Source organism: Bubalus bubalis, chromosome 1 (genome assembly GCF_019923935.1).
Source record: "Bubalus bubalis isolate 160015118507 breed Murrah chromosome 1, NDDB_SH_1, whole genome shotgun sequence".
Lineage (NCBI taxonomy): Eukaryota > Metazoa > Chordata > Mammalia > Artiodactyla > Bovidae > Bubalus > Bubalus bubalis.
Genome location: NC_059157.1, coordinates 187,130,485 through 187,274,663, shown reverse-complemented (window position 1 = coordinate 187,274,663; position 144,179 = coordinate 187,130,485). Strand labels below are relative to the sequence as shown.

The window sequence follows — 144,179 nt, the reverse complement described above, 5'->3', positions numbered from 1 at the left end:
GAGCTTAAAATGTAAAACCACTGACCTAATGCTTTTGTCAAAGTATAAAAGAAGACCTGAAGCTTGAAATAAACATGTAGTCCCCTACCTTGAGTCAGAGGCTACATCATTCTTCGCTGACACCACTCATCCCTTCAGGCTGATTCCCTGGCTGCTAGAGCTGAACTCCGGCAAGTGGTACCCAAACAGGGACATCTGAAGGGTAAGTAACTTTGTGACTGCAACGCAGAGTGGTTAGGATTGTACCTGTGGGTGGCCGGCACCCCTCTGCAGTTTAGGCAGGGTGAGGAGGGTACAGAAGGAATAAGAATATTCTCTAGGAAAATGGGTCTCTCTGCATCCAAGAATAGACAAATGTTTATTGAAATATTACTTCACATGTTAGCCCATAGAGGCGTTAAGGTAAGCAAAGGAAGACTGTCTAAATTTCTAATTTTTGTCCAAGAGCAATGCCCATGGTTTCCTGAGGAGGGCACCGTAAATCTAGAAACCTGGACTAAGGTTGGAAATCAGTTACATTTGTTTTATACTTTACATGGGCCAGAAAATGTTCTGGAAGATGCTTTTGCTCTGCGGAATATGATTAGGGACGTCCTGGACCCTCGGCATGAGGCTGTTAGACAGCCTATGGGAGAGGCTGCAGCAGTGGATGGTGGGCCTCCACCTTCTGCACAGATCATATTTTCTGCCATTGACGGAAAAAAGGAGGGAGACTGTGCTCAACCTCCTGAGGAAGGAGAGGACTTGCAGAACGCTGCAGCCAGGCACCCTAGTGACGCCCCTCCTCCTCTACGCAAACCTTTAAAAATTTATCCATCACTTTCTGATTTAAGGCGATTGCCGCTGCCTCCGTTTTCGCCTCCCAGGGCCCAGGAGTTCCCCACTTTGCCCCCAAAGCATCCCAGAACATTGCCTGAGGCTGAGGAAGATAAAGAGTTTTCTGAAACAAAGGAGCTCTTGAAACAGACAGCCTGAGGCTGAGGAAGATAAAGAGTTTTCTGAAACAAAGGAGCTCTTGAAACAGACGCATGCACAATATACGGAGCCTGCTCCTTGGAGAAAGCCCCCTCAGGGGGGCCTCACTCAGACTAGAAGAGAAGCGGAACAGGGGGACTTGGAATTCTCTATGGCCTTTCCAGTAGTTTTTACCAAAACAGAAAGGAAACGCGGAAAAGAGGGAAAATAGGAACCGGTTCCATATAAGCTACTAAAAGAGCTTAAACAAGCTTGTCATGATTATGGGTCCCCCTTCCCCAGTAGCTGTGCCCTTTCAATATAATATGATAATTATAGATCTACAGGATTGGTTCTTTACCATCCCCCTGGCTGTTCAGGATTGTAAGCGGTTTGCTTTCAGTCTCCCTTCAGCTAATTTTACACAGCCCTATAAAAGGTTTCATTGGACGGTTTTGCCTCAGGGAATGAAAAATAGCCCCACCTTGTGTCAGAAATTTGTGGATCAAGCTGTGCAGAATGTTAGAAAAAAGTATAAAGATGTATATTTGATACATTATATAGATGATATTTTGGCTACGCATAAAGATAGAGCCTTGTTACAACAAATCTTATCTAAATTGATTCAGGCCTTATAAAACTGGGGTTTGAAAATAGCTCCAGATAAGATACAAGTAAATCCTCCTTTTTCTTATTTAGGGAGGGTGTTAAATACCCATACTGTGAGTCATGCCCCTTTGCAGCTGCAGAGAGATGTTTACTAACTTTAAATGATTTCCAAAAATTATTAGGGGATATTAATTGGATATGCCCACATTTAAGACTGACTACTACAGATTTAAAGCCTCTGTTTGATTGCTTAAAGGGTGATCCTGATCCCAGTTCTAAGAGAAAATTGACTAGTGAGGCAGAGTCGGCTCTTGTTAAAGTGGATGAGGCTTTAAATGATCAGTTAATTAGGATTAATATTACCACAAGATGGGATTTAATTATTCTCACCACAGAACATACACCTACAGGATGCTTGTGGCAAGAAGGCCCATTGGAATGGCTCCATCTACCAGTGACTCCCCCCAAAAATAGTTTTGTCTTATCCCAGCTTGCTGACACAATTAATTATAAAAGATAGAAAAAGAAGTGTGGAACTTTTTGGAAAGGAAATAACAAACATAGTGATTCCATTTAATAATGATCAACTGCAATTTCTTTTACAAAATAGTGATGATTGGCAAGTTGCCCTGATAGACTTCAGGGGTCAAATTTTGTTTCATTTGCCCTCAAGCTCCTTTTTGCATTTTTTGAAAACACATTCTGTGATTTTTCTGAGGAAATTTTATATTCAGCCTTTAGAAGGGGCAATTTTAGTTTTCACAGATGGTTCCTCTAATGGTAAAGCAGTCACAATTATTAATAGAAAATCCCATGTTCAGGTAACTGAAGAGAAATCTGCCCATAAAGCTGAATTAAGAGCAGTTATTTGGGCTTTTCAACATTTGAGAGACAATACCTTCAATCTTCGGAGAGGGCAATGGCACCTCACTCCAGTACTCTTACCTGGAAACTCCCATGGACAGAGGAACCTGGTAGGCTACAGTCAATGGGGTCGCGAAGAGTCGGACATGACTGAGTGACTTCACTTTCACTTTTCACTTTGATGCATTGGAGAAGGAAATGGCAACCCACTCCAGTGTTCTTGCCTGGAGAATCCCAGGGACGGGGGAGCCTGGTAGGCTACCGTCTATGGGGTCACACAGAGTCTGACACGACTGAAGTGACTTAGCTTAGCGTACCTTCAATCTTTGACTGAATCCCGATATATTGTAGGGTTGTTTCCTCATATTGAGACTGCTAATATTCCGGAAAATAAGACTACCATCTTCTCCTCGTTATTTGATTTACAGAAGGAGATTAAACATAGAGATAAAAAATATTTTGTGGGACATATTAGAGCCCATTCTGGCTTGCCCAGTCCTTTACATAAAAGAAATGCTTTGGCAGATACATTAACTAAAGTAATTGCTTTCAGTTCAGTTCAGTCGCTCAGTTGTGTCTGACTCTTTGCGACCCCATGAATCACAGCACGCCAGGCCTCCCTGTCCACAACAACTCCCGGAGTTTATTCAGACTCACGTCCATCAAGTCAGTGATGCTATCCAGCCATCTCTCCTCTGTCGTCCCCTTCTCCTCCTGCCCCCAATCCCTCCCAGCATCAGAGTCTTTTCCAATGAGTCAACTCTTCGCATGAGGTGGCCAAAGTACTGGAGTTTCAACTTTAGCATCATTCCTTCCAAAGAAATCCCAGGGTGGATCTCCTTCAGAATGGACTGGTTGGATCTCCTTGCAGTCCAAGGGACCCTCAAGAGTCTTCTCCAACACCACAGTTCAAAAGCATCAATTCTTAAGTGTTCAGCTTTCTTCACAGTCCAACTCTCACATCCATACATGACCACTGGAAAAACCATAGCCTTGACTAGATAGACCTTTGTTGGCAAAGTAATGTCTCTGCTTTTCAATATTCTATCTAGGTTGGTCATAACTTTTCTTCCAAGGAGCCAGTCAGTCAGTTCAGTCACTCAGTCGTGTCCGACTCTTTGCAACCCCATGAATCGCAGCACGCCAGGCCTCCCTGTCCATCACCAACTCCCGGAGTTCACTCAGACTCACGTCCATCGAGTCAGTGATGCCATCCAGCCATCTCATCCTTTGTCGTCCCCTTCTCCTCCTGCCCCCAATCCCTCCCAGCATCAGAGTCTTTTCCAATGAGTCAACCCTTCGCATGAGGTGGCCAAAGTACTAGAGTTTCAGCTTTAGCACCATTCCTTCCAAAGAAATCCCAGGGCGGATCTCCTTCAGAATGGACTGGTTGGATCTCCTTGCAGTCCAAGGGACTCTCAAGAGTCTTCTCCAACACCACAGTTCAAAAGCATCAATTCTTCGGTGCTCAGCTTTCTTCACAGTCCAACTTTCACATCCATACATGACCACTGGAAAAACCATAGCCTTGACTAGACAGACCTTTGTTGGCAAAGTAATGTCTCTGCTTTTGAATATGCTATCTAGGTTGGTCATAACTTTTCTTCCAAGGAGGAAGCGTCTTTTAATTTCATGGCTGCGGTCACCATCTGCAGTGCTTTTGGAGCCCCCCAAAATAAAGTCTGACACTGTTTCCACTGTTTCCCCATCTATTTCCCATGAAGTGTTGGAACCAGATGTTATGATCTTTGTTTTCTGAATGTTGAGCTTTAAGCCAATTTTTTCACTCTGCACTTTCACTTTCATCAAGAGGCTTTTTAGTTCCTCTTCACTTTCTGCCATAAGGTGGTGTCATCTGCATATCTGAGGTTATTGATATTTCTCCCAGCAATCTTGATTCCAGCTTATGCTTCTTCTAGCCCAGCATTTCTCATGATGTACTCTGCATATAAGTTAAATAAGCAGGGTGACAATATACAGCCTTGACGAACTCCTTTTCCTATTTGGAACCAGTCTGTTGTTCCATGTCCAGTTCTAACTGTTGCTTCCTGACCTGCATACAAATTTCTCAAGAGGCAGGTCAGGTGGTCCCAATAGAATGGGAAAGACTAGAGATCTCTTCAAGAAAATTAGAGATACCAAGGGAGCATTTCATGCAAAGATGGGCTCAATAAAGGACAGAAATGGTATGGACCTAACAGAAGCAGAAGATATTAAGAAGAGGTGGCAAGAATACACAGAAGAACTGTACAAAAAAGATCTTCACAACCAAGATAATAATGATGGTGTGATCACTCACCTAGAGCCAGACATCCTGGAATGTGAAGTCAAGTGGGCCTTAGAAAGCATCACTACAAACAAAGCTAGTGGAGGTGATGGAATTCCAGTTGAGCTATTTCAAATCCTGAAAGACGATGCTGTGAAAGGGGTGCACTCAATATGCCAGCAGATTTGGAAAACTCAGCAGTGGCCACAGCACTGGAAAAGTCAGTTTTCATTCCAATCCCAAAGAAAGGCAATGCCAAAGAATGCTCAAACTACCGCACAATTGTACTCATCTCACATGCTAGTAAAGTAATGCTCAAAATTCTCCAAGCCAGGCTTCAGCAATACATGAACCGTGAACTTCCAGATGTTCAAGTTGGTTTTATAAAAGGTAGAGGAACTAGAGATCAAATTGCCAACATCCATTGGATCATGGAAAAAGCAAGAGAGTTCCAGAAAAACATCTATTTCTGCTTTATTGACTATGCCAAAGCCTTTGACTGCGTGGATCACAATAAACTGTGGAAAATTCACCCCTTATCCTTTAACAATTACTAGGTGACATGTTAATAGATGGGTTCCTCCTTCAGTGAGTTTCGATGGAACAGGTCCCGTACAACCTGAATTATGGAGAGCACTGGCTGCTATGACACTGGTGATTTTACGTAGACCTTTAAATGAACAAAGATATATTGTACAGGCCTGCGTACATTCTTCCTATGCCTTTTTGTTGGCCAAAAATCAGAATAAGTTGAGAGTTTTTGAAAGAAAAACTGTTTATAATGTTGAATGTGTAAATTGTTTTATATCAAATTGTGTTGATGAGAATGATTATAGTAATTATAAGGCTGTGATGATTGTAAAACAACCACCATATTTGATGGTTCCTGTAAAATTAGAGGGGCAATGGTTTGATAATTATGCATTGAAAGTTTTGTATAAACTTAATGGCTTATTTTCTCGACCTAAGAGATTCATTGCAGCTCTGATTGTGGGAATAACTGCCTTGATTGCGGGAATAACTGCCTTGATTGCCATAATTGCTTCACTTATGGTTTCTGCTGTTGCCCTGTCAAAAGGAGTGCATACTGCCTCATTTGTCTATCAACTGTCCAAAAATGTCTCCATAGCTTTTACTACACAGGAAATTATAAATAGGAAAATAGAATATAAGGTCAATGCTTTAGAAGAAGCAGTCCTGCTTATAAGACAAAAAATCACAAATTAAAAAATTAAGTTGTCTTTAAAGTGCATGCTGAATTTAAATGGATGTGCATTACCCCTCTACAAGTGAATGGTTCTGTACATTCTTGGAATCACATTAAAAATCATATTTTAGGTGTTTGGAATCATTCAGATTTTAGTATTGATATTTCTAAGTTACATCAGGATATTCAAAATATGAAGCAGGTGGAGTGTGACTTTTCCTCTCAATGGCTTTCTAATTCCCTTTTTAAAAATCTGGAGGGATATCTTTCCCATGAATCCTTTTTTACAATAATGATTAATGCAGCCATGTGCTTATGCCTGTTGGTTCTGATTTGTGTAATAGCCCCATGACTTTTCAAAATACTCAACCAAAGTTTTTCTGCTTTATCTACTGAGTTTCATACTTATGCTCTGAAAAATAAGAAAAGGGGAGATGTTGGGAGCCGTGTTAGGCATTATTGACAAAATGGAGGCACGGCCCCAACCCCCTCTCCTCATCCCGCAGGCACGGTCCCGAGATGAAGGAGTTAAGTTTTGTAATTCTGACTTGTTCTTTCCTTTCTTCGGTTGAGTTGGCTGGAAAGAATGTTAAGGTGCTTATTGTTCTTGAGAGAAACATGAGAAAGCACAAATCCTTCTGCAGTTGTGCCCAGAAAATAACTATAAAGTAACCACTGACATTTGTTCAAGGATTTTTACAAAGAATGTTCCAGGATGAGCACATAGGCCGCAGCTTGAGGCCATGGGAAAGATTGTTACCTGAGACCTATTTGTGAGGGGAATGTTTATGGCAAAGGAAGTTTGCTGAGCTTAGGGTTTGCTGCTGCTAAGTCACTTCAGTTATGTCCAACTGTGTGTGACCCCATAGATGGCAGCCCATGAGGCTCCCCCATCCCTGGGATTCTCCAGGCAAGAACACTGGAGTGGGGTGCCATTTCCTTCTCCAAAGAGCTTAGGGTTTAGAAATAATTAAAAATAGCTAAAAGCCTTTTTAGGAGATAGTGAGCTTAAGATACTAGGGGCAAACAGGATTTAAAAAGATAAAAAATAAACTGAAAAATGTGGTATGCAGCCCAGACATAAGCATGTTACAATGTAATCATAAGTAAACAAGATTCTGAGAGAATCACTAAAGCAAAAACTCTGTTTGAAGGGCAACAAGGAGACAATAAATTTGGATGCTGCTGCTGCTAAGACACTTCAGTCGTGTCCAACTCTGTGCAACCCCATAGACAGCAGCCCACCAGGCTCCCCCGTCCCTGGGATTCTCCAGGCAAGAACACTGGCGTGGGTTGCCATAAGCTAAAAATGTAAAAGTGCTGACCTAATGCTTTTGTCAAAGTAGAAAAGAAGACCTGATGCTTGAAATAAACATGTAGTCCCGTACCTTGTGTCAGAAGCTACACCATTCTTCACCGACACCACTCATCCCTTCAGGCTGATTCTCTGGCTGCTGGAGCTGGACTCCGGCACTAACTAGAGTGGAAAGGATCAGAACTGGGTTGCCTTAGTGTTGGGAGAAGCCTGGGAAAGACCTTGAGGGAATGTTAATTTTTTTTTTAGATGTAAGGATTTTTAAAAGTTGTATTTTATTAAAATATAGTTAATTTACAATGTTGTATTAATTTCTACTGTATAGCAAAGTGATTCAGTTATATATAAATATATGTACATTTCACATATTCTTTTCCATATGGTTTATCACAGGATATTGAATATAGTTCCCTGTGCTCTACACTAGGACCTTGTTGTTGAGCCATTCTAAATAGTCTACATCTGCTAATCCCAAACTCCCAGTCTATCCCTTCCTCACCACTTTCTCCTTTGGCAACCACGGGTCTGGAATTTTGTCTATTTTGATAGAAGTTTGGGTTAGGCTTAAATTTGATATATTTTGCTGCTTAGAAATTTTATAAAAAAAAACCAAAAAAAAACCCCATAAACTAATACAGTAAGTCCCATACCCATGAACCTATCTTTAAAAACTTTCAAAGATGTGAACGTGCTTTCCCATCAAAGTCTGTCATGAGTGACATTGTAGCTTGCCCTTCATCTCCTATCTCCAATGATCCTTCAGTTCTACCATCTCCAATCTCCTCTCCCTCCTCTAGTCAGTAACTCTGCTTGTCTGTTCACTCAGTACCAGCCCCTGTATGTCAGCTGTTGTACTGGACTACTGTACTTTTCAAGGTGCTATCAGTTCAGTTCAGTCACTCAGTCATGTTCAACTCTTTGCGACCTCATGAACTGCAGCACACCAGGCTTCCCTGTACTTCACCATCTCCCAGAGCTTGCTCAAACTCATGTCCATCAGGTCGGTGATGCCACCCAACCATCTCATCCTCTGTCATCCCCTTTTCCACCTGCCTTCAATCTTCTTCAGTGTCTTTTCCAATGAGTCAGTTCTTTGCATCAGGTGGCTAAAGGATTGGAGCTTCAACTTCAGCATCAGTCCTTCCAATGAATATCCAGGACTGATTTCCTTTAGGATTGACTGGTTGGATCTCCTTGCAGTCCAAGGGACTCTCAAGAGTCTTCTCCAACACCACAGTTCAAAAGCATCAATTCTTCAGTGCTCAGCTTTCTTTATAGTCCAACTCTCAAAACCATACATGACCACTGGGAAAACCATAGTTTTGACTAGATGGACCTAATGCACTATACTCAGAGGTTAAAACTGTTTTCTTTATTTTTTGTGTGTTTTTTATAATTATCTGTGTGAAAAGTATTATAAATCTACTATGGTACAGTACTGTAGTGCTTCCCAGGTGGCACTGGTGGTAAAGAACCACCTGCCAATGCAGGAGACATAAGAGACATGGGTTTGATCTCTAAGTTGGGAAGTTCCCCTGGAGGAGGGCATGGCAACCCACTCCAGTATTATTGCCTGGAGAATGTTACCATGGAAAGGAAAAAATAGGAATGAGTTTTTCTCTGTTCCTTTCCTGAGAACAAAGAAGATAAATAGAACAATGAGCGGGCCTGAACATTCCTATTTTATTTTATTTTTTTTTTTACTTTAACTGCTCTTAACTCTGCATGTCTGTAACTAAGTTTGTTTTTCTGCCCCCAACTCTGCAGGAGCTACACTTCACATTTTTTTCCTTTGATTCTAAGCTAAATACATTCCCTATCTGGTGTTTATCCTTACAACACCCTTCCCCTTGTAGTTACGTATCAGAAAGAAGGAAAGAAGGCTGCAGAGCGACCAAACTGTCAGACTCAGTCTCTGGGTTACTGATGCCAGTTTATGACTGTCTTTGAAGCAATGCAAGAGGAAGAAATCAAGTTCCTACCATCTTTGTTTTTCATCACTGACCCCTGGCTGCAAGTCCTTGCCTTATATACAGCCCTAGACTCCTCATGGAATGGGGGCACAGTTCTTGAAGCATGAGCCTACTGTGTTTCAATCTCTGTTGGCTATCAAAGCCACCTTTTTATTTCCTCCAAACTCTGTCTCTGTATGTTTTTTTGTTTTGTTTTTGTATTCAGCTTTGGTGGGCAGAGAAGGCCAAGAGTTTGGCCAGTAGAAAAAATCCCATGGACAGAAGAGCCTGATCGCAAAGAGTCAGACATAACTGAAGCGACTTAGCACAGGCACAGTTCTATCTTGTTGCTGTGTTAGTTGGGTAGCTAGGCTAACGTTGTTGGACTTACAAATTGGACTTATGAAGATGCTCTCAGACCGGAACTTGTTCATATGTTGGGGACTTACTGTCAGATCAGATCAGATCAGATCAGTCCCTCAGTCATGTCCGACTCTTTGTGACCGCATGAAGGACCCCACGCCAGGCCTCCCTGTCCATCACCAACTCCCGGGCTCCAAAATCACTACAGATGGTGACTGCAGCCATGAAATTAAAAGACGCTTACTCCTTGGAAGGAAAGTTATGACCAACCTAGATAGCATATTCAAAAGCAGAGACATTACTTTGCCAACAAAGGTCCGTCTAGTCAAAGCTATGGTTTTTCCTGTGGTCATGTATGGATGTGAGAGTTGGACTGTGAAGAAGGCTGAGCGCCGAAGAATTGATGCTTTTGAACTGTGGTGTTGGAGAAGACTCTTGAGAGTCCCTTGGACTGCAAGGAGATCCAACCAGTCCATTCTGAAGGAGATCCACCCTGGGATTTCTTTGGAAGAAATGATGCTAAAGCTGAAACTCCAGTACTTTGGCCACCTCATGCGAAGAGTTGACTCATTGGAAAAGACTCTGATGCTGGGAGGGATTGGGGGCAGGAGGAGAAGGGGATGACAGAGAATGAGATGGCTGGATGGCATCACTGACTCAATGGACTTGAGTCTCAGTGAACTCCGGGACTTACTGTAATGAACTCTAATTAATGATATGCATACTGAATCATTTAAACAGTGAAATATATTGCTATCTAAAATTTTAAGGTGATTCCAAAACAGTCTGGATTAATGGATGAAGGGATAGACAGATGTGTGATAAAGCCATTATAGGAAAATATTAACTTTAGAATATACGGCAGGGGTGGATAAACTTTTTCTGTAAAGGATCAAATAGTAAATGCTTTAGATTTTAAATACTATCTGATCCATCCATTCAGCTCATTCATTGGTGCAAGAGATCCACCATAGACTATATGTAAATGCCTGAGCTTGTGTTTCCATACAGCTTTACTTAGGGATGCTGAAATTTCAATTTCATGTGATTTTCGTGTGTCACAAGATATTTTTCTTCTTTTGATTGCCTTACCATTTAAGAATATAAAGACAGCAACAAAAAAAATTGTAAAGCAATTATCCTCCAATTAAAATAGATAAATTAATTTTTAAAAAAGGAACATAAAGACAGGTGTTCTTAGCTCACAGGTCCTACAAAAACAGGCAGTGGTGAGGTTGGGCCCACAGACCACAGGTGGCTGACCCCGATCTAAGGGATGGATATATGAGTGTTCAATGTATAATTCTTTCAATTTTTCTGTGTGTTTGGAACTTTTTCATAGTAAAATATTGGGCAAAATACCAAAAAAGGGTAAAAAATCAACCACAGCATGTATTTTCTTAAGTCGGCTATTAGCACATTGATCCTATGCGTATGTCACTATATCTCCTGTAATTCTAACTCTGTACATGTTGAAACCTGTCCTGTGTGTTCATGCCTGGGGCTTGTTTGTGAACAATTTGGCTGTGAATTGCATTCTTGATTCATCAAAAGAGCCCTTCTTGGTCTTGCTCAATGCTTTTCTACTTAAACCCAGCCTGGCCTGACATAACCTACCTGTCTTCACACCTATCTTCTGGGTTAGAAGTGCCCCCTGGATAAGGCACAGAATTGGGTTTTTAATTGTTGAGCTTATTCCACTTCTAGAAGACCTACAAGACCTTTTAGAACTAACACCCAAAAAAGATGTCCTTTTCGTTATAGGGGATTGGAATGCAAAAGTAGGAAGTCAAGAAACACCTGGAGTAACAGGCAAATTTGGCCTTGGAGTACAGAATGAGGCAGGGCAAAGACTAATAGAGTTTTGCCAAGAGAATGCACTGGTCATAGCAGACACCCTCTTCCAACAACACAAGAGAAGACTCTACACATGGACATCACCAGATGGTCAACACCAAAATCAGATTGATTATATTCTTTGCAGCCAAAGATGGAGAAGCTCTATATAGTCAGCAAAAACAAGACCAGGAGCTGACTGTGGCTCATATCATGAACTCTTTATTGCCAAATTTAGACTGAAATTGAAGAAAGTAGGGAAAACCACTAGATCATTCAGGTATGACCTAAATCAAATCCCTTATGAGATTATAAAGTGGAAGTAAGAAATAGATTTAGAGGACTAGATCTGATAGAGTGCCTGATGAACTATGGACAGAGGTTTGTGACATTGTACAGGAGACAGGGATCAAGACCATCCCCATGGAAAAGAAATGCAAAAAAGCAAAATGGCTGTCTGAGGAGGCCTTACAAATAGCTGTGAAAAGAAGAGAAGCAAAAAGCAAAGGAGAAAAGGAAAGATATATCCATTTGAATTCAGAGTTCCAAAGAATAGCAAGGAGAGAAAAGAAAGCCTTCCTCAGTGATCAGTACAAAGAAATAGAGGAAAACAATAGAATGGAAAAGACTAGAGATCTCTTCAAGAAAATTAGAGATACCAAAGGAACATTTCATGCAAAGATGGGCTCAATAAAGGACAGAAATGGTATGGACCTAACAGAAGCAGAAGATATTAAGAAGAGATGGCAAGAATACACAGAAGAACTGTACAAAAGGGATCTTCATGACCCAGATAATCATGATGGTGTGATCACTCACCTAGAGCCAGACATCCTGGAATGTGAAGTCAAGTGGGCCTTAGGAAGCATCACTATGAACAAAGCTAGTGGAGGTGATGGAATTCCAGTTGAGCTATTTCAAATCCTGAAAGATGATGCTGTGAAAGTGCTGCACTCACTATGCCAGCAAATTTGGAAAACTCAGCAGTGGCCACAGCACTGGAAAAGGTCCGTTTTCATTCCAATCCCTAAGAAAAGCAATGCCAAAGAATGCTCAGACTACCGCACAATTGTACTCATCACGCACTCTAGTAAAGTAATGCTCAATATTCTCCAAGCCAGGCTTCAACAATGTGAGAACCGTGAACTCCCAGATGTTCAAGCTGGTTTTAGAAAAGGCAGAGGAACCAGAGATCAAATTGCCAACATCTGCTGGATCATCGAAAAAGCAAGAGAGTTCCAGAAAAACATCTATTTCTGCTTTATTGACTATGCCAATGCCTTTGACTGTGTGAATCACAATAAACTGTGGAAAATTCTGAAAGAGATGGGAATACCAGACCACCTGACCTGCCTCTTGAGAAATCTGTATGCAGGTCAGGAAGCAACAGTTAGAACTGGACATGGAACCACGGTTCCAAATAGAAAAAGGAGTACATCAAGGCTGTATATTGTCACCCTGCTTATCTAATTTATATGCAGAGTACATCATGAGAAATGCTGGGCTGGAGGAAGCACAAGCTGGAATCAAGATTGCCAGGAGAAATATCAATAACTTCAGATATGCAGATGACACTACCCTTATGGCAGAAAGTGAAGAAGAACTAAAGAGCCTCTTGATGAAAATGAAATAGGAGAGTGAAAAAGTTGGCTTAAAGCTCAACATTCATAAAACTAAGATCATGGCATCTGGTCCCATCATTTCATGGGAAATAGATGGGGAGACAGTGGAAATAGTGGCAGACTTTATTTTGGGGGGCTCCAAAATCACTGCAGATGGTGATTGTAGCCATGAAATTAAAAGACGCTTACTCCTTGGAAGGAAAGTTATGACTAGCCTAGATAGCATATTAAAAAGCAGACATTACTTTGCCAACAAAGGTCTGTCTAGTCAAGGCTATGGTTTTTCCAGTAGTCATGTATGGATGTGAGAGTTGGACTATAAAGAAAGCTGAGCACCAAAGAATTGATGCTTTTGAACTGTGGTGTTGGCGAAGACTCTTGAGAGTCCTTTGGACTGCAAAGAGATCCAACCAGTCCATCCTAAAGGAGATCAGTCCTGGGTGTACATTGGAAGGACTGATGTTGAAGGTGAAACTCCAATACTTTGACCCCCTGATGTGAAGAACTGACTCATTGGAAAAGACCCTGATGCTGGGAGGGATTGGGGGCAGGAGGAGAAGGGGACGACAGAAGATGAGATGGCTGGATGGCATTACCGACTCAATGGACATGAGTTTGAGTAAACTCCAGGAGTGGTGATGAACAGGGAGGCCTGACGTGCTGCAATCCATGGGGTCGCAGAGAGTAGGACACGATTGAACAACTGAACTGAACTGATTCCACTTGTATTTAATGACCCAAGGTGTGTGTGACCCTTCTTCTATTGTATCTGTGTAGGGTATGCTTCCTGTTTATATAATAAGAAGACAGGACACCCACACACAGACTCCTCGTAGTGTGAACTGCTAGGCAGTTCCTCACTCACTCAGCCCCACATGCTCAGCTTCTCAGAACCAAAGCAGGTTTGAGGACGGACCCCCCCATCAGCCCCTCCATCTAACCCAGCCTCCTGAACCCACCCACCTCAGCTCAAGGCCACTTGCAGGGTGCCACCTGCGGGCAGCTCCCCCTCCTCGCTACCCCTCCCCTTTTGCCCCCCTTCCTTTCCCCCTCCCATCCCTTCCTCCCCCTCTTCTCTGTGCCCACCCTGCCCCTCCCCACATCTCTTCTTCCTACCCTGTCCCATTCTCACAGGGGTCTCCTGAGTCTTTATTTTTTCATCTGAAAATCAAATGAGAATAATAGAAACTTCCTCCTGAGACCTTGGCGTGAGGAGATTAGGACCACAAGTATTTTGAAAATTCAAAGGGCTATGTTTGGTAGTGTTTATGCAAATAGAAGCAGCCTTGGGAGCAGGGTAGCAGGTAAACTGATGTGTCCTGGCCACTGGGGGTGGCCACAAGTGTGCACCTCTGTGTGTGTGTGTGTGTGTGTGTGTGTACGTAACCTGCTGAATAAGCAAACAAGTCAGTTAACCTTTGCCTGTGAGCTGCTGCTACCTCAAGCCCATCACATCTCTTATTGGAAGTGATTCTAACTATGTTTGCAGTCATGGTCAAACCTGGCACTGTTCCCAGTCAGAGCTGCTCGGAACATCCTTCTTGCCACTGCTTATCATCCTGAGTTTAGCTTCTTCGCACCGTAAGAGAATGTATCTGTATCTCTTGTGGCCACAGGCACTCGGCCATACCCTGAGACGTATGAGGGCATCTCAGGGAATCCTGCAGCCAACAGCGCTGGAGCCATCCCCCTGGAGGCCTGTCCTTCTGCCATCTCCCTGTCTGTATGTCTCCCATCTCTCCTTCCTATATACCCCAAGTCAGCAGGCCTTCCTGGAGGAACACTGCTTTTCCACCACTTCCCAAGTCCAGAAAGAGGCCACATGTCCTGCTCTTCATTGGTTCCCTAACTCACCACCTGCCTCGATGCCCGCTGGCATTTTACAGCTGTGTCCTGACAGGACAGACAGACAGCATGAAGGCCCACAGCTGGGAGGGGCCTCAGGGACCCAGGGGTCCTGCCCTCCCACCCCGCATTCCCAGGTGGGTGTGTCCCCCTGGGGATCAGGTGGGGACAGTAGAAGAGCCCCCCAGTTAGTGAAGAGCACAGAGGATGTTGCAGGCTCACAGTTCAAGCCAGGCCAGGAGCTTGCAAATGGCACCCCGTGTTTGACTATCATGGTCAGAGAGCATTCTGTAGTATTTTGTCCCAGCCTGTGTCTGGGAGGCCATCGTGGTGCTGACATTCATCAGGGACAAACATTCAGTATTCCATCTGCAAAATGAGTGGTCCTGAGAGTCGTCCACATGGACCTGCACATAAAGAAGGCCCCAGCACAGCCAAGGCACCCCGCCTGACTCGGCATCTCTCCTGGGATTCCATGTGGTCTCTCCTCCACCTCCACCCATCACCCTGCCCACCAGTAACTACACAAACACGTGAGGCAGGTGAGGCCCGCAGCCTTCATCAGCGCCTCCACCATGTGCCTGGTGGGGCTGGGCAAGTGGGGAGGTGGGGCAGTGGGGAGGGCCACCCACCCAGACAGTCTTCCTGCCTCCTGTCTCACCAGGGGCTCTGGGAGCTGTCTCCTCATTAACCACCTCACTTTTGCTCCTGCTGATCCTCTGACCATACCTGACCCAGGATCTCAGCTCCCAGGATCCCGCAGGAGGCCACTAATCTGGTCTAGACCCCCAACGGATCCCTAGATCCCCAACCCCTGTGGGTTTGCATCCAGAAGCCCTTTGTTGGGGATGTTAGATGTGGAGGCAGAAGGGGAGGGGCTCCCTCCAGACTCAAGGAGATGGGGTAGGGGGCCGTTCTCTCACCCCCTTGACATGCCCTGGAGAGCCTTATAAGCTAGGAACTGGCTCCCTCCACACTGTCAATAGCAGGGCTTCCTCCGGGATCCTGGGAAAGACTCGAAGGCCTTACCCATTGAAAACAGTCCCAGCTCCTTCCAGGGATATTTGTCGAGCACCTGTTCTGTTGGGGTGGTTTTGGGCTCTGCACAGCCAGGGCCAGTGGCAGAGAGAGAGAGAAGTGGCTGGTTTCCGAGTCAGGGGTAGGGGGTGGGGGGCACTGTGAGCTGAGATGGGAGAGGCCAGGGGTGGGGGGCAGTGAGCACCCAGGACGGGCACTCCACCCCACCCAGGGCCAGGAAGGCTCCCAGGAAGGTGACTCCGGCATGGTACCTGCAGGGCCAGCTGGACAACGGGACAGACAGAGTGGGAAGGGGTCATGCCACACTGTGCAAACAGCGTGTGTAGAGCAGGGAGGATTCTGGAAAATGTAAGAGGTTCAGAGGACAAAGGCACGAAGCAGAGGGACTGGCAGGAGAGTCTGCAGGGGGGAGGAGTAGGTGGGGATGTGCTGGTAAGTGATTAATAACCAGCTGTCTGCAAAGAGAAGCATGGGCAAGCATACAGATGTCAGTTTAGTCTCCATTTTCCTGAGATTAAGAAAGTATAGTATGCCGTTTACACATGATAACAAAGGAGAAAGTACTTTTTGTTATGAAGTCCCTGTGGCCATGATTCACTCAGAATGCTTTGGTTGATTTTTGCCTTTTTTTTTTTTTTTCCTGATAACTTTATTCTGACCACAGGGCATTTAGAACTTTCCCGATCAGGGATCAAATCCCTGCCCCCTGAATTGGAGGCATGGTGTCCTAACCAGTGGACCACCAGGGGAGTCCTCATTTCTTGCCAAGCTCTTGCATCTGTAGCCAATCTGGAGTTGCAGTTCAGCTCTGATGGGACAATTTTCTATGCTCTTCACAATGTAATAGTTACAAACACAATACACCTTTAGGTCAATCTGCATTACTAATCTTTTCTCCGCCACTTTCTAAGGACTAAACCATCAACCCAAAATATAGCAAGCCCTGATCTGTAGCCTCTGCTGAATTCTGGGATGTAAACGCTCCCCCCGTGGCCAATTTCAAGCTGCTGCCACGATGTCACTGAAGACAGAGTCAAAAGACTTGTGCAGGGAGGGGGCTGTGGGGAACGGGCATTAGCTAGGACTTCTGCCCCTCAGATGCAATAGAGGCAAATAACCAGAAAGGCAGAGGTGATAGTAACCTGCAGTAAGAGGATTAGGAAGTGATGAGTCTTTTGCCTTTAAACTTTTTATTTTATGTTGGGGTATAGCCAATTACCAATGCTGTGATAGTTTCAGGTGGACAGCAAAGGGACTCTGCCACACAAACACATGTACCCACTCTCTCCCAAACTCCCTCCCATCCAGGCTGCCCCAATTCATTGAGCAGAGTTCCCTGTGCTATACAGTAGGTCCTTGTTGGTTATCCATTTTAAATATAGCAGTGTGCACACGTCCATCCCAAATTCCCTAACTATCCCTTCCCTGCCCCCCACCCCCACCCCAGACAGCCATAAATTCATTCTCTAAGTCTGTGGGTTTCTTTCTGTTCATTTGTATCGTTTCTTTTTAGAGTCCACATATAGGGGATGTCATACGATGTTTATCCTCTGTCTGACTTAAGGAAGTGGTGAGTTTTGAGCATTTGTTAACTCTGTTTTTTAATATATTTCATTGCACATTTATATCCACTTTTAATAACAACTGTTTCATAACACTCAGCTCTCAAAAGCTAATCTGCAGGTAGAGACTGGACCTTGGAGGGGCGGCCAGTCCAAGAGACAGAGGGGAAGGTAGCTGTGGAGACACAGATCCCGCCATACCTCTCCAGGTCCCCATCCTGGAATTCACGAATGTATTATTTTACACGCATGAAAGATTAAGGGGAGCAGATGGAATTGAAGTTGGTAATCAGCTGGCCTTAAAATAGGGAGCTTATTCTGGATTATCAGGGTGGGCCCAGAATAATCAACCAGATCCGCAAACCTGGCAGAGGGAGGCGGCAGAGAGGCTCAGAGCGATGAGACATGAGGAGGCCATGACCTGCCGTCCTGCCCTTGCAGATGGAGGAAGGGCCACAAGCCAAGAACTGAGGCACCCCTTGAGTTGCAAAGATGAATCTTCCCCTGGAGTGTCCAGGAGGGGCCAGCCTGCCTACACCCTGATTTGAGCCCAGTGAGACTCACGTCAAGAGGTTTAACCCCTGACATGTACGATGATCGATTTGTGTAGTTTTAAACCACCAACTTTGTGCTGGTGTGTTTCAGCCACAGGAGAGGAGCATACCACCTTCCATATTTCTAGCTCCTGTTCTCTGACTCCTGTGAGCAGCCCAGCGGGGGAGCAGCTGGGGGTCTCTGCTGACCTACCGGGGCCTTGGGTGGGACTTAGCTCCTGAAAGAGGACCCGGAAGAGGCCTTGACCTTGGTGGGTTGTTATGAGGGTTAAAGAAGATCACAAGTGCAGAGGTTTTAGTGCCTGGTGAAGCTCCGAGTGCCCGTGGGCCATGATTATCTTCGCAGCTGCAGAAACTGGAGGCGGGAAGGGGCCAGTCCTTATGAAGCCAGTTTTTCTGGGAGGTTGGGTCCAGAGTCAGCCGCAGATGGAAGCCAGACCTCCAGCTGGCATTGTTCCCCACAGCTGTGGCTGCAGCAGCTCCCCAATCCTGACCGCAGCGTGGCCCCTGGCCAGCGAGGCCACTGATGTGTTTGCCTGCCTTTGTCCTTTAATGTCTTGGGCAAAAGCCATCTCTGGGCAACACGTCCTTCAAACGGATCAACAAAGCAGAAAATACCCCTTTTCTCTGCCACAGCTGGACGGGTGGGGGGGTGGGGTGGGGGAGTGTCAGCCCCTCCCCTCAGCCTCCAGCACCCACATCTCAGGTGCCCGGGGCTCACATGGAGGTGCCCAACTCCAGTCCTGTGTGTGGTCTCACCTGAGAGCAGGTGTTGGAGGCAGAGCAGGTATAAGCGCTGGCAGAGGCTAGTACGTGGACTGGCAGACCACACTATCACAGAAGCACCTGCTGAGAGAATGAGGGATAAAGACCGGAAACCAAGACAACCGTCTCCTGTTTCCAACATTCCTCCCACCTGCCACAGCAGACCGTCTAGTCCTGGCCGAGTCAGAGTTCCTCTGGATTCAAAGATACAGGCCAAGGGGGACGCGGACAGGAAGGGACAGACTGAGAGTTTGAGGCTGGGAGGTGCAAACTATTCCATATGTGATGGATGAGCAGCAAGGTCCTTCTGAAATGCACATGGAATGAGTGCTCAGTCGTGTCTGACTCTTGGCCACCCCACATGGACTGCAGCCCACCAGGCTCCTCTGTCCCTGGGATTTCCCAGGCAAGAATACTGGAACGGGTTGCCATTTCCTCCTCCAGGGGATCTTCCCGACCCAGGGATCAAAGCTACGTCTCTTGCACTGGCAGGGAGTTCTTTACCGCTGTGTCAGTTGGGAAGCCTGTAACGCAAAAGGAACTATATCCAATTTCCCGGGATAAACCATAATGGAAGAGAATATTTAAAAAAGAATGTCTATATGTAAAACTGAGTCACTTTGCTATGCAGCAGAGATTGGCACAACACTGTAAATCAACTATACTTCAGTTTTAAAAAATACAGGCTTCAGAGCCTAGAAAAATCCACAGAATTGAGCACACTGAGAGCAAAGTGGGGAGCTGGGGATGAGCTGCGGGACGCCAGGCTCCCCTTCTGCCTGTCCTCCCAGCCCCCTCCTCCCACCCTGCTCCGGGTCTCCCTGTGCTGCTGGACTCTTCCCCAAGGAGCCCCGCACAGGTGCCACCAGCGTGCCACACCCCCCCAGACCCACTCTCAGGAAAAGCTTCCTGCCACGTGCCTGCTGGCCCACCTCCAGCACAGCCAGGCTTCCTGCCATGCGCTCTGGTTCAAGTTCACACTCCCCCTGGTGCCTGTACGGGGGCTTCACACTGGGAGGGGCTGCCAGTGCCCCACTGGCCCCAAGGGCCACCAAGGGTCACTGATGGCGAGCACCCGGCAGGCTGGCCCTCCCTCAGCTTAGCCACTGTGGCCACAGCACATTTGAGGTCATAGAACTTTCTGGACTGCACTGGAAGGGGAGGGCGAGGCCACAGGAAGGAGATGTGGGGTCCTGTCTGCATTTTCCAAATAGTCTGAGATCGTTTTCACAAAACATTTCTTCTAAGGCTGCCAACCCCAGCTTAGCTCATGCCAAGAATGCACGCATGCCCAGACCTGAACACTCAGACCAGATGCTGACCGTGCCCAGGCCCCTCTCTCCTCCCAGTATCACAGTCCTTGCTTCCTGGGGGGTGTGCTCCCTGCTGGCCCTCTGTCATGTTCCCCGTCCCCTGCCTTCTCTGCCCCATGGTGCCTCCGTCTCCTGTTACAGGGTGGAGAGACCTCCACATCACACCTTAGCATAGACGTGGTGCCCAAACTCAGAGTCACCCTGCAGGGCTCTCCTCTCACCTTACCTGGCGTGGATGTGATGAGCTAGTTGTAACTTGTACCAGATAAAAGGCTCCATAATTTGTGGGGAAGTTGTCGATGATTTGGGGGTAATTTTCCACTGAAAATTCTGCGTGCTAATTATATATTTTTTTTCTCTCTGTCTTAGTCCCTTGGGGTTTTATTGTTGTTTTTCATTCTCTCTCTCTTTTTTCTTTAATCACAAAATCCACAGAGAGAAGGCTGGAGTTAGCTGGTCAACTTTGCAATACTTGGGCTTCCTGGCAACAACTTTGTGAAAAAGAACCAACAGCACTGGGCCACCGGGAAGGAAGCCTGGCTGTGCCGTGCGCGGGACTCGCCCCAGGTGGACAGAACTTGTGCCTGGGGAACTCCTGCCTGTGGCCTCGGGGGACCGGCCTGGGGCTTCAAAGGTTGTGAAACTGGACAGACACTGCAGGAGGATGAAAAACACTGTGAAGATCTTCAATCTGATTGATTCCACCTGGAATCAAACCCCAGGATAACCATTAAACCTTGAGTCCGCCTGCTGTGGTTTCTGCCCTGGACTGAAACACCCAAGTCCCCATGATTACCAGCATGTTTATTTCACTGAGATGATGGTAAATTCAGCAACATTCTAAAACATATTTATAAACACTTGGAGAGATGTGTAAAATCCAGTGCTGCCCAAAATGATGGAGGGAATGTCTTCCCCTGCGTACTCTTATCACCCCATCCCCCCAGTGCTGGCTGTTATACATGGCCAGGTCTGGGGCTTTGAGCTGAGGCCGCCCCCACCCCCTTAGCCCAGCTCTGCCTGGGTCATGGGGTGACTTCTCTGCTCTGTAAGGAAATCAGAGCTGGGGCAGAGAAGGCCCAGTCTCCTGGCAGCCTGAGCATCTCTTTAGCCAGATTCGGCTCTCAGAGGGGCCCTCGATGACTTCAGATGCCCGGCCCCTTTTGCACCACCCCCACCCGCCCCTGTGCAGGAGAGGCTCAGTGGGGCTAGGGTGTTGAACTGCGCACTTTTCAGTTCCAGCTGGGTCCTAGGAATGTCCACAGTCAAAGCTATGGTTTTCCCAGAAGTTAAGTATGGATTTGAGAGTTGGACCACAAAGAAAGCCGAGTGCCAAAGAATTGATGCTTTTGAACTGTGGTGTTGGAGAAGACTCTTGAGAGTCCCTTGGACTGCAAGGAGATCCAACCAGTCAATCCTAAAGGAAATCAACCCTGAATATTCATTGGAAGGGACCGATGCTGACGCTGAAGCTCCAATACTTCGGCCACCTGATGTGAACTGACTCCTTGGAAAAGACCCTGATGATGGGAAAGTCTGAAGGCAGAAGGAGAAGGGGATGACAGAGGATGAGATGGTTGGATGGCATCATCAACTCGATGGACATGAGTTTGAGCAAGCTCAGGGAGTTGGTGTTGGACAGGGAAGCCGGGCATGCTGCAGTCCATGGGGCTGCAAAGAGTTGGACTTGACTGAGCGACGGAATTGAACTAAACTGAGGAATGTCCACCTGATGAGGCTGTGTGTGCACCCAGGGACCCGGGCCCTGCTTGGTATTCCTGCTAATGCTGTGAGTGATGAAGGAGCTGTGGGCTGAGCACCTCAGTCTGGCCTGGCGGGGGAAGGGGCTGGGGTCTGAGTAGTTCACAACACCAGTGTCGGTGCTTCATGCCTACACAACTAACCAGTAAAGCTCTGGACACAGAGGCCTGTGAGCTGCCCTGGTTGGCAGTGACCCCCATGGGTCATCACATGCCATTGTCAGAGCTTAGCATCATCCACAAGACAGGAGCCAGGCCAGCTGCAGTCCATGGGGTGATAAACTGTAACGTCTGTGCCTGAGTCTTTCTAGAGGGTCATCAAACCGAAAGGTGGTCTTGGGAAACCCCGCACACCCTTCTCCACAACAATGTCTCTGACTGGTTGTGCTGTGCTTAGTCACTCAGTTGTGTCCAACTCTTTGCGACCCTATGGGCTGTAAACTGCCAGGCTCCTCTGTCCATGGGATTGTCCAGGCAAGAATACTGGAGCTGGTTTCCATGCCCTCCTCCAGGGAATCTTCCCAACCCAGGGATCGAACCCAGGTCTCCTGCATTGCAGACAGATTTCTTTACTGTAGACTGAGCCACCAGGGAAGTCCAAGAATACTAGAGTGGGTAGCCTATCCTTTCTCCAGGAGATCTTCCCAACCCAGGAATCAAACTGGGGTCTCCTGCATTGCAGGTGGATTCTTTACCAGCTGAGCTACCAGGAAAGCCCATCCCTGACTGGAGCCTCCATCAAAACAAGATCAAGATGATTCCTGCCCTTTATGGGGCCTTCTCACATTCTCATGACAGGAGGAAGGGTGGGCAGTTATGAAAGGGAGGAAAATGACATCACCTCCTTCGGTGCTTCTAAGACTTGAGATCCAGCTGACGCGGCCCAGCCCTCGTCTGCAGCATGAAGCCCGGGAGAAGGCACTGGGCCTCTCTTCACGGGTTCTAAGACAGTCAGAACAGCGCGGTGCCCATCCTGATTACAACCGGGGTCTTGCTCCCAAGCTGGGGCTCCTACACTGAAGCCATGCATGGTGGTCGGCCACTCGAAAGCCTGGCCCCGCCACCACCCTGGGCCTCAGGCAAGTTCCTTCCTCCCTCTGGGCTCAGTTTCCCCACCTGAAGAATGTGGAGCTGGGTTCCTGCCTCAAAGTGTGGATGAAACCGTAAGATCTATGTGAAACCTGAGGTTCTGTCAGTGTGAGCCCTGGAAAGAGTGCCCATGCTCAAGTCAGAGGCAGAGTCCAGCCCTGAACTCTGATCAGCAGTCCTGGCAGCGGTCACCTCCCTGCCAGGTTACTCAGCCACAGAGAGTTGAATCTGGTCACTGATGGAACCACTGGGAGATGACTGAAGACTAGTCAGAGGGGCGGATGGGAAATGATCTGGGGGAACCCATGGGCTTAGCCTGGGAGACAGACACCTGGGAGACACTTCAGTAGGCTTCAGGGTGACAACTTTCAGCAGAGGTCTCATCAGTGGCCTGATAGAAACATCTGGAATGTCACAGTCCCTGGTCTCAAGTCCAGACCCAACCCTCTCCCACTGTGACAGGATAACTTGCTTAGAGTGGTGAGATCGTTTCTGAAGTGGAGAAGCCTCTTTTAACTCTAGGGATGTTTAGAACAACAGGCAGATGATAAAATAAATCAAACCCATTGTGTTAATTCTTTCCTGTTACGTTCAGGAAGAGTCTGTGTATTTGCTTTAAAATCTGCAGTATTTAAGAGAATGAGGCATATTAGAGGCTCCCACAGCATAGATTTTTTTTCTAGTTTATCCCATAGAACAGCTAAAAACTGGCTTAAAGGTCAATGTTCAAAAAACTAAGATCATGGCATCCAGTCCCATCACTTCATGGCAAATAGGTGGGGAAGAAATGGAAACAGTGAGAGACTTTATTTCCTTGGGCTCCAAAATCACTACGGACAGTGACTGCAGCCATGAAATTAAAAGACGCTTGCTCCTTGAAAGAAAAGCTATGACAAACCTAGACAGTGTATTAAAAAGCAGAGAGATCATTTTGCCAACAAAGATCTGTAGAGTCAAAGCTATGGTTTTTCCAGTAGTCATGTATGGAGAGTTGGACCATAAGAAAGGCTGAGCGTCAAAGAATTGATGCTTTTGGACTGTGGTGTTGGAGAAGACTCTTGAGAGTCCCTTGGACTGCAAGGAGATCCAACCAGTCAAACCTAAAGGAAATCAACCCTGAACATTCATTGGAAGGACTGATGCTGAAGCTTCAATACTCTGGCCACCTGATGTGAAGAGCCAGCTAATTAGGAAAAAACTTGATGCTGGGAAAGATTGAGGGCAAGTAATGGGGATGACAGAGGATGAGATGGTTGGATGGCATCACCAACTCAATGGACATGAGTTTGAGCAAACTCCCAGAGATGATGAAGGATAGGGAAGCCTGGTGTGCTGCAGTCCATGGGCTTGCAGAGTCGGTCACAACTGAGCATCTGAACAACAATGAATAGAATAGCTGATTCTAGTTTAAAATGCCCTGCTCCTTGTAGGCTTGTACATTCAAGTTGAAAGGCATGAGAGAAATGGATTAGATATGTAAAGAGAATCCATATGTGCCTCAGACCCTGAGACCAAGCTTCTAGGCTTGGTCTGTTCTCAGCAGCCTCACTGGAGATTTTTAAAGCACATGGGTCATACAGTTGAAGCTCCTTAGAAGGAAAATCAAAGAAATAAAACTTGTAAATACAGTTTTAAATGCCCAATTTAATTAACAGGATTGGTCATGACAGTTTCTATCACTTTTCACCAAACTCCAAGGTCCCCTTCAAAGTGATTGGTAGAAGTCCCCAGATGCATGCAAAATAAATTTAAAAGATTCACAAGTTGAATTTAATTAAGGAAAATGAATTGTCTTTTAAAAATCAACCTCATAAATGACATTTTAAATTTTCAGTCCCCATGAAGGTGTTTTCTGCACCTAGCAGCCTCCTGGGGCATCAGAGCCCCAGACCTTGGTCAGCACCTGGCAGGAGTGGCACCAGACGGTCCGAGGACTGGAGGCTGGAAGCCCCGGGGTGATGAACAAGCCAGGGCAGCAACCTGGATCCTGTGCTGCGTCCCATCCCTCCCCACCCACAGGGGTGGGCCTGGCTGCAGGCCCGCAGGTAAGGGAGGGGCCCTGTGGAGGCAACCCAGCAGGCATGGGGGCAGTTGCCCACCCAGCACCTGCCCCCTTCTGGGCATGGGGTGGGAAGCAGGTGACAGATCTTCGCTGACCTGAAAAGCAGGTCACCCGGACACTGGGCTGCCCACGTGGAGTCCCCATCTGCTGCTCCAGGCAGAGCTCCAGGATCAGCTTAGTGGTAGCACTTCTGTCCATGACCGAGGTGTCCAGGGGCTACTGGGGCATGCGGGGTACGGTCTGTTCACCCTTAAGGCAGCACGTGGCCAGACCTGGTGAAACTCAAGAGTTACAGGAGGTTTGCTGGGAAAGAGACGGAACGTCTGGTGAGCCGGACCTCTGTCATGGGGACCAGGCCTCTGGAGAGGGCAGCTGAGGTTAGAAACTAGATTGGAGTGCCGTGTGGGCTGCTGGGGTGGGGACAGCAGCAAACGATGGCTGTTCCATCTCGGCAAAAGGGGGAGCTAAACCTGAGAGAGGCCAGTCCTCGGGACAGAAGTCGACCAGCTCCCAGGAAGGCCCACGCGCTCCTGAGGCTGGGCCAGCCCGCCCCCTCTCCGAGGGAGCGCGAAGCCTGGTCCAGGGGTGGAAGTGTCTCCGGAGCACAGGGCCACAGCGGGAGCCGGAGGCCTCGCCGGGCTCCACCATGATGCAACCTCCTGGACGATGCGAGCACTGAGGTGCCCCGTTCATGTTCAGCCCGGGCTCCACAGCCATTCCCTCCCTGAGCTGCTCTCCTCATCCACCAGGGCTCTCCGTGGTGACCGGGCTACCGGGGACCCTGGACACAGACGGGACCCCTCAGCTGCTTGAGCGGGTGGTGGACTGCGTCTCCATCCCAGGCCTGGCCATGTTGCCACCTTGACCTCATTCTGTGTCCCTGGAAAGAGACGTGTCCAAGACTCAGGACAACCGCACAGAGTATTCAAGATGTGCCCCAGGGGCCTGCGCCCACATGAGGCTGGTGAAGCTTAGCCCACGCCTGCCTGGTTCTAGGACTCGTCTCCCCATGCCACCTGGAACTCCTGCTGCCGGCAGTCCCACTGTGGCCCCAACACCCCAGTGTTGGTCCAGGGAAGTTTACCCTGGGTTTTACCGCACAGAGACACCGTTTCCTGCCGTGGCTGCCCTTTTCCTCCCAGAAACAAAGAGGGGTGAGAAGGAAGGCGCCCCTCCCTTGGGAAGTCCAGGCAGGAAGGAAGAATCCACGCAGAGCCCACGCAGAGCCAGCCCCACAGCCGCCCAGGCCGGCGCCTCTAAGTCCCCTGCTATGAAGGCACTGGGTCTGCCCACCCTGAAAGACCAGGGATGAAGTAAAAACTCACATCTTAAGGTAAAACAAGGGAACTGAATATAAGCCTTTTTCTCTGCTGTTGGGCCCGCTTTCTTCCCCCTCCCCTTCCTCCAGTGTACATTGTGTTTTAACCAGACCTCCCCAGAGCAGAAATTCCTGCTCAACCCTAAACATCAATTTTTCTTCTCCTGACACCAAACCCATAACTCCTTAGAAGACAGCTTCCCTTTCTCAGTCCTGTAAGGGGTCACAATGACCCTCCACTCACCATGTACATGCAGACGTCTTCAGTGAACTTGATGTAAAATGCCAATATATCATTTCCCTTAAAGGTAGCCATTGGAACAGACTGCTCAGATGACCTGCTGAGTACTGGGCTGCATTTCACTGAAGTTCTTAGCTGCAATACTTACTTTGTGAGTGTATGTGCTCAGTCATGTCCAATTATTCACAACCTCATGGACTGTAGCCCACAGGCTCCTCTGTCCATGGGATTTCCCAGGCAAGAATACTGGAGTGGGTTGCCATCTCCTCCTCCAGGGGATCTTCCCAGCCCAGGGATGGAACCCACATCTGCTGCATCTCTTGCATTGCACGTGGATTCTTTACCACTGAGCCATCAGGGAAGTCCCAGTAGCAACTAGGTGACCTGAAATGATTGACCAAATATGTAGTCCCATAAGAAAAATTATTGTAATCATGTAATTAGTTGCAGAAAGAAGCAACAGGAGGGACCCATTTCCTGGGCTAGAACAGACCAGTAGGACAGGCGGGCCAGAAGCTTTGGGCCCCTGTCATCAGGGCCTTGTCCAAGAACAAGTGCATGGAGCAGCCTGTCAAGTCTGCACCTGACCCAGGAAAGAGCACTCTCAGGGCCTTGGAACAAACTGGTCATGAAATGCCTGCAAACGTTGGTTGAAATTAAGATCAAAGGGGAAGGGACTGTAAAATAGGAACGTTGCCCTCCCTCCAGTTCCACGAGAATCAAGTCAGCAAGCTATGCCATCGCTGACCGACAAGGTGAAGATCAGGATGAGGCCCTCTGTGCTTGGGGAAGACCGGCCCTCAGATAGAGATTTTCAGGAGAAATTTTGTATGATCCTGGATTCTTGCATCTTTCCATTCTCAGGAAAGCACCCAACCCGTTAACCGAGATGCTGTTCCCCGTGACAGCAGCAGCCTTCCACTAAGGTGTATGCTTGACTGCACCCCCCTCCCCCAAACCACACGTATACTACCTACCCCCCTCCCCCTACCTCTTTGGAACATTCCCGGGAGCTACTGCAAGACATCTCCTGGTGATAATCCTCAGGTTGGCTAGAATAAAAATTTTCATTTCATTCTTAGATTGACTATTGATTAATTTTTTCCTCACCATCAGCGCGGTTGTCTGAGTCCCACCCCAGCAGACACGTGCCCCTGAGACCCCGAAGCTCTGTGGAATGATTTCAGATTTCCTTCCTTCGCAGCCGAGAAGCTCACAACAGGGCGAAAGCGTTCAAACCAGAGAAGCAGGGCAGTGGTGGCTGCAGGAAAAACGGGTCTCCCTTCCTGGTCTGCGCCGCCATCTCGTGGTGGTTTAGGGGTGGCGCAGCTTGGGCCGGAGGGTACCAGGCGGATGCGGTGAGTCTCCGCCTCCATCAGATCCCTGGTTTTCATCAGACGCCCCCTAGCAGAGAGGATCACAGGACTTGACAAGCAGGCAGGCCTGGTTTCAGTTCCAGTGTCTCCACTTACTAGCTGTTTGGGAAAGTTGCATAAAGACTCCATTTCCCCTACTTTCTCCATTTTAAAGTGAGAAGGTGTATAATTAATATCTACAAGGTGTGTGCACAGGCTTCTCTTGTGGCTCAGCTGGTAAAGAATCTGCCTGCAATGCAGGAGACCTGGGTTCGATCCCTGGGTTGGGAAGATCCCCTGGAGAAGGGAAAGGCTACCCACTCCAGTATTCTGGCCTGGAGAATTGCATGGACTGTATAGCCTATGGGGTCGAAAGAGTTGGACACAACTGAGCAACTTTCACTTTCACAGGTGTGTGCACCACACTCATGCAATCCCCACCCTGGATAGGCAGGACAGCCCACTCTGTCCCGGGAGGGGTCTTCTGGAGGGTCTCCGAGGTTCCCAAGTCTGGCCTCACAGAGTGTGCCTTGCACAACTCTGGGGGTGACCTCTGCATTGAAAAGCAGTGAACAATCTCTACAGACGTCCAGGGCCACCCTGGATCCTGCCCTTCCTCCTTCTGTTTCACAATGCTTTGAATTCACTTCCTGAGCCATGCCAGCAGAGTCTTCGATCAGAGGGATTAAATGACAAGCAACATACAGCCTGAGCCTAACTTTACCCAGCAGCACCCAAGACTCTCTTGGAGAGTAATGTGAGCACACGGGCACACACATGCATAATTCTGGCTCCCTCCCTCTCTCCTTGGCTTCCCTGACTTTACTGCACATAAGATTCATAGGGGCTTTTCTTTAGCTGGATGTTGAGTTTCTGGGGACATGGACTCTACTTCACTCTGTCTTCCGAATGTCAGTATACGGCTTCCCAGTAGCGCTAGTGGTAAACGTAGGAGGCATAAGAGACACAGTTTCGATATCTGGGTCAGGAAGGTCCCCTGGAGGAGGGCATGGCAACCCACTCCAGTATTCTTGCTGGAGAATACCACGGATGGAGGAGTTTGGCGGGTTACTGTCCATGGGGTCGCAGAGTCAGACACGACTAAAGCGACTTAGCGTGCACGCACACAATGTCAGCATAAGAACGGGAACTCAGCAATCTTTGCTGGTTGGATGGATGGATGAATGGGAGGAAGGAAGGTTGGAGGGAGGGGGTGAGGGATGGATGAAGAGTGGTTGGGTGGATGGGCAGAGAGGAGAACGGTGGACGGGTGGGTGAGTGGATGGGTGGACCAGGTCAGGGGCACCTCACGACACACACGTTCTTGCCCCTCTCAGTACTTGTCATGACCCCCATCATCAGTTGATTTGAGTGTCTCTCCCCCGCAAGACCATGTGCCCCTTGAGGGCAGAACCAAGCTGCCTCTCATGATCTCCTGCTCTGAGCTCAAGCCCTGGTGCATAGTATACGCTCAGGAAATACTTGTCAAAGAGGGGACTAGGGCAGTGGAAGGAAAAAGAGGGGGTGACCAAAGTTTCATTATTACAGAAAACACTAGTGACTGGACACAGTGGTGACTGAGATCACATGAACCCTGTGGGTGAAGTTTTAAAGATGGGGTTCTAAAGTCCACATCCACCACTTTACTAAGATCCAAACAGCCACGCAGTCACAGGTCTCAAGCCTGAGCACTGACTGTCTCTTCCTCAAGAAAGGTCAGTGAGAAGTCCTGAGCTGATGTCAGAACAAGTGGACACAGCTCAGGAAGAGCCAAGACGGGCTCCTGGTGTCCTTGAAACACAGCACGTGCAGATGCTGAGTGAGCTTGTGAGGTGGATGGAACCAGACAGAGCCGTCAGCACGGGCCTCTTTCAGTGCCGTAGCAATTTATTCCAATCGCTCAGAATCGTTATCCGTGGTACTGCATATTGTAATTCTATCGTGACTCTGGGATTTTCAATAAATCAAAATACATTTCCCTAATGTCCCGTGTTAATTACACTCAATAAAATTAATCCTATGAATTAAAAACATTCAATAAAATTAAATCTATGAATTAAAAACTAAGACCATGTTCTAACTCTAAGTTCATCAAGGAAAAACACTATACTCTTAGGTGTTAGGTATCAAATACAATTCCATGTACTTCAAGTAAAGTAAGAAGCATTATCTCTTAGCATGGTGCAATGAAGAAAACTCTAAACTAAAACGTAGTTTCTAGACCTATTTCCTCATGAGCTCATTTTGTAAACTTATGTAAATAACTCACCCATTCATTTTATGGTTACCCATTATGCAATGGGTAAATAATGCCTCACCCCCAGGTAACTTATTTATTTTAGTAGCTGTGAAAATGCTTGGAAAAATATAAAATAGGGATATATATATATATATAAAATATTTTCCTACTTGCTATAAATATTTTCATATTAATAGAGTGTTTTTTGAGTCACTGCTGTGTACATAGAAGCAATATCTTGGTAATAATGCAGGACTAAAGTCAAAGGGTATACGTGTCTACTAAAAATCACATTAGCAGTATTTTTTTATGACTGACCTATTTTTAAAAATAGGATTTCAAGTGTGATGTCAAATATCTTTGAGAAAGTGAAATCTTGTGTATTTAACAGAGGGGCACAAGGATGGGTGGGTGGGTGGTAGGTGATAGATGTCGATAGTGAGCAAAGCCAACACAGGGGCTTGGACCACTTGCGGTGGTAACAGGGCTGGGAGCTCTGGGTGGTGGCGGTGATTGGGTGATGGCAGAGCTGTATTGGAGCTTGGTTTGAAAATCCCTGTGTCTGGGGCTCCCGGCGTCCAGGCTCCTGCATGCTTCTCCACCAGCTCCTCTCGCCCTCCTGCTGCTGCTGCTTGTCTGGGACCCACATGGAGGACGGGCCTCCTGGGGGTAGGCATAGTCTGTGTATTCTCCATCTCTGGGGCTCATCGAAGCTTGGATGTGGACAAAACAGGCTCCCATCAAGGCTTGAGTGATGACTGGAACTTGATCACAGCTACCTGTGTAGGGAAGATCATCTGGGTCAGTCTGTGCCAGGAAAGGTAAGGTTTATGCTGGAAACCCGGGGAGGGTGAGGAGTAGAGAGTTACTGCCAGTCCTGAGGACACGACATCTGTGCTTGCTGAATGGGGCCAGGCTGGGCCCAATAAAAGGGCAGAGACTCCAGGAGGTATGGGAACCTGGGCTCCGCTGAGGCCACGCCCTCTGGTAAGCAAGCAGCTGTGACGGTGCACACACTTGAGCCAGACGGCCACACCCTGGGGACTCTGTGCCTTTGCACTATTTGTGGACCACCCACCCGGACACAGGGCTCATCGCCCCGTGGGGCTGTGCCAAGTGTCAACCTCGGGGATGTTTGTTTGATGTTTTCCAAAGAGCAGATTTTTGCAAGAACTTGAGAACTAGTCATAGGTTTCTTCCTTATATACTTTGGAAGACAGAAGTCCCAGGAGCTTAAGAAAAGACCAGGGGCCAATTTTCCCTCCATGTTTTAATTTTGAGGAGGGGCCAGCCTCCCTGGTCAACTCACCAGATTTCTTTGGAAATTCCCCAGGACAAGTATTGGCCTCCTTGTTGTCATTCTTATTTTATATCTGAAGTAAGGAACTGAAATTTCCTTGTGATTCTATGTGGGTTGGTGATGGGCCCGGGCCCAGTCCTTCCCATGGGGATGTTAGGGCTCCAGGGCCTGGAGTCACAAGGGCTCTCAGGTTGGTGGGGGCTGAGACCAGGTGAGATCAGATGAGGACATCACGTTCCCAGTGTCTCCAGGACCAGATCCTGGAGCAGGGGATAATTTCTCTGTTCACAACGAAGTCAATCAGAAAGAGACGCTACCTCATGGAGAAGTAACCCAGGCTCTGCTGTGTGACCGACCTGGGTGATTGAGCTCTCTGAGCCCACTGTCTTCATTTAAAGAATGAATCCCAGGTCTACCACACTGTAAAACTGAATTGTGCTGAAGGTCTGTTACCTCGAGAGAATGACAGGCTAAATGTGGGGATGGAAGAAGGGGACGTGGGCTAGCCACTCCAGAGCGTGTCCACGTGACAGTACCCCCAACGAGGACAGTATGGAGCAGGGTCAGTAAATGTAAGGGTCTTCATGACCATGCCTCGAGTGTTCCAAATCAGACGAGAAGGTACCTGGCCAAGGCAGCTGTTGTCTTTAGTGTTAGAGGAAAGTTGAGCTGAAGTTGGGCTTCCCAGGTGGCACTAGTGGTAAAGAACCTGCTTGCCAACGCAGAAGACATAAGAGATGTGGGTTTGATCCCTGGGTCAGGAAGATCCCCTGGGGGAGGGCATGGCAACCCACTCCAGTATTCTTGCCTGGAGAATCCCATGGACAGAGGAGCCTGGGGGCTACAGTCCATGGGGTCACAAAAGAGTCAGACATGACAGCGACTGAGCACACACACGTGTACCGGGAACAGTGGATAAAGACCAAATACATATTTCTTATTAAAAATCACACAGTGTTGCAGGCATGAGACAGCAACACCCACAAATCTACCTGTAGCCAAAACCCCCGGATACGCTGTGTGGTCGCCATCAGTGGTGAAGGCGGGACTCGCACGTCAGAGGGTCTCACTTGGCACCTACCTGTGGGGCAGCCGGGCTCCTTACTCATGGAACGCCTGGTAGCTGAAGTTGTCGGTCTGGGCTTTGAGGTCGTATTGTCCAGTCATTCTCCGGTAGTGCCGGACAAGGAGGGCAATGGCTCCAGCCACCAAGGCGCAGGCGGCCCCCACGATGAGGACCAGGTAGCCGGCTCCCAGGCCCGGCCCTGCCGCCAGAGGTGACCCTGCGTTGCACAGAAGAAGCCAGTTCTGACTCCATGTTGGAACTGTTTCTTTAACTTGCTTTTCATTGCTTTTGACTATTATTGCAATCATACACAATGGTCAGCCTCAGAGGACTCTGTCCCTCTGCATGTCTGAGAGTGCCTTTGCTCAGGTTACAGATAATCGGACCCTACCCACATGCAGAGTATATCATGCGAAATGCCAGGCTGGATGAAGCACAAGATGGAGTCAAGATTGCCAGGAGAAATATCAATAACCTCAGATATGCAGATGACACCACCCTTATGGCAGAAAGTGAAGAAGAACAAAGAGCCTCTTGATAAAAGTGAAAGAGGGGAGTGAAAAAGCTGGCTTAAAACTCAACATTCAGAAAATGAAGATCATGGCATCTGGTCCCATCACGTCATAACAAACAGATGGGGAATCAATGGAAACAGTGAGAGACTTTATTTTTGGGGGGGCTCCAAAGTCACAGGAGTTGGTGACTGCAGCCATGCAATTAAAAGACACTTGCTTCTTGGAAGAAAACCTATGACAAACCTAGACAGCATATTAGAAAGCAGAGGCGTTGCTTTGCCCACAAAGGTCTGTCTAGTCAAGGCTATGGTTTTTCTGGTAGTCATGTATGGATGTGAGAGTTGGACTATAAAGAAACCTGAGTGCCGAAGAATTGATGCTTTTGAACTGTGGTGTTGGAGAAGACTCTTGAGAATCCCTTGGACTGCAAGGAGATCAAACCAGTCAATCCTAAAGGAAATCAACCCGAATATTCATTGGAAGGACTGATGTTGAAACTGAAGCTCCAATGCTTTAGCCACCTGATCTGAAGAACTGACCCATTGGAAAAGACCCTGATGCTGGGAAAGATTGAAGGCAGATGGAGAAGGGGATGACAGAGGATGAGATGGTTGGAATGCATCACTGACTCTATGGACATGAGTTTGAGCAAGCTCCAGGAGTTGGTAATGGACAGGGAAGCCTGGCATGCTGCAGTCCATGGGGTAACAAAGAGTAGGGCACGACTGAGCAACTGAACTGACCCACCTGTGAATAGAAGTGATTAGCACACCCCTTCCAAAGGCTGGCCACTCCCGTGGAGATGTTCTGCAAGACTGCAGACCCTTTCGCTTTACTTCCCCACTGCCCCTCCCTCTCTGTTCTGCCTTTTGACTTTAGTTCCTCTTTGCTTCTTTCTCTCTGACTCTGTAAAGGAACCTGGCACCCAGACCCCTCTGACAAGATGGTTATTTTGAGGCACAAGCCTACCATCTTCTTGGTCAGTGGGCTGCCTGAATAAAGTCGCTTATCTTAACCCTTTGTCTCTCAGATGTATTGGCCTATCATGCAGCAAACGGAGCGAGCTTGGACTGGGTAACACCTACAGGGGTGAGACGGTGCGGGTGGGAGGTCCACCCACAGCAGCGGGGCCGGGTCCCGGCTGAGCCCCAGCATCGCCCCTAGATGGAGGATTCAGGTTGGAGCCCATGATGGAGCAGGCTCTCCCGTGGCAGCTGCTCAGTGTGCCAGTGAACCCGCGGGCTCCCAGAGGTGCCAGAGCAGGTGCCTCAAGCCCAGGAGAGCACAGCAGAGGGGACAGCTCCTCCTGCTCATCCTCTGGATAGTCACTGGCCAAGAAGAGGAGGCCACGTGGTAGCCACAGGCAGTGCGGGTGGGGGCAGAGAGCTCAGTGGACTTGTTGCCGGTACCCACATGCAACAAAGCACCGGGAGCCAGCCTTTCCCAGACTCGGGGGCAAGAAAGCACACGGGAGTCTGGACCCAAAACTGCTGAAAACAGGGATGCAAATAAATACTCATATATGCAGGTTCACAGCAGCAGAAAGGGGAAACAGACCCGAATCCATCAAAGGCTGAATGAACAAACAAACGTGATCCATCACCCAGAGGAATGGCATTCAGCCATAAAAGGGAGGAGGTTCTGCCACACGTTATGTGGGACACAGATGAGCCTTGAAAACATCCACTGCGCTGAGTGACAGGCATGATTGCCGAGGACCACAAGTAGTCATGTGATCCTGTTTTTAGGGAAACTGGAGTCAGAGAACCGACCTCATGGTTTCAGCGGTGGGGGTGGGGCTGGGGTTCACTCTCTGTGGGCTTGGAACTGCTTTGGGGGATGAATATGTTTTGGAACTAGAGAAAGGTAATGGTCGTACCACACTGTGAGTGTGCTAAATTGTACCCAATAGTTTATTTTAAAAGTTAACTTTATATTAGGTAAATTTTATGTCAATCTTACCACAGGAGCTTATCAGAAAGGTCTGGGTATGAAAGCCTTCCTGGGCAACAAGGGACACTTGAGACCCCGTTTTCCATTTCTGGGGTTATGGCCTGAAGTGCCTGCTGCTCTGGGCCCCCCAGTCACAGCTCAGGCATGCGCAACAAAGTGGTCAATGATGGCTTAGAAGAGGCTCCCTTCAGAGAGCCTGTATGATGGGTCAGCTGGAAACCAGGCAACCCCGTCCTCCAAAGGGAGGGCCACACTGGGATGAGGATACTGGGAATGATTGCTGGAGCACCTGCAACCTTCTAAGGAACCTGAGGCCCCAAGACTCTGGGTCACCAGCTTCCTAACAACTCATTTATAGCTGGCCCTTAAATCCAGCCTCCAGTGGATGGTACCATGGAGATTCCACCCTCCTTCTGTATCTCATGTCAGGGGCCAGCTTGTGACCATAAAGGGGGGACTGTCTCCCTTGAGGATGCTGCAGCAGAAAGCAGAAGAGCCCCCACATGGTTGGCCCCATGGAGTCTAGCCACAGCCCCAGACTGCCAGCTCCAGAGACAAGGGAACCTGTTTGGTTGCTGCCTCTCCAGCTGGGTTTCTGTTCCCTACAGTCAAGTGGTCTTAACCAGCTACTGACTCAGAGCTGCTCTGAATGGAGTCCACAGGCCAGTACTATCCACTGGTTATCAGGGTCCAGGAATGGTTACTGTTTCAGGAGAGATGCTTACAAATAGAGAGCAAGCCTGTGTTGCAACGTGACCTGCACCATCAGTGGGAATGTCTCCTTAAACATAACATCCACGTGTCAGCCCTGATGGATGAGACATTTAAAAGACATGGGTCCTCCCCCAGAAGCATGAGCACCCACGCACGGGGCGGTGGTGACATCATGGTGTGACGTACATGACCACTCCTTCTGCAAAGACTGTCACTGCCCCTGTGACGGGGACACATCTCAGTGAGGGGCAGTGATGGAGGTGTGTAAAGACCCAGGAGCTGGGAACCTAGAACCCAGGCCTTCCAGAGGCTGAGCTCAGCCACCATCCGGGGACCCCCAGGCTTCTCACTTCTGAGCCTCCTCCACAATTGCTCCAGACCCTTCCCACTGGTTCATTTCAGAAGCCTATAGGACATTAACCTCAAACTTTCTCAACTTCTTACACACACACACACACACACACAAAACTGTAGTGTCTGAGAAATTATGTTCTCTGCAAAAGTAAATGGCCATGGATGATTTCCAAAAATTAAGTGCAAAAAAGTATGATGCTGATAGATGATCTGTTGGCAGCACAGATTCAGGGATTGCCTGGGTGGATTCTTCCTTTAAAAGGCCAGCAAACAGTGTTATATGTTGAAGCACAATCCTCCAAAAATTATGTGTTGGGTCTGAACCTCCAGTGCCTCAGAATGCGACCTTATTCGGAAATATGGTCCTTGCGGATGTCATTAGTTAAGAAGTTATACTGAAGTGGGAGAGGCCCCTAATTCAATGACCAGTGTCCCCATAAGAAGACAGAGGTGCTCAGGAGAAGCCACGAGATGACAGAGGCAGAGGCTGGAGGGAGGCGGCCACAGCCAGGTCACCCAGTAGGACCGGCAGAGGCTGGGAGCCAGGCCTGGAACGGAGGCCCTTGGAGACTTTGGAAGGAGCCAGCCCCACCCATTATGTGATCTTGGATATGTGTCTCCAGATTTCAAGAGTATTTTCTGTTATTTTAACCACTCAGTTTATGGTTCTTAGTGAATGTAATTCACATATATGTTCTCTTTCATATTAGAGCCCCAGATCAACCAGCTCTTGGCAATTTAAGACAATGAAGAGGGCAGGAAAAGCACTGTCACAGGACCCGGGCCAGTGATCGCCCAAGGACCAGTGCAAACGCCAGGGCCTGGAGTCCTGCTTGGGAGACCCTGAGTGGACAGGCCTGGGCCTGGCTGGGAACCTGTGATCTTTTAAATTTCTGAAATGTTCTGGATGAGAACCAGCAGCTGAATATCATTGGCTGAAAGCCTTCCTTCCTAAGCTCTGGTCAGGACTCCTGTCTTGGTTTACACCCTGCCTCCAGAACCCAGAGATTCTTGAACAAGAAAATAGAGAGACAAAGAAGGCCGTCCAGATTAGGAAGAAACAGAATAAAAAGGGAAAATCAACTAGGATTAGGTTTAGCTGCAAGAAAGAGAAAACCCCAAAATAGCAGTACAAAGAAAATGGCAGTTTCTTTCTTTCTGGCATAAAAATGGGAGGTCAGAGCTCAAGCCTGGCCCCGCAGCTTTGCTCCAGGGTGTCCTGGGGCACCAGTTCCTTCCAGCTCCTGTCTGGATGGTCCTCATGGCCCCAGGTGGTAGCTGGCTGCAGCCACCTCCCCTGCGTGTCAGGCAGCTGGGTGCATGCCATGTATTTATAAGGAGGGCATTTGACACTCCCGTTTGCATCTTATTGGGGCTTCCCTGGTAGCTCAGATGGTAAAGCATCTGCCTGCAATGCAGGAGACCTGGGTTCAATCCCTGGGTCGGGAAGATCCCCTGGAGAAGAAAATGGTAACCCACTCCAGTATTCTTGCCTGGAGAATTCCATGGACAGAGGAGCCTGGTAGGCTACAGTCCATGGGATCGCAAAGAGTCGGACACGACTGAGTGACTTCACTTCACTTCACTTCACTTCACTTTGCAACTTATTAACCAGAGTTCACTCATGCAGCCACTCTTGCTGCGAGGTTGGCTGGGAACTATAGTTTTTCCTGGCAGCCACCTGTCCCCTAAAAACTGAGGGTGCTATTATCGTTGAAGGAGGGAAGAACAGATATTTGGGGACAGCTAGAAGTTTCTGAATCAATGCCCAGGTTTAGTTGTCTAACCCGAGTCACCTGCTCACCTTCAGACCGAATCAGGGGTCCCCAGGACATCTGGTGCATCACGGATGGCTCGCTGCTTCTCAGTGACCGAAAGTCATCACAGTTCTGTTGTTTTCATAGGAAAAAAGTGTTCACATTAGTTGAACAATGGTTATAAGAAAGGTACCCACTCTCAGGGATGGTACACTGATTTGCACACGCTCTTTCCTGCTAGAAACATCAAGTCACAATGGATGTGTTCAATCAGTGGGGAAGGATGTTGGGGAGCCCAGATCACCTGGACCAAAGGACTGTACCAGGCTGGATGCCCAGCTAGATGAGGGGAGGACTAGGCAGCAAGCGGGTCTGAGGAAGCAAGATGTAGCCTCCTGAGCTGTCTCCAGTTACTAGCTCTGGCCTCATCTCAGAGTCACCTTTGTGTTCTTCACAGCCTGCTGCAGACACTTGCTCCTTTTAATGCCTTTGCCTTACAAAAAGTTTCAGTGACATAGAATCTACTTGCTATATACCTGTGACGGAGTGCACTGTGCCCCGCCCCCAAAGATGTTACAGTCCTAACCCCAGTACCTGTGGATGTGACGCTAGGTGGAAACAAAGTCTTTGCAGAGGATCCAGGTAAGAGGAGGCCGTTAGGGTGGACCCTAACCCAGTGTGATTGTGTCCTTGGAAACAGGGGCATTTGCACACAGACACAGGCATGCACAGAGGGAAGATGTGTGAAGACATAGGGAGAAGGTGGCACCGACCAGGCAGAGAGCCAGACCTCAACAGATTCTCCCCACAGCCTCAGGAGGAATAACCTAGCCGACACCTCCATCTTGGACTTCCAGCTTCCAGAGCTGTGTGAGAAGAGATTTCTGCTATTTAAGCCTATGGTACTTTGTTACAGCAGGGCTTCCCAGGTGGTGTTAATGGTAAAGAACCCTCCTGCCAATGCAACAGATGCAAAAGATGGGGATTGGATCCCTGGATTGGGAGGATCCCCTGGAGGAGGGTATGGCAACCCACTCCAATATTCTTGCCTGGGAAATCCCATGGACAGAGGAGCCTAGCAGGCTAGAGTCCATAGAGTCACAAAGAGTTGGACACAACTGAAGCAACTTCGCACGCACGTATGCATGCACACACTTTGTTACAGCAGCCCTGGGAAGACAATACAACACCTATCCCAAAGGAAGTTGGAAAGAAGTATGTGCAGCCCCTATTAGAGAGAATTTGAGAACTGGCAGCTCCTTACCGAGGCTGTCATGGCCATTAACATCCTTAGTGCTGGAACCTCCCTGGTGGTCCAGTGACTAAGACCATTCCATGCTCCCAGTGCAGGTGCCCAGGTTTGATCCCTGGTCAGGAAACTAGATCCCACATGCCCCAACTAAGAGTTCACATGCCACAGCTAAAGATCCCGTGTGCCACAACTAAGACCCAGCACAGCCAAATAAATAAATAATAAAACACCCTTAGTGTTTCTAAGGGGCCGATGCAGGTCAGGGTCCCTCCACAGGCAAGCACTGGGAGTCTGTGCTCCCTTCCTCTTGTTGTTCCAGAAGATCTTCTGTTTGAGAAAAAGTAACAACAAAACCAAGAGTCGCTGGGCTTCTTCTCCTGTGCATTCAGACAATGCCCTGCCGCTGATCACCCTGGAAAACCACCCAACTTCAGTGAGGAGCACAGGAACAAGCGTGTCCCCCAAAGGAAAGAGAAACAGGCAGTGGCTGGCCCAAAGACCAGCAAAGCCCTCCACGCCATCCTCCGTCCGCCACAGGCGACACGTGACAGTCACTGCACCTACTTGTCTGTAGACAAAGAATAATTCTGCAACCCAGGAACGCAAAGCACATCTCAGTTTCAAAGGTCTGAGGAAATGAGAATGTAAAGTCATTCATAATCCCAGCATAAATGCTGAACGGGAAAGAATAAAAAAGATTAAACAGCGTAATGGCTAGGATTCAGTAGCGTTCCGTCAACTTGCTAAAAAGAATTCCAAATTAAAACATTTTTACACCTAAATACGTGTTTGATCACGTATTTAGGTGTAAAAATTGAAGAGAGGCACTACAGCACTATGAGAAGGAAGGTCTGATGTGACAGCCAGTGGAAGGGTATGGCCCCAGGAAGGGCTCCAGTGAACCACCCAGCGACATCGGTCTTCCACCCAAGGCTGTCCACCACCAAGACCTCATTGCACGCCTTTTAAAAGCCAATTCTGTGGGGCCCAGAACCTCCTCCATGAAGTCGGGTCCCAGAGCTGCCCAAACCCCGGGCTTCTGATCGTGGAGCCTCCCTCCTCATAGCATAGAGCGTGAGTCCAGAGGTTTAGAATAGCGTTACACCTACTATTTTGCATGTGGCTCCGGGGGATTCCATGCAGATGCGGAGTTTGCAGTGCAAATAGACTATGGAGTTGTTGATGAAGGAAAAGATTTTCAGCTTAAACCGGGCCTTGTTGGAATTGCCGTTCTCGATCACGTTCGTGTGGGTATTGGGGATGGGGCAGCTGGGAAGAGAGAAGGTGACTCATTAGTTCTAAGCTGGCCCTCCCGCCCTTGTTGCCAGATGAGTTTCCTTACATTGCACCTGAGTGCAGCTGGAGCGTGCCCACAAGTCTCCAAGTAGGCAAGGATGGCTAGGTCTCCACTTCCCAACAGGAAGGTATCCTGAGGGCACTGCCTGAACCCAGGTCTGCATCCACGTGTATCTGGGAATTCTCTTGGGAGTCCTTTTGACTGCAAGGAGATCAAACCAGTCAACCCTAAAGGAAATCAACCCTGAATATTCATTGGAAGGACTGATGCTAAAGCTGAAGTTGCAATACTTTGGCCACCTGATGTGAAGAGTGGACTCACTGGAAAAGACTTTGATGCTAGGGAAGATTGAGGGCAGGAAGAGAAGGGGATGACAGAGGATGAGATGGTTGGATGGCATCACTGACTCAATAGACATGAGTTTGAGCAAATTCCGGAAGACAGTGAAGGACAGAGGAGCCTGGTGTGCTGCAGTTCATGGGGTTGCAGAGAGTCAGACATGGCTGAGCAACAACAGCAAAATCAGACTGCACAGCAGGGGGCAGGTGCCCAGTGGCCCCCGAGCCCTCACCTGTTGTTAATAAAACCAAACATGACCGGGTCCCTGGCGTCGCTGGACGGCGTGGCCCAGCACTCGGTCAGGACCACCTTCAGGTTGCTTTTCTGCTTATAGAGCCCTACTTCGATCTTTACATCATCGCTGGCAGACACACTGTAATTCTGAGGAATCGGAGAGTCTCCAATAAATAACTGCATTTCAGTGATGAAACTTCCAGCGCCGTGGAGGTCCTCGATGATAGTGTAAACCCTGCAAGACAGAGTGTTTGCAGGGGCTGCTTCTTTGACTCACTTGTTCCCATTTCTCCCCAAAATGCAACTCCAAAGAAGGGTGGAAATAAAAAACCATCCAGTGAGAACAAGCAGAGGAAGGCTATTTTTTCCCCTAAGCTGGCTAGAGCTGGGGCCAGCCCCGGTCACTAGAGCTTGGTGGAGACCTGAAGGCAGGCAGAGGAGGGGTGAGTTTCACAGGGGAAAGGGGAGCTCAGGTGTGCCCAATGGCATCCTATGTGGCGGGCTGGGGGAGCAGACCTGACTATCTCTGGTTGGTTCAAACTGGAAAAGGGAACAAATCTAGGGAAACTGGCAGTTAGTTAAGTCCTGGCCAGTATCCGTGTGTACATTCAGTCTCTCAGAAGGGTCTTCAAGTGACTGATGCCCTAAAGAAACCCCCAGGTGAAGGTGCTGGGAGGAGTATGAGCCCCTTTGAGTAGGGGAGAGACCTCTGCGCTCACCCCCACTCGGGCGTGTAGCCGGATGAGGTCAGGAGGTCATTCTGGAAGGCGCAGAGGATGGGGCTCTCAATCTTCATGTGGTGGATGATGCCCTCTGGGGACACGTCGTTCCTCAGCATGGTCCTCACCACCGTAGTGGTCATGTTCTGAGAACAAACGGGAAGTGAGTGAGCTCCCGGGCCCCAGTCAGCCACCAACATGGCTGCCGATCACGGCTCTGGGTGCAGGGGCTGTTTAAAGTTTATCCCCTCCAAGTGTGAAAACGCTGACAACTTTTCCCCCAGTATAAATTGCAAAAGAGAACTTAACACTGGGACACCTGATTTAGCCTATTTCCTGTGCTCCTTTTCTGCATTAAGAGAGAGCCAGAGAGAAACAAGATCAGATACCCCAAACAACAGATCAGGCTGCTGCCCAAATAATCCTCAAGGACATTTCTGAAAATGAGAGTACAGAGCCCTCACCGAAGAAATTGAGTTAAAATAAATCGGTTAAAGTCCGTGACTCAGAAAACTGCATTGTAATTTTGCAGAGAATAACACAGAACCAAAGATCCAGAGGGCAACCTAAAGAAAATGAATGTGATCTGGAAGAGGACTGGGGGATGTGAGGTGATAATGCAGTTCACGCCTGAGGACACGAGTCCCCAGGGAACATTGTGATGCCTGTTAGTATTAACGAGGTTAAGCCCATAAACAGAAGTGCAGAGCAAATCGGTTTCATGCTAGAGAAATGACCCCAAGGTCAGCTGGTATAAAGGACTGGCTGCTCAGAATGTGAATGTTTAGCAGAAAAAAAAAAGAGATTTTCAGACAGTTGTGTACCAACCAGTACAAGGAGATGGGCTTGCCAATATCAAAGAGAGTTCTGAAATTTTTCCAGAGTCAAAAGCAGAGATGAAAACCCTGAGATGGGCAGTTTCATCATTTGATTCAGTGGAGAGCACTGTTGGAGGAGATAAGAATTCCTGTGAAATTCCAAAGTCTTTTGTTTGACAAAATGCCTGAAGTTGTAATTATCTGTTGAGTTGCTTTACTTGCCAGTGGCTTGGAGGTTGACGGTCATGGTAGTGGCCTCCCCAAGATCAATACCCCTTATTGACACCTTCACAAGTATCACTAGAAGCTCAGAGCCCAGGACCAACCGAGAACAGCCTGGGTGACCTGTGGTTGTAACGCTTCCTGTGCACCATGGCCAGCAGTGGGCCTTGTTCTGCTTCTGTTAAAGTCACCAACCTTAACAGTTTAGAACTAGACAAGAGAAATTTTGTGTGAAGAGGAAACAAGAGGCATGGCTGAAAATTATGCCTATGAAGAAATTGGAATTAGAGTTGGTGGAAATACACAGCCAAGTAAAGTAAATGTTATTGGACTGCCTGAAGGACGATAGAGCAAAGCAGAGTATGAGCCATATGACAAATGGCCTAATCCTGATAAGGTTGCCCGTAGAGCATTTGCTGAAAATAGAGATTCTGAGATTACCAATACTAATGTGACCTGTGCCTCTAACTGACAAGAAACCCAATGGACAACTAAGCCTTGACTTGAGTGGATCTGAAAACAAAACTTCATCTGCAGGACAAAGCTTAGAGGAGTAGGAAGGGAATTGTCTGCTCTCTGATGATCAGAAAGTTCCTGAACAGAAGGACATTTTGAATTATCTTTCCTTCTACAGCTACTACATCTACTCCTTATTTGCTGTTTTATAATAAATTATAGAATGAGTATGTTTTACTTGTGTGCATATTAAACAGACCGGACAAACTGGTAAAGTTGGTTACATCAAAGAATCTTCAGCTCTTTAACATCACACTCAAAGCTGAAAGCATTTCCTCTAAGATCAGGAGCAAAACAAGAATGCTCACTGTCACCACTTTTATTCAACATAGTATTGAAGTCCTAGTCACAGCAATTAGACAAGGAAGAAATAGAAGGAATCCAAATTAGAAAGAAAGAAGTAAAACTGTCACTCTTTGCAGATGACATGATGCTATACATAGAAAATCCTAAAGTGAAAGTCACTCATGCCTGACTCTTTGTGACCCCATGGACTATGTGGTCCATGGAATTACCCAGGCCAGAATACTGGAATGGGTAGCCTTTCCCTTCTCCAGGGGATCTTCCCAATCCAGGGATCAAACCCAGGTCTCCCACATTGTGGGCAGATTCTTTACCAGCTGAGCCACAAAGGAAGTTCAAGAATACTGGAGTGGGTAGAATAGCACTTCTCCTGGAGATCTTCCCAACCCAGGAATTGAACCAGGGTTGCCTGCATTGCAGGCGGATTCTTTACCAACTGAGCTATCAGGGAAGCCCCAAAATCCTAAAGACATCACCAAAAAAAAAAAAAAAAAAACCTCATCAATGAAATCAGTAAAGTTGCAGAAACATAATTAATATATAGAAATCTGCTGCATTTCTGTACACTAACAGGAGCTATTAAACTAATAAGCTACCAGAAAGAGAAAACAATCTCATTTACAATTACATCAGGAAATAAAAGTAAAAACCTAGGAATAAATTTAAATAGGGAGGTAAAATACTTGTACTCAGAAAACTGTAAGACACTGATAAAAGCAACTGGAGCCAACACAAACAGATGGACAGATATACTGTGTGCATGGATCAGAAGAATTAATATTGTTAAAATGACCATTCTACCAGGGCAATCTACAGATTCAAGGCAATCCTTATCCAAATAACCAAGGGCCTTTTTCACAGAACTAGAACAAAAAATTCTAAAATTTGTATGGAAACATAAAGACCCCAAGCAACCAAAACAATCTTTAGAGAGAAGAACAAAACTGGAAGTATCATACTTCCTGACTTTAGACTATACTACAAAGCTACAGTAATTAAAACAGCATGGTAGTGGCACCTAAACCGACACAGATCTATGGAACAGAGTGGAGAGCCCAGGAGTTGACCCACACTTACTTGGGAAATTAATCTATGAGAATATACAATGAGGATAAGCCAACTTTTCAAAAAAATGGTTTTGGGAAAACTAGACATGCCAAAGAATCAAACTGGTTTACTCTCATGCCATGCAAAAAATAATAATAATAATAATAATAATAAGTTCAAAATGGATACAGACTTAAATGTTAAACCTGAAACCATAAAACTTGTGGAAGAAAACATAGGCAGTATGCTCTGTGAAATCAGTCTTATTAGTATTTTTTGATATGTCTTCTCAGGAAATGGAAACAAAAGCAACAGTAAACAAATGGGACTACATAAACTAAAAACTTACATAATGAATGACATTATCAACAAAACAAGGCAACCTACTGAATGGGAGAAGATATTTGCAAACGTTATATGGTGGCTCAGTTGGCAAAGAATCCACCCGCAATGCAGGAGACTCAGGTTCAATTCCTGTGTCAGGAAGATCCCCTGGAGAAGGAAATGGCAACCCATTCCAGTATTCTTGCCTGGAAAATCCCATGGACAGAGGAATCTGGTGGCCTGCAGTCCATGGGATTGCAAGAATCAGACACAACTTAGCAACTAACCCACCACATATCTGATAGGGTTAATATCTAAGACATACAAAGAACTCATACAACTCAACATCAAGAAAAACAAACCCAATTTAAAAATGGACACAGGATCTGAAAAACCCTAAAAGATGATGCTATCAAAATGTTACACTCAATATGTCAGCAAATCTGGAAGACCCAGTAGTGGCCAGAGGACTGGACAATGTCAGTCCTCATCCCAATTCCCAAGAAGGGTAGTACTAAAGAATGCGCTGAGCATTAGACAATTGCATTCATCTCCCATGCTAGTAAAGTCATGCCTAAGAACTTGCATGCTAATCTTTAGCATTATGTGAATCAAGTACTTTGAGTGAGTGAGTGAAGTCGCTCAGTCGTGTCCGACTCTTTGCAAACCCATGGACTGTAGCCTACCAGGCTCCTCGGTCCATGGAATTCTCCAGGCAAGAATACTGAAGTGGGTTGCCATTTCCTTCTCCAGGGGATCTTCCCAACTCAGGGATCGAACCCAAGTCTCCTGCATTGTAGGCAGACACTTTACCATCTGAGCTACCAGGGAAGTACTTTAAGATGTACAAAATGAGTTTTTTAAAAGGCAGAGGAACAAGAGATTGAATAGCCAACTTTCGCTGGATCATAGAGAAAGCAAGGGAATCCCAGAAAAACATCTACCTCTGTTTCATCAACTACACTAAAGCCTTCGACTTTGTGGATCATAACAAACTGTGGGAAGCTCTTAAAGAGATGGATATACCATACCTAATCTTAGCTGTCTCCTGAGAAACCTGTATATGGGTCAAAAAACAACAGTTAGAGCCCTGTATGGAACAACTGACTGGTTCAGGATTGAGAAAGGAGTACCACAGGGCTGTCTGTTGTCACCCTGTTTATTTAATCTATATGCTGAGCACATCATGAGAAATGCTGGGCTGGACGAGTTATAAGCTGGAATCAAGATAGATGGGAGAAACATCAACAACCTCAGATATGCAGATGATACCACTTAAATGGCAGAAAGCAAAGAGGAACTAAAGAACCTCTTGATGAAGGTGAAGGAGGAGAGTGAAAAAGCTGGCCTAAAACTAAATATTAAAAAAACTAAGATCATGGCATCCAGCCCATCACTTCATGGCAAATAGAAGGGGAAAAGGTGGAAGCAGTGACAGATTTCCTCTTCTTGGGCTCTAAAATGACTGCACATGGTGACTGCAGCCATGAAATCAGATGACTGCTTCCTAGCAGGAAAGCTATGACAAGCCTAGACAGTGTGTTGAAAAGCAGAGACATTACTCTGCCGACAAAGGTCCATGTGGTCAAGGCTATGGTCTCCCCAGTAGTCACGTACAGTTGTGAGAGCTAGACTGTAAAGAAGGCAGCGTGCCAATAAATTGATGCCTTCAAACTGTGGGGCTGGAAAATACTCCTATGAGTCCCTTGGACAGCAAGGAGATCCAACCAGTCAACCTTAAAGGAAATCAATCCTGCATACTCATTAGAAAGACTGATGCTGAAGCTGAAGCTCCAGTATTTTGATCACCTGATTCGAACAGCCAACTAGTTAGAAAAGTCCCTGATGCTGGGGAAGATTGAGGGCAAGAGGAGAAGAGGGCATCAGAGGATGAGATGGCTGGATGGCATCACTGAGGCAATGGGCATGAACTTGGGCAAACTCTGGGAGATGGTGAGGGACAGGGAGGCAGAGGGACAGGGATAGCAGAGAGTCAGTCATGACAGGACAACTGAACAACAATATACATAATGGAATACTACTGAGCCATAAAAACAGAATGGAATTTCGCCATTTGCAACAACATGGATGGACCTAGAGGGTGTCATGCTAAAGGAAATAAGTCAGAAAAAGGCAAATACTATATGTTATCCCTTGTGTGTGGAATCTAAAATACAAAACAAATGAACAAACATAACAAAATAGAAATAGTTATAGATACAGAGAACAAAGAGTGGTTGCCAGGAGGAAGGGAGGAGAAATAGGTGAAGGAGAGTAAGAGATTCAAACTTCCAGCTATAAAATGAATGGTCCATGGTATGAAATGTACAGTGTGGGGAATACAGTCAATAGCTAGTTAATATCTTTGTATGGTGACATAGCAGAACTAGACTTACATGGTGGTCATTTTGAAATGCATAGAAATATTGAATTACTATGTTGCAACAGATACTAACAGTGTTATAGATCAATTATACTTCAAAAAGAAACAAACATAGAAAAAGAGATTAGATGTGTGGTTACCAGAGGCAGGAGTGAGAGCAAGGGAATTGGATGAGGGTGATCGAAAGGCACACACTTGCAGTTATAAGATGAATAAGTACTAGAGAGGTAAGATGTATCATACCTCATAGGTATCACAACATAATACATATAATTAGCCCTGCTTCACTTTATACATGGAAGTTGTTAGAGAGTAAATCCTCAGAGCTCTTATCCCAAGGAAAAATAACTTTTTCTATTTTTTAAGTTTTGTATCTATATGAGATGATGGATGTTCACTACACTTATTGTGATACGTATTTCATGATGAATGTAGGCCTGTGTGTGTGTGTGTGTGTGTGTGTGTGTGTGCTCAGTCCTATCTGACTCTTTGAGACCCCATGGACTGTAGCCCATCTGGCTCCTCTGTCCATGGGATTTCCCAGGCAATAATACTGGAGTGGGTTCCCATTTCCTCCTCCGGGGGATCTTCCTGACCCAGGGATTAAACCTGGGTCTCCCGTGTTGCAGGTGGATTCCTTACCTTCTAAGCCACCAGGGTAGTCCCTAATCATTTTGGTATGTATATACCTTAAACGTCTACAGTGCTGTATGTCCGTTATCTCTCAATAAAATTGGAAGAAAACATTTTTTAAAGCATCTTTAGCTCTTGGATAGTATTGGTCTCTCTAGCTTATTATACAAACACTGAAATTAGAGTGAAAGTCATCATAATTTTTAGAGTTCATTTTCCTTGGTAGAGACTCCAGATGCATTAGCATCTAGGAAGAAAGTCACATGGGTTCTTAAGTGAACGATTCAAAATGAAAACATTTAAACATCTTTGAATTTACACCTATCTCCTATGATTGCTTTTTAAAATAAAGTGCTTGTGTTCATATCTCCAGGCTTCCCAAGCGGAGCTGTGGTAAAGAATCCTCCTGCCAATGCAGGAGACACAGGAGATGTGGGTTCAATCCCTGGGTCAGGAAGATCCCCTGGAAAAGGAAATGGCAACCCACTCCAGTATTCTAGCCTGGCCAGTTCCATGGACAGAGGAGACTGGTGGGCTACAGCCCATTGGGTCACAAAGAGTCAGACACAACTGATCTATGAAGCATGTTCATCTTTCCACGTTTTTGAATGATCTGCATGATGTTTATAAGTTCCGTGTTTTTTCAGTTCATTAACAGAATCTCATTGAGCACATTTGGTTTTACAAAGCCATGAAGTCACATCTTGGATGAGCTTTATTAAAGACAACGAATCTAGAATACGTGCCCTCACAGCAGTGGACGTCATGTGCCTTGACTCACTTTGAAAACTGCCTCAGAAAACCTGGGCAGTCTCCTTCCATCATCGTACGAATATTACACAAATTATGAAGATGATTCTATACTCCAGGAAATCTTTGGGGCATGGGCTCATTTCTATCTCTTCCAGTGCTGTGCTGTGCTCTGCTCGGTCACTTAGTCATGTCCGACTCTTTGAGACGCCATGGATTGTAGCCTGCCAGTCTCCTCTGTCCAGGGGATTTTCCAGACAAGAACACTGGAATGGGTTGCCATTTCCTCCTCCAGAGGATCTTCCCGACCCAGGGATCAAATCCATGTGTTTCGTCTCCTGCATTGGCAAGCGGCTTCTTTACCACTGAGACACCAGGGAAGCCCTATCTCTTCCTAGCCAGATCTAAATCATCTGTATAGAGTGAATAAACTCAGAAGTGAGACCCTGAATTTCACTTTTATTAAAAACTGGGAAGTCAATAAAATTTAACCAAAAATAAAAGGAGGCAGAACCCACTAACAGCATATACTCTGTTGTATTTGTATAAGGAAGCCTTCGGGAGAATCTTAGTTTTTGACAAATTTCAAAACACATAAGAGTTCCTGTGGCTTCCAGGGCTTGGATATGACTCATGAGACATGAATTTCCTTTTGCTCTGAATGGGCTCCGAGTCTTACTGAATTTAATTGCTCAACCAGGTGTTTGTCCAGCTCAGAAAGACAAGCAAGCAGGACAGCTGACATCTACAGCCTTCTCCTTGTCTCTGGGCCCCTGTCTGCCCTCCAGTCCTGTGGACGGCGACGACTCCCCCACGGGGCAGCCCAGGGCTCCTCCCGCCTGAGCACCACAGGCAGGAGTGTCTTATTGCTCCTATCTTTCCCTGGTTCTACAAGACCCGCACCAAAGTGGCCCCAAGAACCACGGCAGCAGCTTCGCCTCCCCTCTCTGTGCACCCACCTGCATTTGAGAGTCTTAGGGATCTTTAAGAAAGAGAACCATAACCCTGGTTGTTTCCGGTTGTACTGGTTAGAGGGTCGGAGCAGGGCTGAGGAAGGCTGTGCTCACCAGAAGCATCCTAACTGGTCCTTTAACCCAAGGGCCCTGTCTGTGGGTCTGAGGACCCCCCCAAGGGGCAGCCAGGCCCACAGGTCCCCACTGACCTCCAGCTGCCTGGCCTGCCCTTGGCCCAGGATCTGGCATTGAGGTGGGCTGGCACTCTGAGCTGTGTTTGCACCACGTCTCCAACCTGCCCTCCCCCAGCCCATCCTACTCAGGCCCTGGGTCATGTCCGGGCCTCCTGCTTAGCACAACACTGATTCTGACCCTTTCAGCCTGAGATGTCACCTCCCTGTGCCCTAGACTTGGGGTCATCAGCAAGCTCAGGCCAGCCTGTGCCCAGGCTCCCCCGCCCCACAAGGGAGCTCACCCAGGGCTCCAGCCAGAGCCTCTGAGGGTCCCACCCTGTGCCACTGAGACCCTTGGAGCAGCAGAGTCACAGAGGCTACAGGGTTCTCGGAGGCCAGGCAACCTTGACATTGACCTACCCCTTAGACCTTGGTGAGCTTCCAGGTCCTATTGATTAAACATGGATAATAATACCCAGGGGCTTCCCTGGTAGCTCAGAGGGTAAAGCGTCTGCCTGCAATGCAGGAGACCTGGGTTTGATCCCTGGGTCAGAAAGATCCCCTGGAGAAGGAAATGGCAATGCACTCCAGTACTCTTGCCTGGAAAATTACATGGACAGAGGAGACTGGTGGGCTACAGTCCATGGGATCACAAAGAGTTGGACATGACTGAACAACTTCACTTTCTTTCTTTCTAATAATACCCAGCCTGGCGCTGATGAGGGAGCTAAATACCCAGCCAGCAGGTCCCAGTACCCTCCCCACCCCTGTTCTAGGAAATGAAGCCAAAGACCCTCAGGGCCCTCCCCACCCAGCAGTGCAGTTAACCCAGCAGTTTCCCTGATAAGGACTATCCTCCCCCAGGGCCATGGCCTACCCCCTGGGAGACCCTCCCTAGCCTACCTCCAAAAGGGAACCCTTCCCCTTGGTGCGGCCCTCCCACCCAGAGCCCAGCCTGTCCCACTGGCCAGAGCCACTTAGATACCCTCTATCATGTAAACTCCTGGCCTCCCTCATCGGCCACCACCACTTGTCCCCGGCCACAGGCATGGTCCCTTCCAGATGTCCCTTGGGACCATTTCAGCCTCCTTTCACAGGCTCCCTGCAGAGGCCTCTCCCCACCCCAGGGCACGAGCCGGGTGCTGGGCTGAGTGCTGGCCTGGCCCCACCTGGCTTTACTGGGTGATGGCCCCCACTCCATGCCTGGACCAAACGTTTCTCCAAGGACAACCTGCTTGGGGCTGCTTCTTCTCCCCGAGTCCTGGCGCTGGCTGAACCCACAGAATGTGTTGCCACTGCCTGGTGTGGCCCTTAAAGCAGAGCCCTCGTGCTCAGGGGCCAAATGTGGGGAGGAGAGGGAGGGGAGATGGGGGGAAACAGGGGTGTAACCGTGGACTAGAGACAGCCTTCAGAGACTCAGGACCTGGAGCCATCAGCCCGCCCTATGGGGATGCTGCAAACCAGAGATGTGGAGTGGGGCCCGGGAGCCTGGCTCAGAGTTACCCCAGCAGTCGGTGGCGGGAGGAGGCCAAGAGCCCCTCTCTGCATGTGAGATGTGAATGCCTTCTGGCCAGGACAAGCCCACTCCCCACATTGCACCGCAGAGGAAAGACCCTCAAATAAAATTTTGGTTGGCCCTCCATCCAGGTAACCCCCACCAATGTACACACACACACACACACACAATTATTCATACATTCTTTACAAACATCCCCCTCAACACACACGAACACTGACACATTGTCATACACAAACACACATGCACACACAGGCTCCCAGCTTTCCTGCCACTTCATACACAACCGCTGACACATATGCACACGGACACATTCTCATACACAAACACACGTGCACACAGACACCTCCTCATACACATGCACGTGTAAACATACATGTACACGCAGGCTCCCGGCTTTCCTGCCCCTTCTTCTCCTTCACTACCTCTCCTTCTGGCCTGTGCATCCAAATCACTGGGAGGATTTTATAAATGCTGACTTTGCACCTGTTCCCCCATGAGAACTCCACCCTGTTCTAACCCCGGCTCAGTTCTGCACTCAGAGTCAGAGACCCCGGAGTGCAGTGTCTTCCCAGTCCCCCAGGCCAGATGCTGACCCTTCCCACCCAGAGATCAGATGCCCGGAGCCTTCTCCCCAGCCTCACGCTCTGCAGGGTGGTCCCGCACTCGCTCCACGCGGCTGCCAGGGTCACGTGTGTGCTGTTTCGGTCGCTGATGTTGCAAGACGGCTGCCCCAGATACAGCGAGGACTCAGGGATGCCCTTCTGCTGCAGGAAGTGCCTCTGGATGACAATAGCCACCTTCTCTATCTCGCAGAGCACCCTGACCGCCCCAGTCAGGTTTAGCCGTGGGGAGAGGCCCTGGGCGGCAGGGCGGGTATCTTGCCCAGAGGCAGCTCCAGCTCCCGTTGGGGTCGGGGGCTGTTCTAGGCCAGGGGCCTGAGTTGTGTTGCCAGGAGAGTCACCTGCAAGACAGGAGACAGAAGCATAGAGTGGGTTTGTGTTTAGGGCCCACCACGTGAGCCTGGCCAGCAGGGTGGCACAGGGTGGCAGGGTGTGTGCAGAAGGTAGACAGCAGATGGGAAGCACTCGCAGCCTGAAGCCACGCATGATGAGTTTACATATGCCAGCACAGCTGCACACACATGTGTGTTGTATGTTCCTGCTAGCCCAAGCAGCTGGGCATGCCCTGGCTTACTTTTGCCACCATGGCCAGGGAACTGTGGGGCCCTCTGTCCCCCCAGGCTGACATTGGGCATGTGATGAGTTCATGGACTTGGGACCAGCCATCACACCTGGGGGCCCCTGAGTCTTCTCTGTAAAATGGGTTATGAAAGACTTCTATGGTGGTCCAGTGGTTAAGAATCTGTCTGCCAATGCAGGGGACACGGGTTTGATCCCTGGTCCAGGGAAGATCCCACATGGCACAGAGCAACTAAGACCTTGTACCTCAACTAGAGAGTTGCCCCTGCTTGCTGTAACTATGGAAACCCACACGCAGCACCAAAGGCCCAGTGCAGCCAAGAATAAAGTAAATAAGTAAGTAAAATGGGTTAATGAAGTTTTCTCTGGATCCTCAGATTCCTCACTCCTGCCCAGCTTCCCGCTTCCCTAAAGCATGCTCACTTTCAACCTCTGGGAGAGCACGAGGCTCTGTAAGACCATCCCCCATCCTCTGAGGGCAGACCCAGGACACGCTTGGCCCTCCCGGGGCCTCTGCTACAGCCCAGCTCCACCACCTGCCCCCCTGACCCCTGCCATCCCATCTCGAGGTGCTCACCAGCTGCCCGGCCCCAGGTGGCAGCCCAAATCCCTGTTCCCAGTGCTCACAGCCTTCTCAGCTGGCTTCATCTGGCCTCGCTGAGTAGCCTGCTCCGGCTCTCCCGCACACCTCCTGCAGGCGCTAGCTGCAGCCAGCCCAGGTTGTGTGCCTGGACCCTGCCCACCCTCAACAGCTCTGTTCTCACTGCTGCACCCACCACCACACCCCATCCCGCAGCAGCCCCTCTGCCAGATGACGAATGAGCCATCCTTTAGGACTGGCGCTAAGACACCTCTTTCCTGACCACACCCTGACCATCACCCATAGGACTGAAGCAACTTAGTGTCCTCTGGACCTCCTGCTTCTACCTCAAGTAGCCCACATCTTGCATCCCCTGAGGCATCGTGTTCACTCCTATAAACGTCTGTCTCCTCCAATTGACCACAGATCCCTAGAGGGCAGGGGTCATCTCAGGGTAAACAGTGAATCCACAAGGTCCCATTTAGTGGAAGAAGTGCTGCATGGACAGTGCGGCTGAGTAGAAAGATTTCCATATGTCGTTTGTCACACAGACTTGGGTTTTGAAAGATCATCTTTTAGCATCTGAGAGGACACACCTGAGTGCTTGTGTGTGTTTTCTCATCACGGACATCAGAAGCACTTAGGAGATGAGGTACCTCCAGAAGGCTGGCGGTGTGTGGAAGGATGGGGAGGTACCAGAATATATACACATGCACACACATGAACACATATGCACAAGTACACACATAGGAATCTACACATGCACACATAAACTCCAGAAACTTGCCCAGGACTTAAAAATATGTTGACCTCATTTAGAAAAGACGCACTTTGGGGATGAGTGTCCTTAAAAGAACAGACTATCTGATGGTATTCCAGACAAAGGATCCTGATAATATTACCTTCGCAGGGTCTTCCAGAAAATTCCACCAGGAGGTCAGGGGCGCCTCCCTCGCAGCTGCAGGTGAAGGAGCCCAGTGTGTTGCGGCAGGCAGAGCCCGGGGCACAGTCATCCTCCTGGCTTGCACACTCATCATAATCTGCAGCATTCAGAAAGCAAGACGAGAAACCCTCATGGGGACCTGAGCATTGCGGCCGTGCCGTGGTTCACAGCAGCTTGATGGGGGAGGTGCAGCTTGATGGGGGAGGTGCATCTTGGGGAGTAAAGTTAAAATATCAAGTGACAGCAAAGATGGCCAGTTCTGGAGGGCTCAAGAGCAGGGTAGCACCTTGAATTTCTACAGGGGATGGGGTGGGAGCAGGTGACAGAAAGTCTGCTAAGATTGTTCTGGAAGAAGGATTCCTGGACCCGGGGATGCTGGGGTGGGGGAGGGGCACAGCAACATCCCCTCAGCTCCCTGGAGACCGGGAGACAAGGAGGACCCCACCCTGACCCTGGTCTCAGGCAGAGGGACCCCGCCACCCACCTGCTCTCATCTCTACACTCAGTTACTCATCTTATTAGCAATAATGCAGCTTTACTAAAGAAAATGGATAAAAACTAAAAGGGCTTGGCAAAGCCTTCCATCTTTGTGTTTCATCTTTCACATACCGTCTATTTGGGTCTTTTGTACCTGTGTCTATTACTTTCTTAGTATTTTATTACCAATGCAAGTGATCACTCTATATTTGGGATATAATTCTTCACCAGATTGTTGAAACTATTTTTTGGTCTGTTGCTTGCTTTACAATGGTGACTATTTTGTTTGAATGAGAGCTTGAATTTTTTATAGAGGTAGCTATTCCAGTCTTTTTCTCTGTAGGCTTAACCCTTCTCATTCCAAAATTCAGAAAAATATTCATCTATATTGTTTTTTATTTTACCCATACATATAACTCTAAGCCTTTTATCGTGTATTCTTGGGCCTGGTGCGTGCTAAGGACGGAACTGTGTGCCCTCAAAATCTGTATGTTGAAGCCTTGACACCCAGTAGGACTGTAATTCGAGATGGGCCCTTCAGAAGATAATTAAGGTTAGCTGAGATCGTAAGAGAGGGGTGCTGATCTGATCAGGACTGATGGCCTTATATAAGAGACACCAGAGCCCTCTGTCTGCACACAGAGAGGAAAGGCCACTCAAGGACACAGCTGCAGGGTGGCCCCTACACATCAGGAGAGGGCCCTCACCAAAATCAGCTGGCACCCAGTGTCTAGAATTGTGAGACAATAAATGTCTGTAAACAAAGTCACTCCATCCGTGGTTTTTGTTTTGTTTTTTTTTTAACGACAGCTTGGGCTGACCAATACAATATGAGAAGAGACTCTGAATGGCTTCTACTCCCTGCTTTTCTTTTCAATTATTCTTCCTAAGATCTCCTTGGCAACTGTGCTGGGGAGGAAGTCTGGCTGCAGAGAGGGGCCTGTCTGCCCTCTGCCCATCCTATTGAAGAGCAGCAGAGGAGGAAGGAGCAGGACGCAGAAGGGAGACAGTGTCCCTGGGCATCCTGGCAGGTTCATCAGAAGATGTTTTCAACCCTTACACCTTTTCAAAAAAACCATAGTAGCAATAAGAGAGACAAGGGTCCTATAGGTTTCCATTTTCATCCCACGCTGGGAGGCCCTTACGAGGAGGCACATCTTTCAGAAACGAAGCCAGTGGGGGGATTTCACTGCCTCCTTTGGGGAGTGAGTCTCCATGGGGGCCTGGCCTCCACCTACCCCCTATGAAGGTGTCATCTCTGACCACCTCCAGCAGAGAGGTGTTCCGAAAGGCAGCCAGGAATGCAGCAGACACTTCCCAGACATCCATGTCTGTGATAACCAGCAAGGTGAACTCTACCACGACGCTGCCGTTGGAGATGCGGGTCACTTCTATGCGCACCTCACCTGTGTCCAGGTGCTGAAGCATGAAGGCTGGCAAGGAATTCCGCACCTTCAGAGAAACAGGGCTGGTGAGAAGAGCTGCCCACTGAGAGAGGAGACAGGGTCCTCATTCTAAAGTGGTTCCTCTGGGGACTGTGGCCAGCAGCAGGGCTGGCCTTGGGAAAGGTGTCAAAGCCACGGGTCAGCTCTGGCCTGATCCCTGTCTGCCAAGTCCCCAGGCCCAGCACAAATACCAGTGGAGTCTGAGACAATGAGTCCTGTCCTCCCCACCGACCAGCCGGTCAGGGGCTGAGTGCCAAAGCCCTACCCTATGGGGCTCATAACCTGGTAGGGGGCTCACGAGGGCAGTTAGGATCTGCTGATCACTCTTGGCTCAGAGCTGTGGGGGTGGGGGATGGCTGAACGAGTGGTCAAAGGGAGCGACCCCACCTCCCCAACTTGGTTTGTTCCAGAACAGTCCTTGTGATTCTCATGCTGCAGGACATTTGCCTTTCTTTCTCGCCGCTTGCCTTCCCGAAGACCGCTTCCCTTGAGCATCCTAGCTGTTGTTGCTGTTCAGTTGCTCAGTCGTGTCTGACTGTTCACGACCTCATGGACTGCAGCACACCAGGCTTCCCTGTCCTTCACTATCTCCCCGAGCCTGCTCAAAGTCCTGTCCATTGAATCAGTGATGCCACCCAACCATCTTATCCTCTGTCGTCCCCTTCTCCTCCTGTTTTCAATCTTTCCCAGCATCAGGTTCTTTTCCAGTGAGTCAGCTCTTAGCATCAGGTGACCAAAGTATTAGAGCTTCATCATCAGTCCTTCCAATGAAGATTCAGGACTGATTTCCTATAGGATTGACTAGTTGGTTCTCCTTGCTGTCTAAGTGACTCTCAAGAGTCCTGCCCTTATAAGCCTTGCTTATTATTCTATCAGTTTGGACAGAATCCTGTATGTAATAATAATCATATTATTCCATTCTAACCTATCATGGCCTAAATGCCTAGAAAACTACCCCCATCATATGATGAGCTTTGAGTGGTCCATATAGCGCAAATCTGCCATGGAAAAGCCCACCTCCATGGTTTGCCCTCATAAGAATAACTCATCTGCATCTAAACTGCATGAGGTTCAGGCACAGGCTTGTGGATCCCCAGCCTTGGGACAGCCAATGTGAGCATATCACCCACGAGAGACTGTGGACGCTCTGGAGACCCCAAAGCCGCCTGCAGTCACGTGGCTGCCACCATTGTCGTTGGAAGAGCTGGTCTTCTCTGTCTCTGTCTCTCTTTCTTTCTCTCTGGGATTTCCAGAGATGGCTCTGTCAGAGCCTTGGGTTAAAGTCACTCTTGTCTGCATTACAAGCCAGACTCAAAGCAAAGCTCCAAGCCCCTTGCTAGGAAGTGACAAAGAAAAAAGCGACACATTATCCCACAACATCCCAAAATGTGTCTTAATGTCCTATGTAGGTATTAAGTTGCACAATTATTTGCTATGCAGAAATTCCAGATAGCAAACTGTCCCCTCAAATAGGCAAAAATATGAAATGTTTTTAAAAAGAAAGGTTAATCAGGGAACTTGAGTGGAAAAGACTCTGATGCTGGGAAGGATTGGGGGCAGGAGGAGAAGGGGACGGACAGAGGATGAGATGGCTGGATGGCATCACTGACTCGATGGACGTGAGTCTGAGTGAACTCTGGGAGTTGGTGATGGACAGGGAGGCCTGGCGTGCTGAGATTCATGGGGTCGCAAAGAGTCGGACATGACTGAGCGACTGAACTGAACTGAACTGAGTGGTAATGAAGCTGTCTCGTGAGGCCACTAGAGCTGTGAGATATGATCTCAGTGATTGTTGCTTAATGTGATACGTGTTGTTGTTAGGGGCCTCCCAGGTGGCTCAGTGGTAAAGAATCCGCCTGCCAATGCAGGAGACACAGGCTCAATTGCTGGTTCAACAAGACCCCCTGCAGGAGGGCATGCCAACCCACGCCAGTATGCTTGCCTGGAGAATCCCATGGGCAGAGGAGCCTGGTGGCCAGGCTACAGTCTGTTTTCAGTCACTAAGTTCTCTCTGACTCTTTGCAACCCCATGGACTAGAGCACACCAGGCTCCCCCGTCCTTCACTATCTCCTGGAGTTTGTTCAAATTCATGTCTGTAGAGTCAGTGATGCTATCTCAACATCCTCTGCCGTCCTCTTCTCCTTTTGCCTTCAGTCTTTTCCAGCATCAGGATCTTTTCCAATGAGTTGACTGTTTGCATCAGGTGGCTAAAGTAGTGGAGCTTCAACTTCAGCATCAGTCCTCCAATGAATATTCAGGGTTGATATCCTTTAAGATTGACTGGTTTGATCTTGCAGTCCAAGGGACTCTCAGGAGTCTTCTCCAGCACCACAATTTGAATGAATCAATTCTTTGGCACTCAGCCTGCGATATGATCCAACTTGTGATGTGCAACTATCGTTTAACCCAAGGAGGCTGGTGATACACACGTGAGTCAGACCATCAACAGCTCTGGAATCTATCCACACACTGGGCCAGGAGCTGGGGACCTCAGGATAAATAAAGCAGGATTCCAGACCCCAAACATCACCAATGGGACGGTTCCTGGAGGCAGTGTGCCTATTTTATCAGTAACGGCTGATGGGCTTGAAAAGCAGCACCAGACATCGCAGCCTCCAGCATTGCTGAGGCTTCGTCCTGTTACGACTCCACCAATAGGTGGCGCTGCCAAGCTCTCTCAGGTCCGCATCTTAAACTGCCAGAGTAAGGAAATGCTAAAATATCTCAGATGTCCTCTATGCCAGCGGTCCCCAACCTTTTTGGCACCAGGGACTGGTTTTGTGGGAGATAAATGTTCCACAGACCCAGGGGAGATGGTTTGGGATGATTCAAGCACATTTATTGTGCCCTCTATCTCTATTGTTATTACGCCAGCTCCATCTCAGCTCTCCAGGCATTCGATCCTGGAGGCTGGGGACTCTTGCTCTATGCAAACAAGATCTCAACTAGTGCATTCTCTATTCATCAAAAGGTAACCTAACCATCAGCAAAAATAACATATTGCTACTATAAATAAATTGTAACAATGTACATTCTTTGGGATGCCAAAAAAATGCCAAAGGGGTTACAGAGTGCACTGCAACAAAGAGAAGGAAAAAGAAAACAACCAGAAGCAGAGGAAAAGGTGTGTCCCTCGCCTGCTGGTGTGTCTATTTAATGACAGATCAGAACACACAGGCCCCTCAGCAGAGCTGGATGCCCCAGCTTCCTCCAGAAATGAGGAATCCGTGGCCTTCCTCAGTCAAGTCTGAACCCCCATTGGCTGTTCAGGATGCTACCACCTCCCTCCTTCACATCCCAGGAGAAAATAAGGACCGATTCCACCAACTTACCGTCCTCAAGAAGAGCTCTAGGAAGGCCTGGGACTGCTCGCTGCTGGTGTTGCTGAAGGATTCTAAATACCTGACGTTCACTATTCTGACTTTCCCACTGAGCTTCTGAGCCGCTGCAGGATGGAGAATAAACATGTTTGCCATGGTAAGTGTCAAGTAACAGGTTATCATCTCTGTCTTAATAGTAGTATTTTCACATCAGTCAGGAAGAATGTCAAAGGGAGGCTGGTTTGCACTCTGTAAAGAAGGAACAGCACCCGGTGTGTATAGACACGGCCCCTCAGGTCCAGAGGACAGCGGGACGAAGCCTGGAAACAGACAGAGACCTTTCTGGAGCCACAGAACCAGATCAGCCCTTGCAACTTGGACTCATCCAGCCAGCAGTGATCTCCCCTCCTTCAGCTCACCATGAACTTGCACTTAGCACCCTCACCCACCGTCTCCTTTCTAAATCCCAGTCCACAGTGAAGTTAAAGCATATAAACAAAAGTTCTAGACATTTCTGACTACACCCTAATGGGACATCTTAGGTATCACCCGAGGGGTGCACACCCCACCTTGGAGATGACTGTTACCAATTCTTGGATGGATGCCCAAGATTTGATAACTAATCTGCAACACCAGGCCTGCCCTTGGCTGCTCAGGCAAGTTAGATATTCAAGAAAATATGTGGATGACAAATGCTAATAAGGAGAAAAGAGAAATATTACCTGAATATATACCTATCGACAAGAATCACCTTCACCTTGGGACTGCCCTGGTGGTCCAGTGGTTAAGAATCCGCCTTCTTACACAGGGAACTAACACAGGTTTGTGTTAGTGGTTAAGAATCCTCCTTCTAACACAGGGGACTCAGGTTTGATCCCTGGTCGGGGAACTAAGATCTCACATGCCTTGGGGCAACTAACCTGTGCACTATACCTACTGAGCCCACACTCTGCAACTTGAGACGCCCTCACGAGCCACAGGCTCTCACAAGCTTGTATAGAACACAAGCACCACAAAGGAAACCCAGCCCCTCAACGCAAAAAAAAAAAAATCAGGTCCACCTTATCAGAGTTTATTAATACATTTGACTTGCTTAATTCTACTCCCCTCTCTCTTACTCTGCAGCCCTAGGCTCAGGGTGGGGCTCACTCACAGATCTATCCATCATCATCTTTCTTGAAGACCATGTCCACTAGGAGTGAGAGAGGTCAGAGAAATTGCATAGACCAGCACTGCACAAGCGCCTCAGTAGCTCTAATGGTACTGTCTACTGATGCAGGAAATGAAAGAGACCCTAGGTCAGGAAGATCCCCTGGAGAAGGGCATGACTACCCACTCCAGTGTTCTCGCCTGGAAAATCCCATAGACAGACAAGCCTGGTGGGCTACAGTCCACAGAGTTGCAAAGGTCGGACACAACTGAGCACACGGCACAGCATTGTGACCATTTCCCTGCCGTGTAGCCATGAGGACACAGGTGATCAAGGGTCTGCAGCCTCTGCAGAGTCTGGACACTGTGCAAAGCAGCCTCTTTGCCCACCAACTGTCCCTGAAATGGGGCTTCCTTGGTGGCTCAGATGGTAAAGAGTCTGCCTGCAGTGCATGAAACCTCGGTTTGATTCCTGGATCAGGAAGATCCCCTGGAGAAGGAAATGGCAACCCACTCCAGTATCCTTGCCAGGAAAATTCTATGGACAGAGGAGTCCATGGGGTTGCAAAGAGTCAGACACGACTGAGCGACTTCACTCATTCATTCATTTGTCCCTGAAATAAGCCCCCTCCCATATGGCCTTTGAACCCCAGCTGAGGAAGAAGCAAGCCAGGTATTCCTACACTGAGAAGAACAGAAAGCCAGCATCCACACATAAATGCAGCTGTTTTAAACCTTCACCCATTGAAAAGCTCTTTCCTACTTTTTCTCCTCCCTTTAAGAACTCATGGTGACATTGTTTCTAGAGCCTGTTACCTGTCCTCACTTTCAGCTGGGCTTTGGCACTTTCTTGCCCACATGCTCTGGCCACGATCTCCACCAGGTACAGGACGCCGGGCTCCAGGCCTGACACCATCAGGCTTGCTTTATGTGTCTGCAGGTGCACGGTGGGGCTCCGAGCAGAAACCAGGCTGAGCTGGAAAGTGGGGCGCAGGGTGGGATCCGCCACCCAGGCCACATGAAAGCCCGTGCTGGTCACATTGGAGACAGTGACCCTTCCGATGGGGATGGGAGCTGAGAAATGGAATATAAATGCCCCTGATTAAAATCAATCCAAGGTTCCCAGTAAGAGGAAGGATAAACTTTCACCCCACCATGTGGGGACACGAGCATCCTCAGGGGACGTCAAGTCCACTTGCCACCAGCTACATGCTTGGGTGCAGGGTCCCTCGATTGCCCCCTGAGCCCTGGGCTCCTGGGCATGGCTTCCCTGCCCTCAGGTTGACTCTGTGTCCACCCTGAGGTCCCAGGACCTCCAGAAACAAAGTTTTCTTGAGGAGGTTCTGGGTGGCTCCTCCAGGGGTCCCCCTCCTCAGCCCCCAGGCACACTTCCCAAGGAATTAGCCAGGTGGCCATTGCTGATCACAGACCATTCCTGCAGGTGACTTGGGGCTGTTTACGCAGGCTTAAGAGTTTAGTCTGGAATCCAGCCTTGTGCAGCAGAGGACACGCATCAATGGAGCCACAGTTGACAGTGGGTTCCATGTGGATGCAATCCCGGGTCAGACTGGCTTGGGGAACTCACACAAGGGTGCCAGGGCTATCGCCTTCCATGGGAGCTGCATTGCCAGGCTGTTTCCTTCTCAGAGTGGCCACCTGGCTCCTGGGGTATCACCCTGGACTATTGACAATGGCCAAACCTCTGCAGGTAATGGGTGATGTGGAGCGGCTGGGGGCAGTGTGGCTGCGGGTGGCGGGAGGAATACAGAACTGCTGGGGGCTGCAGTGGGCTTGAGGGTGCAGCCCTGCTGGGGTCTGTACCTGGGTGAAGGGTGCAGCACTGTTGGAGAGGTGCAGAACAGTTGGGGCCCAACACTACTGGGGAGAAGTGCCCCCGTGCTCAGGGCCCTTAATGTGACACCTGCTCGATTTCCTGCTCCTGCTGTTGGCCAAAGGGGAAGCAGGAAGGGGGAGCTCAGGGCTGGAGAGAAAGAGGGGACGCCAAGTTCTCACCCTAACTAGACTGGGAGCTGGCCTCTCGGGGACTGGGTGTGCTGCAGTGGGTCTACACAGCATACAATGAGGGCCCGCCCAGTGCTGCTGATGGCCCTGGACTGTGTGAGCCTTTGCTTATGGGAGCTCACACACCACGTGGCTCCACACAGCCCGTGGACACACTCTCCTTGCCACTCACCGCAGGCTGGGGTCCTCAGAGATGCAGGCGTGGGGGCCAAGGGCTGGTCTGGGGAGCTAAAGGGCCCAGGGTCCAAGTTGTGTGCCCACGTGGGATCCAGAGGTGCTGGGGGTGTGTCCCTCAGGGGGAGGCTGGAGTGCCACTCGATGTGGCCCATGGGATCCAGGGCAGGAGTGGGCCAGAACGGCAGCTCCACAGTAGAGTTAGGGGGTGACTGTCCAGGGGTGTCTGGCAGGCTGTCCGTGGCCCCAAGAGAGGAGCTGTGGGTTGGCCCAGGATCCCTGGGGGAGAAGGCCATCCTGCTGGCCGTCCACTGGCCAGTCCCCAGGCCTGGGGCCACACTGGCCTTCTCCATGTCATGCCCGGTGCTGTTACCACTGTGGCTGCCCAAGCCGCTGACTCCTCTCCTGGGTGGGAGCCCTAAGGTCCAGGCCTGGCCTGCTGCAGGGGTCCTCCATAGGTGTTCAGGGCCGGGGGACAAGGCAGGGGTCTCCAGACTGAAGGATGTTGTTTCTGTGTTGGAAACTGAGGCTGTGACCTCTGACATTGGAGACGGCACATCCGTGGGACTCTCCATGTCACCTGCCAAAACACAGCCAGGCTCAGATGGGGTGTCTGGTCTACCCCGACCAAGCACAGCCACCCACCAGGGGAATTTAAGGGGGACACAGGCTGTCCCAGTGGGTGATTCAGAGTATTCAACAGGACCCATGTATTTGGTTTCCCAAGAACTCTCTTTAAAGGCCAGGAGGCTTCTTCATTTGACCAGTGAGGATGCCCCTACCGTCAGTAGGGGGTCCACCCAGTGGCTGCAGAACCAGAACATAAATGCAGGGCTTGGTTCCTGCAGGCCTCAGATGGGTGCATCTGGCCCTTAAGAGACTAGGACAGTTTCCCCCAAATGTGTGCCCAGTGTGGGGGTTGGTGCTGGTCACTCTTACCAGCCTGCTGGGCATTACACGTGTAAGAAAGAGGATGGGAGGGGAGTGACTGTGTGGTTCTCAAGAAGCAGGACAGTATACACAGTAGGTAAGGACTAGAGGCTTGCTCCCTAGGGAAAATTCTCTGCTGCTGCTTCCAGCCAGAAGGCTTTAGCAGGGATGGCAGAGCAGACAGGTGGCTGAGCATCTCCACTGCCCACCTGCCCCCAAAGCAGACATTGCTAGTCAATCACAGCACTGCGAATCTGTACATGACTTCCTCCTACTCCTTGGCTCAGCACTCCAGGTATCCCCAACCAGCTGATTAGAACCGCATCCTATCTCCAGAATCTTGGAGCCGAGATGTGCCTAGAATGGGGCTCAAAGGCCTCACCTCGAGGCCTTCTCCATGCTTATCTGGGCTCCTATCCCTCTCAGGATCTGGGCCACCCAGGAAGGGGCCACCTGCTCCCTCCAGGGGTTTCATCAGGACTTTCTCAGGCCTTTTCATTCAAAACAATAATTTAAAGTCATACTTTAAAACTGTATTGGTACAGGGACTTCCCTGGTGGCTCAGTGGAAAAGAATCTGCCTGCCAAAGCAGGAGATACAAGTTCGATCCCCGATCCGGGAAGTTCCCACATGCCACAGAGCAACTGTGCCCGTGCAGCAAAACTACTGAGCCGGTGCTCTAGAGCCACAGGGCTGCAACTACTGAGGCCTGAGTGCCCTAGGGTCCGTGCTCGGAAACAAGAGAAGCCACCGCAATGAGAAGCTTGTGCACGGCAATTAGTGTACATGGCAGCAGAGACCCAGCACAGCCAAAAATAAATTTTCTGAAAACTGCTTTGGTATAAAGACTAGGTTCATAATTGACAGTTACTATTACTATATTAATTTTTTCTTTTGGTTTTAAAAGGGATTAGGCCATGCTCATAGGTCCCGAACGGTATGGTGGGCCCCAGGCACTGTTCCCACCCTGCTGGATGGAGCTCGGCCCTGCTCCAGCCCAGGCCCTTGGGGAGGGGGCTCCGCCCAGAGCTGGGGGTGGGGAAGGAGCGCACCGTGGCAGACCCGGCCGGGTCTGGAGGGGTTGGCGTCCCTGGCTGTCCAGCACCGGCAGGTGTAGGAGCCCTCGAGGTTGATGCACTGGGCTGCCGGTGAGCAGTCGTGCTCCAGGCTGTCTGCACACTCGTCCCAGTCTGCAGGCGGGAGGGAGCGAGGACGTGAGTGAACACGGCCACACGGTGAGAACACCGCAGAGGCTGCTCAGAGAACAGGGTGGTCGTGGCATCGAGCTCTCCGTGACCGTCTTTTCAGCAAACGCACAGAGGGCTGGGGCAGGGCATCAGTGAGGCCCTGGCATCCAGCACCTGGTGTGGGGGTGGAGGGCCCTGCACAGAGCCCTCCCAGAAGCTTCCATCTGAACCAAGGACCACCTGAACAGAGTGTCTGCCTGCCTCCATCGCTGTCTGATCTGGAGGCAGAAACTAGCCGACGTCGGTTCCTTTCAGGGTACTAACACCCACAGGCTTCCCTCATAGCTCAGTCGGTAAAGAATCTGCCTGCAATGCAGGAGACCCGGGTTCGTTTCCTGAGTTGGGAAGATCCCCTGGAGAAGGAAAGGGCAATCCACTTCAGTATTCTTGCCTGGAACATCCCATGGACAGAGGAACCTGGCGGGCTACAGTCCATGGGGTCACAAGAGTCAGACAGGATTTGGCGACTAAACCACCAAACCACCGCCACCGGTGCCCACAGGTGTGAATATAGTCTCGTCTTGTGTATTCTTTGCTCCCAAGGGGCTGTCTCTTCTCTCTGATGTGCCAGCATCCCTTAATATTTAGTGTCTCAAGAAAGAAACAGGAAAATAACTGAGCCAGGTGGTGTCCAGTCTCTACAACATGAACCTTCTGAGACCCAGGACGGCCCTTGCACACCTCCTCTCCGGGTCTGGGAAATGACCAAGAGAGACTCAGAGGCCTCGAGCCACCAGAAGCCCTGAACCTTCTGATCTGGGCAAAGTAGGCTGTTAAGTGTGCCCTGTAAATACCCACTGCCCCCAGCCCTGTAAATCCCCCCAAATCCTCCTGTCCTTTCTCAGCCAGGGCCAGCTTTAGGGAAAACTCATTAGGAGAATCCCCCCTCCTCCTTCTCCCGCCGCCCCCTCCCCTCCCCTCTTCTGGGCCCCCTGGTTACCCCTAGCCCCACGTGCAGCCCTGCTGGAGAAAAGAATCCCATAGCTTTGGACATGTTGGCGCATGACTGATCAATAAGGTGCTACAGGAGAGTAAGCAGAATAAAATCTTAAGGAAGAAAGACAAACATATATCACTTATATGGGAAATCTGGAAAAAAAGGGTACAAATGCACTTATTTACAAAACAGAGAGAGAGTCGCAGATGTAGAAAACCACCTTATGGTTACAAGGGGAAAGGGGGAAGGTATAGGCTGGGATTAACATGCACAGTACACACCCTACTGTGTAATAAAATAGATAACTAATAAGGACCTACTGCATTGCACAGAGAACTCTGTGTAATCTATGTATATGTATTTCCAGCAGTTTTTCCAATACTCAGGTACGGAGATAATAGTTGGACCATAAAGAAGGCTGAGCCATGAAGACTTGATCCTTCTGAACTATAGTGCTGGAGAAGACTCTTGAGAGTCCCTTGGACAGTAAGATCAAACCAGTCAGTCCTAAAGGACTCTGAATCTCATTAGAAGGACTGATGCTGAAGCTGAAGCTCTAATACTTTGGTCACCTGATGCGAAGAGCTGATAAATTAGAAAAGACCCTGATGCTGGGAAAGATTGAGGGCAGGAGGAGAAGAGGATGACAGAGGATGAGATGGTTGGATGGCATCACCAACTCAATGGACATGGGTTTGAGCAAACTCTGGGAGACAGTAAAGATAGGGAAGCCTGGCCAAGAGCGGTTGCAAAAGTTGGACATGACTTAGCTGCTGAAGAACAACAAATGTATATGTAAAACTAATTCACTTTGCTGTACACCTAAAACTCACACAACATTGTAAATCAACTACACTCCAATCTAAAAGTAAACAAAAATAAAATACTCAAGCTATATCTCCTGGGAGGAGCCAGGTGAGGGAACAGTCTTCCCCCAGCCCTGGCAAACCATCCTTCAGGTCTGGCTTTGTGGGTCACTGCCTGTCCCACTCCCACTCCAAGAAGAACAGGTGGCTCTGAGCAGAGTCACCCTCTGCCATCAGGGGAAGCTGGGTACCTTGAGGTGGCTGACAGTCCCCATGAGGGGTGGTCACCAGCCCTCTGCACAGGTTTCCCAAGAGCTCCAGGGCAGGTTCCCTGGCCAGGCTCAGGGTGCCCGAGGAGCCTGGACTTGGCTGGGCTTTGAGTGAAGATAAGGCAGAAAAGGTTCAGTTTTGTGCAGAGAAAGCTCTGCAGCCGGGTGCTCAGAGGCCTGTTTTGTGGTTTTCAGTTTTGCTTCATGTGATCTTCACAGAAGACCAGCAGGCTCATCAGCTGATGCAACAGTTACACCCTGACCCTGGGCTCCCCGCTGGCCCAGATCCCCTGGAGTGCTGCCCAACCTCCAGCCTGCAGTGGCTCAAAGGTGCTGATGGTTAAGGCCAGGGCCGGAGCCAGGCCAGCCGGGGCAGACGACCACGAGGAGAGTGGAGGCCCCGCTGAGACCTGAGTTCAATCTGCAGAGCTTTGGAGGTTATCTAGGGGAGGTGATTCCCTGCTCACTCAGCCAGCACAGGGCTCAGGAGCAAGCCGAAACAACTCTGGTCTTGTACCAAAGCCTGGGGCCATGCAGGTCTTGGCTTCAGGCCTGTGAGCCGTGGGAGCTGCCGCGCAGCCTTCATGCCTCCCAGACCACCAGACAAGGATGCAGACAGGATCCCCTATGGGGCCTGCACTCTGCTCCTACAGGCAGGAAGCTGGGATGAGGGTGTGGCCCCCTGACCAGAGGAGGGGGAGGCCATGGGAGAGTTGCAACTCCCCATACAAGTAACCCTCAGGAATGAGGCAGGGAGGCCCAAGGACCAGCCACTCCATCCCTGTAAAGGCAGGCTCCTCGGGAGGCTCCAAGCTGTCTTGGAGGCCCAGGTGGCCTTTGGGGGTGAAGCCTGCCTGGCCAGAGCCCTCAGCCTTTCCTGGGGGCCGGTGCCAGAGTCTCACTCAAGGAGGCAGGTGGGCACAGAGATCTGGGTTCTAACGGCAGCTGGCACCAAAGGCAGCAGCACTGATGGTGGTGAAAGAGCCCCATCAGCAGGCCAGGGGGTGGTGACAGTCCCGGGGCCAGGCTCCCCTGCCCACGCCTTCTCCCACTGCCCACAGAGGCCACCGGAAGGGCCCCTGCATCTGCGAGGCCGTCAGGGGCCCATGGCCGATGGGAAGTTTTGGGGAGCGTGGCTGGGCCTGTCCTGAGGTCACAGGAGGAGGCGTTGCTGCCCGGGTACTGCTGGACCCAGGGGATCCCTCACACTGAACGATGCCACCGTCAGGGCCTTGTTGGGCCAAGGTCTGCACACGGCATGCAGGCCACGTGGACACAGGTGGAGGCCCAGTGGGTCGTCGGCACTTGGAGCAGGTGAGCAGCACAGCCCTTTCTGAGCACAGTTTTAGGAAGGGGTGGGGGGCGAAGGCTGGAGAGACAAGGGGAACAAGGGGAAGGAGGATGGGGGAGGTCCAGTGGGGGACTGTCCAGGCCCGAGAACTCTTCCAAAGTACGGAAGTAAGTCCTAGAGCAGCATTACCCCGACGTGTTGGGCGGTGCTGTCAGATGTGCGCCGGGCACCTGCTAACTGCCCCCCCATCCCCCTCAGCACTCCCTCATTTATCCACGAGGTGGGATGTGTCCTCCCCTTCCCATCTCCCAGATGAGTACACTGAGGCCCAGGAGGCAAAGCCCCTCGTACAGTGGCCCACGGCGAGCCAGCATCAGAGCTGGGATTCCACCACAGCCAGCCTCCCTCGCTGAGCAGCATGGACAGGATCCGAGAACCAGGGTGCTGCTCAACACTGGGCCTCCCCGCACATGTACACCACCCCAGAGGAAGACCAGGCACGCGGCCACTCAGTGTCTTGGCGGGGAATGGACCTCAGGGAAGACAAGAAGTCATGACAACATGACGGCCATGCTGCTGGGACCTGGTCATTTGCAAAAACCCTTCTTCCAAATACAGTCACATCTGAAGTTCTGTGTTCTCTTATCTTGCAGGATCACCACTCAACCCACAGCCTCACTTGACAAGGATATGGAGTAACCTAAGCCTTGATGCTGGGAGATGTGGCTGGGAGGCACCTCGAGGAGGACTGGATCTTCCAAAGACGGTTCAGATCTGCCTCAAGTGGGCCCTGGGGGATCTACCCACAGGCTGCCTGGCGTTTGCCCGGCACTTGGCCTCTGAGCCCAGACAGGCAGAGCTCATCATGTTAGAGAGGGCTGCCACCATGTCCATTCCCGTGGGGGTGAGTGACAAGGAGACGGCAGGCTAAGCAGGCAGTGTGCCCTAGGTGTGACACCCCAGCAGCACTTTCCCTGCCTTCGTGGGTTGGGGAAGGTTGAGACAGCAAGCCGGAAGGGACTGAGCTCACAGGAGCTAGCAGCGCCCACTCAGGGCCCCGCTCCACTGTGGGGGGTGGCCAGCCATGCCCAGACTGAGCCCCACACAGGCTCTTTGATGTAGAGACTGTGGTGCCCTCACCACGCAAGGGAACTGCATCCCCAAGTGGACAGCAAAACCTTCCTGACATTAAGGCTCCCTGTCTCTGTCACCTCTGTATCTGTCTCTCCAAGTCCCTGTCTCTCCCCACCCAGTCTACTCTGGATCCCCTGTATCTCTCTGTCTGTCTCTCAGTGCGTCTGTCTCTGTCTTATCCCTGACTCTGAACCCCCTGCTCCCCAATCTCTCACAGCCCCTGCCCCCACCCTCCCCCCACTCTCTCTGTTTCTCCATCTCCCCCTCTACCCTGATCTGTGACTTCCTGCATCACCAAGTCAAATTACAGGTGTTCAGGTTAATGACATAGACCCCCACGCTGGCGAGTCGCACAGCAGCCAGCTGGCACTGGGCCCCCATGCAGACCCAGGAAGCTCCCGCTCTTGTGCCTCTTGTGATTCCTCCAGCCTGGTTCTGCCCTGGGTTCCGGGCCCACTGCAAATGAGAGGCTCCATCCAAGGGACTAAGTGTCTTCAGGCCCCACAGGTCACTTCTCCTGTCAGAATCAGGAGGTGTGGGATGCACGTGGGCTCCATGGTTTGGGGGGGCTGGCCCCAGGCCCCAGTTCCCAAGGAGGAGCACAGAATAAGGACTCACATTTCATTTACTTTATCTACCTTTTGGGCTTCCCAGGTGGCGCTAGTGATTAAAAACCCGCCTGCCACTGCAGGAGACACAAGAGACCCAGGTTCTGTCCCTAGGTGGGGAAGATCCCCTGGAGAAGGGCATGGTAACCTACTCCAGTATTCTCGTCTGGAGAATCCCGTGGACAGAAGAGCCTGGTGAGCTATTGCCCATAGGGTCCCAAAGAGTCAGACACGACTGAAGTGATTTACCACCACCACCATCTACCTTTTGGAATAAAGTGAATGTTGACCAGAACTGATGCAGCCTAGACTCAAGGGCATGGGGGTGGCATGCCCAGGGTGCAGGAAGGGGGACCCACCTTGCACGTGTGTCCCCTGCTGGTCAACCTGGAACATGGTGCTCGCCCACAGAGCCGGGAGCAGGGGGGCCAGCGTGGACACACCCACTGGGAACTCAGGGTCCCATATGGTCAGCCTGAGCCTCACCACCACGCTTCCGGTCTGGAGAGACACGACCTGCATCCTCAGCTTCCCTCTTCGGTACAGGTCGGAAACAGCCGGCGGCAAGGAGGCAGCGACCTGGCCCGGGAGAGGCGACAGATGCTCAGATGGAGCGGACTTTTCCATCAAGGTCTTCACCACTCATTGGGGCCCCCGGAGTGGCACATGGATGGTGCACAGAATCCACGGGTCCCCTTCATGACCAAGAGGAGGTGCCCACTCACCCACCTCCTGGGGCAACAGTGTCACCCCCCGGATGACTGGAGCCCTGGGAGAGTGGGCCAGGCCTCATCAATCCTTCTGAGGACGCCAAGACCACGACAGTCAACTCCCCGTCCTGCAGCCCTAGATGCACGGCCCACTCCCTGTGCCCTGGAAACCGGTGTGAAAGTTAACATGTGTGTGAGAGACAGAGAGTTGGGTTGACTGGTGGGCTGGTGGAATGACCAAGAGGGGCAATCTCATGGCTGTTTGGCTCTGCCCCCCTCCCTGGGCTGTATCCCCAGGAAACACAGGTACAAACAGGTGCTCAGGGCAGCCTGTGCCAGAGCAAGGAGACCCCAACTTCTCCCCACCACTCCTGCACCCACAGGCCAATCACTGCTAAAAAGTAGGAAGACTTCTCCAAGAAAGGTCAAAAACTGACCCCCGCCCCCGCAGGTGAGCGTAGAGAGGCAACCCTCCTTCAGGGTGTCCCATTTCCATACATTCTGCAAGTGGAACATGCAGAACTCCTTTTTTGCTCCAGAATATCTTTCCAAGACACGTGTGTGATGAACGCCTTGGGAGAGAGAGAGGATGGCCCGATCCAGAGCAAGGGCAGATCTATTCACTGTCTGATGTTGCAAAGATAACGTCTCTTGGGAGTTCCCTGGTGGTCCAGTGGCTAAGACTCCAGGCGCCCAATGTAGGGGGCCTGTGTGCGATCCCTGATCAGGGAACTACAAGCCACATGTCACAGCAAAGTAGACATAAAAATAAAAAATAAAAGCAAATATATTCATTGGAAGGACTGATTCTGAAGCTGAAGCTCCAATACTTTGGCCACCTAATGCAGCAAGCCTATTCTTTGGAAAAGACCCTGATGATGGGAAAGATTGAGGGCAGGAGGAGAAGGGAGTGACAGAGGATGAGACGATTGGATGGCATCATTGACTCAACAGACATGAATTTGAGCAAACTGTGGGAGATGGTGAAAGACAGGGAAGCTTGGCGTGCTGCAGTTTATGGGGTCTCAAAGAGCTGGACACGACTCAGCAACTGAGCAATAGCAACAAATATTAAAAAAAAAAAAAAAGATAAAGTCTCTTTCTGCAAGGTTTAGGCTGGTTTGCATGGGGATCGTCAGCAGTGATGCAGAGGTCCTACATGTGCGTCAACCACATGCAGAGGGAACCAGGTTCCCTCTGTGTCACCCACTAGGGACTTGGGGGCCAGCAGGGGACCTGGCACCCATCTGAAGCTCATGCTGCCTGCTCTGCTGTGAGCAATGAAGTCCTTATCTCTGATCCAGGCATCTCGCATCCTCTGCCAGCATCCATCCAATAGTCTAACTTACCAGCTTGCAGGCAGGGCGAAATCCTAGACCTTTCATAGTTTCTGACAGTTCAGCATTTTGTTTTTTTTCTCCTACTCAGCTTATGAGGCTAGATGGTAGTTGCTACTGGCCCTGTTCTCCCAAGCCTTGTGCTGGTGACTCCCCTCAACCCCAGGGAGGGACGGATGCTGTGATCACTGGTAAATACTTCTTCAGTGAAGCTGCCCCAAAGCAGGACGGTAGCAGCCCCAGACTCCCCGAGATGGAAGGTTCAACAGAAAACCCAGCTAAGCCATCAAGTCGTCCAGTTCATTTGAATCCAAGATGCTTTGGCCCCAAATCTAGGTAAGTTACCCATAAAGGGGGCATTTTGAGTAAAACCATGGGATTTGAGACTGCCCCCTCCCCAGCCCTGTTGACAGGCACTCGTCCCACACCCACACTGGTCACCAGTTGGGTTCCTGGCTCAGACCCTCGGAAGCCCCTCTCCCAGGCTTTACCTCATGCATCAGTTGCTGGGAGAAGTCCTGGAACTCGGGGCTCCCACGGTCCAGCAGCTCCTCCGTCACACTGCGGTTTAGAATCCTGACCATGACCTCAAACACTCGGGCATCTGAGATAGACGATAATGTGAGTTAGCTGAAGTCCATGAGCTTTTCTGTTAACATTTTCCAATTTCCCTTACTCTTTGGAGGGGGAGGCTTTAGAAAACAGATTGAGGCATGAGTCTCAGGTTGGTGGCCACATTAGAAGAAACCAACACAAGGAATATGATACGTCTACACTGGCATGATGGAAACTCAGACGCAAACACACACCTTTAGAGCCAGCGCAGGGGAACGAGGTATAAATGTCACATAGTTCATAGCAACGGGAACGGGTCAACCAGCCACATAGCCTATGAAGACCCCTACCTCCAGCAATCCCTCACAAGCTGTGGCCGCTGCTTTCCTTGGCCTGGATCACAAGTGCATGTCCCACCCTCTCAGGTGACCAATTCATCCTGACTTGCCCAGGAGTTTCTGGCTTTCCAAAAATAAAATTCCCACCTCTCCAGGGCCCACTCCAGGGCAAAATGGTAGGGTTGGTCACCCTACAAGGAAAGCATCCTTTCCTGTGGACTTAAGGGAAGCTGGAAGCCTCAAGGTGGGATGTGGGAGCTTACATACGTCTCTTTCATTATCAAAAATGAAGCCCACACCCACAGCAGATGCTGCAGCAGCTCTAATGACCTACAGGCCACTCACACTTCTTTCCCACCCTGGCTGTCTCCACTAGCCAGCGAGGGCAGAATTTATCACCGCTGCACATACACAGTCCCAGAAATGTCCCCAGGTTGAATAGTGCCCATTTCTAGACCAGGGCTCCTCTGAACCGTCTCCCACCTCAGCAAGAGAAACGAGTGAACCTTGAGGCCCAGGATTCCCAAGCCCCAGCCCTGCCCACATCACAGAGCCTCCCGAGTGGTCGGTATCCACCGGTGCTTGGGGAACCGGGATTCACCATGAGGCCCTGGGTCTCCATTGCTATAATAATCTCCACTGCCTCCAACATAGCAGGCTTGTACCACTGTCAAATTAATTAGCTAAGCTCTCTAAAGCCAATCAAGTTTCTTTAAAAAAAAAAAAGGGGGGGGGGCGCTCTGCAAATAGAAGGTGTTTTTGCAATATACAGAAGGAAAGAGAATCAGCTGGGGAATGAATAAGCTGGTAATCAGGAGTCTTCTGGAATCTTCCAAATTATCTGTCCTGCATTGGAAGGGAGGGTAGGGGGCACAGAGTCAGTGGGGGGAGCTACATATTCTTACTACAGGTCCTAGCAGAGATGAATCTGTGCTGGGATGTTGGCTCCATAAATGGTCATGTCTGAGGCAAGCTGGGGGGAGGTAGAGGGCAGAGGGCGGAAGACAGAAGCCAGCAGGGACTCAGAAGGGCTGGGCCATCCCCAGGATGACCCACAGGGATGAGCCCCGCCCATCCCTGTCTCCTCAAAGGGAAGAGAGTAGTCCCCCATTTTCTTCATGGAACAATTTGAAAATAAAACAAGAAGAGGAGACGGCACCAGTTTGGAAATTGGAGGCTTGTAGCAAAGTCAAGGGCTTACATTTTTTGCATGGCTAGGGCTCTAGGGGCCCTCTGGGTAGGGACCTGTGCTGTGTGCTTTGACGATTTTGCATGGGACAGCCCTGAATTGGTTCATAAAGGGTGTAGGACTGCTCCTTTCATACCTCACTTATTTCAGTCATGGGTATTATCCCTGTGCATGAAACTGACCCCCATAGGGTCTTTTTCTTTTTTCCTTTTTTAAAAAATGTTTTATATTGTAGTAAAGTTGATTAATAATGTTATGTTAGTTTCAGGTATAGAGCAAAGTGGTTCAATTATGCATATGCATGTATCTATTCTTTCTCAAATTCTTGTAGCATTTAGGTTGTTACATAATATTGAGCAGAGTTCCCTATGCTCTGCAGAAGGTCCTTACTGGTTATTCATTTTAAATATAGTAGTGTGTCCATGTCCAGCCCAAACTCTTAATATATCCCTCCTCCCCACTCTTTCCTCATAGGGTCTTTCATGCAGGGATTTCTGCCCTTTGCCTGCTCAGAACCCCTAGGCTGGGGCTCCCCGCTTCTCTGGTCCCCAGAATGTCTCAGAGCCCACTGTCCCCAAGCACACTTCCTTGTCCTGTTGCCAGGGGCCAGCCTAGGAGGGAACTCCCCCACCCCGGGGGCCAAACCCAACAGAAGTCTCTAGAACCCAGCACCACTGAGACCAGGCAGAGGGGAGGTGGCCAGTGTCAGCCACCAATCAGAGTCACATGGATACTGGAATCCCCAATTCATGAATATGTTGTGTTTATGTGGGAGGAAAAGTCTCTTCAGCTCTAGTTCACTTGGGGCCTCACTCTATCTGACCACTTCATGCATCCCTCAAACCCCAGAAAGATGAGGTCTCCATAGAGCCCTCATCACCCACAGTGTCAGGAGAGCCCCCAGTCAGGATGAGGTGCTGGGGAGCGAGGGAGTCTGTCCGGACAAGGAGTGCCGTGGCACTGCTCCAGGACACGGAGCGCGTCCACTGTCCCCCTCCCAGGAGGGGTGGGGTCAGGCCAGTGACCACCCCTGCTCTGCTCACAGGAAGCACAATGATTTGAATCACTAGGGCCAACAGAGCTGGACTAGACTGAGAAACTCACAGGTGATAAGGATTTTGGATGTGGCCTTACCGGTCCTGGCAGTGACCATGGCAGTGATGTTGGCCCTGCATGCCTGGTAGCTGGTCTTCACCCCATACCTCACTCCAGCCTCCAGCCCGGCCACCTCCAGACTCATCCCAGGGGTGCTGGCACTCCTGAACAACTCTTCACCCTGGTAAACCTGCACCCAGAAAGTGTGGTTCTGGGTGGAGTTTAAGCTCCAGGACACTTGAAAGCTGCTGCTGGTGACATTGAGGATCATGAGGTCTCTGATGGGAGGGTAATCTACAAAACGGTAGAACAAGAAAGATGCAGAAAACATCAGAGGGAAGCAAAAGAAGCAAAAGTCAACAAGTGAACCAACATCAAACTGAGAAGCTACTCCCCGGCAAAGGAAACCAGCCACGAAATGAAAAGGTAACCTACAGGCTGGGAGAAAGTATCTGTAAATTATTCATCTGATGAGGGGCTAATATCCAAAATATATATGAAATCATGCAACTCAATAGCAAGAAAAAATAATACTCCACTTTGTAAAAGGACGGAAGATCTGAATAGACATTTTTCCAAAGAAGACATACAGATGGTCAACAGGTCCAAGAAAATATGCTCAACGTCACTAATCATCAGGAAATGAAAACCATCCTGAGGTAGCAATTCATAAGTGTTAGAATGGCTATTATTAAAAGGGTAAGAGATAATAAATATTAGTGAGGATATGGAAAAATGGGAAACCTCTGATGGTTTCAAGAGTGTATACTTACCTTCAAACTCATCAAGTCATGTGCGTTAAATAATACAATTTTTTATATGCCAATCGCACCTCAATAAAGTGATTTTAAAATGTGAAAAAAAAAAGAAAAATGAGAACCCCATGAACTGCTCATGGGAATATAAACTGGTGCAGCCACTATGGAAAACAGAATGGAGTATCCTCAAGAAAAGAAAAATAGAGCTACCATACGCTTCAGTAATTCCATTCCTGGATATTGATCTAAAGGAAACAAAATCACTAGCTCAAAGAGACACCTGCACCCCCATGTTCGTTGCATTATTATGCACAATAACCAAGCCATGGAAATAACCAAGCTGTTTTTGTAGCTGCGGTCAAAACACATTATGTTGTGTGATGGACAGAATTGTGTTCCCCTAATATTCCCCTAATATTAGCTGGGTTCCTAACTCCCAATGCCTCAAAATGTGGCTGTATTTGAAGGCAGAGTCTTTAAGAAGTTATTAAGTTAAAGTGAGGTCATTAGGCTAGATCCTAACCCAGTGTGACTGGTGTCCTTACAGGAGAAGGCAATCAGGACACAAACATGCAGAGAGATGGCCCTGTGAGGACACAGGGAGAAGACAGCTATCTACATGCCAAGAGGCCTCAGAAGGCACCAGCCTGCCCACGCCCTGATCTTGGACTTGCAGCCTCTAGAGAGAGAAAAGTAAATGTCTGCTGTTTGTTGTGGTTCTTTAGCCATTCAGTCGTGTCTGACTCTTTGTGATCCCATGGATTGTAACCATGGCTCCTCTGTCCATGGGATTCTCCAGGCAAGAATACTGGAGTGGGTTGCCATGCCCTCCTCCAGGAGATCTTCCCAAGACAGAGATTGAACCCAAGTCTCCTGTGTCTCCTGCCTTGTCATGCGGATTCTTTATCACTGAGCCATCAGAAAAGCCTGTCTGCTGTTTAAGCTCCCAGTTTGTGATGCGTGTCATGGCAGCCTGAGCAGATAAACACATGGTGTGAGCTTTCTGTGCTACGTTTATCTCAACACAAAATCAAAGGGCCCGCTCTTCTGATTCACGAACACTTCATCACTTTCCTTTGGACTTCTGCTTGGCTAATTCATCCCCAAAACAATGGCCCGGTAGGGAAGCAAGACCAGAGTCAGGCTGAGGTGCTCTGTGTTTTCAAATCGAAATTCATGTTTTAAAGAGCACACTTGAATATAACAACCAAAATATATTTTAATGCTCATATGGAGTTAAATCCCTCTTGTGGGAGAAAAATTCTGGCTTTGCAGCAAGCAACTGGGCAACATGAATTATACAAAAAGTAAGGTGGCCGAAAGTCTAGGTACCATCACTTTTACAGCAGAATTCGAGTTCAATAAGAAACAAGCAAGAAGGCAATTTTTTTAATCTTTTGTAAAACCATACTAGAGAATAAAGAATTAAAATATGCGTTGTTTCCAAAGCCCTACTTATAAGGATTCATAGGATATATGTTTTCAAATATTATGAAAAAATGTCTTTTCAGACAAAGGTGTAAAAATTGTCACTGGTACAAGTCAACCATCTCCCTTTTTGCCCTGGCTGCCAAGAGGCACTTTCACTTTTTGCTTTCATGCATTGGAGAAGGAAGTGGCAACCCACTCCAGTGTTCTTGCCCGCAGAATCCCAGGGACAGGGGAGCCTGGTGGGCTGCCGTCTATGGGGTCGCACAGAGTCGGACACAACTGAGGTGACTTAGCAGCAGCAGCAGCCAAGAGGCTCAGGATTGGATCAGAGTCCCTCCCTTGCCCTGCAACCCGGCCCTGCCTGCCCTCCCTGAGCTGCCCTTTAGAAATGGTAGTGCCCAGTGCCTGTGCTTCCCCACCAGAAGCCCTTGCAAGTCTCCTCAAAGCAGAGGGTATAAACCAGTGGATGCTGGAGAGACATGTGAGCCCAGTTTCCCTCCATCTAAATTCCCGCAGCTTCCTGAGACCTCTCCTTGCAGGAGGATGGAGCCTCTACACGTCAGTCCTTTCACTGAATCATCCGGTGTTTTTCTGTGCCTTTGTCAAACAAACAGTTTTCATTCCTTACAACACCATCTTTTGTTTCAGCTGAAGACTGGCCAACAGCTCAGACCCTGAGACCACAGGTCTCATTCCCACATCCCCACCCACTGGGACCCTGAATCAGGACGGTTACCTGCTGCAGGTCTAACAACCACAGGGCTTTTAGGTCTGTCCCCGGGAACGTGTCTCACTGAAAAAGTAAGGAAAAGCTACAACTTTCCTAAAAAGCTGCTAAAAGCACTGCATGATCTGATTCACGCAGTCAAACCACACAACACCAAATACATTTCAATCCCACAGGACAGCGGGGCTGAGAATGAGACATGAGGCCTGGGCGGCAGCAGCCAGCTCTCATCAGGGCTCTGACCCCACTTCCTGGCTGCCATTCAGGTATCACTGGACATGGAACTGCAAACAAATCCATGTTAAGGGCTTGTGTGTGGCCCTTTACAAGCACATGCTACAGAGAGTGTCTCCAGGGCTAAGGGAAATTAAAATAGAAAGTGTCCCCTAGTTCTTGGAGAGAACTCCCAGGGGCTAAGAGTTTCAGGCTGGCTGGAGACACATTCAATGGTGGTTTTTTTTAAGAATTTTTTTTTTTTTCTAGCCTTGCTGTGTAGCATGTGGGGTCTTAGGGATTGACCCAGGGATTGAATTCATGTCCCCTGCAGAAAGTGCAAAGTCTTAACCACTGGACCACCAGAGAAATTCCCAACTTCACTGTTTAAATTAAGATACAAGTGGGTCCCTGGGTCGTTGGGCTGAGGAGCCATCAACAGCCATTTCAATGACTAACCCTCAGAAGCTACCGTCTATCCGTGGTCCCCACAGTGAAGATGCTGTGGGTACATGGCCCTCTCATCCACAGACATAAATCCCCCCTGCAGACGATCCTACCTCATTTGTGTTGTTGTTGCTCAGTTGCCCAGGCACGTCCGACTCTGCGACCCCATGGACTGCAGCATGCCAGGCCTCTCTGTCCCTCTGCTGTGGCTGCTGCTAAGTTGCTTCAGTCGTGTCCAACTCTGTGCGATCCCATAGACGGCAGCCCACGAGGCTCCCCCATCCCTGGGATTCTCCAGGCAAGAACTCTGTCCCTCACCATCTCCCAAATGGTGAGGAGTAGCTTTCTCCAATGGAGACATTGGCCATTGTCCAGATTCAACTGTGTTTGACCAACTACAGTGGCAATTTCATACGGTTTGATGTTTATTGAGTAGCTACTGTGCCCCCAGGCAGTGACGGAAACAAAGATGGGTTAATGTCCACAGCAATACCAGACACATGCATGGGATGTGCAAGCCAGTGTGGTTGGCATCGTATCAGCAGAGGGATATGGGAAAACCCCCTCCCATGGCTCCATCACACTGCTGGCCACGCTATCGGTAACACACTTAGAGATGCCATTGGCTGAATGCTGTTGCACAGGACATGTCATACCACACAGCCTTTCCAGCAGTACCAGGTACTACTATGATCCCATTTTACAGAGGACAAAACTGAGGTCTAGAAATGTCAAGGAGAAAGTAAGTGGCAAAGCTGTCTAATAATTGATGACAAAGCTCCCCACTGCCCTGTGCTGTACTCCTAAATGATCCCATCACCAGGAACAGACTGACCTCCAAAGACAGCAGCTCCTGATCCCTAGAACCTACAAATGTGACCTTATTTGGAAAAAGAGTCTTTTCAGGGGTGATGAAATTAAGGGTCTTGAGAAGAGACGGTCCTGGAAAATCCAGGTGGGCCCTCAGTGCAATCACAAGATGGGAGAGTGGATGCACTCACCCAGAGGAGGAGACTACGTGAAGAAGGAGCAGAAGAGTTGAAGATGCTGTGTCAGCCTTGAAGGTGGGAGTGATGTGGCCACAGCCAAGAACTTTGGGCTCCCCCAGAAAGAGGGAGGTACAAAGCAGCGGTCTCCCTAGAGCCTCCGAAGTGGGCCCGCCCTGCCAACACCTCGACCTGGACCCAGGGATAAGGATGACAGGTTTCTGCAAATCTCTGTTGCTTTAAACCCCTAGGTTTGTGGCGCTTCATGATAGCAGCCCCAGAAAATGAATCCACCTCCCCAGGCTAAGTAGTTCTCAAGGCAGCAGTTGGCGAGACAGCACAGCTGGTTGGAAAGTTCTCCATGTTGCTGCAAACCCAGCCAACTTCTGACACGCTAAGGCTACTCCCTCCCTCTCCTGTAGGACAGACAGATACTGTAAGCTGGAAATAATCCTTTGTTTCTGACCCTGCCACCTTCCCTCTGACTTGGATTTCAGTTCATTGGCCAGGACACTTTCTCTCGCTGCCCCCGGCTTGGCAATGCTCCCTCCTCTTAAAATGTGGTCCCAGAAAATAAATGAGTCGATTCTCGACTGAGTGATCCCAGGGTACCCCTGCCCTGTGGCCCTCCCCAGGCTACAGCTGTGAACCTGAATTCAGGAGTCGACGTTGATCTCAGTGAAACACGTTAGATTCTCTCTGTCCATGGGTCTCGGCCCTTGTTTTTTCCAGGCAGCCCTGACCCATGTCTGGTGGGGCCGGAAGGTTGATGCCCGTGCCATGGCCTTTCCCATATCTCCCGTGTCAGGCTCCACTCCTCTCTAACCCCTGGACCTCTCAGTTGGACACCTGAACCTTGTAAAGGTAGAAACACAGGATACAGCCAAGGTGTTGAGCCTTCAATTGTCAGAAACCTGATTGCAGATCAGGCTTGTGAACTTGAGTGGCTGTCTTTGGCAGCCTGCCTTCCTCAAGCAGCAGACCCAGCACAGTTATTCACCAAGATGCACACCATCATCAGGCCCCAGCTGGGAAGGGACCATGTTGCAGGGAGTTAGGATGACCCTTGAATCCAGTTCCATCCATCCTAAACGCAGAACACGTTCCTGGAACATTAAGTGCAAACTGGGCGATATCTCTTATAGTTTTTGTTTTGTGCAAGAATCCAGCTGCCCCGTGTGTCATTAATTGGGTGACTAATTTCACAAGAAAAGCATCTGAGATTTGTGCTGTATTTTCCATGGATTTGTACCTCTAACTCGTTCCAGCAGATAGCTCATTTATTATATGAGCTTCTAAATTTAAAACATGTGCTGTTTCCCTTAGCCATATACAATTGGAATTCACTCTAAATTTCTGATCTGGAGACACCAGCCATGTCTTTCCTGCCCTGTTGGAAGTGAATCTGGGGTGTTGTGTTTCTCTGTTTGTGTTCAGCTGTCAGGTGGCCCTTTATCTTGAGGGAAACTTACAACGCAGCAGCATGGCAGTTTGGCAGTATCCCTCTCTGTAAGTGGAGCCTGATGTTTTTGCAGATGCCTGAGCCGGTGACTATTCCGACCTTCTATGTTCACTGGTCTTCCCAGGTGGTACTTGTTGTTGTTCAGTCGCTCAGCCGTGTCTGATTCTGACTCTTTGTGACCCCATGGTCACAGCACACCAGGCTTGCCTGTCCTTCACCATCTTCCACACTGCTCAAAATCACATCCATTGAGTCGGTGATGCCATCCACCCATCTCATCCTCTGTCAGCCCCTGTCCTTTTGCCTTCAATCTTTCCCAGCATCAGGGTCTTTTCCCATCAGTCACCTCTCCACATCAGGTGGCCAAAATGTTGGAGCTTCAGCTTCAGTCTTTCCCATAAATACTCAGGGTTGATTTCCTTTAGGATTTAAAGAATCTACTGCCAATGCAGGAGACATAAGAGACTCAGATACAGCCCCTGATTGGAAAGATCCTCTGGAGGAGAGCATGACATCCACTTCAGTATTCTTGCCTGGAGGATCCCATGGACAGAGCAGCCTGGTGGACTACAGTCTATAGGGCCGGAAAGAGCCAGACACAACTGAAGCGACTGAGCACTCATGCTCATCGGGGGTCGGTCCAGGTGATCTGGGATAGTCTGTAGGGGTTCTGTGAAAAGCTCTGTGGGGGCATTTGTGCACAGAAGAGGCACAAGGTTCTAATCAGACAAAGACCCAGGGCACAAGAGAGGAGTGTTTTGTTGCAGAAGTGGGGCCGGCAGGTGTTTTTTAAAAGAGAAAAAGACGATGTGGTCTGTATACACACACACACACACAACAGAATATTACCCCATCATTAAGAAATGAAATAATGTTGTTTACAGAAACATGGATGGACCTAGAGACTGTCATACTGAATGAAGTCAGAGAAAGAAATGTTGTGTGACATCCCTTATATGGAGAATCTAAAAAGAAATACCAATGAACTTATTTACAAAACAGATGGTGACTGCAGCCATGAAATTAGAAGAAGCTTACTCCTTGGAAGGAAAGTTACGAGCAACCTAGACAGCATATTAAAAAGCAGAGACATTACTTTGCCAACAAAGGTCCGTCTAGTCAAGGTTATGGTTTTTCCAGTAGTCATGTATGGATGTGAGAGTTGGACTATAAAGAAAGCTGAGCACCAAAGAACTGATGGTTTTGAACTATGGTACTGGAGAAGACTCTTGAGAGTCCCTTGGACTGCAAGGAGATCCAACCAGTCCATCCTAAAGGAAATCAGTACTGGGTGTTCATTGGAAGGACTGATGCTGAAGCTGAAACCCCAATACTTTGGCCACCTGATGCGAAAAACTGATTCACTGGAAAAGACCCTGATGCTGGGAAAGATTGAAGGCAGAAGAGGGGGATGACAGAGGATGAGATGGTTGGATGGCATCACCGATTCAGAGGACATGAGTTTGGGTAAATTCTGAGAGCTGGTGATGGACAGGGAGGCCTGGCGTGCTGCGGTTCACGGGGTCACAAAGAGTCAGACACGACTGAGCGACCGAACTAAACTGAACTTAACAAAACAGAAACAGACTCACAGACTTAGAGAAAGACTTAGAGTTGTCAGGTGGGTAAGACGGTGGGGTAAGGAAGTTAGGGAGTTTGGGATGGTCACAAGTATACTGCTTTGTTTAAAATGAATAACCAACAAGGACCTACTGTATAGGACATGGAACCCTGCTCAATGCTATGTGGCAGCCTGGATGGGAGGGAACTTTGGGGAAAAATGGATACATGTATATGTATGGCTGAGTCCCTTCTCTGTCCACTATCGCAACATTGTTAATCGGCTATGAGTATGAAAGTTGCTCAGTGGTATCCAACTCTTTGTGATCCCATGGACTGTAGCCTGTCGGGTTCCTCTGTCCATGGAATTCTCTAGGCAAAAGTACTGGAGTGAGCAGCCATTCCCTTCTCCAAGGGATCTTCCTGACCCAGGGATTAAACCCAGGTCTCCTGCATTGCAGACAGATTCTTTACAGTCTGAGCCACCAGATACTCCAATATAAAATAAAAAGTTTTAAAAAACCCAGAGACTTTAGGAATAGCCAACCCCTCCCTTCAAAAGGAAAGGAGCATGTGGATTAAATTATTAATTCAAACTCAATTGTAACAATATTTTCCAGAACCACTTCATAATGTTAGCAAGAACGTTCTAGTCTTCAGAGCAGAATGTTGGAGGTGAGCTAAAAGCTGCCCCCGAGGGAAACAGCTAAGTGAATTATATCTCTGCTGTAGCATACCACTGTTACTCAACCATCGAAAATCGTAATCACAAAGACCAGGTTGCTTCTTAGAAATCTTTACACGACATAATGGGAAGTAAAGAAGCCAGAATATAAAATTGCATACGTAGCAGGATTTAAATAAGGTAAAAAAAAAAAACAAAAAAAAAAAACTGGAAGGAAACAGGGGAAAATAAAAATAATTTGCTGGGGTGCTAAGACTAGGGGTGACTTATGCTTCCACTGCTGTTAGCATGTTGTTAAAGTAATAGATCAGATCCCAGAATGATAAGAGGAAGTTTTGGAGGCTAGATTGAATCAGGTGTACCCACATTTCTACTGAACTGCTTGAGAGAAGATACTAAAGCCATCAAAGACCTCCCCCACAGCGTCCTCTTCTGTCCCCCTGCTACTGACCAGGGTTCTTGGCCTCTTTAATAGTAGAAATTCAGGCGAGGCTCTACAGGGGCCCCTGCTGCAGTGGGGGGGGGGGGGCAAGAACAAGTAACAGTTTCCCTTGCTGACTCCTAAGGTGTGGGGTGAGCGGGTTCTTCACATGGGGTGAGGGTAGGGGCAGGTCCAGGGGTCAGGCTGAAGGTGGCTTAGGTGGTCTGCCCTAAGCGAACGTCCCTGATCCCTCAGGCCCAGCCTCCTTCACACTCTGCTCCACCATCCTTGGTAACTGGGGCTTATCCACAAGGCCACTGCATGACTGTGATGACCGATGGGATTCAGCCTTCACAGTCCCCTGCCCAGCAGGCTCATGACCTTCACCACGACTGGCATCAGTAGACTGGCTTTGTTACACAGGAGCAAATGGACCCAAGTTTGGTTCAGTAGCACTCAGGTCCAAAATTCAGATGAGAAAAAAAAATCTTTATCTTCACTGACGTCTGTCTAAAACGTCACATTTCCTTTGGTTGTGACTTTGGTGCGCACACACATCCCGGGAGGTCTCAGGTCGCAGGGCCATGTGGCCCATCTCAGTGTCGCCTGCACTCCTCTCCCCCACAGCCAGGCGTCGAGGTTTGATAAATGAGTGAAGATGTGCTTGGATTACTACTAAGTGTGAGTTCTCTGGGGAGCTGGCCTGGAGACAGGGATTCCACAGCCTGCGGTTTGTTTGGGACATTTGGGAATAATGTCCCAGGAGGAAGGAAGGCGGCAGTGAAGTGTATGTCATTCAGGCAGCGAGCAGAGCGGGACCCTTCAGGGAAGTCCGGAACAGGGTGCAGCATACGTACCCCCTCCCCTGAAGAATGAGGGAGCTGGGGGTGTCCTTAAACCACCAGAGCTGTTGGTGAGGGCTTCGAAGTGAGGGGGCAGGGCACACAAAGCTGCTGAGTGCAGCCCATTCTGAATGCAACAGGTGGGAAGGGACAGCTGTGTCACCCGGTCAGGGTTGTAAGGTTTTCACAGTTGTGTCTCGGTAGAGCCGGTTTACTCTGCCACCCTATATGTTCAACGCACTTGTAAGCACTCATTAACTTCACCTGATACAGAGCAGGCCTGGGCACCACCAGAAAGGCCTGCCCCAGAGCCAGCTGCTGCTGCTGCTAAGTCACTTCAGTCGTGTCCGACTCTGTGTGACCCCAGAGACTGCAGCCCACCAGGCTCCCCTGTCCCTGGGATTCTCCAGGCAAGCACTGGAGTGGGTTGCCATTTCCTTCTCCAAGAGCCAGCTGCAGTTTACAGAAATTCCAGCAAGGGGTCATGGTGATGGGGAGCCCCAGGGATGCAAACTGGCAGACCCCAGTCGGCGGGAAACTCTGCTGGGCTAAGGGAATAGGATCCTCCAGTGACTACAAGGAAACAGATGGAGGGGGAAGCTTCTAGCCTAAAAAATGGCGTAAGAGATACCATTACTAACGGGTGAGCATGCATGCTTGTGTGCTCAGTCGCATCAAACTGTTTTGTGGGGATGGACTCTAGCCCACCAGGCTCCTCTGTTGTGGGATTTTTCAGGCAAGAATACAGGAGTTGGTTGCCATTTCCTCCTCTAGGAGAATCTTCTCTATCAGGGATCAAACTTGAAGCCTACTAATGGGTAGATCTGATTTAAATTGTAACTCAAATTGAAAAATTATGAAAATGAGACCACTAGGTGAGACCACTAGAAATTTCAACACACTGTTCAATGATATTAAGGAATTACTGCTTTGGTTTTTTAAATGTTTTAAAAATCTCATTCTTCTCTCCTAGGAATTCATTCTGATGTAGTAACAGACGAAGTGGTTTGAGGAAGGAGACTTCAGCATAATGGGGATGGGGGAGAAGGGGGTGGATGGACGAGGGGATATCTGTTGTACTCTTTTCTCTGTGAGTATCAGTTCAGTTCAGTCGCTCAGTCGTGTCCGACTCTTCGCGACCCCATGAATCGCAGCACACCAGGCCTCCCTGTCCATCACCAACTCCCCGGAGTTCACTCAGACTCACGTCCATCGAGTCAGTGATGCCATCCAGCCATCTCATCCTCTGTCGTCCCCTTCTCCTCCTGCCCCCAATCTCTCCCAGCATCAGGATCTTTTCTAATGAGTCAACTCTTCACGTGAGGTGGCCAAAGTACTGGAGTTTCAGCTTTAGCATCATTCCTTCCAAAGAAATCCCAGGGCTGATCTCCTTCAGAATGGACTGGTTGGATCTCCTTGCAGTCCAAGGGACTCTCAAGAGTCTTCTCCAACACCACAGTTCAAAAGCATCAATTCTTCGGCGCTCAGCCTTCTTCACAGTCCAACTCTCACATCCATACATGACTACTGGAAAAACCATAGCCTTGACTAGACGGACCTTTATTGGCAAAGTAATGTCTCTGCTTTTCAATATGCTATCTAGGTTGGTCGTAACTTTCCTTCCAACACTTGTCTACAATTTTCTAGAGTAAAATGTTACAATTCCCCGTGGTCTTGCCCTGCCTACACCATGTGGGCCTGCCTGGTTCTGCCTCCTGTCCCCGACCCTCCTGCCTGGCTCCACCCCCACCGGCTTCCTGGTCCTTGAATTCCATGCTGCTGGGCCCTAATTCCTGGCATTAGTTTCCTGTGGCTGCTGGGAAGAATTACCACACACTTTGGGTTTCCCTGGTGACTCAGACAGTAAAGAATCTGCCTGCAATGCAGGAGACCCAGGTTTGATCCCTGGGTTGGGAAGATCCCCCGGAGAAGGAAATGGCAACCCGCTCCAGTATTCTCGCCTGGAGAATCCCATGGACGGAGGAGCCTGGCGGGCTACAGTCCACGGGGTCATAGAGTCAGACAGGACTGAGCGACTAATGCTTTCGCTTTGTTGTTGTTCAGTCGCGGAGGTTTGTCTGACTCTTTGAGGGTCTCCTGCGCGCGCGTGAGTCAGCAGCGAGCTGCTGACGGGGCACTGGCAGCAGCGGCCCTGGGAGACGTGTGTCTGCATAAGCCCTCGTGGAGGTCACCATTAGCCCTACCATAGAGTTTGTAGACCCCAGGACTGACTTGCCTCAGGGCAACCAAACAACTAACAGGGAGGGAGCACAGCTCCACCCATTAGCAGAAAATTAAAGATTTACTGAGAATGGCTTTGCCCGCCAGAGCAGGACCCAGTTTTCCCCCATAGCCAGTCTCTCCCATTAGGAAGCTTGCACAAGCCTCTTATCCTCATCCATCAGAGGGCAGATAGAAAAAACAAGAACGACAATCCCACAGTCTCCAGAATCAAAGCAACAATCCAGAAAACTAACCAAAATGACCACATGGATCACAGCCTTGTGTAGCTCAATGAAACTGTGAGCCAAGCCATGTAGGGCCACCCAAGACGGACGGGTCATAGTGGAGAGTTTGACAAAACGTGGAGAAGGGAATGGCAAACCACTCCAGCATTCTTGCCTTGAGAACCCCATAAACAGTACGTAGAGGCAAAAAGGTATGACATCAGAAGATGAGCCCCCAGACTGGTAGGTGTCCAATATGCCACTGGGGAAGAACGGAGAAATGGCCCCAGAAAGAGTGAAGGGGTGGACCAAAGTGGAAACGATGCCCGGTTGTGGATGCGTCTGGTGGTGAAAGTAAAGTCCATGCTGTAAAGAACTTTCACTTTAGAGGCTAAAGACAAGAGGAATGTGCTCTCACAGCCTGAGGCCGGAAGTCTAACATCAAGGTGTAGCTGCAATCCTTCCGGAGGCTCCAGGGAGAACCATCTCTTTCTGCTCTAGTCCATGGAGGGGCACACACACTGAGGCTGGTGGTCCCGTCCCACCTCCAAGGCCAGCGAGGTGGCTCCTCTCCCCTCTCTGCCTCCCTCATCATGTCTGCTCTCTCCGGCTCTGACCCTCAGCCTCTCTGTCCTGAGGAGTCTGTGATGACATTGGACCCACCCAGATTATCCAGGTCACCTCCGTGTCAAGGTTCTCAGCCTAATCCCACCTGCAGAGCGCCCCCCCTCCTCGTGGTATGAGATGTCCCACTCACAGGTCCTGGGCTAGGGAGAGGTCATTTGGGGATCATGGTTCAGCCCACCACCTCCTTCTTGCCCCTTGTCGGTCTCATGACCCCCTCACACCCACAAAGCTCACCCCACCCCAGGGGCAGCCCCAGCCACTCCACCTGAGACAGCGCACCTGCCCCACCTCTTTCCTAAATCATTTTCCTCCGCAGCAGAACTGTTGCACCATAACTTGTATCATATTTGTCCACATCTTTTTCATCTTCCCCACTGAAATATGAGTTCCAAGGGAGCAAGGGAATCTGGGACTCTGAAGAAAACCCCAGCTAGAGCAGTTAGTGACTGGCATACAATAGGTGCTCTTTAAAATGTATCCGGTAAGTGAATGGATGTGCCCCTGACCCTCAGCACCCTGTCGGTGCCAGCTGAACCCTCTACCTGTTCATCTCCAACCCACCATTTGAAGCTGTGAGAATCAGTGTGTCTCTTCCACTGCTCACAAATATGTTTTGGCATCACCATCTTTAAATAAGACCCTCCTGGAAGCACAAAGAGTCGGACATGACTGAGTGACTGAACTGAACTGGAAGCCCATATTTTCTCCAAATTCTGCTTGATGTCTCTGAGCCCCTTCTTGGTAAATGTCTGTAAAGCATCACTGATTCTTGACTTCTGGGTATCACCTTTCCTGCTTTTCTTTCCACCTCACTTCACTTCTGCAAGCCCCTCCTCTTGGTATCATTTAGTCGCTCAGTCGCATCTGACTCTTTGAGACCCCGTGGACTGTAGCCCGCCAGGCTCCTCTGCCCCTGGGATTCTCTGGGCAAGAATACTGGAGTCGGTTGCCATTTCCTCCTCCAGGGGATCTTCCCGACCCTGGGATCAAACCTATGTCTCCTGTATTAGCAGGCAGGTTCTTTACCACTGAGCCACCTGGGAAGATGTTTAAATACAGGGCTCCTTCCCTTCTCGCAACCAGCCCAGAGTTCAAATGCCACTTGCACGTGGACGACCCAGGTTTACTGCATCCCAGGCCCTGCTCTGAGCTCCAGCCCCAATGATCCAGCACAGTCAGCACCTCGCATCTCCACCCGCTTTCATCTCCATCTCAGTCTAAACTGTTATTGTCAACATGATTATAATAACCCTAGTCTTCCTAGTTCATTCGCCGTCTATTCATGGTTACACCCAAACACGCTGCCTTGTTCCTCTCTTCCTCTTCTGCATTTCATTAATCAGTGAGTCCCAAAGCTTCAGTCTCTAAAATGTTCCTTGAATCCGTCTTTCCTTGCTGCCTTTCACCACCTAGACTCAGCTCTTTGCGAAATACAGTGATTTCTTACAGGAGCCAGTCACATACACCAGCAGCTTGTTCATACCTGGCTCCCGCAGATGACCCCATGACCAGACCCGCACAGAGTAGGACTTCCTTCCAGGTGTGTCCACCAGCACTCGGCACTTTCATTTGCCGTCCAGTTGGTTGCTTTCAACTGCTTTTAACCAGTTTAAACTGGTGTGGAGTTGACCACACCAACCCATGGACAGTCCAGGTTACTCCTGGGGACCCAGTGTAAGTAGTAATCATGCCGCCTTCACTCTTAAAGAGTCCCAGTTTAAACAATAAATTGTACAGGCATTCTGTTTACATACCAACCTGGAGAGTATCTGGCATGTTCTCTACTGAGTTCCCCGAGAGCAAAGATTATGACCTGTTCATATATCTGTCACACCATATTCATAAATGTTTACCAACACCTAGCATGGTGAATCGGAGAAGGCAATGGCACCCCATTCCAGTACTCTTGCCTGGAAAATCCCATGGATGGAGGAGCCTGGTGGGCTTTAGTCCATGGGGTCGCTAGGAGTCGGACATGACTGAGCGACTTCACTTTCACTTTTCACTTTCACGCACTGGAGAAGGAAATGGCAACCCACTCCAGTGTTCTTGCCTGGAGAATCCCAGGAGATGGTGGAGCCTGGTGGGCTGCCATCTATGGGGTCACACAAAGTCAGACACGACTGAAGCAACTTAGCAGCAGCATGGTGAATGGCACATAAACAAACATTTGTTAACTCAAAGAGAATAAGAATATCCCACTCTTTCACAGGAAACTCTACTCAATATTTTGTAATACCTATAAGGCAAAAAATCTGAAAAATCATATAAATACACACACACACACGTATAACTGAATCACTTTGCTATACACCTGAAACTAACACAACATGGAAAACCACTACAATTAAAAAGAAACGAATATCCAGCTATGAGGTCGAGAACTCTCAAAAGAACTAAGTGAGCTTTCTCTTCTATAAGCCAGTCTTTCCCTCTTTGCAGAAGAGAGGGTCTTGCTGTCAGAGGACCATCCAGCCTGGAAGATTCCTTAAGGCCCTTCTTCCCCACCCGGAAAGCCCAGTTGCTCACCTGCACACGTGCCGTCCAGCCCCGGGGGAGATGAGCCGGGGGACTTCAGGTAACCCACACACTGGTGTGAGCCCTCCACGTTCAGACACAGTTCCCTCCCTGAGCAGGTATTGAGTTCACCATAGGAGCATTCATTCACATCTGCGGAGAAGGAGAACAAGTAAGGACGCTCATCGGAGCCATCCCCGTCAACCTCGAGATGTGTGTCACACGAGCTGAGGAAGTGGGTGAGGCTGCGGTCTTGGGGGCCCTCTTGACGCCTTGCCCCAGAGGCCTCATTGGCCACAGCCTCCTCCACCGGAGCAGCCAGCCCGCAGCTCAGTGCATGGTTGTGGCCTGAGCAAATCACTTTGGGGCTGTGTTGAGTCTGATTTCATGGGATCCGGGCTTCCTCCCCAAGCATCAGCCCTGTGGACAGCAGTGTGTGGATGGGGAAAGAGGGTGGAGCAGCCCCTGCCATGCAGAAGGGGCCTGGTCCTCCCCTATCCGGTGGGAGCACAGCTCAGAACAGGCAACCAGGCTTCTCTGTGACCAGGACAGAGTGACAGAAGGTAAGACCATTTATCTAAGCCATACGGAAAAAGACCAGCATCACCCACTAACTACCAACCCCCTCTCTTGGCCACAGTGATGGGCTATTCATTCTTTACCAACCCTAGCACATCTTCATGCTGGCTGCCCCTTCCTGTGGGTAAGGTTTGTTGAGATCCCAATCACAGAATTGCCTCTGCTTTGGGACAGCATCCAAGCTAGAACAAGCCCCACATCCTCACCCCTTCTTCTCCCAAACCACCCAATTCAAGCTGCACCCATAATGGATGCTCTCCAATGCCCTCCCCCATGAGATGCAAGTGATCAAGACACAATCCCTCCTTGCTCACCTACAGGGGAGTTCTCAGGGTCCCCCCAGTGGAAACCTGTTAGAACAGACAGGACTAGTGCTTGGCTTATGGGCACTGCTCAGTCTGGTTTTCAAGAACACTTGTGGAATTTGAAGATAATTAAATGCCATCATTAGAGCTTTCCCCAGGCTCCCCAGGTGGCTCAGTGGTAAAGAATTCGCCTGCCAGTGCAGGAGATGTGGGTTCCATCCCTGAGTCGGAAAGACCCCCCTGGAGAAGGAAATGGCAAGCCAGTCCAGGATTCTTGCCTGGGAAATCCCATGGACAGAGGAGTCTGGTGGGCTATAGTCCACGGGCCCTCAAAGAGTCAGACACGACTTGGTGACTAAACAACAACAGCAGCAGCAAAAGAGCTTTCCCCAGGCTGCAGATTCTGGCATCTTGGTGTGTGGCCTTCAGTGTCCTGGCATGAGCTGTCTCACAAGAGCAGCCACCCTCCCAGGGGCACAGAAGTCTTCAGCTGCCTCCTGTAGCTCAAAAGAACCTTCTGCTGAAGTCCACCCATCTGCTCATGAACTGGCCACAGCTACTTTCATGCCACGTGGCAAAGCTAAGCAGCTGAAACAGCCCATGAGGCCCACAGCCCCCCAAAAATTTACTATCTGACCTTTTTCAGAAAGTTTGCTGACCCCTGACATAGACAAACACACACACACAAATACCAGGTAATTTCTTCCAGAAACACATTGGTGTGCTTCACCAAATTCAGCTCTGTGTAAATTCTGGTTCAAGACTCTTTGGGGACTTGCCTGATGGTCCAGTGGTTAAGAATCTGCTTTCCAATACAGGGGACTCAGGTTCAATTCCTGGTGAGGGAACTAAGATCCCACATGCCATGCGGCATGGCCAAAAGAAATCTTAAAAAAGAGGCTTCTAGATACAAGGATGTCCTTGGCAAGGGTGAGAAAGAGACTAGAGGGCAATTTGGGACCCTAAGAACACAGGACACGGGTTACTTTTGGGGTATTCTGGGACTCAGCCTCCAGTCCCACCTGGATGGAAGGAGAAACCCGTCATGAGAGGTGGACAAGGGAGGGTGAGGGGAGAGGAAGGCGGTGCTGGTACAGAATCAGTTCTCAAAGTCTTGGCTTCAGCATCTAGAGTTTAAACTTCAAGCTGGAGTGAGCCAGAGATGAGTCCACTCTACCCCCCTAACTGGATGATTCTTCCAGCAGTCCTGCGGCCCCTGACCCAAGGGGACCACCGAGGGGAGCCCCACCTTGCACTTGGACATCGATCACTTCATAGATGCGCTTCACCATGCCGTCCAGCACTGCGGAGACACGGGCCACGGGCATCGGCCTTGGCAGGCCCAGCAGCAGCCAGGACACTGTGGTCGAGGTGTCCCCCCCGGCCGAGTGCAGGTGGTGGACAGTGGTGTCCAGTGGCTGCAGAGCACTGGTGACCTGTGGAACCAGGGTCAGAGCATCACGCGGTAGAAGGACACCCCATCAGGTAGACTGGGAGAGGTCGGAGGTCCAGAGATGTTATAAGCCATACACACACACGGTACACGCACACACGCATCATTCACCTGTGCAAAAAAGAGAAATCTCTACAATATTTTTACTTCTGCCTTCATTCCAATAAAAGTCCTGCAAACTGGATTATAAATACTTAGGGGCTGAATCGTGCCCCCCCCACCAAAAAACAATCCCCACATTGGAGTCCTAGCACCTCAGAATGTGACCTTATTTGGAGACAAGACTCTGCAGATGTAATTATTAGGATGAGCTCATTAGGGTGGGCCTTGCTCCAGTGTGACTAGTGTCCTTCCACCAAGGAATTTGGACACAGACAGACACTGGCAGAAGGGAATGGTGTGAAGACACAGGGAGAAGCCAAGGAGAGGTCTGACACGTACCCCTGCCTGTGCGCTCTGCCACGGCAGCCCCGAAAAGAGACACGGGTCAGTGCGGGACCCCCACCCCCACCCCTTGCAGCTGACAGCAGAGAATCAGGTCTGGAATTAGGTGTCAAGTCACATCTGATATGGTCTGAAGTTTAATGATCCCTTTTCTTATTCCACTTGACTTCCCTTTGCTCCAGTCTAGGATCTTGACATCTCAAGGTATTATTTGCCTGGGAAGCCAGGCAAAGCAGCATGACCACCAGGAGAACCCTGAAGCGGGCTTTGCCAAAAAGCTCCTGAATCTCCCCAGGGAACCAGAAGGTGTTTGGGTGGGGGCACCAAAGCCTGTACCCTCCTCAGCAGGCTTGAAACCCTTCACGAGGGTCGGCAGAGCAGAAAGCCAACATTGGCCTCTTGCAAACCCCTTAGTCAGAGTGCCTAACATTTACTACAGTCAGGAGCCCGTGTGGACAGGCTTCTCCAGCAGGGAGGGAAAAAGCCTACATGCACAAAGAGATAAAGGGCGACAGGAGACAGTAACATACAAAACCCAGCAACCACAGCAGCTCAGAACCTACCCAGATCAGCATCATCTTAAGCTCTTTACATGGATTGTCTCAACCTCACAGCCACTGTCTCAGGTAGGATTATGATTATTTCTGTTTATAGAATCCAAGGCACAGAGAGGTTAAGTAACTTGCCCAAGGTCACACAGCTGATGAGTGACAGTGCTGGGATTTGAGTCCAGGCAATCTGGCTGCAGACTGGCCATGTTCTTACTGGCCTACTGTGCATCCCAAACTCTGCAACAAGCTAAGGAGGGACAGAAATCTCTTCCAGTGGGGGCAGTTAAGGACACTTCTGGGTCAAGGTGATGACTGAGAATACCTCTCAAACCAGTTACTGCACAGCCCAGAGCAAGGGGAGGGAGTGTGCCCTCTGTTAAACTAGGCTCATCCCAGCCAACTCTGGGTCTGATGTCATGGCACATGAGACACATCTGTGGGGCCTGATGGTCAGGTGGGACCAGCCACACCTTGTGAAGCCCAGTACACAAGGAAAACGTGTAGCCCCTTGTTCAGGAATCATCAAGCATTTCAAGAGGCAATGGCTGAGCATCTCACCAGGTGCAGGGCCTTTCGGAACATGTGGGGGATTGTGTGGGTCATTCGCCTGAGGTCAGACCACCATCTAGGGCAGGCACCTCACAGTGGGTGATGAGCAGTGCCTGCCCCTGCCAGCTGGGTTCCTAAGACCTGGGTGGGGGATATGGGGGACACCCAGCAGGTGAAGATATCCTGCTGGTTGGAGGTGTTGCTGAGGCGCCAGAAAGTTTGAGCTATGTCTAGGCTGGGGCTCCCCAGGGGGCCAGTGTCACCCCTCAGGGGACCTGTGGCTACGCCTGGAGACAGTTTTGGTTGTCACAGCTGGGCACATTTTGTGCTTAGAGCCAGGCCTGCTGCAAAATCCTATGGGACAGGCAGCCCCACAGCAAAGACCTGTCCAGCCCCAATCGTGAATGGTGCTGAGGGGGTGGAGCCCTACCTAGAGGCCTCATCCAGCACCTTGCAAACTTCTGAGATACTCCCTCAATCAGGAGCCAGAACTTGGGATCCCTAAGGGAGGTACTCGGGGGCACAGCTCCAGGGCCTGGGAAGGCTGCACCTGGCACCCTTGTGTTTAAGCAACAGACCCTGGAGAGAGGAGGGGTTCCCTGCTCCACGCCATGAGGGTGCAGGGCTTGTATCCTAGGTACCTCAAAACATGCCAAACTGCACGCTTGTAAGAGTGCATTTGGTTGCATGAAAATCATACCTCTTTCAAGACATTTTTAAGGAAGATCTCACGTTTGGTTCAGAGGCAGTCACTTGGGGTCACTCATGGAGCCCCTTCCTCCCCCCAACCTACCATGGAGTGCAAAAGCCTCATGTGATCCAGAAGCCGTGGGTCCACCTGCTGGAGCTCCTTGAAGTCCATCTTCACCACAACTGTGACGTTGTACCAGCAACCCTCCCGCTTGCTGTCTGGAGCTGCGCGAGGGAACGTGGGTGAGCCACAGGCCCAGGACAGGGTGGGGCCGCCAGAGGTCACTGGGGCGGTGTGGCACACTCCCCCACCTCCCATCCCCGGTCCTCTCATATTACAGATAATCCTACGTATACTATATAATATATTATTACATACAATGTATACTAGATGGGCTTCCCTGGTAGCTCAGGCGGTAAAGTATCTGCCTGCAATGCAGGAGCCCCGAGTTCAATCCTGTGTCAGGAAGATCCTCTAGAGCAGGGAATGGCAATCCCTCCCGTATTCTTGCCTGGACAAGCCCAGCAGATGACAGTCCATGGGATCACAAAGAGTCAGACACAACTGATATACTAACACTTTAACTTCACTTTGATACTAGGAAATACAGTATATATTATTTATAGTATATATATATGTAATATAATACCCCATGGACTATACAGTCCATGGAATTCTCCAGGTCAGAATGATGGTGTGGGTAGCCGTTCCCATCTCCAGGGGATCTTCCCAACCCACGGACTGAACCCAGGTCTCCCGCGTTGCAGGCAGATTTTTTACCGGCTGGGCCACCAGGGAAGCCCAAGAATACTGGAATGGGTAGCCTATTCCTTCTCCAAAGGATCTTCCTAACCCAGGAATCGAACTGGGGTCTCTTGCATTGCAGCCAGATTTTTTTTTACCAGCTGATCTACCAGGGAAGTCCTGTAATATAATACAGTAAATTATATATACTATATGTAACATATCAATAAATAATGAATTACAATATATATTGCACCATATATAATATGATGCATGCGTGCTCAGTTATTCCGATTGTTTCCATGGACCGTAGCCCACCAGGCTCCTCTGTTCATGGGATTTCCCAAACAAGAATACTAGAGTGGGTTCCCATTTCCTTCTCCAGTGGATCATCCCAAACCAGGGATTGAACCCGAGTCTCCTGTGGCTCCTGCATTGGCTGGCAGAGTCTTTACCTCCTAGTGCCGCTTGGGAAGCCTGTATAAAACGTACACAAATGTGTGTTTCCCTATCTCTGAACCTTGACGAACGCCTTCTCCTAGGGGCCTGCACTGAGAAACAGGCCATGGACCTGCCAGACAGGGGGGTCCCCACGGGCTGCAGCAGCTGACAGCCTGACACCGCCCAGCTCTGACACAGCTCAGCTCCCAGCAAACTCACCGGGGCCCCAAGGGCTTCCCCTGGCAATGTGGGGAAACTGAGGCACCTGCTCTTCCGGGAACGTCTTCCCCACTTGGGGCATCTGTGAGCACAGTTCCCCCCAGAGGTCAGTGGCCAGATATTGATGAGTGAAGCAGGCCAGACACAGGCTGTAGGCTCCCCGTAAAATCCAAGCAGCTGCTTCCGGAAACCCACTCCCCCCTCCTCCCAGATCAGGCCCCTGTCCTACCTGGGGCTGCAGGGGCTGAGCAGCGGTGGCCCCCTGATGAGGGGCAGCACTTCTGAAGACCAGGACATTCAGCGTCCAGGGTGCACGGCAAGGCGGATGTTTCCAGCCCCACCACCGGGCAGCTCCCAGGTCTGGATGCAAACTCCTGAGACCGGTTCAGGGCTGGGGGGACAGGTGATGAGGTAATGAGTGATGAGTGGTGTTGGCTCTAGAATCCCAGTGGGCCATGTGGTGCTGCATCCGGATGCCTCTGGGCAGAGGGATCCATCTGCGGCTCCAAGGCTCACAGAGCAACCCGCTCAAGGGCCTCGCCATGCCCTGCAGAGCAGCCATTAAAACTGTTTGCTCTGACTCTAATGCAGCCTGACTGACTTTTCTGGGAGGAGGGCAACTTTGGCTGGGGGCCTGGGTGTCCTCTCTCTTGGCCTTAGGAGTCTGTATAGAGGGGGCCCCCACCACCCCCTGAGAGGCCCCCTTGCTGCTTTGCAGCTTAACAGCTCACTCATTCATCCAGTATTTACTGAGCACTTACTATGTGCCAGGCCCAGCACAAGGTGCCCAGGACCCAGCAGAAGCCCAGAGGCAAAGTCTCTGCCTTCAGGACACTTAGAGCCTAGTGGATGGGGGCCAGTGTACAAACAGAACTATGGGAGTTCGAGCAGATGAACACTGCAGGGAGGAAGGCAGGGCCTGGGAGCAGGTGGGCAAGAAGACCGCACTGGAGACAAGCGTGTGGAGGGCCAGGGAGGTGGGGGAGCCTGCAAACCGGCAGCCTTTATGCCTGGGCAGGGGGCAGCAGTGTGCAGGGTGAGGGGTAAAGGCAAGAATGAGGAGTGGGCCTGGTGATGGCATAGTGGGTAAGCAGAGGGGCTGGGTCATGGAAAACCCTCTGGTGTTGTCACGGGGGGCTTGGAGGGTCAGGGCAGTCCTGCGATGAAGGGGACGCCGTGGCTGCCCTGCCCAGATTCTCACTTTATTCTGACCCCATCTCACGTTATTCTGTGTCCCCATCTTCCAGGACCCTCAGGTGGTTCTCGGGGACTGGAGCTGCCGCACACCATATGTAGAGCCCCCAGTACCTGCAGTTTGACAAACCACCTTTCCACCCCTCTGCCAACGCCATGAAGTCATCCACATCCTCCGCTCCTTCCCTCCCCTATCCTGCTTCGATGACCTCCACGAGAGCAGTCTGACTTGCTCGTCTGAGCTGTGTCCCGGCTGCCAGGGAGGCAGGGGCCTGTCTGAGAGCCCATTGTGATGCTCCAGGTGAGAGATGGTGCAGGCTGGACCAGGGTGACGGGTGGAGGCAGCGGGAAGCCTCCGATCCTAGGAATATACAGCTGCAACTGTCCACAGGACGTACTGACAGACAGGACAGGATGTGAAAGAAGAAGCTTCAAGAGGCTTCAAGCCTGGTCATCCACTTGGCCCCATTCCTGGGAGAAGCTGCAGGACGAATGGGCTCAGGCACAGCCAGGGTTTGGCTGTGCAGATGGGAAGCTTGACACACCTTCGGGACCTACACATGGAAATGTGGGCAGCCTGGGCTGTCCCCTCCTCTGGTCAATTCCCGGGAGGTCAACCAAGATTAGGCAGCATGGCTGTGGGCTGCACATCTCCAGGGCCACCACTCACAACGTGCTCTGTCTGGAGAGATACAGCTCCAGGTAGACGATGCAGATGTGCAGGCAAGAGCCCACAGGAAGTGAAAACAATGGGGGGGGGAGCGTGCGGCCAGATGTGATTGGAACCACCATGTGAGACTCGGGGGAACCGGTGCCCTGACCCTTAGCCAGGGGTCTGGGGGAGTCATGAGTGGGCTTTTAAAGAAAAAGAGCTTTTAGAGATCTAAGAAAGGTAGGAACTATCTAAGAATCTGCAGGCTCCTAGGGGATCTAGCCAGGAGCCCGGGTGCCCATATTCAGGGATAGAAAAGCACAGAGGATGGATAGAGCGGAAACCTGGGGGAAGCTGGCTGGAGGCAGGTGGCCAGGTATGAGCCAATGCTACGGGACACTCAGGATCCAGGCATTGGGGGCAGCAGGACTGACCCATGGGAGAATCTGTGGGTCTGTGCAAGCCCAGCAGTAGATGGAGCCGAGGGCGGCACAGGACACCAAAGGCTTCACAGCCCTGAGCTCCAGGGGGCTAAGAGCAGCAGGGAGAAAAGTACAAGGAAGGTGAGACCCCAGTGCCAGCATCCGAGAAAGGGCCTGCATGAGGTCTGGCTGCCCACCCTGGGATAAGTGCTCCATGCCAGCATGAATGTCACTCAAACCCATCCGGCTCCCGCCCAGATCCACGTAAGTCTCTGTGTCCCACACGACATTCAGAAGCACAGCTCCAGGCCCCTCAAACCCCTGGAAAGTCAGAGGAGGCGTGACAACCACGTTCTGGAAGGACACCTACAGAGCTGGGGAGGACCCGCCCCTGGCGGGACCTGTGGGCTTGCCCGGTGGAAGGGAAGTGCTGAGTACTGACGGTGGTCCTCTGGGGTCCCCTGGGCTCTCTGCAGGATGCTCCACAGACAGAAAAAAAGGGGAGTGGCCCCTCCTGCTGGGAACACATCACCAGGGCAGCTGCATCAGCCAAGGAGAAGAAGATTTAGCTGCTGAAACATGCAGAGAGGGTCCCCGTCAGCTCTCTCCTTGTGGAAGCCGAGTCTGGGCTTGGCGGTCACTCTCAGGAGTGTTCTCCTCTCCACGCTGCCCTTGGCTCCTTCCTCACTTCCTAGTTGTCTTGGTGGCTAGTCCGATGTCTGAAGTCCTGGAGAAGCGGCCACACAGGGAAGGTTTTGGGGGTGTGAAGAACAGATATGCAGGGCAGCCCAAGAGGCGGGGCTGGGATGGAAATGCGGGAATCCCTGGAGGGCCACCAACCAGGGATCCGGAGCTCTGTGCTTTCTCATCCATCATAAAAACCAACCACCTCAGCACTGAAGATATTTGATACATGAATCTAAATGTATTAATAACCTGGTCTCCTGGGACAGAAAAGTGATGTTACGGGGGGAACAGAAATCCAAATAAAGCATGGAGTAGAGCTAACAGTAAGGCAGCAGGGTTGGTACTTGCTGGTACATGCACCCTGGAAATGTCAGAGCTAACATTAGGGACTCTGGGAGAGGAGGCAGGGGACTTTCTTTACTGTCTTTACAAATCTTTGTCTGGAAATCTAAAACTATCCTAAACCAAGAAGAATGAGCACCAAAGAATTGAAGCTTTTGAACTGTGGTGCTGAAGAAGACTCTTGACAGTCCCTTGGACAGCAAGGCGATCAAACCAGTCAATCCTAAAGGAAATCAACCCTGAATATTCATTGGAAGGTCTGATGCTAAAGCTGAAACTCCAATACTTTGGCCACCTAATGCAAAGAGCTGACTCATTGGAAAAGACCCTGATGCTGGGAAAGATTAAGGGCAGGAGGAGAAGGGGACGACAGAGGATGAGATGGTTGGATGGCATCGTCAACTCAATGGACATGAGTTTGAGCAAGGTCCAGGAGTTGGTGATGGACAGGGAGGCCTGGTGTGCTGCAGTCCATGGGGTCGCAAAGAGCTGGACACGACTGAGCGACTGAACAACAAGAGGTTTATCTAAATGAAAGGAAAATACAGGACATAGAGAAAAATTGACTTCCCAAAATGCTTGCTTGCTCACATCAGAACTGCTTTCGAGTTACAGTTTGTCTTATTTGAAGGCTGCTGGTAATCTCTCTCTGTCCCTCAGGGCTGGCCAGCCTACAGAGAGCCCAAGAGAACAGTCAACAGTTCCAACTTGGTAGAAAGTTAAAAATCTGCTTCTCCTTCCCTAACTCGACACAAGCAACGCCTCCGGACTGCCCAGCGCCTGGCCATCCCACGTTAGGCACCATTCAATGAGATAAGGCAGAGCTTTCTGAGCCACAGCCCTGAGGACGCTCCAGGGCTGGGGAATCTGATCCACTCTGGGATAATCAGATTATAAGCCTCCTCAGAATCCTCTTTCCTCAAAGGGACCCTGGCCATCAGCCCAGGAGATGGGACGTTTGGGGTAGGCTCTCAGTCCAGCAGGGTCCTAGGCGTGTTGTGTGAAGGAGACCAGCCATGCAGGAACAGCAGGTATAGAGCGTCCACTGTGATGCTCAGTCTTCCTCTGAGGAATCTATCCTGGGTCAATATTCCAACTTGTGTGCAGCCGTGTTTGCACCATACATTACTCATTGCAGCATTATTTATAACGGAAAAAAAATTGGAAACTACGAGATGTTAAGCCGTAGGAGATTGCTGAGTGCTGATCCATCCCTATGAGGTAATGCCTTGTGGGCATTAAATCATGCTGGAGAATGCGATCCATTGACACAGAAGATGTTCCAGATAAATTGCCAAGGGGTAAAAGTGTGCTACAAAATATCTTCAACAGGGTGCCCCTGCTTTTGTAAAACGTCTGCCCTGAAGGAAACTAGAAGAAAATGTTAACCGTAGTTATTCTTGTGGGGCAAGGAGGGGGTTGATTATGGGCAATTTCCCTTTTTTTTTCTCTCTCTCTTCTTTGTTTCCAAATTTTCTCCATGGCTTGTGTATTCCTTTTTGTGTTTTAAGGAGACATTTAAATAAAACCACGTATGGCTTATCATTGCTTTCAAAATGTGGGACTTAAAAAATTTGAAAAGGTCATCTAGACTGAAAACCACACCACGTGCTCTCATAATGCTCTTCCCTTTTTTAGGTCCTTGGCTGTTGAGTGGGAGGAGAAAGAAGAGAGCAAGGCTGAGGTTTTGGTGCTGCTGAGATGAGACCCCTGAGCTTAGGTTGCCGAGACGTGAGAAGCCCCACACGCAGGTGAGCTGCGTTCTGCCCTCCTCCTTTCCCAAACACCCTGGCTCCTCCTGTGGCCAGCACGTTCAGGGTCTGGCCTCTGCCTGGTTCCCTGACAGTCAGCCCCAGCACAGGTCTCAGTACATCACTTCCAGAGACTTCTCACTTCCAGTTCCAAAGAGCCAGGCTGTCAGGAGGCATCACAGAACCAACATTCAGGCTTTGATCAGAGAAGCCTGGCAGGCGTGGAGAGAATTGAGCTGCCGGTACCCCTGGTGTAAACTCTTCCGACCGGGTACTTTCCAGCTGCCCACATGGTGCCCCTGAGCTTGGAGGTGGGGGGAATCAAATGCTCACTGGGGACCTCACAAGCCATAGCGAATGAGCTCTGCAGGTCCCCACCCCAGCTCTGTGTTCACACACCAGTCTCCTTAGCAGCCGCAGTGCCCAGCAGGGTCCAGACACCAAACCAGGACTTTCCCAGTGGGCTCTGGGCCCATCACCACACACTGAACCCGACAGGGGTCAGGGAGACTCGGGCCCAAGTCTGCCCCATTTTGGTCAAGGGACTTGCCTTCCCCGGGCTGTGTCCCCATCGGCTCCTGTTCAGTAGTGAGGAGGAGTCTCCACTGAACATTATAGGATGCCCTCAATCAAACCCCCTTTTCCTCTCTCTTCTCCATCCTTCAGGGCTCCTGACTGGCTCCTCTCCATGCTGCTTCTGGAGTGACCCTTCTAAGGTCCAGGAGGATTGTGGACCCCCCCACTCCATCTCAGCCCCCTTTGTGGGGCTTGGGGAGCCTTCTGGGTGAGTGCTCCTTCCTTCATTCCCAGCGCCTCCACCCGGTCCCCACCCTCAAACATCAGTCACCCCACGATCTGCAGTTCCCAGAGCAGATCTGCCTACAGGACTCTAGTTAGAATGTTCTGGGCCTCTCCTGCCTGGTGAGTTTCTATTTAAAGGCGCTAACACTTTACAAGTGGGGCTGAGTCCCCAAGAGGCAGGTCTGCTGGGAAGAAACATGTGCGGCAGGTCCCTCCCTGCCTTCTATCCGGGAGAATTTGCTTGTCAGCGCTGCGGGGCAGCAGAGTGCAGAGAAAGGTGACCGCTGGGCCTGGGTGGAGCCGAGGATGCCTCTGGCCTTCTGGACTTGTGACCTCACCAGCCCCATGACAGCCAGCAGGTGGGAAGTGTAGTGAAGGTGAGCAGGGGCAGGATGGCCCCTCCATCAACCAGAATCTGATGCTCCAAGCCAATTGCCATGAGCCCCATCCAAGGCCTCCCCAACATGGCACACCCCCCTCAGGAATAGGGTGCTCCCAGGTCAGGGGCACGACGCTTTGTACATGTGGCCCTTAGAGACAGGGAGAGTGGAGAGGGGCCCACAGTCAGCACAGGAAGAGACTCCTCGGACCCAGAACCAAGGGACAGCCCCTCCACACACAACGCCCACAAATTTCCCTTTAGGGAACCAGCATGAATGCACAGCAGCTGCGCAGCTCCAGACCTGACGCCCCCTGCCCCTTCCTAGCTTTACTGGTGGTGGCTGTGGTGTCATTTCAAAATTCCAGGGAGAGGTACGCTTCTTGGACCTGCTCACTCTGAGCTGTCCTGTCATCTCTGAGTCTGGCCTCTGAGCAGAGAGACGTCAGCTCTCCTGACCTCTGCAGGCTTTGGGGGCCTGAGAGAGGGCAAGCTCAGAAGGACTCTGTGTTCCACCCACGCAACCATCTGCAGGGTCTGGCTGATTCCCGACTCTACATCTTATAGCCCCTGGGGTTGGGGGTGCGGGGTCCACATCTAGCCTGCTGCCTGTCCTGGCCTCCGGCCCTAGCGATGGCGCACGTGGGACCCTCCCTGCACCATCCCAAGCTGGCACTTTCTGCTTTTGGAGGTGGTGGCCCTCACGTCTCAGGGTGCCCCATGGCCACCCACAGAGCCCCACCCATCTCGCTTCCCCTCCATCATGGGTGTGGGGACAGGGCAACCTCCTGACTGTTCAGAAACCCATCTTAGCTCTGGAACTGACTCAAAGTAACGGTCACACCTCCCCCACATTCACACATGCACCCACCTGCACCCTCGCCCTGGAAGAAGTCTTCTGGGAAGTTCCCTTTGGGCCAGGAGGCTGAGCCCCAAACTCCCACACAGCCTGGTTCCCTCAATCTCAGACATAGCCTGGACCAGCCACACCAGTGCTGATCACCACCCCAAGCATCTTTAAATCACACAGAAAGGATAAGAGGGCCTGGAGGCCTCTGGACAGTTAGGGGCCCCTGGGGGCCCCTTTCCATCTCTTGCAGATTGGAGTTCAGATAAGGATTTCACAGTCTTTAGAATGAAAAACCTGGTTGCCAACATAGAGGAGATACAAATGCTGGTTCTCAAACTTAGCCGCCGGTTAGAATTCCTGCTGCACATTTGTGCCTGTTAAGCGCTAAGTCATGTCTGACTCTTTGTGACCCCACCGACTGTAGCCTACCAGGCTCCTCTGTCCTCGGGATTCTCCAGGCAAGAATACTGGAGTGGGTTGCCGTTTCCTCCTCCAGGGGATCTTCCCAACCCAGGGATTAAACCCTGGTCTATTATGTCTCCTGCATTGGCAGGTGGGTTGTTTACCATTAGTGCCACCGGGGAAGCCCAAGAATTGCTGGAGGAGCCTTAAAAAAAAAGAAATCAGTACCCAAGCTCTGCCCCAGACAGAATCCATCACAGTCTCTGAGAAGAGACCCAGCCATCAGCATTTTTAAAGCTCTGGGGACTTTAATGTGCAGCCATGTCTGAGAGCCAACACCCACAACAGGTTCTCAAAGTGGGGCCTCATGCCAGCAGCATCAGCACCTATGAGAACGCGTACTCCACGCCTGGATGTGAAACCCTGGGTTGAGGCCAGTGCCCTGCGCTTGGGCCAGCCCTCTGAATGACCCAGCTGCACATGGGAGGCTGAGAAGCAGCATTCCAGAAGGATCTAGTCAGTTCAGGGCTAAGGGTGTGAACAGTGGCTATCCCAAGACTGGACAGGACTCACGCAGGACACAGTAGAGGCCCAGCTGCTCGTAGCCCTCGCAGCAGTCGGTCACATTCCTGGGCTCCGGAACTTCCACCACCAGGTACCCGGTCTGGTAGACGGTCTTCGGGCAGCGCCATAAGGGGATCCAGCCCCCGCAGGGAACGCGGGTTAGGCGGGACATCTGCACAGCCTTCATGCTCTGCACGCTCTGGGTCACGCTGTAGTTGCACAGCCGGAAGCCCAGCAGAGAGAGGCCTTTTTCTATGAGGGAGGGAGGAAGATGGAGAAACAAGAGAAGAAAATGTTAGGATCAAACAATCTGCGGGGTCCTCTGCAAGTCCCCCGCTTCTGCAAGAGCAGGTGAAACAAAACCCCTGCACAGGGCAGACCCCAGAGGATCTGCCCACTGGCCTGTATCTGAGAAGGCAATGCAGGCATGGAGACTCAAGGGATAAAGCATGACACCTGTGCTGAGCAAGCCTCCTCTGCAAGACAGGAGACACCTCCCAGCCTGCTCCTCCTCCCAGCGGTGCTCTACATTGAAGGGAGGGATACAGAGGAACCAAGCATCTGGGGCTCACGTCCTGGGCTCTGCTGTGGGTCCTCAGACTCTCCAGGACAGAGAGACTGTGCACACCTCTCATCTCCACAGTAAGGGCTGTCACGCCCAACGTGAATACACAGAAGTTCCCTCAATGAATACGCCAGCCCAACATGTGCTGGGCACACTGGCAGTGACACCCTTTTTGGAATGAGATGGAAGATAGACACACATGTCAAGCCCATGTGAGACGTGCATAGATGGTAAAGTACAGTCTGATTGTTGCTATCGTCAGCAGGAGATGAGGGCACAGTACCTGCAGTGAAACACCAAGGTTGCCTTATCCGGCCCTGAATGTCTTTCACCTGGAGCTTGGCTCCTGGGCACAGATGCCCATGGCCTTCGTCAGCATCACTACTTGGTTCTCAAGACCCTGTGGCACCTGCTGTCACCAGCCCTGTGTCTCAATGTCATGGACCAGCTCGCTTGGGGTCCTGGGGTGTTCTATCTGCCCAGGGAGCCTCTACTGCCTCATGGAGCAGGGACTATTATTATGGGCTGAAGGGTGGTGGCTGTTGTTCTGTCGCTTAGTCATATCCAACTCTTTGCGACCCCATGGACTGCAGCACGGACTTCCCTGCCCTTCACTATCTCCCAGAGTTTGCTCAGATTCGTGTCCGTTGATTCAGTGACGCTACCTAACCATCTTGTCCTTTGTCGTCCCCTTCTCCTGCCCTCAATCTTTCCCAGCATCAGGGTCTTTTCCAACGAGTCAGCTCTTTGCCTCCAGGCTGAAGTGTGTCCCACCCCAAATTCACACATTGAAGTTCTAAGGCCCAGGACCTCAGAATGTGACCTTACTTGGAAGTAGGGTTTCTTCAGACATAACTGGTTGAGATGAGTTTATACTGGAGCAGAGTGGCCTCTAATGCAACATGACCAGCGTCCTTATCAAAGGGGAAATGGACAGAGAGACAGGAAAGCACCCAGGGAGATAAGATGGGAGATGAAGCTGAGGTCAGGGTGATGCTCCTACAGGCCAAGGTCACTCAAATCACAAGTAGACCCAAGCCCCTGGAAGCTGGGGAGATGTGGTGTCTGGGACAGACCCTCCCTCCCAGACTCAGGAGGAATCCACCGTGCCCACACCTTGATCTTGAACTTCTGGCCTCCAGACTGAGAGGAAATAAATCTCAACTGTTAAGTCCCCCATGAATCCCTGGTGGCTCAGTGGTAAAGAATCCGCCTGCAATGCAGGAGACCCGGGTTCAACCCCTGGGTCAGGAAGATTCCCTGGAGAAGGAAATGGCAACCCATTCCAGTATTCTTGCCTGGAGAATCACATGGACGGAAGAGCTTGGCGGGCTGCAGCCCTTGGGGTCACAAAAAGTCAGACACAGCTCAGCGACCAAACCACCACCACCAAGTCCCCCAGTCTGTGGTGCTTTGCCAAGGCAGACCCCAGGGCTGACATGGGGACCATGGGGTGCCCTCCACATTTGAGGCTAGTGTGGGACTCGCTGCATTCATGGGCTGTCAGTGAAGGACGAATGAATGACTTGAATATATCTTAGGTCTTCATATATTCAACCTCATATAGAGCTCTAAGCTCTATGAGACTGTACATCCACTGGATAGGGGCTCTATGTTACAGAGTAAACCTTCAGGGAGAAGCTGGATTTCTGGGGCAGAGCTCAGAGGGGACATCAGAAACCACCTTCATCCCCACGCCAGGACAACACCCCTGGTGACTCCCACCTTTGTCCTCCACGTGCTCCAGTGCACATGTGCTAAGTTGCTTCAGTCATGTTCAACTCTTTGCAACCCCATGGACTGTAGCCCGCCAGCTCCTCTGTCCATGGGATTCTCCAGGCAAGAATACTGGAATGGGTTGCTATGCCTTCCTCCAGAGGATCTTCCTGATCCAGGGATTGAGCCCACATGTCTTACATCTCCTGCATTGGCAGGAAGGCTCATTACCACTAGTGCCACCTGGGAAGCCCATGGGTGCCCACAAGCATGCAGAAAGGGAGGCTTGGGGGTTGGTGACCCCCAGAAGGAATGAGGCCAAGCCAGCCCTCATGCTCAGGCTGGCGGGAGAGCCTGCAGTCTTCCTCCAGACAGAGTCGGGTGCTGAATCCCACCACCCCAGAGCAAGTCTACTCCCAAGCCACATGGTGGCCTCCCTAGGGATGGCCAGGCCTCTGGGAGTGGACACAACCTGCACCCACCAAAGAGCAGGTCCCAGGAAGCCTTGGGAGGGACCAGGAGGCCCCTGGCTGGGTGGGGTGAGGCAGGAGCAGGCGGCTTCTGAGGTCAGAGCTTAGAGGTGACTGGGACGGGGGCTGGAGAAGATGTGCAGTGAGCAGGGTCACCGTGGAGCAATAGGGTGAACAGGACAAAGCTTCCTGCGTGGAGAAGTTGGTGAGGCCCACCTAGACCTTGTTTTTCATCTGAACTGAAGGCAAGATGCAACCACTGATGAAGATTACTCCTCTGCCTCCAGAAAGCCTCTGGACCTGATCATGACAAGGTCCCAGCTGATCCTCAGCAGAGCCCTCCTGCACACAGGCATGTGCACACACACACACACACACACACACAAACACACACACACATGCACACAAACACACAGACACAGATATAAACACAGACACACACACACAACACATAGAGACACTCAGACACACACAGAGACACAACACACAGAGACACAGACACACCACACACACAGACACGTGTGCATACACAGACACACGCACACACAGATACACGCACACACAGAGAGACACACGCACACACACACAGACACACGCACATGCACACAGACATAGATACAAACACACACAGCAGACACACATACAAGCAGAGACACAGGCACACACACACACACACACACACACAAATCTTCCAAACTCCACTTGCCTCTCCTTCGTCTTTTACATTGTGCTGGAAGCCACCAAGTCCTCCCAGGCCTGGCTTCTTGCCAGAGCCCACCACAGAAACCACTGGGCATATTCTGCTGTTCAACAAATCCTTTCCGCAGCACAGAAGGTGGGGTTCCCGGGTTCTAATCCCAGCAGGAGAAAATCTAAGTGCTCTGGTAGGTGCTGAGGCCAGCACTCATACCAGCTCCACAAATACCAGCCATGTGGCTCTGACCTCATTTCATGTCCTCTCGGTGCCCTGGTCTTGCCTTTTGTAAAATCATAGCTGTGCCTGGGATTGTAGAAGGATTAAATGACATAATGACCGTCGCCTCAGTATTGTGGAACCTGGGAGCAGACAGACCTGCAGCCCTGATGGACCATTGAGCTGCCACCGCCCAAGCCCTCACGTGCACAAAACGCCCCGTGAGATCTCATCTGGCTTCCCGACATTCCCATTGTCCTGCCACTGACCTGAATGATGTGCACATTACTCATTCCGGAGGAAATACCAAGTTTCCTTACAAAATCACAGTTCATAAAAGAGAAATAACAAAATTCTGCCTATTTGTGAAGAAATTTTAAACCAGTTTGAAACTGAGAGCAGGAACCCAGAAGGGCTCTGTTTGAATCCCCAACAGAATAAGATAGATGTGTAGGAGAAAACGACTTAAACGCTTTGTAATCTCAGCGCTCTGAAATCTGGGGCTTGTGAATCCCAGTGTTTGGCAGCTGACACGTGTCTCTCAAAGGCCCTGGAAGTGTTCCCGACCCTTCTCATCCCCCTGAGCCACAAGCACCCTCGTTTAATGTCGAGGAAATGGGCTTGGCAGAGCCGCAGGTGAGCGGGAAGACCCACATCCTGAACCCCCCTCCCTGGTGGGGGAAAGGAGGTCAGAGTCAGGATCAAGGGCAGGGTCGTCCTGGTAGAAATCTTGCCTTTGGCCAGCTGTGTGACCCTGTGTGAGTCCCTGGCCACTCTGGGTCTCCCTCCCCTTATCTGTAAATTGAAGACTAATGGGCCAAGGTTCCAGAGACTTCGATTCTCCATCTCCAGGCATGTGCTACTCTCAGCAGGCCTATAGCATCTGTACCACTGGCAGAAATGCAGAGTTCTGGGTCCCACCCCAGACCCAATGACTCAGAACCTGCCCTTGAACCCCACTCACCCCTAGCTGATTCTGAAGCATTCCCATCACCTTTTTTGTGGTTACAGAAAGTTTTCCCAAAAAGGAGCAGTCCCTGACTCTCCCAGCAGGTGCAGCTTTGCCTGCCCCACTCTTGGCAGGGTTGTTGTCCTCAGGAGACCCTCTCCTGGGAGCTCTTGCCCCTCCAGCATCACCCACATGGAGCCCAGACCCCTCACCTGTGAAGCCGCTGGCCTGGCTTGGGTTCACAACGATGAGCAGGGCCAGCAGGGCCATCCCAAGGGTCCTGAGCATGGCTGGGCAGTGGTGGTGACTCTGGGTCTCTCCTGAGTGGCAGCACGAAGGGGCCTGGGCTGCCTGGACCCGGAGAGAAGGCCCGTCTCTCCCCTGCGCCACTGGCTGCGGCAGAGGCTTCAGACCGTGTGCCTGCCGGGAGCAGTCCCTTATGCCTGCTCGTAAACACCAGCCACCACTGTGGCCGTGTCCCCCGGGGCACCTTTGTGTCATGGCCCATTCTCCATCCAGGCAGATGGCATCTCTCAGGAAAGGTAAGTACCCACCTGCCAGACGACATCACAGGGTCCCATCTCGTTGTTACGCAGAAAACACATTTCAGACCCGAATCTGACTCCCTCCATCAAGTCCAAAGTATTCTCTTACCTTATCGTAGCGAACTGGCAGAAGAAAACAGCAGCAAATCAAAGTGGTACATCAGATTCAGAGAGCATCCTTCGCACAATTGGACAAATAGATCAAAAGCCATAAACCTACCCCTGTGACCCAGTGATTCCTGCCTGAAGCTGGGTCTGAGGGCCATGAAGCTGCATTCTCAGAGCTGTTCATCACTTGCCAGAATTTAAAGCCGCAGGGTGTGGAAGTGAGCCTCAGGGAGGTAGGGGGTTAGTAAGTTAGTACAGAGCGTGTGAATGTAACATCGCCCAGACATGCACCCCGGGAGGACACTTAGCAGCGTGGAAACAGCTTCTCATCTTGTGACATCAAAGCAGAACCTCAAACAGTTCTGTCTCCGAAAAAAAAATAACAATTCCATGATTCTATAAAAGTGGCCCCGGCCCAAGAAGGGCCGGAGAAATAAAACATGGTAAGGATGAACTGATGCTTTCAAACTGTGGTGCTGGAGAATACTCTTGAGAGTCTCTTGGACTGTAAGGAGATCAAACTAGTCAATCCTAAAAGAAATCAATGCCGAATATTCATTGGAAGGACTGATGCTGAACCTGAAGCTCCAATACTTTGGCCACCCAATGCAAAGAGACAACTCACTGGAAAATACCCTGGTGCTGGGAAAGAATGAGGGCAGGAGGAAAAGGGGGCAACAGAGAATGAGATGGCTGAATGGCATCATCGACTTAATGGACATTAGTTTGAGCAAACTCTGGGAGATAGTGAAGGACAGAGAAGTCTGGTGTGCTTCCGTTCGTGGGGTTGCAAAGAGTCAGACACGACTGAGAGACTGAGCAACAAACGATGACAGAATGATAGCTGATTTATGTTTTATTTCAGTAGCCATCAGGTGTGAACTGAATTTGTAAGTTTCATATCGAATACTTCCCAGCCAATGCCATCTTCTTATTCCTCTATTGGGTCATCTTTCATTGCGTGGTACAATTTTTAATATTAAACTAGGCACAATTGTGAACGTTATACAAAGATCTCATTGGTTCTACTGAGAAAACTTTCAAATAGGATAATAAAGATCCAGCTCGGCTCCATGATTCAGATGTATAATTCCCTCGTGCTCAGCATACAAAACAGTTGTGCCAGGAGGGCCCTTCTGGCCTAATTCCCAAAGAACATGACTACATCTTTAATTCTCCAGAGATTAACCCCTGAGATGATTAACTGCTCGTTTGCATGGTTAATGACTAGATCACAGATACCAGGACGAGAGAAAAAAACTGGAAATAATCATGCAGTTAAGGGGCTCAGAGCGAGTCTCCTGGGAGCCAGTACCCTTTATAGAAAAACAGTACTCCAGGACTGACTCACAAATCCTGCTGCTCTAACAGAGGTTTAAAAAAACGTGTCAATATACAGAGTGAAGTAAGCCAGAAAGAAAAACACCAATACAGTATACTAACGCATATATATGGAATTTAGAATGATCGTAACAATAACTCTGTATACGAGACAGCAAAAGAGTCACTGATGTATAGAACAGTCTTTTGGACTCTGTGGGAGAGGGAGAGGGTGGGATGATTTGGGAGAATGGCATTGAAACATGTATAATATCATATATGAAACGAGTCGCCAGTCCAGGTTCAATGCACGATACTGGATGCTTGAGGCTGGTGCACTGGGACGACTCAGAGGGATGGTATGGGGAGGGAGGAGGGAGGGGGGATCAGGATGGGGAACACGTGTATACCTGTGGCAGATTCATGTTGATATATGGCAAAACCAATACAATATTGTAAAGTTAAATAATAAAATAAAATTCAAAAAAATAAATAAAATTAAAAAATAAAATAAAAAATTTAAAAAGTGTCAATAAAAGGATGCATGCTAAAGTTGTAATAGAACATTCAAGAGAATACAGTTCAATTAGCACTGACAGAATAAATCTGTGTATGTGTGTTAGTCACTCAGTCATGCCCGACTCTTTGCAACCCAATGGACTGCCAGGGTCCTCTCTCCGTGGAATTCTCCAGGCAAGAATACTGGAGTGGGTTGCCATTCCCTTCTCCAGGGGATCTTCCTGACCCAGGGATTGAACCTGGATCTTCAGAGTTGCATGCAGATTCTTGACCAGCTGAGCCACCAGTAGGAAAAGTATTATAATAAAGCTAAATATGAACATTTAAAATATGAGTTGAATCTGTATTCCAGTATTCCATCACCCCTCAGAACGTTTGATGCTGTAAGATATGAGCACTTCCCTAAAAGATGAGGTGGAATCAAGGATAATCTTGTATTTTGAAACTGGAAATTGGCCTCGGGCACCACTTTTTCTCATCTTCAGAACCACCCTATGAAGTAGGTCCCTTATCTTCCTTGTACAGATAAAGAGGCTGAGGGTCCAAAAGGCCCTCGGCAAGGGGGATTCAGTTCTGAAGCCCACGTTCTTCACGCTCCACCCCTGTCTGGACATAGTTCAACCAGGAGAGAACCCAGCTTCAGACTCAAGAGAGGGGAGCAAAATCAAGACATTTTGTCTGCTGAGCACTTCCTGCTAACCAGAAGTTGTCCATGAAATATTGTCACAGTATGCTTTCTCTTCATATCAAAACCATGGGATTAAAAAATCCCTCGGTCTCGGCAGCCTGGTCTAGCTCTGTCCGCTCTCACCCTGCATTCGCATCCTCCGGGCACAGGCAGGGTAAGCGTGCAGGCTGTGTGTTTCTGGTTCATCCACAGCATGGTGTTTCCCTCCTGTGTGCTTTTCTGCCTGATGCCACAGGGATTTCCCACATTTGACTTTCCCCTGTAAACACGTTGAGGAGAAAGAACCATGCCCTGTAACCAGCAGTGCAAGGGATGGCCCTCCAGGACGTCACATCTGGGTGCATCTGTCCACCAATTTAACCAGCAAAGGGTCCCCAGGTGCCCCTCCTGGTGTACAAATCCAGCATCCCGCCGATGCCGTGTCCAAGAACTAGGGGACTGGGGGAAGCCCGCAGGGTGCAGGCTGGATCCAAGGACCTGCACACACGCTCATTCACACTCACACCACAGGTATCCACCCATGTAGGCACGTTCACTGTCACCTATGACACACTCACACACACTCACTGTCACACATGCAGGCTTACCCACACATGTCCACATTCACACCCACATGTGTGTGTGTCTGTGAGCACACATGCATGCTGGCACACACATGTGTATGCGTGCTATCTCACAGTGCTTGCAGGCACACTGCACAGGTATGCTTGCACACTCACAAGCTCATATGTGTGCCCGTATGTGCAGACACACACCCTTGCACTCTCTCACACACATACAAACATGCAGGATGAGGGTGAGTTCCCCGACCCTGGAACACACATCTTCAAGGACGGAGAGGTGCCCGCTGCCATCGGTGACAGAGCCTGGGCTGAGCCTTCTGGAGGAGGAGGGGTTGAGTTGGGTGACCTCCAGAGGGCCTTTCTCATCTCCGGTTCTGAGTCCTGCGGTCCTAAGAGCGAGGTTCTGCTGACTCCACTACAGAATCAAACCTGCCGTTACCCTGCACTCCAGAATGCATGCGTGCCCAGTGTCAACCTGGGATGTGGCATCATGTGTGCGTGTGTGTGCAGGGCCATCACAGGCTCCAGATGTCATCTGGGGTGGGGAGAGCACGGGGGGCTTTACTCACAGCCTCCTTCCTAGAATCCTGCTCCATACACAGCCCAAGTGGCCACTGTCCACCAGGAAGGGCGGGCAGGTGGGGCCATGAGGTACCAGGTGCCCTCCTGCTCTATCTGACCCAGGTTAGGGGCAGGATGCACAGAGGAGGTGTGGGTGGCAGAGGTGGGGACCAAGGGTGGGAGCTGCACGTGGGACCTGGGGACAGGGTGGGGTCTGGAAACAGCTCTGCTTGTTGTCCATTGGTGAGGTTGGTGCTGGAGATGGGGAGGTGCCCCCATCTCTAAAGGGTCATTTCCAGGGACACTAGCCATGATGGGCAAAGTCCTGAATGGGCAAAGTCCACTGGACACTCGGCCATGATGGGCAAAGTCCTGAATGGACAAAGTCCACTGGACACTAGCCCTGATGGACGGAGAGCTGAAGAGGAGCTTCATCAAGATGGGAAAACATCAGATTTCAAAGACCTTCTAGGATCCTGGCTCGGCACCTGACCCACTCCAGGCCACTCTCTGCCACCCCGGTCACTTAGAGCCATGTTTTCCGGGGCACAGTGAGGACCTCCACATCAGAATCATGCGGATGGGCTTGTTGGAAGTGCAGGAGCCCCCAGCTTCACCCCAAACTTCTCAGGCTGTACAGGGGCCCGAGGGGCTGAAGTCCCGCAGGAGCACACAGAAGCTTGAGCACACCCACCAACCCTTCTAAATCCCTGAGGACACAGCCCCTCCCATGGGGAGTGGTTCTGCTGGAAATTTCCTCTCGACAGGCATCAAAGTTGACCTCCACTCTGGAGCCATCACTCACGGGGGTTCTGGTCCTCCCTGCAGCCAGATAGCAAAACCACATCAGCCTGCCCCATCATGGCTGACATCTCTTCTGGAGGGTTCTCAGAGCATCCTCATTTTTAGTGTGGTTGCTCTTATGGTCCCTCCCCACACACTCATCTCTCCTCCTCCACAAACACATACAGACACACAGAGAGACACACAGACACACACACGAACATACAGGCACACACAGAGAGACACACACTCAGAGACACACAGAGACACACACACAGACACACAAACACACAGTCACACACACAGACAAACAGAGACACACACACACAGACATACAGGCACACACAGAGAGAGACACACACACACAGACACAGAGACACACACAGACACACACAGAGACACACACACACAGACAGACGCACAGAAGGGGCCCAGATACAGGAAGTGAGGAGCAGGAGAAGGGTGGCCTGGGAACAGGGCCCATGCCCAAGGCAAGCTCTGCTCCAGCTGCGCCGCCTCTGGACGGACATCCGGCTCTACCTGTGGTGCCTGGAGGCTACACCACCTGCTCTGGGGCAGAGGGAGGGGCAAGCCAGTGGTAGGTGGGGTGGCACTCCTGGTGGCTGCCTCACTGCCCTTCCTCCCGGCCAGAGGGCCCACCCCAGGGTGTCCAGCTGGAGGTTTGCACTCCTGCCTGCCCTAAGGATGGGGTGACAAACCTTCCTGGTTTGCCAAGGCTGGGGCATTTCTCAGGATGTGGGACTTTCACTACAAACCCCAGGAAAGTCCCATGAAAACCAGGACGAGTTTGTCAACTACTGGGAATCTTGTTAAGAAACACCAGTTCCCTCTCCCCATCCCCAGCCCAGGAAATGGCTTAGACCCTCTCGGGGAGGAGCAGTTACTTCTTTCCCTTTTTTTAAACATTTTATTTCATACTGGAGTGTAGCCAGTTAACGATGTTGTGAACAGCGAAGGGACTCAGCCATATGTATACATGTGTCCATTCTCCCCCAAACTCCCTGCATCCTGGCTCCCACATAACACTGAGCAGAGTTCCCTGTGCTGTGCAGTGGGACCTCATTGATTAAGGATTCTCTTTCTTTAAGGCATATCTAGGAGGGTGGTTTCAGGGAGACAGCAAGGTGGACAACCCCTTGTCCAATCCAGACCCAGGGCAGTTTGCCAACGAACAGACAGAAATGAGATGCCCTTGGACAAGTTGTCCCCATGTCCCCGCTGAAGAGCGGCCCTCCCAAAAGATATCTCCAGGTCCTAACTCCTGGTCTCTGTGGACGTGCCTTTATCTGAAAATAGAGTCTTACATATGTAACCAAGACAGAGACAGGAGTGATGCATCCGCAGCTGAGGGACACCAGAAACTGGAAGAGGTGAGGAAGGAGCTTTGAGAAGGAACCACACTGCTGACACCTTGGTTTCAGACTTCCGGCCTCCAGGATTGTCAGAGACTGAGGTTCTGTTGTTTCAGGGGCCCTGCCTGGCAGGCTGCTCTACAGTCACCCCAGGACACTCATTCACCGCACTGGCCAGAGGTGGTCTCGGCCATCTTTCGCCGGGCCCCCGAGTGGTGGTGGTGCTCTTCCCATCACCCCCGCCCTCTGCCCACCTCCCCTCTTCACTCCACAAGTCAGCCCCACTTCCAGCAGAGTTTATTTGTGGTGAACAGTGAGAAACATTTGAAGATCGTGGGGTCTGGAGGTGACTTGTATATTCATCCTTTCAGGAAGCGTAGGCATCAACCTAAAATAACGCGGCCGGGTTCCATGGCTTCCAGGTGTGGGGGCTTTCTGCAGCCTGCAGAGCTGGGAGAAGGCCTTCAGGAGGTGTCTCCAGAGATGACTGAGAAGTCATCGCCCTGGGCATTTCCCATTCACCGCCCAGCCCACGGCCCTGCATTGCCAGCCATGCCCAGGAAGGTCTCTCCTTTTGATTGAATGGGTCTATAACACCTTCATCCCACTAGGAAAGCACCTTTTCCATCCACTGGTGGAGGGAGGTGTGATTGGGGTTTGGCTGTGTTGTCTCAGCCACGTCTGGGTGATTCCCCTGCAGAGGCGACTCACCAGTGGCCCACCCTCAGCTGCTCACGCTTGGCACTGGCCCTGCCTGGCTTCTCTGCAAACCTCCACTCAGTCTCACTTAGAGATTCTCTCACACTGTTTCTCATACTGCCCACAGTAGGCAGTTTACAGTGAGTGCTGTTTTGTCCTGAGGCTTTATCCCTCTGCATAGTCCTGGGGGTCAACACTGGGGCCTTAGTAGAGCCAGGGGTGGTGCCAGAACACCCAGCACCCAGCACTGGGCGCCCAGGGCCCCAATCCAGACCCCAGCTCTGTCTCTGTGCCCGTCATGGCTTCAACCAGTAGTACCTGGCAGCAGTCCTTGTGTGCTTCACAAGAAAATAGATTTGTGTTGAAAGAATTGGCAAGTACATTGTGGACTGAATGTTTGTCTCCTCAAAATTCATTGATATAATCTTTCATCCCATTGTGGCTATATTTGGAGTAAGGGATTAATTAAGGTTTGTTGTTGTTCAGTCACTAAGTCATGCCCAATTCTTTGCAACCCCATGAACTGCAGCACGCCAGGCTTCCCTGTCCTTCACTATCTCCCAAAAGCTACTCAAACTCATGTCCATTGAGTCCGTGATGCCATCCAACCATCTCATCCTCTGTCGTCCCCTTCTCCTCCTGCCTTCAATCTTTCCTAGCATCAGGGTCTTTTCCAATGAGTCAGCTCTTCCCATCAGGTGGCCAAGGTATTGGAGCTTCAACTTCAGCATCAGTCCTTCCAGTGAACATTCAAGGTTGATTTCCTTTAGGATTGACTGGTTTGATCTCTTTGCAGTCCAAGGGACTCTCAAGAGTCTTCTCCAGGATTGCAGTTCAAAAGCACCAATTCCTTAGCACTCAGCCTTCTTTATGGTCCAACACTCACATCTGTACATTACTCTAACTGTATGGTCCATAGCTTTGACTATAATGACCTTCGTCAGCAAAGTGATGTCTCTGCTTTTTAATATGCTGTGAAAAGTCAGCAGTGGCCACAGGACTGGAAAACATCAATTTTAATTCCAACCACTAAGAAAGGCGATGCCAAAGAATGCTCAAACTACTGCACAATTGCACTCATCTCACACGCTAGTAAAGTACTGCTCAAAATTCTCCAAGCCAGGCTTCAACAATAAGTAAACCATGAACTTCCAGATATTCAAGCTGGTTTTAGAAAAGGCAGAGGAACCAGAGATCAAATTGCCAGCAGCTGCTGGATCATCAAAAAAGCAAGAGAGTTCCAGAAAAACATCTATTTCTGGTTTATTGACTATGCCAAAGCCTCCAACTGTGTGGATCACAATTAACCATGGAAAATTCTGAAAGAGACGGGAATACCAGGCCACCTGACCTGCCTCTTAAGAAATCTGTATGCAGGTCAGGAAGCAACAGTCAGAACTGAACATGGAACAACAGACTGGTTCCAAATAGGAAAAGGAGTATGTCAAGGCTGTATATTGTCACCCTGCTTATTTAATTTATATGCAGAGTACATCATGAGAAATGCTAGGCTGGATAAAGCACAAGCTGGAACCAAGATTGCTGGGAAAAATATCAGTAACCTCAGATATGCAGATGACACGACCCTTATGGCAGAAAGTGAAGAAGAACTAAAGAGCCTCTTGATGCAAGTGAAAGAGGAGAGTGAAAAAGTTGGCTTAAAGCTCAACATTCAGAAAATGAAGATCATGGCATCCGGTCCCATCACTTCATGGCAAATAGATGGAGAAACAGTGACAGACTTTATTTGGGGGGGGCTCCAAAATCACTTAGGATTGTGACTGCAGCCATGAAATAAAAATATGCTTACTCCTTGGAAGGAAAGTTATGACCAAGACTTAGCAGCAGCAGCAGCAGACATCATATTAAAAAGCAGTGACATTACTTTGCCAACAAAGGTCCATCTAGTCAAGGCTATGGTTTTTCCAGTAGTCATGTATGGATGTGAGTGTTGGACTATAAAGAAAGCTGAGCACTGAAGAATTGATGCTTTTGAACTATGGTGTTGGAGAAGACTCTTGAGAGTCCCTTGGACTGCAAGGAAATCCAACCAGTCCATCCTAAAGGAGATCAGTCCTGGGTGTTCATTGGAAGGACTGATGCTGAAGCTTGAAACTCCAACACTTTGGCCACCTGATGCGAAGAGCTGACTCATTGGAAAATACCCTGATGCTGGGAAAGATTGAGGGAAGGAGGACAAGAGGCTGACAGAGGATGACATGGTTGGATGGCATCGCCAACGCAATGGACATGGGTTTGGGTGGGCTCTGGGAGTTGGTGATGGACAGGGAGGCCTGGCGTGCTGCAGTTCATGCACTCTCAAAGAGTCGGACATGACTGAGCGACTGAACTAGACTGAACTGAACTGAGGTTTGTTGTAGCTTTTCTTCCACAAATGAGGTCAAAAGAGTGGGGGCTGATCTGATAGGATTCGTGCCCTTATCAGAGGAAACTCCAGAACCCTCTCTCTCTCTCTTTCTATCTCAGCCAGGTGAGGACACAGTGAGAAGGCACCTGTCTGCAAGCTAAGAAGAGTCCTCGCCAGCAAGGTCCACCTACCCTGCTGGACCTTGATGGTGGACGTCCAGCCTCCGGAACTGTGAGAAAGTTAATGTGTATTGTTGGAGTCACACAGTCTGTGGCCCCCACTGACTAAGTGCCAGCAGCAGCGTTAATGATAGTGACCACTCAGCACTGTGGATCTTCCTGGTTTTCTGAGATTGGGTCAGAGATAAGGCCCATGCCTCCTGGTGGCAGAGCAAGTTCCCAAGATCACAGCCCAAGCTGGGCTCTTGAGGCACCCTGGGTGGGATTTTGCCGGCAGACAAGCGGAAACAGGAGGGCACAGAGGTGCTGCCCGGCCTCCAAGGGGGGAAGGGGGTCCACATCACAGCCTAGCGTGCTCTCGTTTCCAAGGTGACAGGAGAAGCTTCTGGGGACCGATGGATGTGGGCCAGAGCCCAGGAGAAAGTGCCTTCTCTGTTCCTCCTCCGTGGGCGCATCCAGCTCTGACGGCTTCATTCTGAAACAGCTCGGAGGAGGGGCAGGAAACAGGAAGTGAGAAAGGAGGAGGGAGAAGGGAAACCTTGACACACAGGATTCAAGTCAGAAAGAATCGAAGGTGTAAGAAAGAAGACTACGGAGAGCTCACTAGCACGCATCAGACTCCTCTGAGATGTCCAACCTTTTCATCCACAACACGTTTGCAGTCAGCTCCTTATCTGTCTGTCTATTCATCCCATAGACATCGCTGAATGCATTCTGGGGCCACCTGGGGACTCAACAGTCTGGGCTGCTATGGGTTAAATCATGTCGCCCTTCCCAAAAAATATATTCAAACCATACCCCCAGTACATGGGAAATAACGTCTCTGCAGTTGTAATTTAGTTACAGTGAGGTTGTCTTGGCTTAGGGTGGACCCTAAATCCAATGAGCTTGTTTTCCTCCCAAGAGGGAAGTTTAGATACAGACTTACAGAAGCTGGAAGATGACAGACCCAGAGGTGAGTTCAGCTGCCAGTCAAACGGAGCTGGGGACTGCCTGCCACCACCAAGGGGGCACAGCCCTGCCAACACCTCAAGTTTGGACTTCCGGTTCTAGGCTATGAAAGAACATGTTTCTATAGTTTTAAGACCCCCAGTTTGTGGTGCTTGTTAGGGTGGGCCTAGAAATCTATTAGAGTGGACTTTGTTGTTGTTGCTTAGTCCCCAAGTCATGTCTGACTCTTTGCAACCCCATGGACTATAGCCCACCAGGCTCCTCTGTCCATGGGATTCTGCAGGCAAGAACACTGGAGTGGGTTGCCGTTTCCCTCTCCAAGGGATCTTCCCAACCCAGAGATCAAACCCACATCTCATGTCTCCTGCATTGGCAGGTGGGTTCTTTAATGCTGCGCCAAGAAGTGCAGAGAAGACTCTCCAAGAAGCTGGAGAAGACTAAAACTGAAGTGAACATTTCACAACTATTTCTGCCCTGGGGTGAAAGCTGCACCTGGAGGGGGAGGCACTGGCTGCAAAGGCCTTGGGCCAGGAGCTCAGCTCCTCCAAGGAACTGATGAAGGGGAGGGCCCCGAGGCTCAGAGAGGCCAGACACTGCCCCAGCCCTCACAAAATGGCATCCTTCCAGCAACAGCTGAGAACAACATGGCATCTGAGAGCCGAGCCTCTCTTGAAGTGGGCACCGAGGCAGAGAGCCAGGGAACGCATTGCTGGGTCACCTCCACCCGGGAGCAAGGTGCCAGCCTCCACAAGATGCGTGACACGGCCTCCAGGTCACTCAGGGCCGAGTCACAGGAGGTCGAGGTTAGTTTCAGCAGGAGGTATGTGGGTCAGATAATGAGGGCTGTTAAGCCCTGGAATGCAGTGTCCAGAGCACTGTGACAAGGAAAAGCTGATGCTATTGAACCTGCCGAGGCCACTGGGGCTCCCCCACCCCACCCCATCCACCCCACCAGGTCACATCCAGGAGCCCCACCTCCATGCCTCCAGACTCCACGTCTGAGATTACAGTGCAGGGCAAGGCTCACTTCCCAAGAGGGTGACTTCAGCTGGGGGTGAATAGGAGTTCAGCTCCAGGAAGCAGGATACAGAGCAAGAGGAGCCCACTGGCCACTGGGCAGAAGAGGATGAGGAGCCTGCCCTGGGCCTTTGGCCTCAAGGATCCGGCTCCATCGCCCGGTCCTCATGGCTTTCTGAGAAGCCTTGGAAGGCACCTGGGCACAGCCTTGTCTGCAGACAGGGACAATGCACCTCCTCACGGGTGGTCTGATGAGCTGGAGACCCTTGCATGTGACCATTGCTTCATGAAGGCTGGCATCCCGGCTTCCCCCTCATGAAGACAGAAAACAAGAGTGACCATGAGATGACCTTGTGCAGGAAAAGGCTGTGCAATGTCATGTCCATGTGTGGGTCCCACTGGACACGTAGACTTCTTGCCACTGGTGGTCAGGGACAGATACTCAGGCAGCAAGGGACCCCATGGAAGCTGGTGGTGCTGGGGGAGCTGCTCTCACTCGTGGGGTGGGGTTGAGAGGCACTCAGCCAGGGCCATGTCAGTTGTGGGCCGATCCACAGCGTGGATCATGGGTACATAGGTACCACAAACAGTGAACCAGGGCAGGAGTGAGCCAGCCAGCTTCAGGGAGATCCACTGGGGTGGCAGAGCTGGTCATGGGCCAGAAACTCCTGATCCCAGAAGGACAGTGCTCAGGGTCATCTCAAGACCAGGAGGGCCCCTGAACAGACCAGAGGACCAGGGCACAGACAGAGGCAAAGCTGAGCAGGAGGAAATGGTCCTAGGTCCAAGTCAGCCTGGGATCAGAGGCCAAGGTCAGGCATCACAGTTAGAGCTCAGCCTAAGGGGCTGATGCTCAGGAAGGACCCCAGGCCCATCAGATCAGGGTTGGCCCAACAAGGAAACAAATATGGGTCTGATCAGCACCTGCTCAAATACTAATTCCTCCTTTCGACCTCCTGTCCTTGCCCTCTCCCATCTCTTTTTCTTCTGATGTTTTTGACCCCTTGGCCCCCTGTAGCCATGGCAATAAATGTGTCTTCCCCTGATGGATGATTGGCTACCCAACAGGAGGAATCATGGCTAAGACCACCTCCTCCTGGTACCTAGCCCAGTGCCTGGCATACAGGAGGTGCTCAATAAGTGCTTATTACATGAATGGCTTTGGGTTGGCCCACACACACATTAGAGGATCACCAAGACAAGCACATGGAAGAGAGGTCCCCATGGCTGGCTTCCCCACCCTCTGCCCTGAGGGCACCTTGTTTTGGGGTAAACATACCCTAACAGAACCACAGACTTGCATCCCCAAGTAACCAAGACCATGCTGGTGTTCAGACCTTCAGGAAAATGCTTACTTCTTGTGATTAGACCGGTTGGGCCTCCTTTTCCCCTTAGAGACTGAAAATGGGGAAATGTAATTTTTGGCAGGTTTCTTCATCTACTTCCTGAAGAAGGTATCCAAGAGTGAGATGAAGATATTCCCAGGAGAGAAACTGATGCCCAATAGTGCATGTGGTCTTGGAAATACATCTAAATTTTATATTAATTGAAATTTAATATGCAGTCACTAACTTGTGTCCAACTCCTTGTGACCCCTATGGACAGTAGCATGTGAGGCTTCTTGGTCCTCCACTATCTCTCGGAGTTTGCTCAAACTCATGTCCATTGAGTCAGTGATGCTATCTAACTAACTCATCCTCTATCGCCCCCTTCTGCTTTTGCCTTCAGCTTTTCCCAGCATCAGGGTCTTTTCCAATGAGTAGGCTCTTTGCACCAGGTGGCCAAACTATTGGAGCTTTAGCTTCAGCATCAGTCCCTGCAATGAACATTCAGGGTTGATTTCCTTTAGGGTTGACTGGTTTGATCTCTTTGCAGTCCAAGGGACTCTCAGGAGTCTTCTCCAGTACCACAATTCCAAGGCGTCAATTCTTTGATTCTCAACCTTCTTTATGGTCCAACTCCCACATCCATACATGACTACTGGAAAAACCATAGCTTTGACTTTATGGACCAATGTTGGCAAAGTAATGTCTCTGCTTTTTAATATGCTATCTAGATTTGTCATAGCTTTTCTTCCAAGGAGCAAGCATCTTTTAATTTCATGGTTGTAATCACAATCTGTAGCGATTTTGGAGCCCAAGAAAACAAAATCTGTCATTGCTTCCACTTTTTCCCTCTTCTATTTGCCATGAAGTGATGGGACTAGATGCCACAATCTTAGTTTTTTGAATGTTGAATTTCAAGCCAGCTTTTTCACTCTCTTCTTTCATTCTCATCAAGAGGCTCTTTAGTTCCTCTTTGCTTTCTACCACCAGAGTGGTACCATATGCACATCTGAGATTGTTGCTATTTCTCCCAGCAATCTTGATCTCAGCTTGGGATTCATCCACCCTGGCATTTTGCAAGATGTTCTCTGCATAGAAGTTAAATAAGCAGGGTGATACTCCAGGTACCTCTAAACAGGACTGCATTACAAATCATTAACCAAGAAAAGACTCAAGAAGAGTATCACACAATAGGACAAGGAAGACCCTCTGGAAAATCTTGGCCAGTATTTGAACCTGGAAGAGATGCCCAGTATAACACAGAAATCTCTGCTGAACAATGCTTTCTGGGCTGCTGGACAGCCAGGCCATCACAATCACCTGAAGGTTTGGTAATGGGTTCTTTAAACTGTGAGCTTCCTTCCAGATGAGATGAGTAAACCCTTTTCCATTTTCCAAAGCTTAGGAGGTTTTTTTGTTTTTTTGGTTAAGAAATACATTGGAAGTGATGTTAGGAAAAACATACCCTTTCAGAAAACCTCAAAGTATGTGAAGAAAGTCCCCTGGCATCCCAGTGCTTTGCCTAGGCTTCCCCAGGAGAGGGAGGGCCTGGGACTCCAAGCCCAGCATTTGCAGAGTAAATGAATGAGTGTTTACCACGCAGCGTTCGGTGGTTTGGGGCTTGTGTAAATAAAAGACAGACAGATGAGAAAGCCCAAATGGAAAGACTGGACTGGAATGTCTCACTGACTGGCGGGGCCGTGGAGAACAGTTTTCCATCCCAGAAGGAAACCGGGCACGCAGCATTTCCAGCACAACACCCAGGGAATTTGCTGAAGAGTTCGGGAGAAATGATACATGCACTGTTTGGGGGCAACCGTCTTACAGATCTCAGCAGCGCTGGAAGGAAAAAGAAAGGGCACCTGACCCTATTCTGTGCCCTGTGGTGACCCAAGCAGGAAGGAAATCCAAAAAAAGAGGGGATATGTGTGTATATGCGGCTGATTCACTTTGCTATACAGAAACTAACACAACATCGTAAAGCAGCCATACTCCAAAAAAATTAAATTCAAAAAATAAAAAGAATTTTGATTAGAAGAAGGAAGAAAGGGCATCTGAGAAGGAAAAGATGACAAGCGTGTTAAATGCAGTGGGCTGAACAGTGTCCATTGTTGTCGTTCAGTCAGTAAGTGTGTCGACTGTGACCCTAGGACTGCAGCACGCCGGGCTCCTCTGTCCTCTACAGTCTCACAGGGTTTGCTCAGATTCATGTCCATTGAGTCGGTGATGCTATCCAGCCCTTCTCACCGCCCAAAAAATGGTGTCCACTCAGAACCTCAGAATGTGACTCTTAGAAGTAGGGCCTTTGCAGATGTAATTAAGGTAAAGACAGAGAGTGAGATCACCCTGGATCTGGGTGGGCCCTGAATGGAATGAGCCTGTCCTTCTAAGAGGACATCCAGAGTAGCAGAGACTGGAGTGATCTATCTCCAGGCCCAGGACAGAAGGACAGACACCACGGACAGGGAAACTGCAAGAGTCGGAAGAGGCAGCAGTTCATCCCAGGAGCCCGCTGAGGGAGCACGGCCCTGTGGACAGCCTCCACAATTCTGACGATAAATTTCTGTTGTTTTAAGCCACAGACATTGTGGTAATTTGTTGCAACAGCCCCAGGACACTATTACAATGGAAAGGGATTAGGCAACCCACAGGTCTCAGGCGGGTCCCACCCCTGAGTCTGTGCCCCGTATCCACAGATGTCTTAAGGTAGAAGCGTGTGTAAATGCTTGCTCAGAGGCAAACCACAGGAAGGGGATGGCTCTCCTGCTGAGATATGTTTGCACACAGTAACTAAGGCCTCTGGACACAGAACTAGTGCAAAGTTTTTAAGTGGTTTGCCCTCAGGATTTCCCAAACTATTTTGAGAAAATTAGATGAGGAAACTGTTGAGCAGGCAGTGGTGGGAGCAGAGGATAGAGCGAGGAATTCTGAAACTGAGCTCGGACTCTGCTTCCAGGCTGAGGAATCTCCTCTCCCCCAGCCAATGAGCCAAGGGAAGAACGTTGTAGTTCACTAAGCTCCCAAAAAAGAGAGCATGACCCGGGAGCGGTGTTGGGGGATGGGGGGTTGGGAGGCAGGACCAACTGGGCTAGGTCTGGCCTTGCATGGCCAAAGGGGCTTAAACCGGAGACATGGCCACCTGTCAACCAAGGGATTCAACCACACCTTGCCTTGGGCCCTGCAGAGCTGAAACCCAGGGATGTACAATAATTTTGAATTCTCCTTTTCTGAGTTGGACTGTGAAGAAGGCTGAGCGCCGAAGAATTGATGCTTTTGAACTGTGGTGTTGGAGAAGACTCTTGAGAGTCCCTTGGACTGCAAGGAGATCCAACCAGTCCATTCTGAAGGAGATCAGCCCTGGGATTTCTTTGGAAGGAATGATGCTAAAGCTGAAACTCCAGTACTTTGGCCACCTCATGAGAAGAGTTGACTCATTGGCAAAGACTCTGATGCTAGGAGGGATTGGGAGCAGGAGGAGAAGGGGACGACAGAGGATGAGATGGCTGGATGGCATCACTGACTCGATGGACGTGAGTCTGAGTGAACTCCGGGAGTTGGCGATGGACAGGGAGGCCTGGCGTGCTGCGATTCATGGGGTCGCAAAGAGTCGGACATGACTGAGTGACTAAACTGAACTGAACTTTCTCAATTTTTATAAAATAGAAATAAAAAGGCCTTGTGATCATCCAATTTATTCTCCTGGAGATATTTTCTTAGAAGAATGGAAGGAAAGAAAGAAGACTGGATGGGAGAGAAGGAGGCAGGGAGGAGGGAAAAGCTCCCAGAAAGATGGCTGTTCCCTGGGGGTCAGGGCCACCTTCCTGCATGGTCACTCTGTTCCCCGTGGTGCCACCCCCACTGCCCTGGGCTAGTGAGTCCAGCCCTGGCCTTGGACTTGTCATCATATGCTTGGAGTTCCAGCAGAGACACCTGTGACTTTGCCTTCGGGCCTCATCTCTGTGGGGAGAATGAGACTCACCTACCACCCAGGGACCCAACACCCCAGAGGCAAAGGGTGGGGGGACACCAGGAGAGGCCCCTTCCCTGTGGGGTCAGCCCCTTGGCCCTGTGCCCTGTGTTCCCTGCACAGAAGGTCCCAAGTACGGAGATGTCTACCCAGCTGAGTTCCAAGTCATTCATCTGTGCCAGGTTGGCTCCACAATGCCCAAGGCAGGGCTGGGAGGCAGGTTCTAAGTCTCAATCTACCCTTTCTTGGGGGTCTTCCCCCCATTCCCGAGTCTCAGCACCTTCCTGCTGGCCCAGGCTCACAACACCAGCCCCCGCAACTCATTCCACTCCAGTCACATGGTGTGGGGCAAGGGCATGGCCAGGCTGGGCCCACCTTCTGCAGCTTGCCACACTGACCCCACTTCACTCTGGACACCCAGGCCTGGTCTGTACCTGTCTCTGCCAACACCAGCTGGAATCCAGATTTTCCTGGAAGCACAGGGCCAACTACTAGTTAATTGACATCTATGCCAGAAGAGAAAAGATTGATGGAATATGGGCTTGCTAGAAGGGGGTCAGGAGCGGGCAGAACAGATATGGTGCCCGCGTATGCAAATGCTCTCTCAGAAAAGATCAAAAGCAGGCCTAGTGGCCGATGTCAAATGTTTGGACGTCTGTCATGGATAAGCAGCACATATTTATTTGGTAGAAAGCCAAAAAGTAAGACAAGAAATGATGGCTGGAGGTTATCCCCAGGTGGGTTTCGGCTTAGCTCAGGAAGAGGTTTCTCATGCTTGTGGGTGTGCTAAATTGCTTCAGTCTTGTCCAACTCTCTGCAACCCCATGGACTGTAGCCCTCCAGGCTTCTCTGTCCATGGGATTTCCCAGGCAAGAATACTGGAGTGGGTTGCCATGCCCTCCTTTTAGGGGATCTTCCCAACCCAGGGATTGAACCCACGTTTCTCATGTATACTGCATTGGCAGGCGGGCTCTTCGCCGACAGTGCCACCTAGGAAGACCCAAAGTGAAAGTGTTAGTCGATCAGTTGTGTCCAACTCTTTGCAACCCCATGGACTATAGCCCAGCAGGCTCATCTGTCCATGGAATTATCCTTCTCACATTTAGATCAGGGTAGATGGCTTTCAAGGGTGGTAATAAGCTCCCCGAAACTGCGAGTATTCAAGAAGACTGCAAAACCATGTATGGTCCTAAGAGCTGGAGGATTGCAGGCTGGCCCCATGGTGCTGGGACAGGCTGAGCCCTTGCCCGGGGCAACAGTCTTAGACACTGATTCACAGGAAAGTCCCTAAAGGGGAAAGTGGGTTTGTCCAGTGAGTGGGAGGGAGCTTTGGGAAGAGAGCACAGCAGCAGAACAACAATGTGAACTTGGATCACGTAAGGACATTCAGAGGCCAGAGACATCCTCGGGAGCTGCTAATGTTGACAATTCATCAAGATTCAGTGACTGTACATGTAACATTTGTGCATATCAATGTATCTAAATTTTACTTTTAAAAAATGAAAAGCTGTAAACAAATGTTGGACTCTAATGTTATCCACAGTGAAGTATTCAGGGTACAGCGCTTTCACATCTGCAAGTCACTTTGTATCAAAAACAAGACAGCCTGAAGGATGGAGGGAAATAGATACTAAAGATGTGAGAAGGTGAGTGTAGCAAGTGTTAATTGTAGAATCTAGAGTACTCACTGTCAAATTTGTGCCAACCTTTCTGTACGTGTAAACATTTTCATAATAAAATGCTTAGGATAAAAAAGCTGGCTTCCGGGGAAAGGATATATGTATACTTATAGCTGGTTCATGTTGTTGTATGGCAAAAGCCAACACAATATTGTAAAGCAATTGTCTCCCAGTTAAAAATAAATTTTTTAAAAATTTGGGAAAAAAAAAGTGCTGGTTCTCAAAAGCCCTAATCCCTCAGAAGGTGTATAGACAGCAATTGCAAAAGCCTGGCCAGGTTCCTTCTGTGTATCTGATTATGCTGTTAAGATGCAGGCCACGGGGTTGTCGCTTTCGTGTGCGTGGATTCCTTAAAACAGCTGAGGGAGTGGACAGGAAACGTGCTCGGGTGCTCCTTTCCAGACAGAAAACAAGGATTCAGACTCAGACCGTCTGATTCCACCCCCATCCTGCCTCAACAGGGAACTAGGCGCTTTGGGCAGAAGAGCAGATGCACGGGAGTGACGTTTGGGGATCTCTTGGCTGTTAATCATCACAGGGAGCACAGCAGGACACGCCTGGCAGATCGGGGCTGAGGCTCGGCCGGCCAGGTGCAGAGGCTGTGCCCAAGTGCACCTGCCAGATGACTGGCTTCTGGCTCACGCAGCATCCCCACAACCTCCGGTACCAGGCCGTATCCTGGCCACCTCTGGGATGGTGACCTCTGAACTGGTGGCCTCAAACCTGATGATACTGCAGGTGATGACCTCTGAGGTACTGGTGACCTCTGAAAATGTTAGCCTCTGAAACAGCCTGGCTCTGCCGTGCGCTAACTGGGTCACCGTGGACGAACTTCCTACATGCTGTGAGCCCCTGCTTCCTCACCTGCAAAGGGGCACAGGTGTCATGGGACTTTTTTTTTTGCTACCACTATCAAAGCACATGTAGGAAGGTGAGACCACCTCAAAACCCCACCTGGAGAAATCCAGTGTGTGACTTGGGCCAGATTTAGTTACCTTGTAAGTATCCTCTGTTCACCCATGAAGCATCCTGGACATTTTGCTCTTGGGTAAAACATTTAATAAACATTACAAAGGTTTGGTTGTTGTTGTTGTTGTTTTAAGATAAAAGACAGGCTAAAAACACATCTTAATTTTGCAGGTGGTACTTTACAGTTTCTCCTGCTGGAGGCTGGAATGCAGAAGGTCCAGCCCGGGGGTGCTCAGAGACTCCGGTCTCGATCCTGCCCTGGCTTAGGGCTGGAAGAGTGTGGCCAAGAACCATCTCACTGTTGCCTCTCTTGTCCCTTAAACCACTCAGGACCTCGGTGATAACGCCACCCCACAGAGGGACAGGACTTTGAGATTGGGGTGACCAACATCACTCTGGACAGAGAATTATTACTCATTTATGGGCTTCCCTGATGGCTCAGTTAGTAGAGTCCACCTGCAATGAAGGAGACCCCGGTTCAATTCCTGGGTCGGGAATATCTGCTGGAGAAGGGATAGGCTACCAACTCCAATAGTCTGGCCTGGAGAATTCCATGGACGATATAGTTGATGGGGTCGCAAAGAATCAGACACGACTGAGTGACTTTTTCACTTTCACTTTATGGGAAGATGGCTGATCCCTTTGAAACCCAGTGACTTGTGGCTTAAACTTAGCTGGGGAGCTTTCATTCCTTCATGGCTAGGGAGAATTTTGTAATCAACCTCATGATGGAAGAATGGGGTCAGAAATCTGCCTTTTAACACAAGAGCAGAGTCTCAAACCAGGTTAAAGGGCAGAGAACTAGGCACTACCTCCCAGACCCAGGCCAGGCCAGAGTCAGGATGGCATGAACCGTAGACACACCTGAAATTGGGCCTTATACCCCTGCTCCCCAATGTCAGTCACTGGAGGTTTGCCCAGGCTGATTGGTTTAGATTTTTGCTGATCTATAGAAAGAATTTGTGGATTCCAAGTCTTTAAATAAAGCAATATTTATGCCATTGACTCTAGTTTTGCATTTTCCTTTACTGAAGAATTAATGCTTTTGAACTGTGGTGTTGGAGAAGACTCTTGAGAGTCCCTTGGACTGCAAGGAGATCCAACCAGTCCATACTGAAGGAGATCAGCCCTGGGATTTCTTTGGAAGGAATGATGCTAAAGCTGAACCTCCAGTACTTTGGCCACCTCATGAGAAGAGTTGACTCATTGGCAAAGACTCTGATGCTGGGAGGGATTGGGGACAGAAGGAGAAGGGGATGACAGAGGATGAGATTGCTGGATGGCATCACTGACTCGATGAACGTGAGTCTGAGTGAACTCCGGGAGTTGGTGATGGACAGGGAGGCCTGGCGTGCTGCGATTCATGGGGTCGCAAAGAGTCGGACACGACTGAGCGACTGAACTGAACTGAAAGAAAGTGAAGATATTTTTCCTCAATATCGTTATGATCATAAAACTAAAATAACATGTGATTCTGAAAAGGATTCTGGACCCCAAAAAAGTAGTTGTAAAGGGAGTATTTTTTTTTTAATTTTATTTTATTTTTAAACTTTACAATATTGTATTAGTTTTGCCAAATATCGAAATGAATCCTCCACAGGTATACATGTGTTCCCCATCCTGAACCCTCCTCTCTCCTCCCTCCCCATACCATCCCTCTGGGTCATCCCAGTGCACCAGCCCCAAGCATCCAGTATCGTGCATCGAACCTGGACTGGCGACTCATTTCATACATGATATTATACATGTTTCAATGCCATTCTCCCAAATCTTCCCACCCTCTCCCTCTCCCACAGAGTCCATAAGACTGTTCTATACATCAGTGTCTCTTTTGCTGTCTTGTACACAGGGTTATTATTACCATCTTTCTAAATTCCATATATATGCATTAGTATACTGTTTTGGTGTGTTTCTTTCTGGCTTACTTCACTCTGTATAATAGGCTCCAGTTTCATTTTTTAATTGGGCTTCCCCGGTGGCTCAGTGTTAAAGAATCTGCCTGCCAGTACAGGAGATGTGGATTCAATCCCTGGGCTGGAAAGATCCCCTGAAGAAGAATATGGCAGCCCACTCCAGTATTCTTGCCATGGACAGAGGATCCTGGTGGGCTACAATCGATGAGGTCACAAAAGAGTCAGACACGACTGAGTAACTAAACAAAAGCAATATTTTTTATTAATTTCTACTGAAGTATAGTCAATTTAAAATGTTGTATTAGTTTCAGGTGTACAGCAAGGTGAATCAGCCATATATTTACATATATCCACTCTTTTTTGGATTCTTATCCCATATAGGTGATTACAGAGGATTGAGTAGATTTCCCTGTGCTATACAGTAGGTCCTTGGTGGAGGTTTAGTCATTAGGTCATATTCGACTCTCTGTGACCCCATGGACTATGGCCTGCCAGGCTCCTCTGCCCATGGGATTTCCCAGGCAAGAATACTGGAGTGGGTAGTCGTTCCCTTCTCCCAGGCATCTTCCCAACCCAGAGATTGAACCTTGGTCTCCTGCATTGCAGGAAGATTCTTAACTACCTGAGCTACCAGGGAAGCCCCAGTAGGTCCTTATAAGTTATCTATTTCATATGTAATAGTGTGTAAATGTTCACCCCAATCTCCCAATTTATTCCTCCCCACCTTCCCCCTTAGAAACCATAAGTCTGCTTTCTACATCCGTGACTCTATTCTGTTTTGTAATTTTGTATTTTATAAGCTACAAAAATGTTTAGCTCATTTGTAAGACTTCTTTACTTCCACTCATCACCAGGAACAATATCTTCCCCGCAGAAAGGATCCCTCTATTTTCCAAAGGAAGGTAATCTCAGAACACGTAATTATCTGAATGTTTGTCAAACTCTCTAAACCTTTTCAAAGGAATAGAATCAGGCAACAGCAGCTCCCTTACTCGTCCTGGGGAGGGAACTTGTGAGGATGATGACAAACCAGCCAACCAGCAGCTTTGACCCACCAGGAAGAGGTCACAGCAAAGTTGTTTCACTTAAAGTCATCCTGTTCACAGGAACAAGCCACCATCATTTTAATTTGCTCTAATGCATTGATGGTGGAAGTGGTAACTGATCAGTATCAGATAGTCATGCTATTAACCAGATTTACATTTTTTAACATAAAAAAAGACATTACCTGTGAATATGGATGACAGATGAGAGACTAGAACGTAACAATGTTGTCTCCTGATTTTAACAAATGTATTATGGTCACACAAGAGGATGTCTTTGGTACAAACACACATATGAAAACACAGATGAAACAGAGATGTTATATGTACATATGAAAAGACAAATACATAAAGATTACAATATATATATGAAAAGATACATGTTTAGACACAGTGTCTTAGTCCATCCAGGCTGCTAAACCAGAATACCTAGACTAGGTGAAAAAGTGGAAGTGTTAGTCGCTCAGTGGTGTCCAGTTCTTTTGAGACCCCACGGACTGTAGCCTGTCAGGCTCCTCTGCCCATGGGATTCTCTGCACAAGAATACTGGAGTGGGTCGCCATTTCCTTCTCCAGGGGATCTTCCTGATGCAAGCCTGGGTCTTCTTCATCCCAGGCAGATGTCTGAGCCACCAGAGACTAGGTGGGTGACTTATAAACCATAGAAATTTATATCTCACAGTTCTGGAGGCTTGGAAAGTCCAGATCAAGACTCCAGCAGATTCAGTGTCTGATGAGGACCAACTTTCTGGTTTGTAGGGGGCATCTTCTCACTGTATTCTCACATGGTAGAGGGTGAGGAACCTCTGTGGGACCTCTTCCTATAAGGCACTGATCCCATTCATGAGGGCTCCACCTTCATGACCTCATTAGCTCCCAAAGGCCCCACCTCCTAAGACCATCACATTGGCAATTAAATTTCAACATAGGACTTTTGAGAAGACAAAAAAGCATTCAGACCATAGCACAGAGTTTATACTATATATACTCATATACGTATATGTATATAGCATAGCATAAAGGTTATACTATATATTTTTTGTTTGTTCAGTTGCTAAGTTGTGTCCAGCTCTTAGTGATCCCATGGACCGTGGCACACCAGGCTTCCCCATCCTTCACTATCTTCCAAAGTTTGCTCAAACTCATGTCCATTGAGTTGGTGATGCCATCCAACCATCTCATCCTCTGCCACCTCTTCTCCTTTTGCCTTTATTTTTTCCCAGCATCAGGGTCCTTTCCAATGAGTCAACCCTTCACATCGGGTGGCCAAAGTATTGGAGCTTCAGCTTCAGCATCTGTCCTTCCAGTGAATATTCAGGACTGATTTCCTTTAGGATTGACTGGTTTGACCTCCTTGCAGTTCAAGGGACTCTCAAAAGTCTTCTCCAGCACAGTTCAAAAGCATCAGTTCTTCAGTTCTCAGCCTTCTTCATGGTTCAACTCTCACACCAGTACATGACTACTGGAAAAACCACAGCTTTGACTACACAGACCTTTGTCAGCAAAGTTATGTCTTTACTTTTTAGTATGCTGTCTATGTTTGTCACAGCTTTCCTTCCAAGAGGCAAGCATCTTCTAATTTCATGGCTGCAGTCACTGTCCACAGTGATTTTGGAGCCCAAGAAAAGAAAATCCATCACTGTCTCCATTGTTTCCCCATCTATTTGCCATGGAGTGATGTGACCGGATGCCATGATCTTCATTTTTTTGAATGTTGAATTTTAAGCCAGCTTTTGCACTTTTTCACTCTCTTCTTTCACCATCCTCAAGAGGCTCTTTAGTTCTTCTTCACTTTCTGCCATATATATATATATATATATATATATATATATATAAGAGATTATACTATATATATGAAAAGTATATACATAAACAGACTATTCTATATGTATATATAAAAGGAAATATAGAGAGAGACAGATTATACTATAAATATCTAAGAAAAGATATCCATGTGCAGATGGAGATTATACTATATACATGAAAAGATACAGGCATAAAGAGATTATGCTCAGTTCAGTTCAGTCGCTCAGTCGTGTCTGACTCTTTGCGAACCCATGAATCGCAGCACGCCAGGCCTCCCTGCCATCACCAACTCCCAGAGTTCACTCAAACTCATGTCCATTGAGTCGGTGATGCCATCCAGCCATCTCATCCTCTGTCGTCCCCTTCTCCTCCTGCCCCCAATCCCTCCCAGCATCAGAGTCTTTTCCAATGAGTCAACTCTTCGCATGAGGTGGCCAAAGTACTGGAGTTTCAGCTTTAGCATCATTCCTTCCAAAGAAATCCCAGGGCTGATCTCCTTTAGGATGGACTGGTTGGCTCTCCTTGCAGTCCAAGGGACTCTCAAGAGTCTTCTCTGACATGACAGTTCAAAAGCATCAATTCTTCGGCACTCAGCTTTCTTCACAGTCCAACTCTCACATCCATACATGACCACTGGAAAAACCATAGCCTTAACTAGGCAGACCTTTGTCGGCAAACTAATGTCTCTGCTTTTCAATATGCTATCTAGGTTGGTCATAACTTTCCTTCCAAGGAGTAAGCGTCTTTTAATTTCATGGGTACAATCACCATCTGCAGTGATTTTGGAGCCCAGAAAAATAAAGTCTGACACTGTTTCCACTGTTTTCCCATCTATTTCCCATGAAGTGATGGGAGAGATTATGCTATATAAATATTTAAAAAGATATATACATAGAGATTAAACTAGAGAGAGAGAGTGGAGCAAAATTCCACCAGCTCGCGAATCAGTTGAAAGTACAGGAATTTTTTGTCCTATTCTTGTAACTTTTTTTCTAAGGCTGAAATTATATATCACAATGAGTTTTTAAATAATCAAAATGGCAGCACACTGCTTGACCCCTTGGGCTGACCTGGGAACAGAGAAAGGTGGTCTCTCATTGGGCAGTACTTGTCTAGGCCGTCTGCCCTGAAGATTCCTACAAGTCGAGACACCTGCTTGGAGTTTATAGGCATAAAGGGTTTAAAGGGCAGTTATGCTGAATCTGAAGCTCCCATACTCTGGCCATCTGATATGAAGAGCCAACTCATTGGAAAGGACCCTGATGCTGGGAAAAATTGAAGGCAGGAGGAGAAGGGGGTGAAAGAGGATGAGATGGTTGGATGGCATCACCAACTTGATGGACATGAGTTTGAGCAAACTCTGGGAGATGGTAAAGGACAGGGAAGCCTGGTGTGCTGCAGTCCATGGGGTCGCAAAGAATCAGACACAAGTTAGCAACTGAACAACAGCAATGACAATAGAGTCAAAAGCCTACAGTAAGGTCTCATGGGCTGCTGTCTGCTGGGCTTTGTGACATGATGAGTGGGGACATGCAGACCACACACCTTGGGAGCAGAGGGTCCCTGGACAGTGCGGCCAGTGCAAGTTCCCTCCTGGGTTCTGGGCTGAAGCCATCACTGGCTACACGTGGTGTTCTGACAGGTGAGCCCCTGGCTGCCCACTTTCGAGGTCCCCTGAGGTCTCTTCAAGGGTGTCCAGGTCCTGCTCAGTTCCCCTACACCATCTGTCCTCTCTCCTCCTTTCTGAGATGGACCCTGCTGACCTCCGCCCTCAGTGCAAGAGCCCCTCTGCCTTCTGAGTCTCAGGCCCCATGGCTTTCTCTCCTCCCAACCTCAGGGTCTCCCATCCATGCCTTCCGAGCTGACAGGTAAGTCTGTCTTTCCCTTGCTTCTCGCCAATAGGAGTTCACTGTCCATCCACATTTGTGCCATCAGCTGGGCCACGGAGACTCTGTCTGTTCACTCACCTGTCAGGATTGTGGACCTCAGGTGCTATGGAGGAAACCATATCAGAAGCAGTCTAGAAGTCTCCTGGGGCCCAAGGAGGTTTTGGGTTTGGCTACTCAAAGTGTGGTCCCCGGACCATTGGCAGCAGCATCACAGTTAGTCCACACTGACCCAGGCTGGCCTCACACCCACTACATCAGAAGCTGCCATTTCATAAACCCTCCAGATGATTCATGGGCACATCAATGTTTGAGTAGCAGCTCATTTAGAGGATGCTTGCTATGAGGAAAAAAGAAAAAAGAAAGGTGATGGAGTTTTAATCAAGGATGTCCACCCACGAGCAATGAATTCTGCTATAGGTGTAAATGCCAAAGTTGCAGCACAAATTCCCACCACTTCCCGATGACCTGTCCCTTGCATCAGACAAGCAACTATCAGACAGTTACAAAAGAGGTCAGTTGGATGCAAGCAAGTCTCTAGAGAAGCTGATCCTCCCCCACCTTGTTGAGTGACAGCCGCTCAGTCATGTATTCTTTGCGACCCCATGGACTGTAGCCTCCCAGGCTCCTCTGTCCATGGGATTCTCCAGGCAAGAATACTAGAGTGGGTTGCCATTTCCTTCTCCAGGGGATTTTCCCAACCCAGGGATGGAATACAGGTCCATCATTGCAGGCAAATTCTTTACCATCTGAGGCAACAGGGAAGACTACTATTAAGAGACATTTCTAAGTATAAAGACCTTGTTACTGTGGAAGAAAGGAAATAATCGGATATTTTCCTGCACTCCAATAGGACAGAAGCATCTACTACTTCCCTGTGTTTGTACAGCTCTGTTTCCCTGGACCTCACCTCCTCACAGCCCAGCACCTCATGTGCCAAAAAGTATCAGCTAGAATCAGTAAGAGCAATAAAGCATCGGAGATGGCGGCTGCCCCACTAAGTGGTCCACAGCTCAGTTGTAAATCTGGACTCAGTAGCAGCCAGCCAGTGACCTCATACCTGGCTTTCATCTGGGGGCTGTGGTAATAACCTAATACTGTAGTGAGGTGTCCATGTCTCCAAGACAAGGCGCATTGCTCAGAAAATAAACTGCCGAGGTTATGACATCAGAATCTTAAAATAAATTCCTTTTGGCCACACTGAAGTTCTGAAGGCCTAGAGTGACAGCTTTCTATTGCTTTACTTACACCTTCTAACTTCTGATATGCACAGTGGGTACCTTTCCCTATAGATAAGGAACAGTGATCACTTCTCCCCAACACACAGCCCCTTTTGCAGCAGCAAGGTCAGGCCACATGCATCAGGATGAGGTCACCCTGTTCCCCAACAGACATGGAAACCAACGGCTCCCCAAATGTTTGGACTGGAGATGCTGAAACCCAATTTTGGTTTCCCGGAATTCCCCACTCCCCTCCCCCAGCACAGCCTCCGACGAGCCAAAATCTTTTTTCCCACTGAGCCAGGTTTTGAGTAAATGCTGCTGTCAAAGATTCCATCCTGTTTCAACCAAACATAGACTAGTCAGTTGCCAATGTCTAAATCCTGCCTTATTGTTTTAAAAACAAAATGTAAAAGCCATGATGCCCTGACCCTCTCTTGTGCTGAAGTCTGCTGAAATGGCCCGACTTTTTCTTCTGCATTTTGGGACACAGGGAGAGGATGAGTCATGGATGATGACCCTTGTCCTAAAATCATGCTGAATCGAGGAGGCAGAGTCTTCTCCTGGAGCCCCCCTTCCTATACCTGCTAGCAGGATGGGGTGGATGCTGGGCAGGAGTCAGCCTCGGTCCAGGGGAGCCAGCAGGAACCTCCTAAGGCTTCCAGACATGCTGGGCAGCTGGCCTTTCAGCTGTTTAGGCAAAGGTGGTGGTGGAGACTGCAGTCATGGAGGAATGAAAGGTCTCCACACTCTAAAGTCACCTAACAGGTGGCTGTAATAATGGAGCCACCTTGGAACCCTCTGGGAAGTTAGGGCAGAGGAGGGCAACATTCCCTAAATGCAGTTAAGTTGTACATAGAAAGCACACACTTCTGATTCTACTTGATGTCTTCTAGCTTATTTACCCGTTAACTTCCCCGCCTGCCTTGTCAATAGGGCCACTCTGATTTGCATGAAAACCAGCGGTTCCTACATTCACTTACTCACATCTAGGGGAGGGACTCTCCCCCATCAGCTTGCTCTGCCTTGCATCTCCAAGGCCACATCCTGCTCCGCCTTTGCCTCCCTATACTTTCATGCCTCCTTTCAGGGATGTTTGAGGATAGATAGGAGCTAATCTCAGCCCAGGTCACACACAGAAATGCATAACCACTGGAGGAAAGACTGCCTTCCAACAAATCATTATTTTATTGTGCTCCACTCTCTGCCGTGGATTCCAGTGATGAGAAGACCTGTCTGCATTTGAATTCCATGTGCAGCACCAAAAGAGCAGATTTGAATTCTCCATTCTTCCACCTGTTCAGGTCTGTGCTTCTATAAGATATATCCTGCACCCTGACAGATGCCAGCCCTCATTGGCAGATTCCAGGGACCACAGCGACCTGGTTGCCCTGAAACAAGCGGGAAGGGAAGGGGAATTGACCAAGGAAGTGGGGGGGTGGGAGTGGGGAGGTGGGGGCGGGTGGGCAAGGCTTGGGGAGGGGAAGGATAGTGAAAACAAGGATGCTTCAGATCCCCAGGTCTTGAAAATCTTTTTTTTTTTTTTTTTAAATTTTGCTGTAAGGGCTCAGCAGTTCCAGGGTGAGACCTTAGTCACCCTGGGGTACATGGGCTGTTAGTTCTCCCACCAGGGATCAAACCTGCATCCCCCGCATTGGCAGGTGGATTCTTACCAGGAAAGCCCTTTGACAGTCTTAAGGGGAAAATTCATAGTAATACTGCACACAGAGACATAAACACGTACCTACATCATTTAGATGGAATCTCCCACATGAGATTTAGCTAAGGGTCTAAGTGCGGTTGGCAAGTGACTGACTGGCCAGTCCCAGGACCTGGAGGACTGAGGAGTCAAGGTCAAGGCATCTGCTTCTAGGGCATTTTCTTCACTCTGTCCACAGCCCCCTCTCACTGCCCCTGCCCACGCAACCCCAAAGGGGGCCTGTGCACTCACAAGTGCTGAATCAAGCAAGGCCAAGACCTCAGAAGCCCCAGGGAAGCCTGGTGACTACCCAAAGTGGACAGAAGAGGGGTCTGCTCCCTCCTGCCCTGTGGTCACCTGGCTGACGAGACGAGACCAGAACTGAACAGAACCAGAGGTGCTGGGTGGGGCCAATGCTGGGGACAACAGCTCATGATGGCAGTCAAAGCTGGTGGCTGAGCCAGAGAAAGGCTGGGCTCAGATGTGTTTATACAAATCCCAAGCCCCTTACCCAAGAGGAGCTCCACACCATCAGAAAGAGGGAAATACGAAAATAGCACTGCTTTATGCAATAGATTGTCAACCTGTGAAATCAATTTCTTCTGCCTCCCACCAAGAAGCGGCCCAAGCTGAAAATATATACAATATAAACAGATAACGTCTTAGTTCAGGCAACTGAAACACCAGAGACCAGGCAGCTAAGATACAACAGACATTCGTTTCTCATGCTTCTGGAGGCTGGAAGTCCAAGATCAAGGCTCTGGGAGGTTCGGTGTCTGCTCAGAGTCTCTTCTTGGTTCACAAACGGTGCCTTCTTGCTGGGTCCTCACATGGAAGAAGGGGCAGGGAGCTCTCTGGGGTCTCTTTTATAAGAGCCCTGATCCTGCTCATGAGGACTTCACCCTCATGACCTAATCAATTATCCAAGTCCCCACCTCCCAAGACCATCTTCACATCAGGCATTAAGATTTCAACATGTGAACTTGAGGGGTGGGGGACTCAAACCTTCAGGCCACAGCAGGTACACAGAATCTGTGTGATGATGAAATTTTGTCCATTTCTTCACGGATACCTCCCATGCAGGGGACTGCCAGATCTTGAAGAAGCCTATTCCGGGAATCAAAACCATAGCCCAGGGGCATGTGGGGTGAGCCAAGACCAGAACCAGATGCCCAGAAAAACCCCCAGGCTGAGGCAGACTGGGTGGGGTGGGGAATGGAACAGGATACAAAAGGTGGACAGGGAGTCTTTGACAAAAGGAATTAATTACATGGGACTTATATGTTTGAGCCTTAACCAAATGGATCCCAAGGCAACACATGGCCCTCGTTGGCCATCTGACAAATGATGTTCTTGGTTCTTAGGGGCAGGACAAGGGCTCACGGGTGGAACTGTGGGCCTGGCCAGGGCACCTACCCTCCTGCAAGTGTACAGTTGTCCCAAGAAGAGCCATTGTCCCCAAACAGAACCAGAGCCAGGTCTTGAGGCTCAAAGTTCCAACAGGGTCCAGCTTCATCAGTTACCACCTACTTGGCTGCAGCTTGCTTCCCTGAGTCTCTGCTTCCTCGTGGGTAAATTGAGGAGGAGGTTCATACCTGGCCCCCAAGTCCTCGTCAGCATCAAATGAAACCATGGAGGCAGAAGCCTTTGTAAAACTGTAAAGTGATTTGAGTTGTCATGTTAATGGTGTCATAAATACAGGTGATGGTATTAAACTAGCTGTCAAGGTGACAACCCTTGGCCCTGTGTACCCTTTGCTCAGCACGACAGGTGTCTGATGGCTCTCTCATTCCCCCCAAGAGACCGTGAGGTTTGAGGTCTCGAGCACGTGGCAGTCTTTGCCCTGGTCTACTGACTCCTTAGATGGAGAGGTGAGGAGCCCCTGAAGGAGGGGCTGTGTCCTGGAGGGGGAGGTGGCACAAGTGCCCTAACAAAGGGGTAAACAGATGCTCTGATAGGATATCACCTTTTAGAACCTGTGGTCCCCAGCCCCACCACCACTTCACGCAGCCCACCTAGGACCCCTCATGGAGGGATCCCCTCCTCAGCCTCAGGCAGCATAGACAGTTTCGAGGGGCCAGCAGGACCCACCTGCCACCACCAGGGCCAGCTGGGCAAGCCTGCACCCACGAACTACTGCAGCAGGAGACACATAATGAACAAGGGCATGCCCAGATGCTGAGCTTCCTTCTGCCTTCAGCTGCAATACCTCACAGCCAGCAGGGTCAGAAGGAAGGTCGACGAGGAGTGCAGCCTCTGCCCATCCTTGGCTCTGGTTCCAGTCATAGCAAAGCATCTACCTTCGTGATTCACCACCGCTGTCAATTAAAAGTCTCTGAGGTCCATCACATATGGATTCAACATGCTGGCAGCCACCTGTTCCCCGACACCCAAAGCTCCCACTGTGTTTTCATCTGTTTCAGATCTCACCCTGCAGAAGACACCAGCTGGGTGTAATTGAGGGAAGACACCAGCTGGGTGCAATTCGTGGCGGGAAGATCAGGACTGACGTCCCCTTCAGGCCCAGCTGACCAGATGGTTCCTCCGCAGTGCGATTCCAGGCTCATTAGGATGGTCACCTTGCCCCAGATATGCACCACTGGGCTGAATTCCCTCCTCCCCTTCACGCTTAATCAGAGTAGGATGGCAGTTGGCAGCTACGCGTCGATTTTGTAGGACAAATTAATTTAGAAGCAAGTTTCTAAATGTCAGAAAATCCTAGCTCCAGATGTTTTACTGTTACCTAAAGATCATGATGGATAATTTGGACTCGTTGTGATGGAATGAAATGGATCACAGAGCATTACTCCTAGAATAATATTTTCTCATTCTAAAACATGATGCGCCCTTATCCATTTTCAATTAAATGGACATCAGTTCAGTTCAGTTCAGTCGCTCAGTCATGTCTGACTCTTTGAGACCCCATGAATTGCAGCACACCAGGCATCCCTGTCCATAACCAGCTCCTAAAGTTTACTCAAACTCATGTCCATCGAGTCGGTGATGCCATCCAGCCATCTCATCCTCTGTCATCCCCTTCTCCTACTGCCCCCAATGCCTCCCAGCATCAGGGTCTTTTCCAATGAGTCAACTCTTCTCATGAGGTGGCCAAAGTACTGGAGTTTCAGCTTTAGCATCATTCCTTCTAAAGAAATCCCAGGGCTGATCTCCTTCAGAATGGACTGGTTGCATCTCCTTGCAGTCCAAGGGACTCTCAAGAGTCTTCTCTGACATGACAGTTCAAAAGCATCAATTCTTCAGCACTCAGCTTTCTTCACAGGCCAACTTTCACACCCATACATGACCACTGGAAAAACCATAGCCTTGACTAGATGGACCTTTGTTGGCAAAGTAATGTCTCTGCTTTTGAATATGCTGTCTAGGTTGGTCATGACTTTCCTTCCAAGGAGTAAGCGTCTTTTAATTTCATGGCTGCAATCACCATCTGCAGTGATTTTGGAGCCCAAAAAGATAAAGTCTGACACTATTTCCCCATCTATTTCTCATGAAGTGATGGACCAGATGCTATGATCTTCATTTTCTGAATGTTGAGCTTTAAGACAACTTTTTCACTCTCCTCTTTCACTTTCACCAAGAGCCTTTTTAGTTCCTCTTCACTTTCTGCCATAAGGGTGGTGTCATCTGCATATCTGAGGTTATTGATATTTCTCCCAGAAATCTTGATTCCAGCTTGTGCTTCTTCCAGCCCAGCGTTTTTCATGATGTACTCTGCATATAAGTTAAATAAGCAGGGTGACAATATACAGCCTTGATGCACTCCTTTTCCTCTTTGGAACCAGTCTGTTGTTCCATGTCCAGTTCTAACTGTTGCTTCCTGACCTGCATATAGGTTTCTCAATAGGCAGGTCAGATGGTCTAGTATTCCCATCTCTTTCAGAATTTTCCACAGTTTATTGTGATCCACACAGTCAAAGGCTTTGGTATAGTCAATATATAACACACCCTTATTCATTTTCCAAATAAATGAATGTAATTGATGATAGTATTCCACCTGATGTGAAGAGCTGACTCATTGGAACAGATCCTGATGCTGGGAAGGATTGGGGGCAGGGGGAGAAGGGGACAACAGAGGATGAGATGGTTGGATGGCATCATCGACTCGATGGACATATTTGGGTGAACTCCGGGAGTTGGTTATGGACAGGGAGGTCTGGCATGCTGCGGTTCATGGGGTTGCAGAGAGTCAGACACGACTGAGCAACTGAACTGACTGAACTGACTGACTGATATAAAGAGAATTTGCATCAAAGCCTGAATTTTACTTTCCTCAAAACAAACTCCAAGGTGAGGATCAGAGTGCAAATAGTTGGTTTGGGTGGTGATCCTGGGAACTACCTTCTGAAAGGCACTCTAATGGCAGAAAGCAAAGAAGAACTAAAGAGCCTCTTGTTGAAGGTGAAAGAAGAGAGCAAAAAAGCTGGCTTAAAGCTCAACATTCAAAAAATGAAGATCATGGCATCTGGTCCCATCACTTCATGGCAAATAGATGGGGGAAAAGTGGAAGCAGTGACAGATTTTACTTTCTTGGGCTCCAAAATCACTGTGGATGATGCCTGCAGCCATGAAATTCAACGACGCTTGCTCCTTGAAAGAAAAGCTATAACAACCCTAGACAGTACATTAAAAAGCAGAGACATCACTTTGCTGACAAAGATCTGGTCAGTCTAAGCTACGGTTTTTCCAGTAGTCATGTATGGATGTGAGAGTTGGACCATAAAGAAGGCTGAGTGCAAAGAACTGATGCTTTCAAACTGAGGTGCTGGAGAAGACTCTTGAGAGTCCCTTGGAATTCTCAAACCAGTCAATTCTTAAGGAAATCAATCCTGAATATTCGTTGGAAGGATGGATGCTAAAACTGAAGCTCCAATACTTTGGCCACCTGATTCAAAGAGCTGCCTCATTGGAAAGGACTTTGATGCTGGGAAAGATTGAGGGCAGGAGAAGGGGGCGAGAGAGGACAAGATGGTTGGATAGCATTACTGACTTAATAGACATGAATTTGGGCAAGGGTTTGGTAGAGGACAGAAGAGCCTGGTGTACTCCAGTCCATGGGGTCGCAAAGACTCAGACACGACTCAGTGTCTGAACAAAAACAAGCTTGGAAAGCCATCACAGACATTTCCATTCTCTGAGATCCAGACCACATGGCTCCAAATGGAATGAATGAGACCCATGCCAAGAATGGCAGCAACTGACAAAACTTCATGTCAATTCAAGATGAGACATGCTGACATGTAAATCTGTGCTCCTAACCAACCTGGATGCTGACATACTCCCATCACTCATTTATCTAGTTGTGCAACACCTGAGTCCCTGGCAGCAACTCTGCTCAGACTTTGATCTGCTTCTGGTGACTCGGGCCTCCCTTACCACCACTAGGAACTGCCCTTGCAGTTGGGCATCGTGATTGACTCTCTGGAGCAATAGAAGGAGAATTTAACTGGTAGGGTCCAGGTGTCCAAATAGAACAAGAGCACAGTGGCAGATCCAAGAAGTAGGAGGGCTCAGGTCAGCCTTCGTGACACCTGGACAGTCCACAGCCGCTCGCCCACTTCAGTTTCTTTTCTCTTTTTGTCACAACAGCTTTATGTGGGATACAATTCGTATGCCATTTAGATTGCAATTCACCCATTTAGAATGCAAAATTCAATCATTTTTAGTATAAGCACAGAATTGTGCAACCATCACCACAGTTCTCTTTAGAATACTTTCATCATCTCAGGAAGACACCCTCTAGGGATCACGTGCCCAATCCTCCCAGCCTCCCCCGCCCCCACCCCCGCCCAGCCCTGGGCAACCACTTATCTATTTTCTGTGTCTGTGGATTTGCCTGTTCTGGACATTTGCTATGCAGGCATGCTCAGTCTCCAAGTTGTGTCTGACTTTTTGTGACCCCATGAACTGTAGCCCACCAGGCTCATTCTGTCCATGGGATTTCCCAGGAAGAATACTGAAGTGGGTTGCCATTTCCTTCTTCAGGGGATCTTCCTGATCCAGGGATCAAATCTGTTTTTCCTGCATTGGCAGGCAAATTCTTTACCACTGAGCCCCCTGGGTTCTTATAAACAGGATAATACAAAATGTGGCCTCATGTATAACAGAGTATTTCCAAGTTTCAGCCATGTTGTTATAGGAATCGGCTCTTTGTTCTTATTTATAGGTGAACGAGACTCCACTGCTTGGACAGAGCACGTCT

At 49.6% G+C, this 144,179-nt stretch overlaps 1 protein-coding gene across 1 annotated transcript; it reads right to left on the bottom strand.

The window, feature by feature from the left end:
- Window positions 1-29,755: 29,755 nt before the first annotated feature.
- UMODL1 (uromodulin like 1) lies at window positions 29,756-109,596 on the bottom strand. Its single transcript, XM_044947356.2, has 22 exons — window positions 108,995-109,596; window positions 104,179-104,421; window positions 96,355-96,516; window positions 94,824-94,945; window positions 92,283-92,469; window positions 90,162-90,302; window positions 75,066-75,320; window positions 72,341-72,453; window positions 70,162-70,381; window positions 64,563-64,700; window positions 62,579-63,160; window positions 61,201-61,458; window positions 59,248-59,360; window positions 55,708-55,921; window positions 53,952-54,089; window positions 51,912-52,231; window positions 41,630-41,775; window positions 40,909-41,145; window positions 40,150-40,309; window positions 37,836-37,920; window positions 32,511-32,712; window positions 29,756-30,908 (listed from the first exon to the last, which is right to left on the bottom strand). The coding sequence occupies exons 1-21, from the start codon at window positions 109,281-109,283 to the stop codon at window positions 32,531-32,533; spliced, it is 4,305 nt and encodes a 1,434-aa protein (XP_044803291.2). The 5' UTR covers window positions 109,284-109,596; the 3' UTR covers window positions 29,756-30,908; window positions 32,511-32,530.
- Window positions 109,597-144,179: the final 34,583 nt, after the last annotated feature.

Coding starts and splice junctions, on each gene's coding strand:
- UMODL1 (XM_044947356.2), bottom strand. CDS start 109,283: ATGACACAAAGGTGCCCCGGGGGACACGGCCACAGTGGTGGCTGGTGT. Junction 90,303..92,282: donor GATCGATGTCCAAGTGCAAG/GTGGGGCTCCCC, acceptor CCTTCTCCGCAG/ATGTGAATGAATGCTCCTAT. Junction 54,090..55,707: donor AGATGACACCTTCATAGGGG/GTAGGTGGAGGC, acceptor TGAATGCTGCAG/ATTATGATGAGTGTGCAAGC.